At 33.2% G+C, this 110,979-nt stretch overlaps 6 protein-coding genes, 4 long non-coding RNA genes and 2 pseudogenes across 18 annotated transcripts; 5 read left to right on the top strand and 7 right to left on the bottom strand.

Annotated features, from left to right (window-relative positions):
• Positions 1–6,021: 6,021 nt before the first annotated feature.
• LOC148197606 (uncharacterized) lies at positions 6,022–9,652 on the bottom strand. The gene is made up of 6 exons (XR_015779852.1): positions 9,383–9,652; positions 8,666–8,734; positions 7,807–7,842; positions 7,536–7,664; positions 6,326–6,462; positions 6,022–6,249 (listed from the first exon to the last, which is right to left on the bottom strand). It is a non-coding gene; the product is annotated as an uncharacterized LOC148197606 (long non-coding RNA).
• Positions 9,653–11,020: 1,368 nt separating this feature from the next.
• TPR1 (Tetratricopeptide repeat (TPR)-like superfamily protein) lies at positions 11,021–21,091 on the top strand. Its single transcript, XM_047308802.1, has 6 exons — positions 11,021–11,539; positions 12,120–12,299; positions 13,195–13,321; positions 14,148–14,261; positions 19,714–19,890; positions 20,772–21,091. The coding sequence occupies exons 1-5, from the start codon at positions 11,225–11,227 to the stop codon at positions 19,827–19,829; spliced, it is 852 nt and encodes a 283-aa protein (XP_047164758.1). The 5' UTR covers positions 11,021–11,224; the 3' UTR covers positions 19,830–19,890; positions 20,772–21,091.
• Positions 15,141–16,094, bottom strand: LOC148197605 (pentatricopeptide repeat-containing protein At1g15480, mitochondrial pseudogene; annotated as a pseudogene).
• On the bottom strand, positions 15,902–16,782 carry LOC148197604 (pentatricopeptide repeat-containing protein At3g15590, mitochondrial-like; annotated as a pseudogene).
• Positions 21,092–21,623: 532 nt separating the features above from the next.
• On the bottom strand, positions 21,624–23,254 carry LATE (C2H2-like zinc finger protein). Its single transcript, XM_047308804.2, has one exon. It carries the CDS (start codon positions 22,293–22,295, stop codon positions 21,708–21,710), a length of 588 nt encoding a protein of 195 aa, XP_047164760.2. The 5' UTR covers positions 22,296–23,254; the 3' UTR covers positions 21,624–21,707.
• Positions 23,255–45,051: 21,797 nt separating this feature from the next.
• LOC124834172 (RAF-like serine/threonine-protein kinase 20) lies at positions 45,052–66,724 on the top strand. Of its 6 annotated transcripts, XM_088116714.1 has the most exons (10): positions 45,054–45,270; positions 45,875–49,112; positions 49,187–49,264; positions 52,638–52,790; positions 53,236–53,399; positions 53,481–53,628; positions 55,920–56,042; positions 56,134–56,221; positions 66,209–66,338; positions 66,394–66,724. In XM_088116714.1, exons 2-10 carry the CDS (start codon positions 46,329–46,331, stop codon positions 66,539–66,541), a joined length of 3,816 nt encoding a protein of 1,271 aa, XP_087972840.1. In that variant the 5' UTR covers positions 45,054–45,270; positions 45,875–46,328; the 3' UTR covers positions 66,542–66,724. The 6 variants fall into 6 exon arrangements, 5 of the variants coding, with proteins under 5 accessions (XP_087972838.1, XP_087972837.1, XP_087972839.1 ...); XM_088116712.1 differs by lacking the exons at positions 66,209–66,338; positions 66,394–66,724 and adding an exon at positions 61,484–66,202 and having other exon boundaries at positions 45,053–45,270; XM_088116711.1 differs by lacking the exons at positions 66,209–66,338; positions 66,394–66,724 and adding an exon at positions 58,017–58,285 and having other exon boundaries at positions 45,053–45,270.
• LOC148197603 (uncharacterized) lies at positions 56,228–58,010 on the top strand (the record flags this gene model as incomplete). The annotated part of the gene is made up of 1 exon (XM_088116716.1): positions 56,228–58,010. A coding segment is annotated over exon 1 (1,497 nt), but the record flags the coding sequence as incomplete, so codon positions are not given.
• A 21,825-nt stretch (positions 66,725–88,549) lies between the features above and the next one.
• LOC148197602 (uncharacterized) lies at positions 88,550–89,572 on the top strand. The gene has a single exon (XM_088115584.1). The coding sequence runs from the start codon at positions 88,550–88,552 to the stop codon at positions 89,570–89,572; it is 1,023 nt and encodes a 340-aa protein (XP_087971710.1).
• Positions 89,573–93,592: 4,020 nt separating this feature from the next.
• On the bottom strand, positions 93,593–95,948 carry LOC148197601 (uncharacterized). The gene is made up of 2 exons (XR_015779810.1): positions 95,641–95,948; positions 93,593–93,786 (listed from the first exon to the last, which is right to left on the bottom strand). It is a non-coding gene; the product is annotated as an uncharacterized LOC148197601 (long non-coding RNA).
• A 1,835-nt stretch (positions 95,949–97,783) lies between these two features.
• On the bottom strand, positions 97,784–100,134 carry LOC148197600 (uncharacterized). Its single transcript, XR_015779832.1, has 2 exons — positions 99,833–100,134; positions 97,784–97,977 (listed from the first exon to the last, which is right to left on the bottom strand). It is a non-coding gene; the product is annotated as an uncharacterized LOC148197600 (long non-coding RNA).
• A 1,847-nt stretch (positions 100,135–101,981) lies between these two features.
• Positions 101,982–104,451, bottom strand: LOC148197599 (uncharacterized). Its single transcript, XR_015786719.1, has 2 exons — positions 104,031–104,451; positions 101,982–102,175 (listed from the first exon to the last, which is right to left on the bottom strand). It is a non-coding gene; the product is annotated as an uncharacterized LOC148197599 (long non-coding RNA).
• A 1,452-nt stretch (positions 104,452–105,903) lies between these two features.
• Positions 105,904–110,767, top strand: LOC124821089 (cellulose synthase, putative (DUF1644)). Of its 4 annotated transcripts, none has more exons than XM_088116224.1 (4): positions 105,904–106,052; positions 107,523–107,738; positions 109,092–110,285; positions 110,379–110,767. In XM_088116224.1, exon 3 carries the CDS (start codon positions 109,111–109,113, stop codon positions 110,266–110,268), a length of 1,158 nt encoding a protein of 385 aa, XP_087972350.1. In that variant the 5' UTR covers positions 105,904–106,052; positions 107,523–107,738; positions 109,092–109,110; the 3' UTR covers positions 110,269–110,285; positions 110,379–110,767. The 4 variants fall into 4 exon arrangements, with proteins under 4 accessions (XP_087972350.1, XP_087972351.1, XP_047148861.1 ...); XM_088116226.1 differs by having other exon boundaries at positions 105,919–107,738; positions 109,092–109,378; positions 109,484–110,285; XM_088116225.1 differs by having other exon boundaries at positions 105,915–107,738; positions 110,427–110,767.
• Positions 110,768–110,979: the final 212 nt, after the last annotated feature.

The following is a 110,979-nucleotide window of genomic DNA, read 5'->3' as shown; positions in this document are numbered from 1 at the left end:
AAAGCTGATAAACGATTATTGGATTTTGATGTTGGATCCGTTTTCTTATTTATCATATTTCTATATCTGATTATCATATACGAATATTTGCACTTGTTTCACACGAGAATCTTTAAAAAAACTTCTAATGCTAATTATCAACAAGACGACCACTTTTCGAGTTGCCTCTCCACCACCTCCATGTCCCTTTAACACAAACAAGAATTGAACAAAAATATCTCTAAATGTCTAAAGGACCTAAAGAAAAGAAAGGAAGTAGAAGAAATGGAACGGGGTGCAGGTGAAGCCCCACAACAACGAGGAAGGGAATATATATCCTAAGTTAATGAATGCACTGAATCTTCAACCGTTTTGGTCAAAATAATTTAATGCAGAACCACTTTACAAAATTCATTAATTGTGAGGGTATTTATGGAATTTTGAGGTGCAGGGTGAAAGGGTTGGAGGTACAGGGTGAAGCACCCTAATGGGTTTTTTTGTTGTAACTCAACCAAGGTTATTTCTTCTTGCATCGTAATTTTTCTTCTTACACTCCCAAATTTTAGCATACCCTTTTTATCCTCTTTTAACATTAAAAACCCTAATTAGTTTTTCTTTCCCATCATCCTCTTCATTCTTCTCGTTTTCACCACCCTATCTCAACAACAAATTGAGTACCAAATTTAGTAATATGGAATACACTTCCGAAATGAATAATTTAGAATGTAATATCAAATTTAGGAGTGCATTTCAAATTACTTAATGTGGTATGTATTAGTGATTTTTCGAATGACCAATCTGAATTAATGTAGTACTAGCTTCGATACTACATGTGCTTACCAAATTGAACAATCTAAAATGCATTCACAAATTTGGGACTACATTCTGGATTAGTCAGGATTGTGGATTCTAGAGCAACTTCTTCTTCATGCAAAACCAGGGGATTTCTCCTTCTCCTTCATCATGCATCAACATAAACCAACATCTTAATCTTCGTATATACACACAACAATTTCCATAACTATCCTCATATTCTCGAATTCAATTCTCCAACATCGCATCAATTCCTCACACAATCACAACATCCACATGATTATAGTGACCAAATTCACTCACAATAATTAGCCAAAACAGATGCAGTGACAAAATCTTAGCAACACGGGAGATGCTTCATGGTTACTCGTTCTTGACCTAAGTGGGTGCTCTAGTGGTGTTGTTTGGTCTCATAATGTTCACGAAGTGGCTATGGCAGCTTGGAGCTGGTGACGTCAATCATCGATGATTCAAACAGAAGGAGGAGCTTGTCAATTGCTAACACATTCAAATCAGAGGGCCTTCTCATGTCTCTAATAAAGAAAATGAAGAGGAAGAAAACTTATGCCACCATTGACGCTTTCTACTTAAGAAACCCATGGCTTTTAAGAATCCTAGAGCCACAGCAAGTCCCATGCAAATTTTAAGAATGCCATCATCTCTCGTGCAACTGTTAAGGTTTTTTTTGGAGAGGAAGCAATCTCTGGTGTGTGTGCAATAGTTCTAAAGGTTTTGATGTAGAAATCATACTTTTAGATGAAAAAGAAGATTTAGTTTGCTTTCCTTTTTGACAAGCAACACATAATTTGTCTTTTTCAAATTTCAATTTAGGCAAACTCATTACAAGATCTTTTGAAATCAATTTATTCAAATGTTACATATGAATGTGTGCAGCCCTTTTATGCCATAGCCAATGATTTTCCTCTTTTGCAACTAAACATGTTATGATATGACTAGATGCACTCTTAATATCCATCAAATATATATTATTATGTCTAACACCTTGTAATGCTATATCTAAAGAATCCTTAAAATAGACAGTACATTTATCACTTTCAAAGATGACCTTGAGACCTCGCATAATTGACTTATGCTTAGGAGGTTGTGCTTTAGTCCTTCAACATACAACACATCTTTGATTGTCAATGTGTTTCCTCCTCTAACGTCTCCAATTCCAATTATTCTTCCTTTATTGTTGTCTCTATATGTAACAAATCCTTTCTTATTCTTCTCAAAAGATATGAACCTCTTCTTATCACTAGTCATGTGTCTTGAACAACCACTGTCAAGATACCACAATGACTTCTTCGACTTTGAAGATTCCTATAAAACAAGTTTAAATAAGAATTTAGGTCCACAATCTCAATATGGGTCCTTGGGGTTAGTTCAAACAAAGAAACATCACTTCATAGTTTTAACCTATGCATACTTTCCATTTGGCACACAAAAATGCTTAATGTTGCATTTGTTAGAAGTATGATCATCCTTCATACAATAGAAACAACAAACATTATGAAGTTTGTTTTTGATAAAGTACCTTTTTCAAAACTCTATGAGTTGTTTTAATTTGAGGTTTCTTATGTTGATGCATATTCTTGTTTTTAAAATTGTTCTTCCTAATACCATTGTTAACATATGAAACAAATTTGGTTGCTTTAGCAAGTGAATTTTCAAGTATGTCTATGTCAAACATATGACTCTTACAAGACAAGCATTCAACAGGATTTATAACCACATTAAATGCAAATTCTTTCAATTCTAGATTACTAATTTTGTTTCTTAGAATTACTTCTTCATCTAATGCTTTTTCATATTTAAGTTGTAAAGCATGAAATTCACTTTTCAACTTATTATGTGCAACATCTAATTTTTTAGATTCATTCAATAATTCAAAGAATGTTTTTTGTAAATCTATTTCACTAGTTTCATAACTAGGAATACTTATTTGGCTTCCAACATCATCAAAGTCTGCCATTAAGCATATGTTTTCCTCCTCATTTGAGTCGCTTGAACTTGATGAGTTAGATTCATTTTCTTACCAAACAATGTAGGCTTTCTTCTTCTTTGGAAATCTCTTTTCTTTCTTTTCTTCACTTCTTTTTCTTTTGGGACAATCGGACTTGACATGTCCTCTTTCTAAACATTCATAGTTCTTGATGCTTGATGAGGATCCTTGATTGTCCTTCTTTTCACCTCTGAACTTATCCTTACCCTTTGCTCCCATGAACTTAGCAAACCTCTTTATCATGAGGCTCATATGCTCCTCATCATCAGAATAATCATCATTATCCCTCTTTGAGCTCTTCCCTTTGGAGATTTCGGATTTAAAGACCAAGGTCTTCTTCTTGCCTTGATCTTCTTCCACAGTCAATTTGTTTAGCTCAAGCTCGTGCTCACGGAGCTTTTCAAAAAGGATTGCCATCTACATTTGGGAAAGGTTTTGGGATTCTAAGATGGCTATCACCTTTGTTGCCAAGATTTGTCCAAAGACTTCAAAATTTTTACATTAAGTTCTTCAACATCAAAAGTCTTACACAAACCTGTTAGATGGTTCACTATGTGAGTGAATCGCTTTTGAACATCTGCTATTGTTTCTCCAGGCTGCATTCTGAACATTTCGTATTCCTGAATTAATGTGTTCTTTCTTGCACGTTTCACATCATCAGTATCTTCATGAGTGACTCTAAGTACTTCCCACATTTCCTGTGTTGTCTTATATACTAAAATTTTATAAAATTCATCAAGTACAATAGCAGAAGATATAATATTGTGAGCTTTAATATCTAATTGAGCTCTTCTATTTTCCTCAGCAGTCCATGAAAAATATGGTTTTTCTTGTTCAACCCCATCAATAGTTCTCATTGGAATATAAGAACCATTTTGAACTGCTTCCCAGATGCCTATGTCAACAAACTCCATAAAAATTTCCATTATGACTTTCCAGAAGGCATAATTATCACCAGTAAAAAGTGGTGGTCTGTTGATGGAGGCACCCTCAGCATAAACTTGGTTATGATCGACCATTTTTTAAAATTTTGACAATCTATCAAAGCAAGCTCTGATACCAATTGTTGTTAGGTGGTATCGCGCAACAAAATGTTTTATAAAGCGTGTAACGGTCAATAACCAAGAGGGGAGGGGTGAATTGGTTCTTTTAAAAATTGTGATTTTCTTTTAGAACTTTTATCAAATAGTTAATGCAGAAATAGAGAAAATCACACAATGTATTTTATCCTAGTTCGAATCAAAAGATTCTACGTCCAGTCGTTAATCACTATAAACAGTGATTAACCTTTTCCACTAAAATATTGTTTACATATTACAATCAGATAGGAAAAATGTTAAAGACAGAGAACACCTTCCTTTGACAAACGAATAGAAGAACTTCAGCTCAATCAACTTGAAGAGAACCGCTTCGACCTTACACACTAACCTCAAGCTTCTCCTATTCACAAGATTTGATTCGACCACACTAACACTTGAGAACTTCCTTAGACCTTTTTTGTATTCTCAAATGGCTTAGTTAAACGTTTAAGAGGTTTAGGAAGGTGTATATATAGCTTAGGGGTCAGAAATTGAAAAGCCAACTCCCAACTACCAGTGATAATCTATTATGTGATAATCGATTATTTGCGACTGTTATGAGGTTTTCAAAAAGTGATAATCAATTATCCTGAGGTATAATCGATTATTTGGACGACTTGGGCAATATTAATTCAGACAATGATAATCAATTATTCTGTGAAATAATCAATTATTTGTGCGAACAATCTCTTTCTATTTTGGCTCGTGATAATTGATTATCACACTTGATAATCGATTATTTGCGTAATGATTCCCTAAAAAGGAAAACTTCTAAGTATTTTTACATCATAAAAGTTATTCATATACAATTGTTTCTACAAAATGCTTTTAATATAAATACACCAAGAGTTTTCAGTTCTTTAGCTTTTAACATCATTAAAACTTCATAGTAGCTTCAAGATACTAATGTTCCTTATTGGTAACAAACACATTATGTATTTTGATATTGATTCATCTAAGAAACAAACCACATCAAATTTTGATATTAATCTCAATCTAAGTATTCTTTCATCTCTAGCCACTCTTGGTTGACCTGGTTCAACTATTATTTCAACAATACACTTTAATATTAACTAAATATTCTTTCATAAGTCCCTTCTAAATCAAGAAAATATTCTTTGATCAACAACTATTTTTGGTTAATAATCGAGTATTCATTGCAAAATAACTATTTTTGGCTAAGGTAGATAATTGGTATGATTGATGATCATTAATTACACTTTTACTCACTAGAAAGATTTATTCTCTTTATGTATGTAAACTGATGCTCTTCTCTGTTTGGTGAGTAAACACGAACAATATTATATTTTTAAAGCTTTGTGTTGGTTAAAAATATAGAAATGTTTTCGAATTATACAATATGGTCTATATTTTTCTTCTTCTTAAATTGCTTTATATAGTCTTTGAAAAAAATACTTGTAAAATCATTTTTTAGTTGGACAACTTTAATTCTTTTTTAATTTCTTTCTTTCATTTAAAGAATTTTTCTTAATGATGATATTAAATGCACTCCATGCAATATAAATAGTTATTTATTTTTTATGAAACATCCTAATCAGAAGATGTATTTATCTTCATTTTAGACAGTGTACATATCCTTAATCTAACTAAAGAAACAGTTATTTTTTTTTCAAAGTTGATAGTGCTTATTCAAAGATTTTGGAAAGAAAATTTATTTAATAGACACCTTCAAGCATACAAGAATGGTAGGCATTATCACTACAAAAATCTGTATTTTTACCGGGGGTTTTTTTAAATATTACCGGCGGTTTTAACCCCCGCAAATCATATTTCCCGCGGTTGGAAAAACCGGTGGGAAAACGTCCGTCGCCAAGCAAGTACCGGCGGTTCTGGAAAAACCGCCGGTATTAGCGGGGGTTCCCAGGAACCGCCGGAATTTCCAGGGGTTTTGCCTAAACCGCCGGAATTAGTGGGGGTTTGATGAAAACCGCCGGGAATTGCGGGGCTACTCAAAAACCGCCGGAACTAGCTGGGGTTATCTCAAAACCGTCGCTATTTTTGATGGTTTAGTTTACCGGGGTTTTAAAACCGCCGGGAATTTGATTAGTTCAATTTTTTTTTATTGTAATAAAATTAGATTATAATAAAAATGATTTTATTGAAAAAACAAACAATAAATTAATATGAACTAAAATTTAATAATATTGTATAAAATAAACTACATTGTTCAACCTAATATCATTCATACAACTAATTGTTCATACATAAAAATTAAAAAGAAAGAGGTTCATTACATATGTTCAATATAGATGTTCAATACTAAAAGTATGACTCATAAAAGTATTCAATTAACAATATCTAATGTTTTTCTTCATTACATCCATTGTTTGGCCCACTCCCTTGATCAGATACCTACAATATAATATAATAGTTAGTCGATAATATATTTAATAAAAAAAATCATACAAATAAATTTAACAATTATTACCGATGATCTTTGAAATACTACAAATTGTGAAGGCAATGGACCTTGATGATTTTGCAACAAAAGTGTCATGATTGTCTTCATTTCATTGACTTGTGATGTCAATGAAGATACCTATAACTTTTTTCACTGAGTTGCATCTGTCGCATAAATTACATATTAGTGAATATACTTAACTTTCAACTCACTGTGTGAGTGTTAGAAGAAATGTGGGGTTTAACCTAAGCCACTTTTTTCCAATCCAACAACATACTTGCTTCTCTATTTTCAGCTTCGGAACAAGTGAAAAACATTCAGTGTCTTGCAAAAACCAAACCAAACACACTCTATAGATGAGTATCTCAAAGCACACACTGTATATATGAGTAACTCAAAATTGATTTCGCAAGATTAATTGTCTGTTTGGATCGGCCATAGAAAAAAAAATATTCAAGAAAAAATCGACACGAAATCACCACAAAAAAAAAATATTTTTTGCTGGAGAAAGTCACTCGCAACCAAGCACACAATTAGCTAAAATTGATTTTAAACTAAACTGAAGTACTATGTTTTTATTCTAGATCCAGATGATAAAAAATCATAGTAAGGAATTTGTATGAACCAGCAAAAAAGTTATTTCAACCTAAAATCAACTACAGATTCATATTCAATTTCTTAACATAGAACCAAATACATGAATATTTAACTAAAACCATCTTAGTTGTATTTCAACGTAATTATAAATGATAAATCCAAATACCCAATAAATCCTTCTTAAGAATTTTAAGTTTTTATCAATTTTCTTCATCCTTTGGTACTTTCAGTGACGTTTAAACTTTTGTTCAACTGCATCATCGAAATGTGAGACATCGGTTTTACAAATACGCACTAAGTCACTGAGTATGTCTGGAAATCCATTAGAACAGCATTGTTCGTAGATATGGTACTATCCAATGCATAAACAGAGGAGCATTATGAGTGTTGGATTGATTCAAATTCAGCTGAAAAACTGAAATTCAAAATACACACTTACTCACCAATGGATTTTCTCTATCATAAGGCAATTTTTTACCATAAATTTCACCGTAACTTTTCTGTAATGCAATCATTCTCAACAAATCAACAATAGCAAAAGTGGAGGAAAAGGGAAAAAAAAAAAGAACCCTTACTATAACATAACAATAGTTCACAGAATCACAAAGGGCATGTCCGAAATTGATTCCAAAAAACGAACCTGAGATTGGAACGGGTGCAGGAACATCCTTGGAAGGGGCCAAAAGCAAAACCTCCTCCTTCTCACAATCAGAGAACAACCCATCATCACTCCCAACTCTCCGATTACTATCATACAGGTGCACTCAACCTAGGGACATATGAGCAGAATAATACACAACAAAAAGAAATACAAGTAATTTACAAGAACATTTTTTAAATAAACATGTCTCTGGAAGATCGAAAGAGACGTTCCTTCAACACTATCTTTTAAACCATTCATTTCCTTCTACCTTTTAATTTCTTCTTTTGGGTTTTCCTGCTAACCACTGCAACATATAACAATTCAAATCAAGATCTTGGTTTCAAACTAACGGGCTTCTGCATAAAATTTAATGCATCATAAAATATATGCATCATAAAATTTAATCCAAAGGCCAAAATGCATTTTTATGTTGCCTTCAATCACAAATCTGATTTTTTCTTTTGCTTCTATTTGGAAGTTGAAACACAAAACGAACTTGCGTTTTGACTTTTGAGGGGGCCAAAAGTCTTTCTCTTTTCTCTTAATTGCTTTCTCTACAAACAAAACGTTGCACATGTTAAAGGAAGATACACATTCTACTGAATCACATATTGCTACAGATCATATATTCAAGAGCATTTCACCTAAATTATCTTCATATTTATAAGAGACTTCATGGCCATGCAATTCCCAAGTGTATATTTTGAGAAAATGATCTCTCTAGTGGAAGATTTGGTGTACCAGAAAATTATTTTAAACTTTAAGTTTGTCTTCCCACTATCAAACCTCAACCTTTTTACCAAACATTTAAGGTTCCTTCTAAAACTGTAATAAAAGACTGCTGTTAAATGGAACGCGATTAAAAGGAAAAAATAACAGAATATGAATAATGAAAAATACAACATAAATTTCTCATACTTGCTTCAAAGTGCGTTGAATCCAATAAATACTGCTAATTATTTTATATCAAAATTATAACTATTTCAAGTAAAAAAGGTTGAACACATGGTAAGGCATCAGAAGCACATAAAGTTATGTGCAGGTGGCTTAAAGTCTTTGATGAACTTCATACATAGTCATTACCACATCACTCACTGTGACATGAACAATATCAATAGAAGAGATACCTGGTGCTCAGGAATAGAACTATCGTATGGAATGTCAATGCGACTCTGTAACCTCAGCAAGCACTCCTCCTGAGAATTCAAGATACAACATTGAGAATTTGTCATCCATAATTATAAACAATATTTAATAGAAAAAAGAAGCACAAAGTGGCATATTATTTTCATCTCAGAAGGTATAAATCACAAGCAAACATTTGTTATTTGGTAAAATGGAAGATGTTCCAATACAAATTTTTGCTCAATATGTTTCTATAGCTCGTATTAATGCCAAAGCTTAGAACAAGGGAAACGAACAAAGCCAAGCAACCAAATATAACCACAGTGAAGAGTGGGCTTTGCTTTAATCATTATGCTAGCCACTTGAATAGCCACTTGCATAGTTTTAATCATACTGTCACCCACCAGCTTGCTTTATTCACCATTCCCCGCTATTTCTGCACCTAAACAGTTGAACTCAACTTCACACCAGATGAAAAGAGATACAACAATATCTGCACTTTCCAGTATACATAAACAAGCAATAACGCATTTCACGAATGCTAGATCTACGAGAAGATTATCCTAAACAACTTACCAAGCTATTTCCATAACAAAAAAACACAAAAATTAAACCAGAACACATGGATTTGTAATTTTTCGTGAATGGGATCGAAGTGGTTTGTAAGTAGATGACTTCGAAAACCTAAACTAGAGAGCCAAGATCGAACACAGTCTTACCTTGACGGTCAGTGCGGGAGCACGCCAGAGTACCTCGAACTCGCTCAACCCACAGATGCCTCGACGCCTCCACCTTGATGCTCCACCTCGCAGGAGAAGACGAACACGAAACCAAACAAGAAGAGAAGACGAACACAAAGCCAATCCAAAGAAGACGAATACAAAGCCAAGCAGGAGAAGATTGTGGTGCAGGGTAGGGTTTGGGGGAAATTTTTATGAAGACGGGAAGAAGGTTTTAGAGTTCGAAAGTATACCCCAAATTAGAATAGTTCCTAAAATGAATGACCGAAGACAGTGAGAAGGAATATTCGTTCGTAAGTATTATAAAATTAAAAAAAAAAATCATATTTTAGGGACGGTTTTATTAAAACCGCTGGCATTATTCGGGGTTTCTAAAACTGCCAGAAAATAACCCCTCCTAAAATTAATTATTTTTGTAGTGTATCCATAATAAAGAATAACCATGTATTTTTTCATTTTAGTATAAAACTAACTTACTTTTATTTGTATATCGTTTGAACACATATTATTATATTAGACGTAAAAATATGACTACATGGACTACATAATGTTTCATCATATACATAAAATATTTACATTTTACATAATTTGATATTAAAAGTAATCACTGTTTATCATACAAAATATAATCATATTTGTATACTCTGAGTACTTAATCAAAATTATAAACTATTAAAATTTTATCAAACGAACAAATTAGTTTTTACGTGTTGTTGAAAATATTGCTGCTTAGAACTAGTGTCATGAACTAATTATATATGAAACATTCATGACTCCACAGAAAGAGAAAATTTAATATCATATTGACTTTTACTTATTTCCTTTGATATCTATCAACTTGATGAATACATACAAATGAGACTCGTTCATAATTTTTCTTTCTTTTTTCTTATTTGAATGAATACAATCATATATGTTCAACATTGTAACACATGAAAAAAAAATTAAAAATACTTTTACATATTCACGTCTTAAAATAATCTTAGGACAAATTATTTTAATATTTATATAGATAAAATTATAGTTGGAATGAGTTGGTTTAAATAGAATTTGAAATAAAATTAATCCATATCAATAATTTTTCATTGGTCTAAATTAAGATTTGTACAAAAATAAAAAATAAAAAATTCTATAGCTGAAATCAAACCCATCCCATCACAATTAAGTTTGGATCAGAAGATCTAATTTCCATGCATACACACCTTATTCAACTTAAAGAAAAAAACAATTCATTTCAAATTTCCCCCTAATATGTCATTAAAAGATGTAAATAATATTGTTTTCATCACAATTTACTCTAAACATTAAATAATATATACAAATAATATATATATATATATATATATATATATGCACAATATTATGCTATATATAATTAATAATATACAGAATCACGTCATTGTTATTGTAGAATAACAATCAAGCAAAAAACATAACCTTTGTTTTTATAAAATTCCTTGAATATAAATTAGTTTTGTAGTATACTTTTTTTTAAAATCGACCCAATTAAACGAAAAAAAAAAGGTTTTAAACATCAATGACTTTGTTATTCTTTTTATTTTCCAAAGAAAAAGTACGTAAACCTAAGTGCAAACGGTTCATGTTCATGTTCAACCACATGTTTATGAAGAGGACAAAAATCAAACTTTGCAAAAACGGTGTGTTCTGGTTTTCGCTGGTTCTAGAAACACCCAAACCATAAGTCGGCGTCCCAACCCAACCGTATCAAGGAAGCTAACACGTATTTCTTCTGCGGCAAAGAATCCCATTTTCTGCTTCCTGCTGATCCGAACAGGTCCTTCACAGCGAACCTTCCAGAAGATGGTGGTTATAGAACAGGAAGAGAGCGAGCACCGAAATGCGAGCCGCTCCAACGCTGCCGGCGCTGCCAACGACGCTTCCGATGGCTTCGAAACCGCCAGCGAGGCCGATCTCGCCAGTGATGATGACGGCGGAGATGGTGGAGCAGACAGACAACAGGAGCAGAATCACCCCGAGGAACACCACCGGCAGCAGCAGACTGAGCAACAACCTGAACGCGATGTTCCTCAGAGCACCGCCGAATCCTCTGAGAATGCCTTGATCGCTGAAGAGTCCCCCGAGAATGCGTTGATCAACGAAGAAGAATCTAGACAGGTGGTTATGTGTTGAACTTAAGGGTTTAGTCTCTAGGATCCTTCTGATTGCTGAACTATTCTCTTCTTTGACAATTACGTTTTTCTAATTGAAACAATGGGTTTAATTGAAGTGCTTTAAAGGGTTGAAAAGGTTTTTTGGATCATGTATTGGATGGCTACAGTCGATTTTTTATAATGATTACTGCAAAAGTAATATCGACTAGTTTCTAATTAATTCACTGAATTGTATAATGAAAAATGCTATGTTTTGTATATTTGACTGAAATGGTTGAGAATTGTGTTGGCATTGCACCTTGTTTAATGACTCTCATCTCGTGATTTTACAGTTTTGAATAAATTTTAACTTGTAGCAGAGGGTGTGATATAAGTGTTTACATAATGTTTAACTAGTACTTCTATTCTTTTGTACCTAGCTTATGTGGTCAATTAGTGATTAAATTCTCATGTTCTATGATGAAGATATTGGAGAGCCTGCGCAGTGAAAATTTTATTTTGATAACTTTGAAATTGTTGTACAACTGCATATTAAGCCTTGTGCATGTAAAGAGAGTATTGAGCGCTGTTGGTTTGTGTCATAGAAAGCATTGGATCAAGCAAATGAAGCAAAGTTAGAAGGCAACAAACTTTTTGTAGATGGGAAGTATGAAGAGGCGTTATCACAGTATGAAGTTGCTTTACAAGTAGCACCAGACACACCTTCATCTGTGGAAATACGGTCAATATGCCACTCGAACCGTGGTGTGTGCTTTCTGAAACTGGTATGGCCTTTTTTTATCCTGGGTTAATGCATTTATTATCACATTCTTTTGTTATGCTCTTCCTCACGTCTACTAGATGACCTATTGATCTCAATGTTTTTCCTCCATGGCTTATGCATAGTGGTCTAGCTATGGTCCTTGACCTTTCCATGTTTGCATTTTCAGAGTTCAGAGTTATTGGTTGAAACTGAAAGTTGGTTTTTGTTTTTCTATTTCATACTGTTCTTGAAGAAACAAAACTAAAAAAATTAAGTAGTTTATGTTTTGCTTAAAAATATTATTTTCTCAATACAAAGCATCATTATTTTTAAATTACATAAATGATAGAGAAAAGAGGGAAAGTAAAACCTTAGAAAAAGTAAATTATGCTGCAAAGCTACCTGCTAGCAGAAATTGAGCGGCAGAACTTTACAGGGAAGCTTAAGCGTAATATTTAATAGAAATTATAATTTTTAAGGAAACGAGGCTCCCCTACAAATGTGAGCATTATTATGACACAACCATAAGAAATTCCACATGTTTTAGAAACAGTTAAATATATATTGATGAGCATTAAGTATCAACCTAGTTTCTTGTAGAGTTCAGGGATAGATACTAATATGCCAAAATTAGCTTGGCTATGTACTTACACATTAGTACCTCATTTAATAAATCTGAGCGAAACCTGATCCCAAGCTGCTTGAGGGATTCTGTTAAAACAAACTTCATCAAATATACTTTATTCTTGTATTCTTTCCTTCAGTTCAATTTTTTAATGATATGTATGTCATCATTTGATAATTTTTATCCCAGATAAAGCCACAACAAGATTTAGCATTTCGTTTATCCTGACATAATTTTGTGCCCACTTTGTTAGTTGTTTGCGTTTCTTAAACAATTGTCAAATATGCCACAGGGAAAATATGATAACACAATCAAGGAATGCACAAAAGCATTAGAACTGAATCCTGTGTACGTTAAGGCTTTCGTGAGAAGAGGAGAAGCTCATGAAAAGCTCGAGCATTTTGAAGAGGCCATTGCTGGTGAGTTCAGATTTTACAATAGGGTAGTGGGTAATTATACCAACCTCCTCCAGGGTTTGCACTTATCCTTCCCAACGGATTTGATATTTTTGACCCATCCCCATTGGGAAACGGTTATACCTGTACCTGCCCTTTTAGTGTTCCAAATATTAATTAATAATCTTTTTCTACAAAAAGTAAAATTCATAGCAAAGAAAATATCATGTTGTGAAGTATTAAATGTGAAAAGGATACACATTTTTTACTCCAATGTCAAATATCAAGAAAGAAATTATAATTGTATAAATATTAAATAAGAATAAAAGAGTAAGAGCAATCAAATCTGTGTCTTAAAAGGATGTTATGAAATGAAGTACAAAAAAATTGATTACATAATAAATTAAAGATGTTTTAGTAATTTAAAATGGAGATAGGGGACGGAAGGGATGGAGACGGTTATGTACATACCATCTTCATCCCAATAACTAATTGAAAAAATTGGGTTTTACCCATATCCATACGGTCAATGCGGGATTCTCCATCATAATCAGGATGGGTTCGGATAATAATCACGGGAATGGGTTCATTTACCATCCTTACTTCTGTCATGTTCCAACTCTATTGCTCTTTGTAATTAGGAAAGTAAGGAGAGAGGTGTTATTTCTAATATAAAAAATGTGTAGAGACCCAAGGGAGGTTGTCCTAATTATCCCTTAATTTTGGTTATTGATGTATAAGTGCATGCTGTGTATTTAGCACACCAATAGCATTCTGATTCTTACACTTCTTCGTCTTCTTTCATAACCAGCTCTTAACCTGCCACCATTTTTTTTTAAATAATTTACAGATATGAAAAAGATCTTAGAAATTGATCCCTCAAATGATCAAGCTAGGAAAAGTATTCGGCGCCTAGAGCCCCTTGCTGCAGAAAAACGGGAAAAAATGAAGGAGGAAATGATTGGTGAGTCTCTTTTTGTCTTTCTCTTCATACTTTAATATCTATAAATTTTGTTTTTCTTTAAGGGGTTCATAGGCTTGCTTCATTTCATTACCTGTATTTTGTTTTGCCTATTAACATACACTTGCTACAAAACTTCATGGCTTGATTCCCAAGATATATCTCCTGTTCAGCTGCCTTTTATTTTCTTTTATTGTGGACTATGAAGTTCACGTGTTTTTATGCACTTTCCCTGAATGAAAACGTGTATTCCACACTAGCAATCCACCGTGTTATTCCATGAGACTTAGTGATACCATTCTTTTCTTCCTCACATTTAGTTCACACATTATACCCTCAGGTTCTGAGAGGGATGAAATCTTGACGAACAGCTCACATGGGTGGTTTTGAAGAAACAGTGATGCAAGAGCTAAAACCCTAATCAAAACTCTTCTTTAGTAATGTGCATGGTATGGGTGGTTTTAAAGAAACAGTGATGCAAGAGCTAAAACCCTAATCAAAACTCTTCTTTAGTAATGTGCATGGTTTACATCATGAAATTGGTTAGAATCCAAGAAGAGGATTGTTTAACCTTCAACAAGTAAATATAGTTGAGTTGGGACAATTGTGCTACTTAAATGCAAAGGAACCCTATTGCTCCTAAGCAAAAGCATGTTGCTAACCATGATCTATCCAAGTTCCAGAACTTTCCAATAACGCAGTGCATCTGCAATAATCAAGCATCTTGTTTTAGAAGTTTAGTTTCAACCATAACTTGCAAGATACAAGACAGATACCAAATTATGCAATAGCACAAAAACTCTGCAGAAGTAACTGCTAAAGAGTTTTTCAAGCATGTGCACAAACTTTTCAAATCAAAGATATAGTTAACCTACTCTTTGACTAACAATTACATGTGTATGATGAGTAAGAAAAACAGTTATACAGGCATCTGCTGGCTTCCTCAATCAAGCAAATCGAGACTGGATTCTTCCTAAATCTATCAACCTGAATCAACTGGTTTGCCAAAGTATTATGGGTCATTATGCTATCAACTCTGAACCTGTCCCTAATGCCATAGGCTGGAACCTTTGCATTTATATAGGTGTTCACTAGAACTTGGTACATCTTTGGACTAGATGGATAATCAACTTGTTTCATTCTATAGAATTTTGTTTGTGTTATAAAAGCCCACCCGTCTTAGCATACTGCTGCAAAATAGATAGGTAGGTGGAAAACATTGTCTTCATCTGGCTCTACTGGGCTGCCCTCTTAAGAACAGAGTCTGCCTTCTCCACTTCCCTGGCCTCGACATTGAGTTTCACTATTGCATCCCAAGTTAGTTGGCCTATTCGGCACCCACTATTTGCCATACGCTTAATAAAATCTTTACCCTCCATTAGCATCTTATTATTTGCATAAACCTTTAGAAGAAAGCTTCCATTTCCTTATAATTGCCACAAAAAATTCTCTACTCCATGAACCTTATTCAAATTTCCCCAAGCGTCAATTGGAACCAAATGTTTTCCAATTCATCCACTTTTTCTAGGTTTGCATGGTTGGGAAGTAAAATTTGGCATAGCCACCAATCCTGTTTTATGTTTTTAGCTTCCATCTCCTTCAATAAGATTTCAGATTTATCTTGAAGTCCAACTGGGATGTAATGCCTAGCCAAAACATTCTATGTTTTAATGTTTGGTTCAATGCCTTGAGCTTTTAGTCTATCAACAAATTGATCCATTCCATAAATATCTCTGGACTTGCCTTTTGTGTCTACTAAGATTGAATAAGAGAAGAAGGTTTGATATTCTCGTTTTCCATCAACAATAATACAACAATTGTTCTCTTCTTGTTATTCCTCTTATAGTTCTCTTCTTGTTATTCCTCTTATAGTTCTCTTCTTGTTATTCCTCTTATGCAAAAGTAACATTTGATTGCTAGCAAATACTGTAACAGGAATGTCCAAATTGTTCATTTTATTGAAAACTTCCTAGGCTTTTGTTCAATTTGTGCTGAATGACACAATTAGCGAATTAAGTCATGTACATCATCTCTCTTCTACAAGATTCTTGAATAGTCTCAATATAAACCTCTGCCTTGTGTAAACCATGTGCTTAGGCAATTAAATCAATGCGACTTGATAATCTCTTTCAAGAAACTCAAACCGGATTTTTGGCTCAAGCCACTATGAGAGCTGCAAAACTCTTCTAAACATCTTTTGCCTTCGAAGATAAACCATGGCATGTGACACCTCATCTTGGGTTAGATCATGCCCTTCTGCAAACCACTTCTCTAGGACCACATGATCAAACACCTGACACATTCATGATCTCATTGAATAGTTCAGATTCAACCCTTCCATGATGTGGTTTTCCTTTCTCTTTGACTACCCCCATCAACCTTGACTGAGGCTCCTCAACATTCTCCTTGTCACCATTATTATTCGACTGGTCGGCATCTAAAGCCAAAAGATTGTCAATATCATTTCATCTGCAATAGGTGTCTCCAGCATGGAAAATTCATTCTTCAAATCATCATCCTTTTAGGAAGTGAGTTTTGTTAGATATATTATATATTTTATCTTTTAGTTAGTTTGTTATTATTTCTCATTTGTATTTTGGGCTTAGCCCATATTTCTTCTATTATAAATAGAGAACCCTATGTGTGTATTTTACACAAGGGAGATTAATTCAAATATAGTTTTTCACTATATTCAACATGGTATCAGAGCAGGTTCTCTGATCTCTTCTCGTGGCCTCTGCTGTCTGCCGGCGGCCGGTCGCCATGGCCGCCGGCAGCCCCTAAAATTTCAGTGGACAGCCCTTTCTCTTCTGAAATCTGTGCCATAGTTAGTATCAGTGCAACCAGTCGCCTCTGCCATCGACCATCGCCAGCCACTGTCTGCCGCCAACCTCTGTCCGCGGCCGGCCACCGTCGCCGCCGCTTCCGTCGCCGTCGCCACCGCCGGCCACCGTCACAGTTTCGACGGGTAACCTGCGGATCTGGACCGTCTCTTCGAGCGACGGCCAACCACGCCGGTTTCGAGAGCCACTTCTCAGTCACGCACCGCCACGCAGCGCTTCTTTCCGGCCAGTCCGCCGCCGCAGCCGTCGCCGTTTGCTCCGGCGAAGTCAAGGGTTAGGTGCGCCTTGAGAAGCGCAACCCAACCCTAGTGGTCCCGTCCTCCGAAGCCTCCGCACCAGCTGTCACGCGCCGCTTCTTCTCGGCCAGTCTCGGCTGCGTGTTCTGCACGTGCCGCCTTCCTGGTGTCAGAGTTTCACCGCGACACCTCCATAGCTCTTGCCGGACCTCCCTCTCTCTGTTCAGACCTTCCAGAGCAGCCATTGTTGCCATCTTCGTCTGTCTTCGTCTTCGCCGTTGATTGTCTAGGCACCATTTTCCGCTATACAGGCACCGTTTGCCGCTGTCCAGCCATTGTTTTGCCGCTGTCCGCGCCGTCTGCCGCTGTCCGCGTCGTCTGCCGCTGTCCGCGCCGTCTGCTGCTGTCTGCGCCGTCTGCCGCTCTCTGGCGCCGTCTGCCGCTGTCTGCGCCGTCTGCCGCTCTCTGGCGCCGTCTGCCGCTGTCCGGCGCCGTCTGCCGCTGTCCGGCGCCGTCTGCCGCTGTCTGGCGCCGTCTGCCGCTGTCCAGGCACCGTATGCTTCCAACCACTGTAGGCCCCCATCACCTCGTCAGTTAGTGATGGCAGTCCCTGTAGTTTTGTCGCTTCCGGCCACTACAGGCCCCATCAGTCAGTGATGGCAATTTAGTCCCTACAGTTTTATAGTAGTCAACCGCCGCTGCAGTCGCTACCGCCTCAGACAGACGCAACTGCGTCAGTTCTTCTTGGGCTAGAGTTTAGCCCGATCTTCTTGTGATACATGGCTAAGTATCACCACTTGGGAGTTGTCCAGCAAAGAATTTTGGACCTCCAACATGTCTTTGGATCTTTGATGCCTTTGTTTCAGCATTGTAGCTTAATATTTTGTTTTGTTTTAGTGGTTCAGCAACTGTGATCTTTCACATTTCCACCTTCACACTAAGGGGGAGTACGTTTCCAAGACACGACAAGTCACATAAATATGGGTGTAGTCCCTGCAGTTTTGTAGATTTCAGCTACTACTGTTGATCCCGTCACCCATCCATCATTGATGAGGATTTAGTGTAGTCCCTGTAGTTTTGTAGCTCTTAGCTTTCAGCTACTACTGTTGATCCCGTCACTCATCCATCATTGATTGGGAATTAGTCCTTGCAACTTGTCATTGTCCACCACTGCTCTCCTTCATCCACTTTTGAAGTTGAAGTTTCACAAGCTGTTGTTAGTCCATCTATGTTTGCCTCACACTCTTGAAGACAAATCATCTAGTTCAACACTGAGTTCATCTATTCCAAGCTTAGTTCATACAATTTGTATGCTCCAGCTTGAGGGGGAGTGTTAGATATATTATATATTTTATCTTTTAGTTAGTTTGTTATTATTTCTCATTTGTATTTTGGGCTTAGCCCATATTTCTTCTATTATAAATAGAGAACCCTATGTGTGTATTTTACACAAGGGAGATTAATTCAAATATAGTTTTTCACTATATTCAACAAGTTTAAACTTAACTTATCTTTACAAAACCGGTTTGAGAGATGAGGATTGTCTCTACTTATATAATTTAAATTTACTTTATCTCTAGTCATGTGAGATCTTAAAAATGGATTTGGGGCATTGATGTTCATCATGAAAAGAGGCTTTTTCTTCTGAAAATGGATGTCCGAGGTTGTTATTTTCTTTTACTCAACTTTTTGTTATTTTTCCCTCCTATACTATGTTTGGGTGCCACAAATCTACCATTGTGAGACGTGTCTATTGTGTTCATATTACCTCAAAGATCACTTTCTTATATTATGGCTCTTGAAGTCGTCAAGATCTCAAATGTTGCTTTGGTATTATGGCTATTTTTGATGACTTAGTTATTTCTATTTAGACATTATTTGCTTTATCCCTTGGTGGTTAAACATCGATAAGTTACGTGTTGCTTTGGGTGGTTAAATTTTGATGTTACTAATTTGTTTTTCTACCTTACATGGTGGTTAAGCCTTGGTCTCAGCTGACGATGAGGTTGGCTTCTGCAAAATGTTTAAGCAAGAAGTTGGCTTCCTTGTGTGGTTAAGCCTCACTTTGTTTATTTCTGTTAGCTTGTTGAATATTCAGTGTCATTAGATTCTGCTTATGTTCTTAACCCTTGTATGATTTTCTTCTGTTAGGTGGTTAAGCATTGAGTGCAAGTTTTTCTTGGTGGTTTTTTTTTTTCCCTTTTTTATTTGAGTTGGTTAGCAGTGAATATTTACTATTCTGTTTTATGAAGGCAACGTGCTATCATGAATTTTGAATAGCTCATTTGGACTGTGCTGAAGTGCTTTATATTGTGACTAGTGATTGGTATATTGTTCTGTTATCATTTGCTTAGATAGAGTTTTTTCTTAATGCAGGAAAATTGAAAGATATGGGCAATTCTGTCCTGGGCCGCTTTGGGATGAGTGTGGACAACTTTAAAGCCGTCAAAGATCCAAACACTGGTTCCTATTCTATCTCATTCCAACGCTAATTTGTGTATAGCAAAGTCATAGCAACAGTAAGCATGAAGGAGGTGGTCTTTAGTGATACAGGTTTGAGACTTCTTTTGCTTGCAGCTTGTTAGGAAAATTTGGATGTTAGTTTTGTACGAGAACTTGAGAAGTGGCATACAATTTATTTCCTTCAAAAGGGTATTTTGTTAATTGACTCATTTGTGAAGGGGATTGATAATGTCCTAGTCCATAACTACCTCTTTCAACATTTAAGCTGCATTTAGGCTTCACAATAAATGACAACTGTTCTCATCTTTTGGAAAAATACATAGGTTAACTATTTGTGCAATTACATTGGCTTTTGACAAATACTAGCAACACCTTTCACACTCTTAGACACTATTATTGAATGAAATTCTTCTAATAAAGACTGGCCATAGTTATCTAGTGGAACTAGCGTGAGATTTCACTTAAGATTGGAGGAAGTGTTGAAAAAGAGTATCTCATAATGTGCTATTAGCATTCCCCCTGGCCTGTAATGTTCTGTATATGCTCTTTATATTTTCGTTGGTGCTAATAAAAGGTGCACTTATTTGAGGTTTGGATGTTGTGAATTTGAAGAAGTTGCTTCACACTTGTATGGTACAAGTACAACATGAATGTGACATGTGAAAAATAAATTGCTACTAATGTATACACCACCCTCTCACATTTATTTCACTCTTGCAGCATAGAAGTTAGTTGAAACAAAGTTACCCCGTTTGCCAAACAATGGCTGAAATCCACATTTTTTTAGTCCTCATAAAATCTTTTCTTGTCCTTTTATTTTCATTCCCTTCAAGTTTTTATCTCCTCAAACCAGTGTACTAAATATTATTTGCATGAGTAATGATTTCTCTGACCAAACGAGTCAGGTACTTCATATCGCTTAATTTTCAAGATAATGGGTCTAACTCACTTTTATATGGTTTGCTTTCTAGGTAATGTTGGAATTCTCAATGAAGTGTGAACGGTGTTGCGCATTGTTGGTTGGATGTCCGGGTGTATTAATCTTGTGGAAATCCACTCATGAAAGTTGATTGGCATTTGTGAACTTATTTGGGTTGTACAATGCTTTTTTATCATTGGGTCATTCTGCACAAGTTTAGCTACTTAATATGATTCACGTTTTAGCAATTTTAACTTTAATGTAGGCCCCTGATCCATGGCTGGGACTTCGATGTTTATAAGTTTTGGAACTATATATGTGATTGCCAACACTTACAGAGCATTAATAATTATTTTTATTTCTTTCTGTTTCTGAGATGCTCTCATTTGTGGAATTGGTTAGCAAACTAAACTAGTACAGAAACTAGTAGCAGAGTTGTGAGCTCTAAAGATGCAGTGCCTCTGATTCAGAAGAATCTAGTTGTGTGGTTTTATGCTGTGAGCAGTTGACGGTTTCTAATAGTTTCCCTTCGGGGCTTTTTAGGTCATTGAATTGAGTGTACTCTTGCAGATTCAGAGCATCATCCTGCACATTTGTTAGATGCATATGGACTGGTCAACTTACATGCTTTTAGTTTGTAGGAATAAGTTAGCAAACTATAATAAAATTTTTGTTAAAGTACATAAAAAACGTACCTTGTTGATTCACTTCTAGAAAAACAGTGGATACAAATTTTTCTCAAACACATAAACATACATAAACATGTTCATCTTCATCATCGTATGCTCTAATTTTGAAGTTCACTAGTTAATAGTCAATTCATCCAATAATAACCAAAGTAAAAGGAAGATTTTTATTTTGGAATTGAGGTACACACATGTTAATCCGAAAAATGCAGGCAATTATTCCATATCAATACTAACACAATTGGCCGCAATTCATAAACTCTCAGAAAAGGGCATCTTCTCATTCCTAGTCCATACATTGCCTACAAATGGAGAGATAAATCAAGCTTTTGTTCCTTCTCGGTACCGTCATTCCAAATTCCAAGATTTTGATCGTAACTTATAAATAATTTGGATTGAGATGTGTCCCCCCAGCTGACATTGTAGTTCTTCCCTTCACCATGTACCCTGTTAGTTCCCTCATAGAACAGTGAGTTGCCAAATCTAGGTGCACCATTTGATCCAAATTGTTTGGAAATTTGATGGTTTTGGAGATAAGAGAGTTCTGCTGCATGGGCAGTGATGATCATGGAAGTATTTAAAATGTCTAGATGGGTTGGAGCAAAAATCATAGGGCCTGGCAGTGAGGAAGGAAAGCAAACACTTGTGTACACAGATTCCCTCTTGGCCTTCCTTGCAGCTGTTCTTTCTTTCTTGTGAGCATTTTGGTGTCCTCCCAGAGCTTGAGAACTGTAAAACTTTCTTGAACAGAATAGGCAGGGAAAAACCCTGGAGGCATCTTCTCTTTGGCTTTCTCCATCATTAGTTACCTTCCGGACCTTTTCCATCTCTATAACTGAAACCCACAGCAATTGAAAGGGGAATATATACACGTCAGAAATTGTGTACATTTAATATTAAAAACTCTGTATATATTAAATTATGATGATAAAACAGTGTAACATAGGAGAGAACGGCCTGGGAAGAGGGGTATTTAAAAAAGAGGTAACAAATGATCCAAGAGTTGAGAGGAGTTAGGAAGTGGTCTCAGAAATAGTTGGGAAGCGTGAAGAGACAGTAGTTTGGTGCATGGGCTTGGGAACAGAGGAGATAAGATGAGAGTATCAGTTTTCCAAAGTAGTAATTTTACTCTTTCTCCAGTTATCCTTTATCGGAATTTCTCCCATCATATACCATAACTAGTAATTTTAAGATTTCTACAATTTTCAGATGCATGTTTTTACTCCTTTTTAGACATATTTGTAAGGATTAAATGAAGAAAGTATTTCATATTCTTAAATAATTATGTCTAACATACAAATAACTTGACATAGTAGGAAAACTACACCCATCATTCTTGATTGTTTTGTTTTATTAAGTGACTGACATTTGAATAATAGTCAGAGTGTACACAAATTACTGTTACTGTTAGAAAACATACTGATAATAAAGATTTTAAAGGGTTATGTAAAATCATCTCAAAATTTCCCTAAGATACCAATTATTGTACTTGAAACAGCATGACAGAAGATTGAAAGGAGGTGTTATGGAAGGATGAATGAGTCCACTCTAACTTCTGGGATTGTGTGTACTATCTCTGCATTCTGCTGTTCTGTTCTGTTCTGTTCTGCTCTGCACTTCTCTGTTTTGGCTTTCTAATTCCATTCATATGAATACAACAGGTTATGGGGTGAGAGCTGCTTATTCTATCTTCGCCCTCCTTCTCCATGCATGCATCCTCTGACCCTTCTCGTCGTATGCCTATATAAAGTGTTCCACGTCACTCCTTATCTTCATTCTAAATTTTGTAAATTCACTTTACAAAAAGCTGTTATGATCTTCTTCATTATGGGAGGAACCACTCACAAGAAAAAAGAAACAAATTTTAAATTATAAGATTCATATAATATGGAGATGACGACTATGTTACTGTGAAACAGAATATTATGGGAAAGAAACCAATCACAATACAAGAAAAAGATATTCAGTAAAAAAATATACTTCTATCATGTTTATAAGTTTTTAGTATTGGAAATATACACATAAAATATCAAATTAAATAATATGTCTTCATACTTCTTGACTAAAAGTATCAGTGCCAACACTAAGCTTAAATCTAGAATAAAAAATAATATATTAATTGTTTAAAATTATACAAAATCCGAAATAAAAAAGTTATCAGTTGTTAAAACCTTTATTTTAGATAATAAATAATTTATATAGTGAAAAAACATTATCTATCATTATTTTATTATATTAGTATGATGTTAAAAGAGTATAATTTTATAAGAATAATATTAAATAAGAGGCTTAAAAAGTGTATAAATTTTGTAAAAATAATACTGAAATAATATGTGGCTACTTTAAGTAACAAAGCTATGGAATTATTTTTTAATAGATATTATTTAATTCTTTATTTATTAAATAAAAATTATCATTTTTATTAAAAGATAAAATTGTTTAATTAGAATATAATATCAAGTAATTAGAAAAAAGTGTATTTTTATTTTGTAAAATGGTATAAACACATTTTAAATATGTATTTTTCTTTATCTTTAAAATGTTCTAAATTAAAGTTTAAAAGGTAAATTATGTTTCTAAAAGTTCAGTTTAAAGCCGGATTGGTTCTCTCGATTTCCACATAATCTTTTAATATAATTGAATTGGTTACTGGTAACATCTTTAATGGGTTAGATTGAGAGTCAGTTTTATTTTAAAATTATTGACTTTTATATAATTTTATTTTCATAATATTTGAACTGAAACTAAGAAAAAAAATTCACATTCGATAAAATTTGAAGTAAATTTAAATATACATCGGAGGAATGGATAATTAGGGATGAATTTGGATAGTGTATTAAAATTTAAACATATCCGATCCAACTTAAATTTATCTTTTAATTTTTATAAATTAGTACGTTTATTTTAATCTTTAAATATTTATTTTTGATATAATATTTTTTTTAAAAATTTAATAATGAATTATATAAAATCATAGTTTATTATACTCATTATTAAAATTACTCTTGTAATTTTTTAGGTTAAAGATTCATTATATTTACTTTATTTATTAAAAATAAAAAATTTTAAAAATTGACTCAATATAACTTTCTAATCTGTATAGCGCCACCAAATTAATCCGCAATGTAACAGTACTGTTAGAAAAAACAAACTAATAGAGGGTTTGTGCAAATACAACTTAAATATACACAAATTATACATAAATACAAATATTTAAATAGGCAAGTGAAATAAAACACATCCTTGTCAAAAACATTCTTTCTACACATATATCTAAATATGTTTGTGTAAGTGATACAGACTTTCCAGGTCTCATCATAAATGTACAACAGTAAATTATTCAAGATAAATTTCTGACATAAGATAATTATATAAAAGAAATATTTTATACAGGAAGAGGGCTGAAGTTCTATTATTTAGAGTTGAGATTGCTAGTGATTTTTCTAGATTTGTATTATAATTGATATTGAGTTAGAGAGGAGAGTATATTTGAGATGATTGTTCTTTGTATATCTTGTTTGTAAGAACTTTATCTAAATAGTGATCCCTTCATCTAAGGTTGATTGAAGGAAAACTAGACGTAAGTAGTAGGTCGAACTAGTGTAAACAACTGTATGAATCTCTCTATCCCTTTTCCTTTGATATTGTTTATATTCTTATTTGATTACATTTCAATAAAACTTCAAAGATTTTAAAAATCTTTTTAAAGAATAATTTTTTAAAGGGGAAAAATCAATTCATCCCTTCTTGGTTGAGACATTGGCCTAACTTTTTCTATAGAAAATTTAACCCATCCAATGAATTATTATTGATAGCTTTTATAAAAATAGCTTCCCTAAGCGAGAATAGGACTCACCTTGTTGGCTTAACCTTAAGGCAAGGAGCGAAGCATTTCCAACCACGAGTACCCCTTTATACCGCCGTTCATCTTAACAGGACACACCTTTGATACCACTGTTGGGTTTATCGAGAAGGAGGTTCATCGGGGAAACACAATACCAGTGAGATCTGAGCCCAACCACATAAGAGATTGACATCACTCTCTACCCAAAATCTTAAGGCAATGGGTTAATGGATCTTTCACCTTTTTGTAGTGCTCTAATTTCTCATTTCTATCCAATGTGGGACCTGGACTCACTTGAATTCCCAACACGCCTAACTACCCCAAACAATGGGAAAGACTTACCTAGTGAGATTTGACTCGCCTAATGACCCAACCATCCAAAGCACTCTAAATTTTAAATTTTTCACTTTTTCCCGATGAGTAGTTAACTTGTCTAGTAAGTCTACATAACTTAGAAACCTTAGTAAAAATATCAGTTCATGTATTTTACTGTAATTTATTACATGTCTTAATAAGTTTATTATAGTTTTATTATTTTATATATTCTACTTGTTAGGAAATCTTTGATAATTCCTTCTTGTAATCAGAAATTTCTTATAATCTCTCCCTTTCTTGTATAACTCCTGTAATCTCTCATCTCTTTGTAAAACATATATCATGTTGTCTATATAAGAAATAAAGGTTTAAGAAGGAAAATAAGTTTTTCCAAACAAAAGTTCTTGTCATACTATAAAATGTTTTTTGGTGTCTTAATATTTTGACAAGGTATATCATAGCCAAAACTCTAAATTGTGGTAAACTCTTATGTTCTGGTCTATACTAGCTTTATTTAGATGTTTTTATTGATTTCTCATTCTAAAAGAACTAGATTCAGTTCAAAATTAACCTTAGAGAGAACCAACTAACTTAATTGATACATCTAAAAAATAATAATACCCACATAACATACAATTACTGAAAAAAAAAAGTAGCAACGCATCTCAAAACAACACTAATATTCGAAAACAAAAAATTAGTCAAATCATCCTTTTCCTTACTTGTAACTACTTATTCCATATAATGTCTCAATTCAAGCATGCACTTGCTTAAAATCTTGGAATCTACCAAATTTTAGTACGTGATAAAACAAGGTGAGAGGATCACTTTTTGTCAACTAGACCTATCAAGATTAATGAAAAAATCATAAAAAAAAGAGAAGATTCCATAGACTATATATAAACATACTTTGTTTAAAAATTTGATCGGTTAGAATTGATTTCTACATCTTCAACTATAATGAGATGTGATTAAATTATGAAATAAATGAGTATGTGAAACATAAGAAAACACTAGAAAAGAGGGGGGAGGGTTGAATTTCACAAAACAATGTTTGATGACTTTGGTAGGGGTTAGACGATCTGTTATATTTGTTAGACGACGGTGTGTTTATAAGAATGTTTAAGAAAATGTTTTATAAAGCAAAACAATAATACACAATTTTTATACTGGTTCGCTCCAACTTAAGCTACGTCCAGTTCTCCCTTAAGACTTCTTAAGGGGTTTCACTGATCTTTAAAAAAAATTACATGAGTTTCATCACTTCTAGCTTACAACAAGTATTATCAACCAATCTTGGCTTCAATCCTAGTCAACTGACTAGATCGTTTAACTCAACTGAGCTAAAAGCCAAGTGTTTTGATTCACTTCTAAATTTACAACACAACCAAAAAGGTTTTTCAAACAAGTTATATATTTGATAACTCTAAGAAAGAGAACAAGTTTTACAAAGAAAATATGAAAGACTTATAAAGATTTTCTCTTTAAATGAAAGATTTAGATGATGTAAAGAGAGAGACAATGTAACAACAAGCTTCATTATATGCACATATTCGTCTTGTCTTCTCTTCATGCAATCATCTATATATAGCCTTCTTCGAGAAAGATTCGTTAGACATAAAGTTGACTTCCATGTAAACTTTGTAGTCTTTTTAGGTAGTAGTCATACTTAAGTCTATGTTGCAGAGATACAGTGCTTTATCAGAACTTTGACAAAAGTAGCTTGTACGTTTTCTCATCTCTTAACGTTGAGGCTTTAAGGAAACATTTTCGGAATGTATTCCTATCTCTTGATGTCTTTATCCTTCTTGTGTAGGAATTTGAGTAAGGTCTTGTACTTTCATGATATGCACAAATAAAGAGAACAAAATATACAAGCAAAGAGGTGTTTTTTCGTACATGCATTAATGTTTTAAACGTTGGTAAACGTTAAGGCATATTGCGTGTTTAAAACATTTTGGCACAAGTCATCTCATTTGATAGAAACATCATTTAGGAAGTAAAGCTTTTAATATATAATTTGTAGATGATGTAAAATGTTATATGCTTATTTTATAAAGTTGTTTGTAAGTTATATCGTTTAATGAGTTTTTTCTAAACGATTTTTTTCTTTAAATGCTTATCTATTAAACACGGTTTAGATATAAAACTTTTAAGCTTTAATCTTTTGTTAAGTGTACACATAGACCATTTTTTTGTTAGATGATATTTGTAAAACATTTTTCATTGACGATGTATGCTTTACAAAACGTTATTTTTTAATAAACAGTTTATTTGTAAACGTTAATTTCATTCAATGCTATTTGTTAAAATTTAAAACAAAAAATGTTAAATGGTTTATTTTTTTAAATTATCTTGTCTAATCTAAATTGTATGGAAGAGAAAAACTAGAGAGGAGAGAGAAAAGATATTTGAGAAAAAGAGAAGATATTAGAAAAAGGGAAGGAAAAGTGAGAAAGGAGGAAGGCGTATGTCACACAGAAACCTTATACAACTAATCTAATAAATTAATTGGTCCAATGTAAATTTTGAAATATTAAGTTTGGATTATAAGGGATTGATCAAATTAGATCCAAATTCAATCCAACCCCACAAATATTCAAACCTAGCAAAAAAAACGCAAAAAGCATTTTGATTAAATTTATTTTTTTAAACATGTAATAATATTTAAAAAATAGTATAATAAGTTTTAAAGACTATAATCGGGTGAGACTTATCTTCAACAATAACAAGTTCTTCTAAATGTTCTTTAGTCAAAACTTTTAACAAATTCACTCCCTTCAATATCAAAACATTTTCATTGGACCAAAAAATTTCACCTCAGTCTCTAAACCTATACAAGAATAAACACTAGAAGAATATGTTGAAAAACTTTATCATTATTTTAGAAAAATTATGGATACAAAGAAACTACAAAATTTAACAGCATAAAATCTTTTTCCAAAATATTTCCATTATCCCTCACTTGACTAAGCCAAAACCATAACCCATAGTAGACTTAGACTCTATAGAAATATCTCATACAAAAAATGACTATGACCTTATTCTATTTTCCAAATTATTGTAAAATAAGTATGCTATAGTGTGTTTTCATGCATGTATAAATAAGTGCCTCTCGAGAGCAAAAAGCATAGTATGCTTTTCATATGTAAGTGTTTGTATGAAAGTATCGTTCAATTATCATGAATCATTAATTCAAGAATCATTATTCTTAGTCGAGAAACACATATTATTAGAAGAGTTAGCACCAACAGCAAGCATGACGGAATTCCAACAAGTGATAAAGACAAAATTAATAACATAAAAAACTGACTTTGACATGTTTGATTAAAGAAGCTTTAAAAAAAAGAGGTGACAAGATGCCCATAATTTCTAAAGAAGGCAAAAGAAATGGAATTCGACAAGATGCTAAATGACGAGATGCCTATAATTTCTGAAAAAAAACTAAATAAATAAAGTTCTACAAGACAATAACAAACTGATAAAATGAGCCTAACATTATCCGAAGAAAACTTAACAAGTAAAAAAGGATATAATTGTAAATTGTACTTAAGGGTATTACTATAAAATAGGTATGATGTTGGTTCTCATGCATATATCAAGGTTAAATTCCTTCGGAAGTCTCTATTTATGTGGGTTTTTTCCAGTTAGATTCCCGTCTTATTGGTTTCACCAATTTAATCCTTTTTAACAAAAAATTGATTCAATTGGATTTCTGTCGTTAAATTAGCTTAACGAGGTTAAGTTTTTGATGACCTGGATGTTTACGTGGCCCAATTGTTTAAACCGTGGCAGTCACATACCTTTATACGTGGCTTCTTAATGGATTTAATGATGGATTTTAAAACGTGGCTTATGCATTAAATCTAAAGATGAGGAATTAAGAATTTAGGGTTCGTTCTTCTTGGATTAAAATTGGCAAGCAGTGGGTTTGTTCTAGAGTTTGAAGACGCAAGACGGAAGTGGAAAGACAGAGGAAGAACCCTGCTGTCGAAAAACAAAGCCCGATCATGGTTTCTCGGCGAATCCATCATCATTCCTTCAATTTCTGTTGCCGCACCATAAAACGCGTTGTCGCCACACTGCCATTCCACCTCAAGAAACTCGTTGAGAGAAGTCGGCTTGGCGTCGCCATTCCTGCACAACCACCACCACTTCCGCCGGCGCTCCACAACCACGATGACCTTCTTCTTCTTAGACTCTGCAACCCTCTGGAGGCCACCTACAGCGGCTGCGGAGATGGTTGAATTCTTTATAATTCAAAGTAATCTCCCAACAGGGTAATCTTCCACACTTGCCCAAAGCCACTTTCGTCTTGCGCCTTCAAACTCTACAACCAATCTACTGTTTGCCAATTTTAATCCAAGAAGAACGAACCCTAAATTCCTAATTACTCATCTTTAGATTTAACACTCTATGCATATGCCACATTTTAAAATCCATCATCAAATTCATTCAGAAACCCTATTTTTAAAATGTTTCTTTTATCAAATGCCACGTATAAAGGTACATGAATGCCACGTTTAAAGAACTCGCCACGTAAACATCCAAGTCATCAAAAACTTAACCCCGTTAATCCAATTTAACGGCAGAGATCCAATTGAGTCAATTTTTCGTTAAAAAGGACTAAATTGACAAAACCGATAAGGCGGAGATCTAACTGGGAAAAACCCACGTAAATAGGGACTGGGGTTTAACCTAAATTTAACTACGTTTAGAGAGATAAAGACAAAGTGTATTTTTTGTAAGAAAGTTTGTATGAAAGCATTGTTAGGATTATCAAGTTTAAAAGCTTTATTTTTTTAGCATTTGTAGGTTCTTTCTTTCATGTGTTTGTGAATATTTTTTCTTCTTTCTTAGTTATATTATTATTATCTCTAGCTTTCTTTAATAATTCCAAAAAATATATTATTTTATTCTATCTTCGATTTTGTCATTGCTGTATCAAAGCCCGAGTCGAGTACTTTAAATATTTGGTTTTATTGGAAAGAGGGGAGATAAAATAAGAATAATGAATAAATTTAAAAGAATAAATAATCACATATTTTGGATTTGGATTCATAATTCATTAAAGGTTAAATTCCTCTGGTAGATCTATTTATGTTGAATTTTCTCAGTTAAATCCTCATTTTATTGGATTTTCAATTTAGTCCTAAAAATGAAAATTTGAGTCAATTGAGCTTTTACCGTTAAATTGACTTAACGTGGTTAAGATTTTTTATGAGTTGGGACGTTGACGTGACCAGTTTTTTAAACATGACATTCGTGGAATTTCATTACATTATACATTTAAAAATTAAGTTTTTTGATAATTCAAAATCAACCCAATGAAGACCAACTGTTTCCAGCACTACCTGAGACCCAACATTTAGCACATCAATAAGAGCTTCAATCCTCTCCAAGTTATAATTTCTAGGTCAAAGAAATTAAATCTGACTAAACCCTAATTAATCCCCAATTGGGAAATTTCTCTTTTAAGAAAACCAAAACTCAAGTTGGGGAATGAAAGTTGGGAAGAAAATGTTCTACATCCAGAACAGAAGCAACATCCTAGTGGTGGCGAGAAGCGACAACGCTGCGGAGGCACAACTCAGATGGTGTTCTGGACAGCCTCCTAAGGAGGGACAACTTTCTTCTTTTCTTCTCCTTCGCGGTTATGGTAGGGGTTTTGCAAGTAGGAGATAAGTTTTTCAGTGAGGGGCTATAGCGGTGGCGCTAGCGGTGATCTGAGTGTGGGCGTACCTGGGCGGTGGGAGTTGCGAGAGCTTTCTTCCTTCGAAGCGACTCGCGATGGTGGATGCGGGTTCAGTTCCGACCATGCTGGAGTGCAAACGGCGTCGCGATGGTGGAAGGAGACGACGGTGACGCGTCGATGTTGGGAATGAGTCGTGAAGAAGAAAACCTTTGAGATTGTAATGTTTTTGAGTTTTGATCTTGTGTTTGGGGATTTTCATTTGAGCTTCTCTGCAGGTTAGGGATCTGTAATTGGTTTTCTGTGAATTTGGGGTATCTGCTACTTGTGGGTGGTTTTGTAGGTTGGGCCATGAGGGAGAACATGATGGTGATGGAAGGAGTTGAGGTTTCATATTCTGGTTTAGGTGGTCCGATGTTGTGTTGGGATGATGTAAGTACTGATTGCACACTATGGTTGAAAAAGGTTTGACCGTGATGTTGACGATGATGGTCGTCACTGTAGTTGAAAAATCAATCAACAAACCCAATTTTTAAAATGTTAAATATTATCAAATTCCATGTATACAACGTCCCAGCTCATAACAAATTTAACTCCATTAAGCCAATTTAACGGCAGAGATTTAATTGACTCAAATTTTTATTTTTTAAGACTAAATTAAAAAATCTAATAAAACAAAAATCTAACTAAAAAAATCCAACATAAATAGGTCTACTAAATGATTTAACCTTCATTAAAGTATAAGTCCTAGTTCTACTTTCAACCCTGTTATAAAAATTACAAAACAAAACAAATTAAAAAACTTAAAAGAAAATTGTCAAGATATATGTTTTAGAAAGATAAATTGTTCTTACAAATCCCAATATATATAACTTATCCTTGGAACACAATATGATATAAAATAATATAAAACATTTAGAACAAAAGTTGGAAGAACCGAGTGTTTAGAAGTTTCTTAATTTGACATCTAAAAAAATTGCACAAAATTTGTGGCCCATTGCATATAAAATAATCTCATATTTGTTACTTTTATTTAAACTTTATTTTATAGTAATAGGAGAGTAATATTATAATCCTTAAAAGTTTTTAAAAATTTATTAAAATAAAACATAAATAGAAAAATAGAAAAAATTTCAATAAAAAGAAAAATGAAAATATATTTTATTAGTTATAAATATTATTTATATTCAAACACTAATACTAGGTAATATTATATTATACAAAATTAAATTATGATTAATAAAACTTTGTAGTAAATTGCGAAGATACTACTACAAGTAAAGTTATTCACATTTAAATACTAACCATATTTCTAATATGAGTAATATTTCTTTTCTAAGAAAAATCAATTATGTTTATCCAGCCCACTAAAAGACAAAACATTTAATAATTTATAATTTTTATTTTTTGTATGTAATAAATATATTATAATTATTTTCCCAAAAAATTTCCAATTTTAATTAACTTATTTAAATATAATTTTATTATGCAACATATTATATAGAAATCATTTAAAAAATAAACGTGACTGGTAAAAATACTATTTTCTCTATAAAGAAAAATGCTTATAGAAGCAATTGGAAAAAGAAACAATTCCCCCGTACCCCTCAAATTTCAACCTGCACCCCCATTAAATATGTGAAATATCAAAAGTAACCTTATGAGTTTATTTTATGTAAATCTAATGTTTTTATCCTCTTCTTCTTTACCTGGACACTTCTGCAGTTGCGCATGTAAGAGTCCATGAAAAATATCTATAATAGTAAATTTTAGCATTTTATTAGTAATAATAATTTTAATGGATCAAAAATATAATAAAATAGAAAATTATGGTAGAAAAATTAAAATTTTTGATATAAAATTATAGTAATTCTAGAAGGAGAGGTTCAAATTTTTGATAACTTATTTAGGATTTTTTTTAAAGAAAAATGAATAGTAAAAAGTAAATAGTAAAAAGGAAATAGTAAAAAGTGAATAGTAAATAATAAAAAAAAATGAATAGTAACAAAGGGATAAGGCATCCACGTTGGTGTAGAGTAGGATCAGATATGTTTAAGATTAAAATAATATTTTTTAATAAAATAATGAATAATAAAAAAAACTTAAATAATGCTAAAATTTTGGCCTATAAATAGCAAGGAGGGGAGGCTGATTCTTCACCAAGAAGTAGAGAAATTTAGTAGAAAAGAAGAAATTATGAAGTTTTTGGAGTAGGAAGAAATTTTAGAGTAGAGATTTTGGAAGATTTTTGGGAACAACCTCTGGTCAAGAAAATAAGTCTGGAAATGAGGTAGGACAGCTAACCTTTCTAAGCTTTTATATTATGATTTAGTACTGTTTTATTACTATTCATGTCTTGAAATTCTGTGTGAATACTGTTAATGCTTACTGTATATCTATCTATATTGAATTTCTATATTAATATTATATGTTGTTGTTTTGAATTTGTAAATAAGAAATTTGTTAAAACTAGTTGAGGAACACTTTGGCTAAGGAAAGACTTGGTACTTAAGTTGTCCATTGTGACGCACCTCTCTTTCCTGGAAGTCTACTCGACAAGTTTTTAACTTAAATCTTGTTGAATAAATTATGTACTGTTAAACTATTGTGCAATATATCTCGTTAGAATGAATTCATGTTATTGTGATAGATACGAAATTATGAATTATAATTGTGATGGTAGGATAGAGGAATCTTAAAAACTGGAGTTGGTACATCCTTGATCATAGAGCAGCCCTGGTCTAATCCAGTAAGTTGTGACTAGTCATATGTACTGGTGTTTATGGTGAGTTTGATTCGTCAAACATTTGATTCTTCTCCGGTGACCATTTATGGTGATATTTTAGTATTGTTAATTTATTTTGTGATATATTCATTTTGTATGATTTCTGTGATGATTGTATTTTATTATATTGGATTTAAATTTATGCGTCTGAACATGATATGAGTATTATGGGGAGATTTTGTAAGGGTTTAATGTGAGTTGAGGAATATGAGTATGGTAGGAGTCTCGTGTAGAGATTCAGTAATGTTATGGAATTTGTGTATATGTTGATATTGAGGGTCCCGTAGTTGGAGGTTATCTTGATACTCTAATAAGTCATCCAGTCTCAAGTTGAGAAGGATGAATTATGTGGTGAGAGGGGCAGGAGGTCCTGGTCTATGTGTCGGTTTTGGATATAGTGTTGAGGACTAACCTTGTGGATGGTATGGAGGGCAGGAGGTCATGGTCTATGTGCCAGTTTTGGACATAGTGTTGAGGACTAACCGTGGATGAGAAGAAGTAGAAGTCATCACAAGTGCATAACCTCCCGTGACCGCTCATCAACATATCATCGGAATGAGTGTCTATTGGGCATTGGGGAATGAGTGTCTATTGAGTATTGCGGGACGGGTGCCCATTGAGTATTGTGGGACGAGTGTCCATTGAGTATTGTGGGACGAATGTCTATTAGTAATTGTGGTATGATGGGATGAGTATCTATGATGCGATTGTTGTATGATGGTATAAGTATCTATGATGCGATTGTTGTATGATGGTATGAGTATCTATGATGCGATTGTTGTATGATGGTAGGAGGGTGTCTGACATAGTTATTATATGAGGTTTGTAGAGTGCATCAAAGTAATTATGCATGTTTTATAAATGATTGGTTGCATGTTAGCTCACCCTACTTGTTTGTGTTTGTGTTTGGGTATGTGCGATGATCGTATAATTCTTTATACGGGAGCAGATGAAGGAATGTCATCTGATTCAGTGCCAAGGAAGGGAGAGATAGAAGAATAAAGTAGAAGAATTCGAGTTATATTTATGAATTTGTAGTTGAAATTTGAGTTTAAAACATATAGATATATATATCAACTATGAATTTTCAAGTGTAAGATTATGAGATGTTACCTTATATGTAATGCTTCAATATATAAATTATGAATTATCAAGTGTGAGATTTTAGGATGTTACAACGCATGAATTCTCCAATCCAGCCTTATATCGGAGCATCGAAGAGTAAGTTTGCGGTAAGCTGTTCACCGGAAAGTTTGTACTCTGACACAATATATCCAAAATAAATTACCAAAAAAGATTTTCTAAAAGATGTGTTGTGAATTTTAACCTTAATTCAATTTTATAAAGTTGGTTTGTGAGGTATATACAAGTTCATGATTTAAGATTTTAAATCTAATTCAATCTTATAAAATCAGTTTGTGAGATGATGTTTACACTCACTTATTATATACTGTGAAATCATCTTATCTTTAGTCGATATGAGATCTTTAACACATCTCTCTTAGATGGCATAATAAACGCAACAATCAACAAATTTTTCGATAGCTATGAAATCATCTTATCTTTAGTCGATGTGAGATCTTTAACACATCTCTCTTAGATGGCATAATAAACGCAACATAACAAATTTTTCGATAGCGGGTGACACAATAAGTCGAACAAATAATAAATTTTGTTAGGATAAACTTTAACACATGGCTTTGATACCATGTTAAGAAAGTGAAGTTTAAACTTAATTCAACGTCATAAAATAGACTTATAAGGTAATATTTGCATTCACTTATATGCTCTAAATTGACCTTATCTCTAGTCGATGTGAGACTTCTAACAGTATGTTTCCTGAATGAATAATCCATAACATATTTAAGAACGTATCACAAAGATAAAAACTTGAGGAAGCTGTGATTTAGTCTGCCTGGTTTTGAAGTGTTATTCCTAACTCTCAAATGTGCTTCTCAGTGTCACATTAGCCTTTGCATGTACCCATTTCTTAACCACACACGTGGTTCTCACTTTTCTCTTTCTTTTTGCTCTTTTCTCCTAAACTAAAGTTTATCTAAAAAATTCCTTAACTTTGTCAAAATCACGCATTCCTTGTTAGGAAATAACACAAATTTCTTATAATAAGATTTATGGAAACAATATAGATGCAAAATAATCACATACAAAATTGATAAAGGAGTTTAGCAAATTATATTGAAAGAGAAAATTAAAATGAATGTTTACAAAACATTCAACTCACAACCCAAATAAATCCATAAAAATAAAATATTATTTTTCTCTCTCTCCTCTCACTTTCTTTCTTTTTTTCTTTGTTGTTGGAATACATCATACTAAACTTTTGTACATTGGTATTTATACACAATGCAATGTATTAATTATGCAATGTTTTTTAATTGATTGGTTTTTGATTTCTCTCTGCAAAAATACGCTTTTCCACTTAAACTATTTGTTGACCAATTCCAACAATCTCCCACTTGAAGACTGATTTCAATTTGTCTTTACACCTTGATCAATGCAACAATCTTGTATGTTATTCAGGCCAATTCAAGTTAAGCACAACTTTAGTTTTTCAATGGTTGGGTTCATACTATCTAAACTTTTTCTCAATATTAGCCCCTCATCCTTAAGCAAAGGTTTGATAAAATGATAATGAAGACCAATATGTTTTGTTCTTTAATGAAATGTTGAATTCTTTGCTTGATATATTGCACTCTAACTATCATTAAACAAAACACTCTTATGCATCTACACAACGTTGTACTTTTAATTCTCCTTTACTAAAGTACAAACATTTTTCTATGATGCCTTGTAGATACCTCAAAATTCATTTAACTACTTTCCAATGAGCCTTACCTAGATGTGACATAAACTTGTTAACAACTCCTACTACATGACCAATGTTTGGCCTTATACAAACCATCGCATACATTAAATTTCCAATAGTTGAAGCATATGGAACTTTAGCCATGAATTCTCTTTCTTTATGTGTTTAAGGTGATTGGTCCTTGGAAAAATGAAAATGATTGGCCAAAGGTGAACTAATTGGATTAACATCTTCTATGTTAAATCAGGTAAAACATGGTTTATGTACTTTGTTTCAGATAATCACAAAATTTATTTTTGCTTATCCCATGTCATTTGCATTCCGAGGATGTTTACAGGACCTAAGTCCTTCATGTTAAATTCTTTTGACAGTTGCATCTTCAATGTTTTTTGTTACATCCATATTTGCACCTACTACTAACATATCATCAACATAAAGTAATAAATTGATATAATTATAATTATATCTCTTAAAGAAACAACAATGATCAACGTTGCACTTCTAGAAACTTTCATTGTGCATGAAGCTTTTTAACTTATTGTATGATTGTCTTGAAACTTGTTTCAAACCATACAAGCTCTTCTTTAATATGAAAAACATATTCTTTTTCCCTTCTTCTAGGAAACCTTCGAGTTAATACATAAAAATCTCTTCATCTAAGTCTCCATGAAGAAACACAATCTTTACGTCTAATTGCTCAAGGTAGAGCCCTTCATAAACAACAATACTTAAAATTGTTCTAATAGTATTAAGTTTCATAACTAGAGCAAACACTTTTATGTAGTCAATTCCTTCCTTTTGTTGAAATCCTTTGAAAACTAATTGGGTTTTATATCTCTTGGTGGCATTATGATCCTCCTTTACAAGATACACCCATTTGTTGTGAGGTGACTTTTTCCCAATAGGAAACTCTACTAGTTCCCATGTTGTATGATTGGATACTAGAGATTTCATATCATATTTCATAATAAGCTCCCACTTATTAGCATCTAAAGTCTAACATGCTTCCTCATAATTTTTAGACTCTCTTTCATCAATTAATAATATATAATTCATGTATTTTCTATTAGATGTATGAGGTCGAGAGGATTTTCTCACAATAACAGTTGAAGTAGAAGGCTCTAATGTGTTAAGATGTTGGTCATTATTATTTTCAATTGATTCCTCTAGTTGAGGACGATCAATTATAGGAGTTTCTAGAACATCATTCACCTCTACATATACACTAGACCATTATTTTCTAAGTTTTTAGTGTACGTGTTGTCTCTATCCTTGTATATTACTCTTTCATTGAAGATCACATCTCTATTATGAATAATCTTTCTGTTTTTCATTATCATGTAAACGATAGCCAAACTCATCTTCACCATAATCGATGAAAGTGCATTTCTTCGATTTAGGATCAAGTTTATTCCTTCCTTGATCACTAATGCTCACATATGCTACACAATAAAAAACTCTAAGATGTGAGAGTTTTACACATTTTCCATTCCATACCTCTTTTGGTATTTTGTGTTGATGGACCTCAATTGATTAAGTAACTTATTGTGTTAACTATTTCTGCCCATAACTACTTTGATAAGTTTGCTGCAAACGCAAGCTTCTAGCTCTTTCAATCAACGTTCCATTTATACGCTCTACTATACCATTGTGTTGAGGCATACCCAACACAATCCTCTCTATTATGATCCCATGCTCATAACAATACTTCTTAAATATATTGGCTTTATATTCACCAATATTGTCAATTCTAAGCATTTTTATCTTCAATCTTGTCTTATTTTTTATTATTGCTTTCCAAATCTTGAAAGCATCAAATACTTCTGACTTGTGTTTAAGAAACTAAATTCATATCTTCCTTGAATGATCATCTATAAATGTCACAAAATATTATTTCCTACCAATAGACGGGACAATTGTTGGCTCCTAAACATTAAAGTGGACAAACTCAAGCTTCTCTTTCTTCGCAGTTCTTGTACTTGTTGAAAAGCTAACTCATTTTTGTTTTCCAAGTATATAATCTTCACACATGTTAATTTCTACTAACGGAAGACTTGATTGTTTATCCATGATCTCATCGTTTCTCACTCATATGGCCTAACCTTTGGTACCATAGATTGCAATTTTCATTTATTGTAATTGCAATCAAATTACATTCTTTAGTAGTATTATAAAAAGTACCACTCTTTTTACCATGAGCAATAATCATTGAATCTTTTAAAATCTTCCAATAGTCTTTTTAGAATATTATTATATAACCTTCATCAACCATGTGACTTATTGAAATTATGTTATTTGTGTGTACAAAATATGTCTAACATTTTTCAATTTTCATATCGATCCATTTACCTTAATCTTTATTAATCTTTATTACTACTCTCTTACCAACAATGTCATAAGATATTTCCAAAAAAAACTTTATTAACTCTCCAAAAATTCTTTTCATATTACACACCCTCTTATTACAAAAAGGTTAAACCCCTTCGGAAGTCTCTATTTATGTGGGGTTTTCCCAGTTAGATCCCTGTCTTATAGATTTCGCCAATTTGGTCCTTGATATTGAAAAATTGGTTGAAATCGGCCCCTGCCGTTAAATCCAGTTAACGAGGTTTAGTTTTGGATGCCCTGTGCGGTTGACGTGGCCATTTTTTGAGACGTGGCTTGAACTGAGCATTATTCGTGGTTTTTAATTTCCAAGGACCTTTTTACGTGACAATTTTTAAAACAAACATTTTTAAAATTGGGGTTTTTCTCTTTTAAAAGCTAGCATCACTCATTTTCTGAAACATTGTAAAAATTATGGTTCATTGTTGTTGATGATTGGAAAGCAGATCAAGGTTCAAAAGAGGAACGTGAGAAAGAGCAAGATGCAACAATGTCTACGGGGCATTCGTTTTCATCTTGCAGTTGCAGTGACTGTCGAAAGCAATTGCGCTCCGTCAGCTCGCGTGGAGATGGAGGTTGGAACAGGAAGGACGCATCACTGATTTACCATTGTGGAGAGAAGTCTGTGTTGAGGACTGCGAAAACCAGTAAGAATCGAGGCAAACAATTCTGGGGTTGTCCTAGGTATAAGGTTGGAAGTGAAAATGTTGGATGCAACTACTTCAGATGGTGCAGTGATTGGGGAATTGACGAAAGTGTTAGCTGTGAGGTGTTGGAAGCAAATGATGAGAGGTTGGTGAAGAGTTTTGAAACTGAAAGTGATAAGAAGATAGGTGTTGTGCAGAAAGCCGTGATGGGTCTTCAAAGGTGGACAAAATTTTTGGTTGGGGTTGTTAGTATTGTATGTGTTATGAACATCATTGTACTTGCAATGTTGATGGGAAGGGCATCATAATCTATTCCTATGTGAAGGTGTAATGAAGGCCAGTTTAATGTATTTTTGTTGAATGTAATGAAGATCTATTAGTTGCAATGTGGTTCTTTTTATTACTGTAATGAAGATGTTCAATGATTAATGAAATGAAGATTTGCAGTGAACATTATTCTTGATTGTACTTGTAATGATTAATGATTAATGATTAATGATTAATTTTGTTTGTAATGATTAATGAAATCACATGTCACATAAGCCTATAATGAACCAATGTAACATAGTATCACTACTGATGTAGTTTATTCGTGTTTGACATATCTGATGTAGTTTATTGAGGTTTGACATATCACATTTCTAAGAAATAAAATTTTTGAATCAAATCTGCATAAAATGTGCACATCACCTGCCATTGATATCCCATAATAACAACAATAACATATCACATATCCCATAATAACTCTGTCATACAATAATAACATTCATTGTTGATACAAATACCAATATATATAATACTGAAAGATAAAACATTGTTCATAAAAGAGTGTTGTAATGTATTACGTCAAACTTTGATCTATCTATTACATTTGCTTTCATAAAACTTAAAACATTGTTCAACTTTGTTGTGGTTCTTCTCCATGTGCTTTAGCCTCAGCCAATGAAGTGGGTTCTTCTCCGTGTCCCTGCACAACAGGTTCTTGGTTTGTCTTGGGACAACGTGTTCTGTTGTGACCCACTTCCCTACACTTGCTACATCTCTTCACAAATCCACCTTCACAAATCCACCTTTGCTCATTCTGGTGTTGTTTTTCTTCAACTCCAACTGCTCTAACCTCATTTTCTTCTTAGGACGACCAGGCAACTTTCTTTTTGATGGAGGCATGACATTTGGATATTCGGTTACCTCCCACAGGTTGTTTCCATCAATAGGATAAATAATAGAGGAGTACATTTCTTCATACGTTGAAGTGAGAAAGCATACAGGTATGTAATCCTCTCCATTTAGGTTGAGAAACCTCATTGCTGCCAATGCATGAACACAAGGTATTTCACTAATGCTCCATTTTCTGCAGGAGCATGAATATTCATCTATGTTCACCACAAACTTGTCCCCACTTTGGGACACATGTCTGACTTCAAATAAAGAAAGAAATCAAGAATATTCTACCTGGGAATCCAGTACTTTGTTAGTAGTGCCTCCTTTTGTAGTCTACTGAGTATTTTTGGACAAATTGATGACTTAAATGACCTTACCCTTGACCTATTAGTGGCCCATCTTTTCATGATGTAAAGTCTGATTTCCTCCAACATTGTTATTATTGGTTTTGTCCTTGTGTGAACCAAAACACTATTAAACGCTTTTGACATGTTATTTACCAAGGTATCACATTGAGCTGTGGTTGTGAACCTCCCAGTTGAAATCAACCATATTTTTTGGCATAGTGAATGTAATAAAATTCCCATATTCCTCTTCAACATCACTTTCTTCATCACTAGATGTCAGGAGAAGTTAACTCCTCAGATTCCCATTCATCAGTGAATAAACTGGTATCACTAATATCCTCTTCTTCCAAATCTGACTCAGGAAGAGCACTGCCATCAACCTCCATATTACCATAATTGTCACTTTCTCTGAAGTCACACTGGATATTTATGTCTACTAACCCATCCATACTATTTACCTCACCATTATCATTTGATGTACTTCATTCATGGACTTATACTTCTATGTCCTCCAACTCTTCTACTCCTGTCCTCTCATCATGTGCTTCATCAACTTCCATTGTCTCACCCTCAACATCATTTACTTCTGTCCTCTCATCATGTGCTCCCTCAACCACTATTGTCTCCTCAACATCGTTTGCTTTTGTACTCTGATCATGTGCTTCATGAACTTCTATTGTCTCCTGAACATCATTTGCTTATGTCCAATCATCATGTGATTCATCATCTTCTATTCTCTTACCCTCAACATCATGTCCTTCATCAACTTCTACTATGTCACCTTAAACATCACCTTCATCATCTTCTATTCTGTCAATCTCACCAACATCAACTTTTATTCTCTCACCCTCACCAACATCAACTTCTATTCTATCACCTCACGAACATGAACTTCCACTCTGACAACCTCACCAACATCAACTTTTATTCTCTCACCCTCACCAACATCATCTTCTATTATGTCAACCTCACCAGCATCAACTTCTATTCTCTGACCCTCACCAACATCAACTTCTATTTTGTCACCCTCACCAACATCAACTTCTATTCTCTCACCATCACCACCTACCCCATCATCTGTGGCCTCACCAAACTGTGAAGTTACACCACGATCATCTTCTTCTATCCTTTCATCCAACACTGCACACTCACCACCCTCATGCATCTCAGGTTCAACTTCCTCACCTCCTTCATCAACATTATATTCAATCATTTGAACGACTTCAGGTTCAGACATAGTGTGCACAACATATAAATGAACCTGACCATTTAACCTAGCTAAATTGACCATATGCATGGCTCCTACGTCACCACACAAGGCTTCTAGTTTATCATCCAATACAGGACCACATCCAACAGAAAACCACAAATCCTTAAATCCATCCTACCCAAGCCCTTTTACTACACTCACTACAACAAAGTAACTCCACAGGTCAGGGTCAAAATACATAGTATCACTTTCCCCTTCATACTTGAGGCACCCTTCGTTCACCAACTTCCCCCCATGGTGAATAACAACCTCTATATCATCCTCCATCACAGACAACACAATAAAGAATATTCTACACCTATAAATAAATGTAAAACGACAAAAAACACCAAATATTAAAACATTCATCAATTGATAATGACAGTAGACAAGGAACTTTAACTATGGGGACATGCGGGACCACAACCGCAATATGCATACAATCTATTTTCAGACAACCCCAACCCCACATTCAAAAAAGCATGGCCAGATATCAACAAAAAGCATCGAATATTAAATTCATATCTATCTATAGTATAAAGACTAACCTTCCACGAAAATTCACACCAACCGCTGCCGATACACGTTGAAGGACTTCGCGATTCACGTCCAACCTTCAGATAGCAACCTCCAATGCCCTAATTTACCAAATTCCCTCTCTACTAAGGAGTTTGTGTGTGCTTTCGATACACTCCACTTCAGATTTCCTCTTCCAATTTTTATCCCAATTTCAATGAACCCTAATTTTAAAAATGTTTGTTTTAAAAATTGCCACGTAAAAGGGTCATTGGAAATTAAAAACCACATATAATGCTCAGTTCAAGCCACGTCTCAAAAAAAGGCCAAGTCAACCGCACAGGGCATCCAAAACTATACCCCCTTAACTAAATTTAACGGCATGGCCGATTTCAATTAATTTTTCAATATCAAGGACTAAATTGACGAAACCTATAAGACGGAGATCTAACTGAGAAAACCTCACATTAGGGACTTCCGAAGGGGTTTAACCTTAAAAAAATAGAAAACAAAAAAAATAAAAATTAGAAAGGAGAGCAAGCCCGACAAACCCTCATGTTACAAAAATATCACCATAATATTAAATATTTCAATAATTTCATGTTAAAAAGAATTTGTTATTGTTGTTTTCTGGAGTACATTTTTAATTTGAAGTTATTTGCACACAAGTATTCCAATTTTTTCAAAAAGAGAAAACTGTGTAATATCCACCACCTAGTTAAGAAGGATATTAGGATTTATCTATTTGTGTTTCTATTATAAACATATTTTCAGTTGGATATATAGCTTTTTGAGAGAAAAATATTTAACTATAATGTACTTGACTTTAATTTGTATTCGACTTATGTTGATGAATAAATAAATAAAAAAAAATTCTTAAACTGATATTTTTTTCTCTGTAAAAAAGTATAAAATTTCTTAATTATTTAAAAGTAAATTATGAAACTGACCTACGAAAGGAGACAGAGAAGCGTAACATGACATAAAACAAGTGTCTAACAGCATAAGAAGGATTCGATTGGAGGGAAGCACGTAGTTCCTATTTTTTTATTTTTGAGATTGACACATCATCACCGCACCACACGAGAAACCGTCTCTGATTTCACTTTTGTAGCTAACGAGGGGCCAAATAAAAAAAGCCACACATTCTTCTATAATCTATTTTATTTAATGCAATAAAATAAATTATTCTAACCTCGTAATTTCAAAAAATATTATAGTTTTATTCTATATAAAAATATCAGAAAAAAGTCTATTTATAACAAATTAACTACAAAATCTTAGTCCTTCATTTTTAAAATCGTAACATCACCCGTACTTAATAGTATGCAAATAACTTATCCGTATAAGCTATTAAGAAATATGCTTAACAATATTATTAAATAAAATAACCATGACTAAAATTCGTATATTTAAAATTAATGTATAATCAAATTTTTATAATTATTAAAATTAAACATTTACGAAAATACGAGAAAAAAAATCTAAGTGTAGATAATATGACTTGTTTCACTATGTTTACACAATTAAGCTAAATTATGTTAAATTTTTTTAAAAATAATTATGACAAAATTAATAAAATTGTTGTACTTAGTATTTGATTGAAAAATAATATAAACCCCTTTTACATTACTATTGTACGTATTAATTACTCTTAAAATTTAATGCCTAAGTTTTTTCTTTTATAAAAGTCAGAAAAAGAATCACACTAACGACGTATGACATACAGCAAAATAAATAAAACAAAAGGAAAATTCCAGAATAATTTATTACTAGAAAAAGTGGAGGGTGGCACGAAAGAAAGAGTCTTTTTAAAGTTTAATTTTTTCTCCTTTGGTATCTTTTTGTACTATTTTATTATTTTCCGATGATTGTTTGTCATTCCAGAAAATTTCAAACACAAAAAGAATGTGTCCACGTAGGAACATCGGAACAAGAATATGCAACAAAAGTAGGGAGAAGAGAGAGAAAAAGAGACTGTGTGTGGTGTGAGATCCAAACTTGCTTTCATGGTTATGGCCACCGTGTGTTGTCGCTGCTTAATTCTCGCCATTTCGCCAATGTCGCTTTTCCGAAGCAGAAATTGAACCTTCGTGTGTAAGCTACGTTCACCCTTTCCCATACTTTCAATCTTTTCTCAATTCAATTCAATTGTATTCAAATCCGGGAACCAATTTTGTTTTTTTCTTCTTCTCTTTCTTCACTCTGATATGTTTGCTTCGATTGTAGCACTTTTGGAAGATAGAAAATAAAGTTTGTTGATCACAGGATGGTTTCATTTTCCCTTGATTTCTGGCTTTTTTTATTATTAAAAATAGCCCTTTTTGGTTGGGTGCCCATTTGTTTAATCTGGAAAATTATGGTTGATACCCATGTTGAATTCTCGTATGAACATCTTCAAAAGGTTCACTTTTTGTTGCCTTTGGTGTCACCTTTATTAATCAGAACTTTTTTTTTATGTTGAGTCCAGTTTTGGAATGTGGAGACGATTGGATTTTGATTGATAACCCGTGTTGAGCCCTTGCATGGACGGCTTGTACAAGTTTTGTTTGTTTTTGTCTCTTGGATGCCAACTTCTTAAAGTAGGACAATTTTGTGTTTTGATTGATAGTTTGATTCCCGCCTGCAATTCATACAAGCACGGGTTGATATTGTTGTGTTTGTTGCTTCTGATTTGCTAATGTTGCCTTTTGAAGGATAGGTGGTTTTGTGGCTCACAACTTGGTCTGAAATACTCATCAGTTTGTCATGGACTATTGGCCCTTCTAAAGAGTTGAAGATTGATTGGTTTGTATATGCACAGCTAGACAAACTTAGAAAAAGCGGGTATTTTATGTTTTGTTGTCGATGAATGCATTGATTCTGTGTTTAATTGCTAGAAGATGAGATCCTCCTCTCTTCAGTTGTGAGAGACTGTACATGATTTCTTGCTGCCGTTCAGTATCCTTAAATATATGTCCTTTGTTTTGTTTATCTTTGATATGGTATTTGACCGTTGAGAATAGAGAACTAGGGTGTCAGTAGAAAGAAGGAATTAGACACGAATTTGTTGGTTAGTCAGATGTTTACACTTTTGGCTTGTTACTATACCGGCACTATGAAAAGAGTTAGTTACGAGAGACGATGAGAAAAGGGCACTATATAAGACAGGAACCATGTTAGGTACCAATATTGGTAAGGATCCTAGCATGTTTCCTCAACATGCCCAACAAGATCTATCTGCTAGTGTTTCAAGTACAGGGCATCATGTGCAAAATAATATCACTATGGAGGCAGGGGAAGAATTTTACGTGAATGTTGGTCGTGATGGAATTGCTGCTGGAAGGGTTCTTGTTTCACCAGATATACCACGAAATCATGAGAATGTGTTTGGTTTGACTAGAGAGAATGGCAATGTGAGATATGAAGATCTTACTAACATTTTGGGGCTGAGGAGAATGAACTCTGAGAATTCTTCTGATATATCTGACTTTTTATCTTTAAAACAGTCAGTACAGGAGATGGAAAATGGAGCTTCTGTAAACATTTCAAACAAAATTCAAAAGGGTGATGGTATGTTGAGGAAGGCTGTTCAAGAACCAGTGGGTGACCAGTCTGGTCTCGCAGTTGTATCACCACTTTGTAGATATGAAGCTTCTCAGTCCAATGGATTTTCTGGTTCAGGAGTCGTAGATGATTTTCTGTCTGGGAAAATGAAGTTTCTGTGCAGTTTTGGTGGAAAAATATTACCAAGACCCAGTGATGGGAAACTCAGATATGTAGGCGGAGAGACCCACATCATATCTATCCAAAAGGATATGGCGTGGCAAGAGCTTATGCAGAAGACCTTGGGCATTTGCAATCAACCTCACACAATAAAGTACCAGCTTCCAGGAGAGGATCTTGATGCTCTAATATCTGTTTCCTCTGAGGAAGATCTTCAAAATATGAAAGAGGAATACCATGGGCTTGAAAGGCATGAACGTTCTCAAAAACTTAGAATTTTTTTAGTTCCTTTGGGTGAATCCGAAGAGACATCATCAACAGAGGTGAATGCTGTTCAACAGAGTGATCCTGATTACCAATATGTTGTTGCTGTAAATGGTATGGGAGACTCTACTAGAACAAACATCGGTGGGCAAAATTTGACAAATGCATCCAGTCAGTTGGGAGCAGATTTGAACTTTACTCCAGTTCTTCCAAAAACTCCAAATGCTTCTCCAGATGGTCTTTTTAATGATTCCCTGAATGTGCAAAGGCCCTTGTCAATTCCTCCCGCTCCAATTCCGATATCAGGTTCTAACACAGGTTATATACAATTACTGGGTGACCACTCATGTCAGGGAAGCATTGAGAGCAATGCATCATATGCTCAGCTATATCCTGAGTGCTCTAATATAAGCACTGCTGGTTGCATATATCCTCAGCACGTGAGTGACACTTGTCCTTATCAGCATGGTGATGTTAGTCAGCCCACGAAGCTCAATGGAGGTCCTAGCAAGGAATTAGTGACTCCTGTTTATGTTAATCCCAGAGATGAATTTTTTGGTGGAAGGTCCTTGCAAAGGGAAAGGGTCTTCTCTAAAACTCCTCTTTCATTGTTGGATGATGTAATTTGTCGACAGGGTGAATCTTATGGAATTACAGACTCCCCTCATGGGATGCCCCATGCCTTTTCTGATCCACAGTTGCTACGAAGTGGAGCAAAGTCTGGTTACTGCTCCCAAAATGGAAATGGTCAATCTTTCTCCCTGAACCTTGAAAAGGGTCAAATATCTTCATTGTTAATCCCTAGTGTCTCACGGGTGAAAGTCACGGAGCATCCACATGATTCTTTTGTCCATCATCCTCAAATACAAAGTACGACACCAGAAGGAGAGTCAGCCCAGGCACCCAAAAGGCAAGATTTGACATCTTCTCCATACTATGAATCCATGGGAATGAATAATCTTGTTCACATGGATAACACATTAGCTGAAAAAAAGAACTCAATTGCTCAAACTGACTTGGGTATACCCAGCTACGATGCAAAGGATGTTCAGGAAAATTCTGTGAATTTAGAAAGGATGAAGATAGTTGAACAAAAGAATTTTATTCCCAAGGATAGCAAGGTTCAGCAGGGGAAATCAACTGCCATTGACAAGGGATTTGTGACTGAGTTGCATCTCTTGAACTCCTTCCCTGCTAATAACTTAAATGCTAATATTAACATGCAAAAGAATTGGGATCTACCTTTTGAGGGTATTGTCCCTATTCCATCAGACACGATGGATCTCTCCTTAAATAATTTTTTGGAAAAGACCATATGTGATTCTAACATGAGCCAAAGGACTAGTGAGCACAAAATCAACGCTTTGGCTAAAGGTCTGAATGGTGTACAAGGGTTTGATTTTTCATTGACCAGAAATTTTGAATTAAATGCTCCAATATTAAATTCTGAAGTAGGTTCCAGTGATAAAAGTTCCCGAGGAGGTTATACTAATAAGCTGTCCATTCATCCAGCTTCTCATAAAGCTGCACAAATCCATCCTTCGAAGAATCAGATGGATGTAGCTTTTGAAGAAAATCCTACAGCAAGCTATGGAAGTTTGTATCCTGCTGCATTTTGTGATGATCTTGGTCCAAGTGTAAACATGCCTATGAATGGCCCTGATATATCAGGCACTATTATGTCACTTAAAAAGGCACCACCTTTCCTTGATGACTTCATTACCAGCACTGGTCAAGTGGTGGATCAGTTTATCCCCAAACAGTATGCCTCTGGAATGTCAAATGTTGAAGATAAAGTTTCAGAACAACAAAATTTTTTAGAAGGCTACACTGATGTGAATCAAGTGGAGACGTTCAATGTAACAGACATGACTCGTGTTGTTAATCCTTATATTTCTAGTGATATTGGAAGTGTTGTATCCCTATCTCATACAGAAGTTGGGAGCATCATCCCTGGGTTTGAGCCTGAGGTATGAAAAATTGAAATAAAATGTTAATGATATTTTCTTTATGTCTTCCTAATTCTCTTTTCTTTTATTTACAGGATTTTAATGAAGACAAAAATGAATTCTTTTCTGATGCAATGATAGCAGAAATGGAGGCTAGCATTTATGGTTTACAGGTTGACCATCACTGAAATGTTTCAGTTCTGGTTTCTTACTTTAACTTCTAAAGATAACAAACGTGGCTATTAAGCCTTAGCTATTAGATATTTGCCATAAATGACAGTTTTACCTAGGTTTAATTAGTACTTTGGTCCCTGTATAGAAGACAAATATTCAATTGTTTTTCAATATTTATTTTTGACTCAATCGAATACCAATTTTGTTTAAAATCAGGCAATATTGACCCTTCCAATTAAATTGATGTTAACGTTTGTTTAGTGGTGCCACGTGTCCATATATTGAATTTTTAATTTTTTTTAGTTTTATTTTGAATTTTTTTGTTTTCTTTTTTCTTGAGCTTTTTTTCATCCTTCATCTCCTTCCTCTTTCTCTCCACACTATCCCTCCATCTCCATCTCCTTCCTCCTAATCCTCTCCTAAACCAGCCCTCCACCCCTCCACCCCTGCATCTTTTTCCTCCTCCTCCTCCTCCACACACCACCAACCCCAACTTTGCAACCTCCACACCACCACCATTCCATTGTTCATCTACGTCATCATTACCAGCTCTATCATCTCCACTGCAGCCATACTGATACAGAATAAGAGAGACCCACACATGTTTTTCAGCTCATCTACAACCCACCATCACAGTTTCACCTTCCTCTAAAACACATTCACAACCATTATCATCTTCATCTTCCACATTACTTCATCACTCTCCCCATCCATCATCACCTTCATCTTCAAGTGCATCATAGATCACACACTTTCTTCCATTAAATTGGTGTTGGACAGGTGTGTGAGGGAGGAGGTTGCAGAGTTGGGGTTGGTGGTGTGTGGGGGAGGAGGAGGAGAAAGAAGATGGAAGGGTGGTATGAGGGGGAGGAGGAAGAAGGAGATGAAAGGGTAGTTTGAGGAGAAAGAGGAAGGAGATGAAAGATGAAAAAAAACTCAGAAAAACGAAAAACTAAAAAAAAATTAAAAAAAACTAAAAAAAATAAAAAATCAAGATACTGACAGGTGGCACCACCAATGGACGATAGCTCCAATTTAATGAAAGGGCCAACATTGCATGATTTTAAACAAAATCGAGACTCAATTGGGTAGAAAAGAAAGAAGGGAATCAATTGAATATTTGCCTTCAATTTAGGGATCAAAGCACTAACTAAACCTTTTACTTATTTATCGATTGGTGAACAATTTCTCAATATTAGGATAGAATACAATAATTTATTGCTTAAAGTACATCAAATATATATACAAGAATGAAAACTAATTTTGGAAATATAATAACAACACTTAATGTAATAATATCCCTATGATTTTGTGATATAATAAGATCTCTATTATTTAGGAATATAATCGATCTCTATTATTTAGGAATTTAATCAGATCTCTATTATTCTGGATATAATTAGATCCTTATGATTTAGGGATATTTACATTATAGACTTTAATTATAATATGCTAAATATAGAATAATATAATATGATTGCTCACATTCCCTTTCAAGCTAGTAAATGTACATTTTCCATTTCCATCTTGAAAACAATCCTTTCAAAGTTCTTGCTATTCAGCCCCTTTGTTAGAAGGTCTGCAAGGTTGTTTTGAGATGAGACATGGAATGCAGATCTGACCCCTGTCTTTCTTTGATAAAATGTCGATCAATTTCAATGTTTTTAGTTATATTTTGTTGCACTGGATTATGGACTATGTTAATAGCATATTTATCATCACAGTCTAGTTTCATTGGTTCATCCCACTTTATTTTAAGTCTTACAAGATGATTCTCAGCCATAGTAGTTCTCACATATCCGTCCCTAGTGCCATTGCCCTGAACCTATGCTTCAGTACTTGATCTTGCTACCACATTTTGTTTTTTACTCTTTCAAGTTTCAAGATTCCCACCAAGTAAAGTACAATATCTAGTAGTTCATTTTCCATCCATAATTGATCCAACTTAGTCCACATCTCTATATACTTCGATATTTACTTTCCTTTCCATTTCATTTGAACAAAATTCCCTTGCTGGGAGTCCCTTTCAATTATTGCACAATTCTTAGTGCAACCAGTAAGTAAATCTCTTTTGGCTAGTGTATGAACTAGCTTACTAGACTTACTGCAAATGCAACATCAGGTCTAGTGTGAGACCAATATATGAGTCTTCCAATTAATCTTTGATATATTTAAGTGTAGGCTTACATGCTAGCTTACCAGTTTCCTTTAACAAATCAGTAATTTTTTCTGTTAAGGTGTCTTCATTTCAAACTCCTTAGCTAGATGTTGGCTTAATAGTTGTTGCTCCACCTCATCATCACCTGTCACTATAATATCATCCACATACACCATTAACACTGTTACTGCCCCTCAGTGTGTTTAATAAACAATATGTGGTCTCTTTGACTTTATTTTAAGCCCAAATCTATCATGGTTTTAGTAAACCTTTCAAACCATACTTTTGGCTTAGTCCATACAATTCCCTTTTCAGTTTGCAACCAGTATTGGCAACAATTTTCTTACTGTATCTACAGGCAATTGCACGTAATCTCCACTTCAAGTTCTCTACGAAGGAAGACATTTTTTACATCAAATTGTTGTAAGTTCCAATCGTATTTAGCTGCCAGAGATACTGAACCATCAAATTGCACTTAATCTTCTACCACATTTTTACGATCTTGAACCAGTTCTTGCATCATCTTTTCAACAGTGTCCATGCTTGATTCCATTCTGGTATGCACCATACCCTAACACGTGGCTCCCACAGAACCAAGATTGCTCTCTAGATACCAATTGATATATTCAACCAGTATTAAAGAACCAACAATACAAGTTCTTGGAAGATTTTTATTAGAACAACACTGTTTCTGCCAATGTGGTAGAAGACAGTAAAAGATCAAACACAGAAGGACTTTCGAGTTGTTCTCAACTCCCTCAACTCCTTACTTCCTAGGAAAACAACAACCTTTTTCCCTCCCTCTACACTGACTATTTAAAAATAGGCAGTTTTCATGAAAAAACAGTTTACAAGAATAAAAACAGAACATTTACAGGAGGTTATAACTGTCATAATCAGTTATACTTCTTATCCCTCCTCCTACAATGGTTAGAAGAAAAAATTAATGAACAACAAATACAACTATTTCTATTATTGATAAACAGGGAGACCAAACTCTCTTGTTTGTAATTTGATAAAATTGAGTTCTAGCTCCAAATAATCCTGAAAGAAGGGTTTTATTTATTTGTTTATGATATGTTTCTCACATTAGAGTCACATTAGAGTTTCATTGACTTGTTTGTGTTTGTTAATAAATAGTTTCCAGTTTTCTAGTGCTCGTCTACATTTACATTTGTTATTCTATAACTGATTTCTTATACTACGTAATTCAGATAATAAGGAATGCTGATCTTGAAGAACTTACAGAGTTGGGTTCTGGTACTTATGGCACTGTTTATCATGGAAAATGGCGGGGAACAGATATTGCTATAAAGAGAATTAAAAAGAGTTGCTTTGTTGGAAGGTCTTCTGAGCAAGAACGGTTGGTAAGTATTTAATGCATTTCTTTTCTTAACAACTTTCTTATGTTGAATGACATAATATTTACATCTCAATCTACTTGTATGTTTAATGTTACTTCTCATAATAAAGTGAACGGATTAAGTCCAAATGCATTTGCATTCTCTCTTCCACCCCCTTGCCTTTGTCCCTCACCCTGTCCTTTTTCTCTCTTTTTGTATCTCTCTCCCATATATATCATGTTGGAAGTTAAATTTTATTAATGTCTTGAACTCAAATGAATCAAAACGTAAGGATTTAAATTTGAACAATAAGGGGAAAACATGCCTTACGTACTATTTTGCCATTTTTCTACAAAGTTTACATTCATTTAAGAATTGTATACTAGTTTCAAAAGTAGCTTTGTTCATTTGTGTTGGAAGGAAAAGTCACTTGAGCACTGAATTTTACAATATTTCATGGCTTTGGTAGGCAAAAGATTTTTGGAGAGAAGCACAAATCCTTTCAAATCTTCATCATCCCAATGTGGTTGCATTTTATGGAATAGTACCGGATGGGGCGGAAGGAACCTTAGCAACTGTAACAGAATACATGGTTAATGGTTCCCTTAGGCATGTCCTTGTAAAGAACAATAGGTACTCTAACTTAGTAGTTTTCTTTCAATATAATTTTGAATGTTATTTATGCACGTTCCAAATTTCAACTCATTTGTGCAGATTACTTGATCGCCGTAAAAAGCTAATAATTGCCATGGATGCCGCTTTCGGTATGGAATATTTGCACTCAAAAAATATTGTCCATTTTGATTTGAAATGTGACAATTTGCTTGTGAATCTAAGGGATCCACAACGACCAATATGCAAGGTAAGAATTCTAGATGTCAAGTTTCAATATGTTTAATGATAAGGAACAAGAGTAAGAGATTTAATGAAATCCATATGTCATACTACATTGCATATATGGGATTATACGGACAAAATGATGTTAAATACAAAGTAACAAATATCCAAACTATCATAAAGACATGATTGGGTCATTCTACACAATAAAATTTATATGGTTGGTCACTTTAGGGGAGGTTAGAGCGAATTCGAAAACTTAGCATCACTTTTAAACATACAGGGCAGAATATAAAAGTACAAAGAGATCCAAGCCCATCCAGTCCATGATATCCCCCAAAGCTCTAAAGAAATTGGCCAAAGAGGAAGTTGGCTAAATGGCCATGCTATGGTTTGAAGAGATGAACAATTTAGAAGAACAAGCGTGTTGATAATTGCCCAAATCAGAATGTTGCAATGGGTATTAGATGAATTTGCAGCAATATTTCAAGAACCTAAAGGATCGTGCCCACCAAGGGATGTGGATAACCAAATTCTTATCAAATCAGAGATAGATTCAGTCAAAGTAAGACTGTGAGGATACCCCCATTTGCTGAAAAAGGAAATAGAGAGCCTGGTCATAAGGCCCAACAGTAGCCCCATATTTAGGCATGAGTCCCTTTGGCAAAGGAAAAGGGTGGCAGGTGAAGGTTTTGTGTGGATTACCATGCTCTAAACTAAGCCACTGTACCAGTGTCCCTAGCAACTAAGGAGTTGATGGATTAATTAAATGGGGCTATGTACTTTTGCAAGATAGATTTTAGGGTAGAGTATCATCAAATTAGGATGCATGAATCAAGTGTACTAAAAACCATTTCTATAACACCTTAACATTAGTATGAATCTTTGTAATGCCTTTTGGGTTAATCATGCACCATGAATTCTATCTTAAGGCCCTTCGTTGGAAGGTTTGTCCTTGTTTTCTTTTATGATATAGTGATACAGAACAGGGCATGGGGAGATCATATGGATCATTTGAGGCATGTGCTGGCTAAGTTAACAAAACAGTCTTTGTTAATTAGAAAAAGTGCGCTTTTAGAAAAATAAGGATAGCTTTTTTAGTATATATTACATCAAAAGAGGGAATAGGGGTTGTGTGGACACAAAATGAAAGACCTATTGCATATTTTAGCAAGGCCTTTTCATATTACACTTGCTAAATCAGTCTACAAGAAAAAAATGGATGCTTTTGGTACTAGCTATCCAACATTGGAGGCCTTATCTGTTATATCAGAAATTTACTATATTTACAGACCAGAAAAGTTATAGAAATCTATTGGATCAGAGAATAACTATTCCAAACAAGAAAAATTGGCTGGCAAAGCTAATAAGGTATGAATTTGAGATAGTGTACAACTTGGGTGCTTCCAAGTTGTGAATGCCTAGTATTACAAGGTAGATTTAAAAAATTATCCAAATTGACATTTGTGCTCAAGTCTAGAGCAGAGCAGGTAGTATTACAAGGGTAGATTGGTTTTATGAGCATGCTCCCCATGGGTTGCTAAATTTTTGCATGCATTTTATACAACTTCCACAGGGGAACATTCAGGTATCTACGGAACCTATAGAAGAATGGCATGGTCAATTTTTTGGATTGGGATGAGTGGAACATTAACAGAGTATTTAGTCACCTGTGATGTGTGCCAAAGAAGAAAATACCAAGCTCCATCAACAAGGTTAGTGCAGACATTGCCCATTTCTAGTCCTATGGGAGGAAGTCATTATGTATTTTATTGTGGGTCTTTCTAAATCTAAAGGTTTTGATGCAGTGGTGGTAGTTATGGACAAATTGAGTAAATCTGGACATTTCATTTTTGCTTCGGCATCCCTATATTGCAAGCCTATAGTTAAGATTTTTGTTAAGGAAATCATTAGACTTAATGGGGTGAAAATTTCCATTGTAAGTGAGAAAGATCCTACTTTGTCAGGCTAAAAACTGAGAAATGAAGAAATCCCTGTCAATTCGTATTTGAGCACTGTAAAGTTATAGCGATGAATTGAATAAGATTTGTAGCATATGCTTGAAGAAAACATGTGTGAACTAGATGCAGCATGGAATGAACTTCTCTGTTTTGGCAGCTCCATCTACATGGTTCATTTCCTATGTTTTTACAAGTACATTGGGTTAGGCAAAATCACAGTGTAGAAGGCGACTACAACATGTGCTTCAAAGACAAATATTAGTCTGATCTAACTTAATGAAATTTTATGAAGTTGCTTATTGCTAAATATGGCATACATTTTATTTTTCAAAGTTGTTGATTATTTTTTGCCTAGGTTGGAGATTTTGGATTATCAAGAATTAAACGCAATACCCTTGTATCTGGAGGTGTGCGAGGAACCCTTCCATGGATGGCACCGGAGCTGTTGAATGGGAATAGCAGTCGTGTTTCTGAAAAGGTAACTTGAGACCATTAATATAAAATTTAGTAATATAGAAGAATCAATGACTTTTTGACAGTCATTCAGCTTGTGGAATGACTTTTGACAGGTTGACGTTTTCTCATTTGGCATCTCAATGTGGGAGTTATTAACAGGAGAGGAACCTTATGCAGATATGCATTGTGGCGCCATTATTGGTAAGAATATCTCAACAATAGTTTATACTAACAAACTTGTACTATATTCCTTTATAACAAACTTGCAATCTCCGCACCACTCCGCACCACTCCTTTTCTTTTTGTCCATTTTGCTTTTGTTATTTTGTCTTTTATGCTATTAGTATTCTAGAATAGAAGGAAATATTGTATATAAATATTGGATGACCTATTACTGAGATAATTTGATCATTCCCAAATACTTTCACCTTTTTATCATCTTTCGTTTTATGGTATCAGAGCTCCCTCCTGGAGCTCTGCTTATTCCTTCGAAATGTCTTCTACTCCTCCTCCTAGTCCAAAGAACTCCGATAATGAAGGTCCTAAAACAGAAAATCGTGGTCATGAAGCCACTGATCCCACCATGAACCCATCAAGTCCCTTCTTCATCCACCCTAGTGAAGGACCTTCCTCTGTCTCCATAACCCCTGTCCTTGATGGCACAAACTATCAGTCCTGGTCTCGTGCCATTAGAATGGCTTTAATCTCAAAAAACAAGATGGCTTTCTTGTTAGGCACCATCCCCGTCCCTAAGGTTGAAGAACCCCTTTATTCTGCTTGGGAAAGGTGCAATACCCTTGTCATGTCTTGGTTACTCAACTCGATTACTCCCTCCATTGCCCAAAGCGTTGTTTTCCTCGAATGTGCCATAGACATTTGGAATGACCTTCGCGAACGTTTTTCGCAAGGTGATCTTCTCAGAATCGTAGCGCTCCAGGAAGAAATTTATAGTCTTTCTCAAGGAACTCGTTATGTCTCTGAGTTCTTCACTGCACTGAAGACCCTCTGGGAAGAACTCGATAACTACAGGCCCTTTTCTTCTTGCTCGTGTTTTGCCAAAACTTACCACCAACAGGATTTCATAATCCGATTCCTCAAAGGTTTGGACGAACGCTTCTCTGTTGTGCGTTCACAAATCCTTTTGATGGATCCTCTCCCCTCTATCAACCGTGTCTTCTCCATGGTTGTCCAGCAGGAACGACAACTCGTTTCGCCTACGCTTACTGAACCTAACACCTTTGTGAATGCAGCAAATCACTCTTTCTCCGGCAAAGGGCGTGGCTCTGGTCCTTCTCCCACTGTCAAAGGAGCCTCCAACAAGAAATGCTCCTATTGTCACCGTCCTGGACACACTATTGGCGTATGTTGGGGAAAACATGGTTATCCCCCTGGTCATCCTCGATACCCAGGGAGGCCGAAGTTCAATCGCGATGCTTCTGGCTCTTCCTCCATTAACAGTGCTGTTGTGATCGAACCCACCGAAGGAGGCAACGGTTCAGAGAAGGAGGGAGGCCCCATCACTTTGACCCATGCCCAATATCAAACCCTAATGTCTTTGCTCCAACCACAGCAACAAAAGAATGCTTCTGATGTAACAGGGCCTAATTCTCTCGTTCAGCCCAATAGAGTGAATCTCATCCACGCTCCAAATCCTGAGTCCAGTGGTATATCCTTTGTTTTTTGCACTAACCCACACCACACCTCCTCCGCCACTCACAATGTCCCCTGGATCATAGATTCGGGAGCCACAGATCATGTTGCATCTTCTCTAAATTGCTTTTCAAATTATTCTAACATTAAACCAATACAAATAAGTTTACCTGATAAGTCAATTGTTATAGCCCATATATCTGGAACAGTAATTTTTTCTCCAGAATTTATTATTCACAATGTTTTGTTTGTTCCGGACTTTCATTTTATTCTTTTATCCATATCCAAACTCATACTGACTCATAAATATATCCTTATCTTCCATGATTTTTTTTGCACTATCCAGGACAAGCGTACGTTGGGGATGATTGGTTTGGCTAATCTTCAACAAGGTCTCTATCATTTGCAAGTCCACAAAGAAGCCAAGGTTCTATCACCAAACCAACCTTCCATTAATGAAAGTGCTACCAATACCATCTCCAACTCCAACCTTTGGCATTATAGATTAGGACATCTCTCAGGAAACAGATTAAATATGTTATGTGAACAATTTCCTTTTATTCCAAAACATATTAATGAAAATTGTGACATTTGTCATTTTTCAAAACAAAGAAAATTGCCTTATTGCCTTAGTGATAGTAGAGCTTCAAAAAAATTTGATTTGGTGCACATGGACATTTGGGGACCTTTTTCTAAGGCCTCAATTCATGGTGAAAAATATTTTTTAACTATCTTGGATGATTTTAGTAGATATACTTGGATTGTCTTATTGAAATCTAAATCCGAAGTAAAAATATATGTTCAAAATTTCATTTCTCTAGTTGAAAATCAATTTGATTCCAGAATAAAATGTATTCGGACGGATAATGGTCCAGAATTTTTTCTTAAAGATTTTTTTGCTTCAAAAGGGATTATACATCACACCAGTTGTGTTTATACCCCTCAACAAAACGGGCGGGTTGAGAGAAAACACCAACATATTCTTAATGTGGCACGTGCTCTCATGTTTCAATCTCAACTGCCCAAACATCTTTGGTCTTATGCAATAAAACATGCAGTGTATCTTATTAACCGTATCCCTTCTCTAGTTACAAAGAAACATACTCCTTACGAACTTTTACATAACCAAAAACCTGATTTTTCCATGCTTAGAGTTTTTGGTTCTTTATGTTATGCTTCAACCACTGGACCCAAACAGAAATTTGATCCTAGGTCTAGAGAAGGAGTTTTTCTCGGCTATCAATTTGGCACAAAAGGCTATATTATTTTAGACTTACAAAACAAAGACATATTTGTCTCTAGAGATGTTGTTTTCTGAGTCCCACTTTCCTTTTACTGACAAACACGAAGCCCAAGAAAAAGGAAAAGAAAAATTATTTCCTCCACATATCAAAACCTTCCATGACTTTGATCCCCTCCATTTTACACCTCAGGACCCACTTCCATCACACACTTCCATTTCACCTCAAACCTTACCTTCTCCAACAACTTCACCCTCTCCACAAATTTCATCGTCAACTTCTCCATCCCAGTCAATCTCACCACATATCTCTTCATCACCTCATCCAAACCCTAGTCCTTTCATACCAAGACGAACCACTCGTGGCTCTAAACCTAATGTTCGACTTGCGGATTTTGTTTGCTACAACATAGAGACCAAATCAAATCAATCATCATCAACGTGCAGGTATCCTATTCAATCTGTTCTTTCTTCCATTACTGAGTCTGAGCGTCATTATGTCATGAACCTTATTTCTGAGATTGAGCCCCGAAGCTATCAAGAAGCAATTTTGAAGCCGTGTTGGAAAGAAGCCATGAAGGATGAAATTGAGGCTTTAAAGCTAAACAAAACTTGGGAGATTGTGGAAACTCCTAAGAATGTCAAGCCCATAGGATGTAGATGGGTTTACAAAATCAAAAGAAAACCAGATGGGAGTGTGGAACGATATAAGGCGAGGCTTGTTGCAAAAAGGATTCTCCCAAGTTGAAGGGATAGACTTCTTTGAAACCTTTTCTCCAGTGGTTAAAATGACTACCATACGAGTTATCCTTGCCCTAGCTTCCATAAATAATTGGTGTTTGCAGCAATTGGATGTTAGTAATGCATTTCTACACGGAGACTTGTCCGAGGAAGTTTACATGACGCTTCCTCAAGGTCTATATGGGTATGAATCCTCACAGTGTTGCAAGCTCAAAAAATCTCTCTATGGGCTAAAACAAGCAAGTCGAAAATGGTATGAGAAACTTTCTAACCTTCTTCTCTCATCTGGTTATTCTCAATCACATGCTGATCACAGCTTGTTTATCAAGCATGAAAAAGGGAAATTTACTGGTTTATTGATATACGTTGATGATATTGTTTTAACTGGCAACTCTCCCATTGAAATAACAAAGCTCAAGCATATACTTCAATCTACTTTTCGAATTAAAGATTTGGGAGAACTCAAATTTTTTCTTGGGTTAGAAGTAAGTAGGTCTGATGATGGCATCTTTGTATCTCAACGGAAATACTGCCTTGAGTTGCTTTCAGATTCAGGATTATTGGGTTGTAAACCGAGTTCCACTCCTATGGATAGCTCTCTTCGCTTAAAACAAGCTAATTCAAGTGAAATACTTGATGATCCCCTATCCTATAGGCGACTCATTGGTCGTTTGATTTACCTCACAACGACTCGTCCAGACATCGTCTTTGCGACTCAGCAATTAAGTCAGTTCATGGCAAATCTTGCAACGTCTCATTTAGGTGCTGCAAACAGAGTTCTTAAATACTTGAAAGGTTGTCCAAACAAGGGGCTCTACTTCAAACGGAATTCCCCTATCCACCTAATTGGGTTTAGTGATGCCGATTGGGCAACTTGCGTCTCCACACGCCGATCAGTCACAGGTTATTGTTTCTTCATATGGAACTCTTTAATTTCTTGGAAAACCAAAAAACAGAATACTGTGTCTCGTTCTTCCTCCGAAGCAGAATATAGAGCACTTGCTACTAGTACCTGTGAGTTGCAATGGTTAACTTACCTTCTCAATGATCTCAAAATTCAGTGTTCTAAGTCCGCAGCACTTTATTGTGATAATCAAAGTGCTTTACACATTGCTGCAAATCCAGTCTTTCATGAAAGAACAAAACACTTGGAGATAGATTGCCATTTGGTTCGAGAAAAAGCACAAGCAGGATTAATGAAGCTCCTTCCTGTTCCATCATCTCGACAACTTGCTGATATCTTCACCAAAGCTCTTCCTCCTCAGCCATTCCATGCAAACTTGTCCAAGCTAGAGATGGTTGACACCCCTCTCCAGCTTGCGGGAGGCTAACAAACTTGTACTATATTCCTTTATAACAAACTTGCAATCTCCGCACCACTCTGCCGCACCACTCCGCACCACTCTGCCGCACCACTCCGCACCACTCCTTTTCTTTTTGTCCATTCTGCTTTTGTTATTTTGTCTTTTATGCTATTAGTATTCTAGAATAGAAGGAAATATTGTATATAAATATTGGATGACCTATTACTGAGATAATTTGATCATTCCCAAATACTTTCACCTTTTTATCATCTTTCGTTTTATATACCTTAAATGAAGTGCCTCCACCTTTTGTAGTCTGTTTCGCATTTCATTAGCTTTTCTTAAATTGGTTTGGTAGACTTGTACTGTTAGAATGCAGAGATTAGTTCATCCAGTTATCAAAACCTTACAACATTAGTCATGTGTATTGGAGGATATATAAGGCATAAAATATTTTTCTTTTGATATTCAACTAATATTGGTATTTTCAGAACTTTAAACTCAAATGATTTCTGAAACTGTGTGCAGGAAATCCCTGTGAGAAACTCTTCTGAATTCAATGTTGTTCATTGTTATTTGAAACTCACCAAACGAGGCGGCCATTGAGTATTTATTCTAAACAAACTATTGTTACTACTATTAGGATTATTTGGTGGATAGGATATAACAGAATATAGGAACAAGAAAACAGTATGATGGAATAAGAATAGAATAAACTTTTAGGAACAAGAAATCTTATTCAATATTTAATAGACATTAGACAATAATATAACATGTCATATTTGACTCAGGGCAGACAGTGATAGTTATTGGTGGTGGTGGTTGTGAACAATGGTCATGACACTGGGTGGTGGTAGTAATAGTGATGGTGGTAGTGGTGATGAGGTGATGGTGGCATTGACAATGCTTATGGTCGTTCCGGCAATGGTAATGGCTGTGGAGTCACCATAGCAATGGTGGTGCTGTTGGTGACAAGAGTGGGAGGGAGAGAGCGAATATTCTATCTAAGAAAAACACTTTTTATAGGATCTGATACAGAATAATACCATAAACAAATAATTTCCTATTGATATATCACAACAATCGATTATATTAGGACAAGGTTTTATCGTATTCTATCTAAACCGTTGAAGGATTTTTTATAACTCATTTGACGGACTTAATATGATATGATAAGAGAATATAATATGATAGGGAAAAGACATAATATACCCAAAGTAGGTTAAGTTATAATCTTACTTTGTGTCTGGTGCATAACTAAATAATGATGGACATAAATGAATGAGATGAAAAAAAAATAAGTTTATATTTTCCTTATATTGTTACACTTTATGATAGAATATAAGGTAATAGATAATGTTAGGTGTTGGAAGGTATACGAAAGAAGAAGAAAGTATATGAGAGAAGAAGAAGGGCACCGAACGGTGGAAGGCGGTGAGAGAGAAGAAGAAGGGAACCAAACTATGGAAGGCGGGGAGAGGTCGAGCCGAACGACTGAAGGCGGTGAGGGCTCTAGCCGTGGAAAGAGGTGAAGAACTGGAGCCGATCGATGGAAAGAGATGAAGAACTAGAGCTGATCGATTGAAGAGTTACTATCCTAACTGTTGTAGCAGTTAGGATGGGTGGAAAATAATTATATAAATAGAGCTATAAGATAGGGGAATATTCGGTATAAGATAATTATAGTAAATAGAGCTATATTCTAGGGAAATATTCAGTATAAGATAAATATAGTAAATAAAGCTATATTCTAGGGAAATATTCAGTATAAGATATTTATAGTAAATAGAGCCATATTCTAGGGAAATATTTAATATAAATAGAGCTAGATTATATTGTGAGGGCTATGCTTTTTTATTATTGAGTTTGTTAACAAGCGCTACAGTCGTGTGAGAGAGGTTATACTCCCAACTATCCTTGTTTAGAGAATTCTATTACCATTAATAAGAGAAATTCATTCTAACACTTTAACCGATGTATTTATAGGATATAAAGAGGAGGCAAGAACTTGCTAAAAAACCCTAACCCTTACATGAAAAAAAAAATTATAAAATCATTACATTTCAACACTCTCCATAAAAAAACTAGAGCATATATATTATGCAACCTAGGAAGATATAAATTGAATCCCATATGAAGATTGAGAATGACAACTTCAGCCACCACATCCTCTTTGGTTGCTACGACCTCTTCCTCTACCTCTACCTACATCCTCTTTGGTTACTACGATCTCTTCTTCTACCTCTACCTCTACCTCGTGGTGCTACCATTATTGGTGTTTCAATTGCATCAGCTGAAATTGAAAAAGTCTAGTGATGAAGCTATTCATTGAAGGGATATTACCACCAACTAAAACTTGATCACATATATGATCAAAATTGGAGTGTAGGCTTCTTATAATTGAAACCATGTATAGCTTATTAAGTTTTTGTTATGAGAGACCATATCATTATTGGTCTATGTGTGAAAGGCTACTCTTTGAGTTGCATCAAAGAGACATTGAATGCTATCAGCAAAATGTCTTGCCTCGTTTTCCAAAAGTATGAGCATGTCTTATATGGTCAAAATATCTTAAGGAATCTTGTTCAACTGATTGCCATAAAACATCACATAATTGGAAATTCAATTCCTCCCACAGAGGTTTCTCTTCATCCGAAACAATAGAGAGATCCTTCTCTAAATGATCATGGTGTCCTTGACCTAGGAACCATAATTCCACAAGAGCGGATCGTGAATCATACTTTTTCTAGTTGAGTTTTGTCCTGGTAATAGTAGGTGTAGTAGAATGAGGGGAAGTGATTCCAAAGACTTGAAGGGGGAAGGAAAAACCTTAGCTTTGAGAGGAAAAACCCTAGGTGAGAGATATTGCCACCAGAATAGAAGGGAGCAGACAAAAGCCTAAAAGGCTCCTACGAGATGAATAACATTGGTCTGTTCTGATTCTGGCAACACTAAGGTGGCGCGTGGAGAAGTGTCAAGACAATTTATAGGCAACGATCACCGATGATGGGTTGTGCTCCTTGATCCTGACTTCACTCGAAGATATACCGTGATGATGGTAAACAACAACAACAGTCAATGGTGGCGACAACAATAAGCAAACCGTGGACATGACCCGGGCCTCATACCAACTTAAATAAATGAGATAAGAAAAACAATGTATATTTTGGATCCTGATACTTTAACAACTAAAGTTTGACAACTTTTTCACAACGCCACATGTTAGCCAGACATTGGTTCATTTGAAATATATTTTTTAAATCCAAAAAAGTGACGTGGAAGGAGAGATTAGGTTGAAATTGCATTTCGCGGCTTCTCCCATTTTGCTTTTTCGAAACCCTGCGTGCTCTCCGCTATCTCCCTTCTCTCTGCGGTTTGTGTATCTTCTCTTTGTTTTCCGGCGATTTGTCCACCACCGAGGAAAGCTTTCCCCTTTCTTCCACCACTTTCGGCGTGGCGACGTTCTGCTTTATCCTTTGGATGGTTTGTGTTTCAATACCCACTTTCCTCTACCCTTTTTGTGTTGTGTGTTGTGAAATGGAGAAATCTGATGAATGTGGTCATGGCACCAAGGTATGTGTCTGTTGTTGGAAAACCCCTTTCCCCTTTCCTTTTATCCTTTGTTTATAAGGGTAATTTTTAATGCATGTGTGAATGTGACATTCGTTCAAAACAAAATTGGTTGATGGTTTGAATCTAAGGTTGACTCCAGAACAGAGCACCCCATTTGGTTGGTTTTATAGTTGCATGAAAATGTTAAGATTGGTAGGATTTTGTTAAATTAGTTATGTGGTAGATTGGAATTTTTATTTATTTTTCACGTAGTTGATGATGTTGTGTCGAAAGAAGAACTTTGTTATGCAGTGTTGAAAGAAGTAGTTCAAACAATGGTGATGATTTTAACGAGCAAAATAGAACAGATAATACCACATATAAAGAAGTGCTTATGTGTGTTTTAGAGGAACAAGATCTCGTAATTGAAGAACTTGAAGCTTCAGTTTCTGTTTTAGAAGAGTCGGTTGAAGACAGGAATAAAAATGAGGGTGGTCAAAAGGTTGAAGAAGGTGTTGGTGGAAGTGGTGTTCGTCGTGAATTTTGATCATCGGTCATGGAATTTGGTAATGACTACATAACGATCACCTGAAAATAAATAAAAATTCCAATCTACCACATAACTCATTTAACATACTCCTACCAATCTTAATCTTTTCATGTAACTCTAAAAACCAAACAAATATAATGCTTTGAATAAAACACCTCTGTTCCGAAGTCAACCTTAGATTCAAACCACCAACTAATTTTGTTTTGAACGAATGTCGCACAAACACCTACAATAAAAATTACCATTATAAACAACAGATAAAAGGAAAGGGGCAATGACTTTCCAACAATGAACACATACCTTGCTGTCATGACCACATTCACTAGATTTCTCTATTTCACAACACAACACAAAAAGGGGAAATGGAAAGGGGTATCAAAACACAAACCATCCAAAGGATGTAGGGGAACATCGCCACATTGAAAGTGGTGGAGGAAAGGAGAAAGCTTTCGCCAATGGTGGATGAATAGTCAGAAAACAGAGAGAAGATACACAAACCAGAGAGTATGCAAGGTTTTGAAAAAGCAAAATGGGTGAAATGCAATTTCAACCTAATTTCTCCTTTCATGTTAGTTTTTTGGATTTAAAAAATATATTTCAAATGAACCAATGTCTGCCTAAAACGTGACGTTGTGAAAAAATTGTCAAACTTTAGTCGTTAAAGTATCATGAGGATCCGTATATTTTCCTTACACTGTTTCTTTTACTGATGTATTTATAGGATAAAAGAAGAGGCAATCAACTTGCCAAAAAAAAAACCCTACCCCTAAAGATGATGGGTTCACATACATGAAAAGAATAATAAAAGGAAAACATTAAATATAATGTAAATTATGTTGAAATGACTTTTTATTAAAATTACATATAATCTTCTATAAGCTGAATTTTAATATATATTTTTGTCAAATTGAAAACTATAAAAAATATAATTTTAAGTATACAAAATTATATTTTATTTATATAACTACTATTTATATTACAAAAATTTTATATAAGATTTTAAAGTTGAGGGAGAAGATAATACTAGTATATCATATTTTGCAATAAACAATGCATTACATTAGGATATGGTGTACGAAATGAGTCCTTAAGGATGCAGAAGAGTATGAACAAGTTTGTAAGTTTGATTTTTCGGTTACATGTTGATTTAGGGGGTATTGTAAAGAACACTCTGAGGCCTCCTGTGCCTGAACGGTGTGATTCTGAATGGAGGAAGCTTATGGAAGAGTGTTGGTCACCTGACCCTGAAAGCCGGCCATCATTCACAGAGATAACCAGCAGGTTAAGATCCATGTCTCTACTCCTTCAAACAAAAGGGTTAAGACCCTTCTGAAAGATCCCACATTTTCTGCGGATATGTATCACGGTGTGCAGCATTTTCATTGTACAGTAATGTGTTTATAGCAGTCAAGATTGGGTTATCACAACATTTACCTATTGTTTTATTAGCTACAATTTCTTCATTTCTTTATTCTTTTTTGTAAAAATCTGAGCTTAAGATCATGGTATAGTAGTCATTTAGATCTATGGAATTTTGTACTTAGTGCATCACTGAATATTTTGCAGAAGATATATCAAAATAGGAAAGAAAAGGTGTCCTGGTGTGTATACAACCAACAGTGCTTGTAATATTTGTTTTGATTGCTGATGTGAGAATGTATTTTGCATATATGTTGTCATGGAAATAGAAATGTTAAAAAATAAATGAAATATTGGAAATAAAAGGAATAAACAATGAATTCCATCTCTAAAATCGCACTCTCCTTTACATATTCCCTGATGTAATATTTCGTTACATATTAGTGAAGAATCTATCTGCACAGTAAAATATACAAACTATTGCATAATGGATGTTCAACAATGGAGGAATTACTTGTACAATTTTCTCATTTAGGCTTTGTTCGTTTAGAGTGATTTGGAAAAGATGATTTGAGGGAGATGATTTGAATGGATTTGAGTGGATTTGAGAGTAAAATTTTTGTTGTTTTTTTGAGTGAATTTGTGGGTAATTGAGAGTGGATTTGGAAGTAAAGTTTGTGAGAATTAGTGTAGGATTTGATTGATGGGATAGATTTTAAAAATTAGTTTAATTGGTAGAAATTAAAGATTACCAAAATGTCCCTAGTTATAAAAGTAATATAAAATGTTATTTATAAATGTTATATTTAATTGTAAAAATGTTTATAAAGGAAAAAAATTATGAATAATTTATAAAATTAATGTTTAAAAATTATAAAAATTGAATAATCAACTTATTTTTAATAAATTAGAAAATATAATATACCTAATTTTATTAAGATGTAGATCTTTTTAAATTATAATATTAAAATAATTATAAAAAAACTGAAAAATATATAGTCTGTAACCGGTTACGCGTTTGTATAACCGGTTACGCGTGTGCCACCAAAACTTCATTCTTCTGTAACCGATTACACTCTGCTGTAACCGGTTACGCCACCCTCGTCGTTGCTTAAATTGGAGGGCACATACGACTTTTTCGCGACAATCCACTCAAATCTCATCACAAACGCGGGTGACTGAACAGTGCAACCATCCCGCATTTCACCGCAAATCCGTCCGCACATTTCACTTCAACCGAACACATAACGAACTTAATTCCTTGCTCGCAAAACTGTGTGAACAGTTAAATCGCTTCAAACGAACACAGCGTTAGAGACCAAACTTGTTCAAAAATTATATTGATTTATTCAATAGAAGAGTTATATCTAGTTTTCTAATTACCTTAGTTAAGTTAATCTATTATACTTTCTAGTGTTACAAGATTCATATAAGGAAATAATAAAACACAAATACCACGATATTTTGCAATCACTTATAAAACCTATCACACTTAACACCCCCAATACCACTAATCACGAATAAGCATATCCAACAGTTAAGAAAAAGGAATAAGCTCTTTTGAACAACTTGTAGCAAAAAGATGAGAAGAAGAAAACAAATTCAAAAGGTTATTTTCAATGTGATTTACTCAATCTATAATCATAAAGTCACTTATTCAATAGAGAAACTCTAAAACATGTTTTTTCTAGTTTCTAGTCTGTATGTGAAAGTTTTTAAATAATTTAGAACATTTTTCAAATTGATTGCACAAAGATAGCTTGAGATGACTCTTATATAAAGTTACAACAACATCGAATGTGATTTTCTACATTGGTTGCAACCATAACCAATGTCAACCAATGTAGAAAGGTCTTTCCAAACGAAATCTTAACTTTTTTTCTTCATTTTTTTTTCATACCACTTTCATTCTTATTTTAATCTCTATGACATATAAACTTTTTATATCAATAACATCTATATTGGACCTACAACCAATATAGAACTTAGAAAATAATCAATGAAAAAAGTATCTTTATTAAGTAAAATTTCGGGGTTTTTTATTCCACAATTATTATTCTTAAAAATAAAAAGAAGGGGTAATGAATATTTAAAAAAAAAAATCAAAAGAAGTATTGATTTATTCTATAACAGGATCTCGAAAAATAAGCAATATCTTTTCGGCCTTTATCATTTTGTTAGGTTCTTTAGGGTTATTGTTGGTTGCAATATGAAACCACCGTATCATTCCTAATATTTATATTGAAAAATGTAAGATAATCTGAAATAAAATTTAATTATTCTAAAATCTAAGAATACCATAATACAAACTTAGACAAAGATAAAATACTATTACGATACTCAAAGATAAACTAGATTCAGAATCAAATATTTACATCATTAGTATATAACTTATAGTATTTTTGTTTGTATACATAGTATATAAGAGTATATTATATCATGTAAATTATTAAAATATAAAATAATATTAAAAATTTTAAATCATTATTTTATTGAATAAGACACAAAATAAAATTCATTACAAATTTTGTTTTTCTAATTTTTTTGAAATATCCACTTTTTTTTCATTGTTGTCCAGTTAAGCTCAAAACTCTGACTAATCTCTCTAGCAATTCTGTGAACTTCACTTTTGGGAGGATATCCTAATGGATAAGAGAACACCTTCCTCATGTCCTCTGCAAAGTCATTAACTTTTGAATACTCCAATCTTTTCAACTTTAACTCAATATCCGACAAATTTATTATCTTTTTGTTTTGATCGTTCTTCTTTAAAACCCATGCATATCTTCCCACCATCAAACGCTTCATCATCGTCCAACACTGCATCCTTTTGCATCTGTCCATTCTCATTGCATCTTCTATCTTTTGTTGCTTCTCTCTTTTCTTCCACTCTTTCTGCAACATTTCCTTATCTTTTCTTCTATCACTCTGAGAAGATTTTGATGCATTTTTCACATCAACCCATATAGCTTCTGCATAATATCCCTTTTTATTCTTCAATTCGCATACTCCTTCACGATTCTTAGGACATGAAGAATAAATCTTTATGATCATTTTTTTCTGACATTGCTGTGTTTCTTCCATAAAGAAAGTATGAAGAAAATTCAAAATAACAAAAAGTATTGGTGAAATAAATATCACCTTGCTTTGTGTTATTATATAGAGTATTATAAATATGAATATACTTATAAAATTATATTTTATATATTTAAATATACTTCAATTAATGACGATAGTAAATTAAATTGGATAAATAAAGTTATCTTTTCTAATCTAATATAATTTTATCGTGAAAGTTAGTTCAACTTATATTCAAGCAATTATCTTATATAAACATATTTAAACAATTTAAATTTAATTAAATAGTATTTAATTAATGATTAAGTGTAACAAAATCTAATTTAATTGAATATAGTAATTATTACCTGTATCTTATTTAATTGATCATCTTATTAAATATACTCTGAATGCATTAACATAATGATATTATCTAATCGAATCTAATTTAAGAAATATATCCAGGAATTATGTTTTCGATCAAAACTAATTTTAGTGATAATTAAGTCATGTTTAAAATATTTTTTAATTTAATGAAATCTAATTTAATTATATATAGTATAATTGTTATCTTTTGAATTTAATTAAATTTTATTTAATTTATTCACATGCTCTGCAACATAAAGTGTGTAATATTTTTTAAGTTGGCACAAAACTAATATTTTATTTATTTTTAATAATATTGCAACTGTTTTGTAATTTTTCTTAAAATTGTTTTAATCTTTTAAATAAATATATATAGAGAGAAAGGAAGACGGGTAATTTAGTGTCTAATTAATTCTTTTTATCATTTTCTCTTGACCAAAATTTGTTCTCATTTATTTTGTGTGTTGACATTTTCCCCAAATAAACAGTTATTTAGCTACTTTACATTGCAGATTTAACAATAAAAAAATATACCAATTTTAGAGAATTTATTTGATGGAAGTGGTTTGATTTTTATCTTTTTTTAAATCTTCAGTTTTTGTTCTCTTCAAGATTTGATTATGATGTATCTTTAAATATCCTAATCAAGTTTGAGAAAAATAAAATTACATATTTTTAAATAATTATTTTTAAACAAAACAAAATAATGTAAAATATTTTTTATTTTTATACTCATTTTATATTTTAGTGTTCTTGGATTTCAGCATTATAGAATTTTATTTGAGATTAAAATTTGTAACTAAGTTTAGAGTTTATTTTTATATGTGTAAGATCCAACTTGAGATTTATTTGTGTTTGATATTTTATCTTATTTATTACTAAAAAAAATACAGAAAATGATATCATATTATAACTATTTAACTAACTCTAGTTACAAATTATAACTAAAATATTAATTGGGTAAATATGTTTGACTATACTCAAAACATTCATAATCGTAAAAATTGCAAAAATATATACGTAGGATAAAAAAAAACTGTTTATTTTTTATAAAGTTAATTATTGTTTATTTTTGTATTATTGTTTGAATTATTAGAAAAATAAATAAATCTTAATCTTCGTATTTATGTTACAACCACCATTAAATCCTTCATCACGTAATATTAAATACATTTTTAACAACAGTTCATTTTCATTACATATTTTACTTTTAAGTTCTTTTACCTAATGAGAATATGAAAATTAATTATATATAATAAATAATTTTCAATATTATTTTTTTATTGTTACGTTGAGATGAATAAAAAAGAAGTATAAATAAAAATAAAAATATAACTCAAACTATTAAAGATTATTACTTGAAAAAAATAGTGTTTTAATATATAAAAGTTAATGCTATTATTGATTATTTTAATTTTAAATAATTAGTCTCGATGAAAAATTAGTTTAGTACAGAGTAAAAATTCATATATGTTGCATGCATTCCAAAATATAAAGAACATTAACAACAATTGATATTATAATATTTTTTATACGAATTTTTCATGATATGTAGCTGACTTATAATTGATATATGTTTTATTTTTAAATAACATAAAGATCCTATTTTCATACTATATGTTTTCATATTTTATTTCTTCATATTGTCTTATGTCATATTTTGAAAAACGCATCTTATAATAAAATTAGTATTATATTATGGCCACGTCCTTTATCAATGAATCAAAAATATATTTGTTTATTTATAATTATATAGAAAAATATTTTTTTTGTGTGTTTATATTTGTTTTTCAAATTTATTACTTAAATAAAAAATTTCCAAATTAAAATAATTATTTTACTCATTTTACTTTTTAAATTTAATTACTGTTTTTTCAATCTGATCGTTTTTATAAATGTAACTATTTTTAATTAAAAAATTACCTAATCAAATTTATTTATAATAAAATTATGAAATTATTTATATTTAATTTTATAATTATAATAATAACAATAATAAAAAATTTATTATTTTTCATTATTTTAAAAAAATTAACACAAGTTTTCACTAGTAAAAAATAAAGAGAGTTAAATAAATTATTTTATTTTCAAAATAATGATAATGATAACAACAATTAACTACAAAATAAAAAAAAGTAACAAAATATTATTTGACAATCTAAATCAGCGTATTATGTAAAGCTCTCAAAATGGACATAATCTGTGGGCCAAACCCAGCAATGGTGTGTGAAGTACAATGGATCTTTTATCTTCTACAGGATTTACAAGTTGGTGAACCTTCTCCTATGTCACTTTTCTGTGACAACCGCTCAACAATTCATACTGCTCATAATCTCAGCTTCCATGAATGTACAAAGCATATTGAGTTGGATTGTCACATTATTCGAGAAAAACTCAACCAAGGCCTTATTCATCTTCTGCATGTCCCTTCATCGTAACAATTTGCTGACATTTATACAAAACCTTTGACGCATACACCTTTTAGATCTATTTTTTCCAAATTGGGAATGCTTAATATAGATTCTCCAATTTGAGGGGGGCTAATACACATCATCAAATTAATTTCTTTGCATATATTATGATTTGCTTTTATTGCTTTGCATCTATTATGATGTTTGCTTTAATTTTGTTTCATTTTGTTTCCTTCTGTTTAGGTTTGGTACTTTCTTTCATCTATATATGTAACCCTATGCATATTTCACAATGAATAAGATTAATCTTTTCCAATCTTTAATTATTATTTTGTTAGGTGTTGTTTATGATATTGACTTGGATTTTAGAAGACTTGCACTTGTCACCAAAAGTGAAATTTTAAAATATTTCAAACCAATAGTGATACATGGTTCTGGCTTTCCTCGTGAAAGGGTAAGTCCTCTATAGCTTAATAGAAAAGGAGTCCTTAACCTCCTTAACCAACTATAAGAACTTTTTTCTCTTTTCACTACTTAGACATCAATCTCTATATAAGTCTGAGTCTTATAGAGTTAAGGATGATTTGAAAATGAGTGTCGCTAATCAATGCATGTCATTAAACAAACTTTTAACACTCTTCTTCTTTAGAAAGAATATCTCCATACAAGCAAACCTAACATGCAAGCCAAATATCTACATATTATATCTCTGATTCACCATTCTCGTATTCAATATTTCCTCGTTATTAGTTCTAGTTAAATATTATATATATATATATATATATATATATATATATTATTCTTTTTTGTATATGTATGTATTTTATGTTATTTTTCTTACATCATGTGACTTGAAAGTCACTTTCCTAAAATCATGTTTCTTCTTAATCACTCATCCATATAATAAGAATAGATAAACATTAACTACTAATTATATAAAATAATATTTCTAAAATAGTATTAAAGATAAAGTAAAGATAAAATTTAAATATAATATCAAAATTATGTATTCGTATTATGTAAAACCTCATAAAATGATATTTTAGAAGTTGTAGTAGTTTAAAATAGTGAGATTCGGTTATTTTAATATTAGATGGTTTATTTATAAATATATAAACGAGTTTCATTTTTTTAAAATGTACCATCTCTCTAAAAGCCACTTTTTCTAGAATTCTCTACGTTCTCTCTAAGAGTTCTAACTCTTGAGTCATCTCTCTGACGATCTGGAGGTACCTAATCGACCACGACAACAAGGTCTACATTTCTACCCTGTTAGTTTCTTCAATAGAGCTAGTAAGTTTCAACTCATTTTTCTCTTTTCGTTCTTAATTGAAATCATGCTTAATGATCTCTTGTTACATGTGAGTTGTAATGTCCTTTCCTAGTTTCCTGTTGATCAGAGGTCCTAAGGACTCTCTCTGATTTTTGTTTGATGTTTTGTAGGCGTTTCTAGAGTTCATTGAGCTTTAAGGAAGGGTTAGGTGTTTATAGAGCTTCGTTGCTTCGGTGTAAGGTAAGGGGATCTAGATGTTTTATCCTTAACTATAATTGTATAACAACTTTAGTGGTTGTTTGCTTATTAACTTGATTGAGTATTAGTTTGTGTAATTATGCTAAGTTGGTTCAATTAGATATGTATGTTATTGTATTGTATGATCTATGTTTGATATGATGAAATTAAATATCTTTGTTATCTTGAATGATGTAAGATGAAGTTGTTTTGATGTTGGAACTTTAATTCAAAGTGTTTGAAGGGAAGAAGGATCAAATACTTGGGTGGTGAAGTTAAAAAGGGAGGTTTTGATAAGTGAGTTTGAGAAATAGGTGTTAGGGTGAAGAAGCAACTGTTTCAAGGCTATTATTTTTGTCATTTGTAATTTGTTTGGGATGAAAATTAGCTGATATGTGTGTTAGAATGGAGTGGTAGTCGTTTTGGAGTATTTACAAAGTTGTTTAAGTCTATTTTAGGGGTTTGAACCGGTGAGATTTTGAATTTTAAGTCTTGTGTCAAAATGGTCATTTTTGAGTGTATTGGTAAGTCATTTATGACTTGTTAGAGTCCTCAAGTTAATAAAAAAATTAGCTAAAACTTGTATAATTAAAGTTTGGTTTTTAAAGTGAGGTTTATGTTAATTTTAGATTGAAATATTGTGGTAAAATAGTTTAAAACGAGTTTAGGTTGATTTAGATACATTTGTTTAGCTTCATTTGAGTTTAGAATACAATCTAGGAGTGTTATAAGTTGGAAAAGATGCATAATATACGTCATGAGTGGTTGAAGGGTGCAAATTCTGCAGTTTTGGTGCTGTAGAGTTATGCAGTCTCGCTGAGGGAGTGGATCACTTCTACCTGAGCGAGTATAGTCGTTGAGCGAACAAAACCCACTATTTTTGTATTCGCTGAGCGAGTCATAGTGGCTGAGCGAGTGGACTGACAAACACTTTTAGTTGAGCGAGCGAGACTTAGTGACTGAGCGAAAATATCAGATTTTCAACTAAGTTTTTATATATTTTCTTAAAGTGTGTTCAATGTATGTGACTGTTTGAATGATTGGTTGATAATACTTATTGTGAAGTATGAATTGATTTATAATATGAACTGGAAACAAGAATATGTATATATTATTTCCAATGGATTCAATGTAAAGGTGAAGTGATAGCAATCGTTCAAAGTTATGAAAGTTAGTTCCAAGGTGGAACTTCATGGTGTGGTTTCAAGTATCATTAGTCTGAATGCAAAGAGCTCAGGCTTGGGGGTTATCCTGACACTTTAATGGTATTCATTCTCAAATAGAAAGGATTGACACATGTGGTGAAATTAGCAAGAGGTCTTAGTCTTGTGTGCTTCTAGTATGATCCAAAGCATAGAACAAACTAACCTTGTGAGTGTGGTAGGGTGAAACTCATTAGCAATGACTTTGTAAAGCAGTAGAAGCCACCATAAGAACACAACCTGTCATAGCTCAGCATTCATTCTAAGTTTGGACAATACATTCAAAGTATTGTCATGCATAAAGTGCTTGGTTGTTTTGATGTGATATGTTTGTCTTGTGTATAATGTTTTAATGTTTATATATATATATATATATATATATATATATATATATATATATATATATATATATATATATATATCAATCATTAATTGTTTTTATTCTTGCTTACTCTTGCTTTTTTTCTTGTTTGTCTATTGTTTTCGCTTTTCCGATTATAACTCTAATGGTGTGAGTTTAGAAATGATATCTTTCCAGTTGTCTCAACTTAGGGGTTGAGAGTGAAGTAGTGGTATAGTTAGAGTTTTTTGTTCTTCAGGTGTTGAAATCTCATATTTGTTTCAAGTTATCCTCTTTGTAGCTTTTATTTTAGTGATTTTGTACTACTAAAATTAAATAAATTGTTAGATATTGAAAGAATTATTTGTTAGATTATTTTAATTTAATATTGATTCATAGATTTATATAATTTATAATTTATAATTTATAGAATGATTTTAATATAAGTTTCAATGTAATGAGTATAAATTATATAAATATATCAAAATTATGAAAATTACTTTAAAATATTAAAATTAGTTTCTTCTGTTGGTCATTATAATTTTTAATAAAGCTTTAAAAGAAATGGTTTTCTCTTATTTAGAAGTTATTCAAAAAATAGTTTTGTAATGTTTAGAAGAATATATTGTATGAACATTTTTTATGTCTATTTACTATTAAAGGATGTAATTGAAGACAAAATATCAAGCACGGTTAATATATATATATATATATATATATATATATATATATATATATATATATATATATATATATATATATATATATTATTTATAATAGATCAAAGTAAATTTTTGAACTTTTCCTACAATTGCAATTATATATTTTATTATGAATAAATTAGTTAAATAATTGTAACATGTTATAGTATATATAACAAACCAAGATTACCTTAAGGTAAATAACATATGAAACTATTCATATTACATTATATAAGAAAGGAAAAAGGTTTTTTAACAACTTTAACCATCGTATCATTTCTAGTATTGATATTGAAAATTTTCAAAGATAACCTCAAATAAAATTCAACTATCCTACGTAATAAAAACTTAGAGAAAGATCAAATACAATTATGATACTCAAAGATAAACTACATTCGAAATAAAATATTTAAGAGAACAACAAAAATTGAGGGTCTAGAAAAAGAATGAAAGTCAAATAACCTTCATCAAATAAAATTTATAAAATTGTTATATTTTTCTTAAATATAATTTTATAAGTATATTCATATCTATAATACTTTATAACCATATATGTCATTTTATTTTTAGTGTGTAATTATATTAAAACCATTAAGATATTATAAATTTTATATAAATATTTTTTTAAATAAAATTAACGTAATAATTTTTATTATCTGTTTGTTTGTTTCTATGATTCTTCTTTAAAACTCATGCATATCTTCCTATCACCAAACACTTCATCATTGTCCAACGTTGCATCCTTTTTCAACTGTCTATATTTTCATTGCATCTTCTACCTTTTGTTTCTTCTTTCTTTTCTTCCACTCTTTCTGCAACATTTCCTTATCTTTTCTCTTATCACACTCTTTGTACCTAATTTTTTTTATTATTCTCAGAAGACTTTGATGCATTTTTCACATCAACCTATATTGTTTTTGCATAATATTCCTTTTTATGAGATTGTTGTGTTTCTTCCATGAAAACAATAAGTATAGAGAATAAATAAAGAAAGTATAAAGAGAACTAAACATAACAAAAAGTATTAGTAGAACAAATATTATACAGAGTAATATAAATATGAATATAATTATAAAATCATATTTTATATATTTAAATATACTTCATTAATGATAGTAAATTAAATTGGGTAAATCATTTAATTTATATTATTTAATCTAATTTAATATAATTTTACTGTAAAAGTTAGTTAAATTATATTCAAGCTATTATCTTAATTAATCGTATTCGAGCAATTAAAACCTAATTAAATCGTATATAATTAATGATTAAGTATAAAAAAATCTAATTTAATTGAATATAGTAATTATTGCCTATATCTTATTTAATTAATCATCTTATTAATTATATTATGAATGCATTAACATAATTATATATCTAATCAAATGTAATTTTTGAGAAATATATTAAGGAATTATGTTTTCGATCAAAATTAATTTTAGTGATAATTAAGTCATGTTTAAAATATTTTTTTCATTCAATGAAATCTAATTTGATTATATATAGTATAATTGTTATCTTTTGAATTTAATTAAATTATATTTAATTTTTTCACATGCTCTGAAACATAAAGTCTGTAATATTTTTTAAGTCCGCACAAAACTAATATTTTTTTTTTGTTTTAATTAATATTGCAACTGTTTTGTAATTTTATTTAAAATTGTTTTAATATTTTAACTAAATATAGAGAGAGGAAGAGGGGGAATTTAGTCTCTAATTAATTCTTTTTATCATTTTCTTTTGACTAAAATATGTTCTCCTTTATTTTGTGTGATGAAAATTTCCACAATAAATAGTTATTTAGCCACTTTACATTTCAGATTTAATAATGAAAATATACCAATTTTAGAGAATTTATTTGATGGAGGTGATTTGACTTTTTTTTTTTAAATCTTCAGTCTTTGTTCTCTTCAAGATTTGATTAGAATGTATCTTTAAATATCCTAATCAAGTTTGAACAAAATAAAATAACATATTTTTAAATAATTATTTTTATACAAAACAAAATAATGTAAAATAGTTTTTACTTGATCCTCGTTTTGTATTTTGGTGTTCTTGAATTTCAGCATTATAAAATTTTATTTGAGATTTAGATTTGTAATTAAGTTTAGAGTTTATTTTTTTATGTATAATGGTCCAACTTGAGATTTATTTCTCTATAATATTTTATCTTATTTATTACTAAAAACAGTATGGTATATGGTATCATATTATAATTATTTAACTAACTCTAGTTACAAATGCAACATCTTAAAATTTTAATAATATTAACATTATTATAAAAACTATTACCTATTTAATAAACTAAAATAGTGAAACAAAGTACATACATGAAACTGTTACACTTATCTAAGTATATCTATAATAGTAGAACATATACAAGAAAAATAGTGCAACAAATTCTTTTACACTTAACAACTAAAGTGCAATTAAAAGTTTGTCAAAAGAGTATATACATATATTTTCTTATAGATTATATATAAAGAACCAGAAAGTAAAATCCTAATCTATGCCTATGTTTCATCTCCACCTCCTTAAATTTGATCAAAAGAGAGTTTCTCATCTACTCATACCATAAAAATGATCATTGTAACAAGAGAACAATCAAACACAAAAAACACAGAGAAAATGGTAAGTTAATGTTATCAATGAATACACATATATATAATCACTTATAGACATCAAATTATAATTAAATCATTAATAACGACTGACCATCCGGATACATGTATTAATATCGATTTATGGGGACCCTACACCCGAAGGTGGTGTAACAACAACTCATCAACACCAACTACCACACTCCAAAGATAATTCGTCCAACATCTATGACAAAAAATGATCATTAGACTAAGGACCTCTTACTACTCTCCACGACATAACTATTCTTCTTTTCTTGAGATTGGAAGTGACTGAGAGCATCAGAATAACACTTAATCACTAGCATCCTTATCAATACATACATTATACACAACCATCATAAGGATATAAATCCTTATAGTATCATATATAATTTCATACTCACAAACGAGTTCATATCCACTTAATATCATACTTATATATATATATACATATATATATATATATATATATATATATATATATATATATATGTGTATATATATATATATGTGTATATATATATACATATATATATATATATATATTATAGCATTCATTTAACCTTCACTAAATTTCCAATATCAAAAGGTAAAATCCACATAGTACATCTTCAACAAATACATACTAAAGAGGGTAGAAAAAATATCATCAAGGTGCTAGAACAGGGCTTCCTCAGCGAGCAAGATTACTCGCCCAACGAACTAAAGGAGAAAAGGATCCAGACTTAAGATAATCAATTATCTTACCTGATAATCGATTATTTTAGAGAGTCTTAGACTTGAGATAATCAATTATCTGATTTGATAATCAATTATTTTAGAGAGTTTTCAGGCAAGAATGAATTTCTTACTGAGATAATCAATTATTTCTATGAGTTTATCAGATTTCATTACAAAAACTTTGATTTATGATTTGGTTGCAACCCAAACTTATCTAATTGGCCAAATTCATATCATTGACACTAGAATTTATTCAAAATCATGTTTATAACTAAAATCGAGTATCAATTTCCTTATTCGAATGAGACTCACTAGATCAAACCAACAACTCAAAAGCGCATAACTTAACTTATACATGCTATAGACCAAATTTTAGTGCTCTAAGTGGCTAAACAAGTCTTAAATGACTCAAAAATAAACTATAAACCCCAAGTTCCTTCCCAAATCAATTCTTCTAAAATTTCACCTGTAAAACCCCAATTTAGTCAAAAAAACCAATCCAATCTTCTCCTTTTTCACTACTACAACATCAACATTAGTTTCTAACCAATTATTACCTTAATTATAACAACTCAAGTGATCAAAACAGGTATTATTTAACAGGCATTCACAATAACACTTTTCCTATTTCAGATAACATACATTTATATCAATTTCAAGTAAATCACACTACCACATCGTGGGATTTATCAACAAGTTACATATCCTAATTTCATAACTCAATCAATTGTCCTAATTAAAGCACATCAGTTTAGATTTAACAGATCCTCTTAAGCCTTATAAATAAACATATAACTTCCCTTACTCATTGGAACTTAAATAGCTCTAAGAGATGAAAAACTACTCCCTCAGCTAAGAGAACTTTATTTGCACCTACATACCACAAAATCGTGATCAAGGTACGCGGTTAGAATCATTGATTAACAGAGAACATACTTGAAGCCTAGGAAGGCACATGCGATAGAAAAAGCCCACATCATGGAAGAAACTTACAACTCTAGAAAAGAGTAAAAACTAACTTATGCTTTTGAGAAAAATGGTCAGATGGAAAGGAAGTCCTTGCTACTATGATCACATAAAAACTTCCCGATCTTCAAAAAGATCACTCAACGATTAGAACTTGAAGAAAGAAGGAGGAGGATACTCAAAGAGTGAGTTCTAGAAAGATGGTAGGTGTTTTAAGTAATGAGACTTCTTAACAAAATTTCTATTTATATCTTTTGCTTTTAATATTAAAATAACATGGTCTCATTATTTGAAACACTTTATCAACTCTTAAGACTCTATTTCCTAGATCCTTACATTTTCTCCAACAACAAAAAATTTAGACCTCAAAAATTAAACTTATTGGAGAACAAATGTGGATATGACTTCCCCATATCCCCTTCTAACTCCCAAATAGAGTCATGTCTTGTGTTATCCCAAACAACTTTAACTAGACTGATCGTTTTTTCTCCATATTGCTTCGTCTGACATTCAATTATTTCCACAGGCTGCACCTCCATGGAAAGATCTCCTTTAACTTGCACAACATCCACTTCAAGCACATGAGAGGGGTCAGGTACATACTTCTTAAGTTGTGAAACATGAAACACCGAATGAAGATTAGACAGTTGATGAGGCATAACTATCTCATACAGCCACTGATCCAATACGCCTTAAAATCTTATATGGACCAATAAACTTAGGAAATAATTTTCTTGAACGGATAGCTCTTCTCACACTAGTGGTAGGAGTCACCTTCAAGAATACATTATCCTTAACCCCAAACTCCAAGGGTGTTCGTCTCTAGTCACAATATGACTTATGTCTACTCTGTTAAGCCTTCATTCTCTCTTGTATTTGGTTCACTTTCTCTATGGTCAGCCTTAACAACTCAAGGCCTATCAACACAACTTTTCTATCTTGGTACCAACACAAGGGGGTTCTTCATCACCTGGCATACAATGCTTATATGGTGTCATACCAATACTCGCTTGAAAATTATTGTTATAGGTAAACTCCACCAAAGGTAACATTTCATCCCAACTCCCAAGGTTGTTGTTCAAAACGTAGGTCTTCAACCTGAATTGTTCTTTCTGATTGACCATCTATTTGTGAATGATCAGCATAACTCATATGCAAACTGCTACCCAAAGTCTCTTGTAGAGTCTGCCAAAACCTAGAAGTAAAACGAAGGTATCTGTCTGACACAATACTCGACGACACCCCATGCAATCTCACAATTCCCTTGATGTATAATTGTGTCAGGTTTTGCCATAGATATCCTCATATTCACTACTAAGAAATAAGCATTATTAGTAAAATTGTCTACTATAACCCAAATCACATCATGACCTCTAAACAACCGTGGAAAATGAGTAACAAAGTCCATAGCAATGTTATCCCATTTCCACTCAGGTATCTCTTTCTCATACAACAAACCACCAAGTCTCTAATACTTCATTTTAGCTCTTTGATAGGTTAAACAAGCTGCTAAGTGAACCGCATCTCGTCTTCATCCCAGACCACCAAAAAGACTCCTTAAGGTCCCTATACATTTTAGTCATGCCTGGATGCATGCTAAAATGACTTTGGTGCCCTTCCTTAAGAATCAACCTCTTCAACTCAACATTATCATGTACACAAACTCTTCCTCTGAACCTCAACACTTCATCTAACCCTAAAACAAACTCCATGGTCTGTTTTGTACCAAGCAATCCCACTGTTCTTTACAACCCATTATCTAGCAAGTACTTTTCCTTAATTAAACTTAGAAAATTACTAGATATAGTGAAGTTACTACATGTAATAAAATCATTCCCAAAAACTACCTATAAATTCATACCACAAAACTTATCAACAATCTCAAGCTCACTGATCATCATTTGTGAAACATATATTGCCTTCCTACTCAACGCATTAACTACCACGTTCACCTTCCCTGGGTGATATAGCAGTTCGAAGTCACAAAAACCCTATCCACTGCCTCTGCCTCCTGTTCAACTCCTTATGAGCAAACAAATACTTTAAACTTTTATGGTCATTGAATACCTAAAATTGTGCATCATAGAGATAATGTCATGCAATCAATTAATAAAGCAATAACTCTTATATTAACATTCAGAGAGTAAGACAAGATCGCTCCTAACCCCATACCCTCAATAGTTCTACACAAGTTTGTTAGTTAAAGGTAACATGTGCCAATACACATTATCTTTACAAATGTATGTTATCTTCTATACTTCACAGCATTACTCTTATTCACCAAAATAGGCTCATTCGTGTCGTCCTTCATCGCAGCTTTAGACCTATCTCCCTTGTTCCTCAAGGACTTAAAAGTAAATGCTCTTATGCTACTCACAGCAGCACCATACTCAGCACGAGCCAGAATCCTACGGGTAAAACATTCATTCCTTTCTAGCCCCTCGAAAGAGGAAAGGACAACACTTGAATCTCAGTCCCTTCTACCGTCCACCATGAAAGAAGAGACCTATTTCTGAAGTACCTGAAAAACACTAGATAGGAGGGTTGAATAATGTTATTGGAAAACCTTTACGTAATCGATATAATATCACTCTTGTCGAGGATCAAAATATTTTATGTAAATTGTTAAACGCTTGACTTTCAAAATCAAGTAAACAATGAGTTCTTTCTAAGTGTATTTTAGTCATTAAAAGGGTTTGATGCAGTGTTTTAATAAAGCTTTCTTTAACACGAAGAATCTTTTAATGTAAGGAGCTTTTTATATAATAAAATAAAGTGCGCAACTGCAGGTTTTGTAGAGAAGCGTTTAAAAGGAATAAAGAAATAAGCACACGGTCGTTTTTATACTGGTTCGCTCCACCGAGCTATGTCTAGTCTCCTCTAACACCTTAAAGGGTTCCACTATAGTCTTTAAAAAGATTACAACTGAGTATTCTCACCACTCCTAATATCCCTAGTCACTCCAAGTAACCATTATTACTCTGACTAGTTGAGTTTCACCCACTCCTAGTTGTGTAGTATTCTTCACCATGCCTGGTATCCCTAGACAATCCATATATCTTCTTGATATTTTGTCTAATTGAGTTTCACCCACTCTTGGTTTCCACTAGACACATTCGTCTAGCTACCGTTTAACTCCACTAAGTTAAACGTCAAAGTTTCACTCACTCTTGGTTTTCACTAGACAACTAGTCTAGCTATCGTTTAACTCCTCAAAGTTAAACGTAAAGTGTTTTAATTCTCTTTAGCATTTAAAATCAAAAGATTGATTACAAGTCCTTAGATGATAACTCTCGTAGAGAGGATATGTGTTCAATACAATTCAATCTAAATGTTTTCTCTCTTTTCTCTTCTTACAATTGTAAGGTTATATATCAATGAAGCTTGAGAGTGTTTCTAATCTTAAGCTTTTTTCTCTTCTCACATATTCTCTTTTGAGTTCGTGAGCTTTTCTAAGCTTTTCTTTTGACGATGTCCGCTTATGCTCTTTTTTTCTGTATGTTATTTTGTTGATTGTTTCTTGAAATCATCTTCTATTTAAAGGCTTCTCAATAGATATTTGTTAGACAAAGCTTTGGCCTTGATTCTTGAGTCTTCTTAGTCTTGTCATGTAAAGCAATCGTTGATTAAAGTCAACTTGTCAGAGCAAGCTTTCTTTTTCAGTACTTTGAAAAAAGTAGGTAGTACTATTTATCTAGCATGACTTTTGATGGAGAGAACATTCCGTGAATGTCTTCTTTGTGTTTAACGTCCACTTCTAATTTATATAGGATGGAGTAGGAGGATGCGTGTAATAGGAAATTTGCACAAAGTAGAGTAGATATGTATACATTAGATATGTCTTTTCTCCTATCATTTTTGTTGTTTTTAAAAGTTGAGCATTTAATGGCTTTTAATGCATGTTCAGAACAACAAAGTGGCTTTTTGTGTTTTCTATCGTTCATGTAGGATTTTATCATTTAAGCTTCATCCTAAGATACCAAGTATTTGATTGAGGACTTCATCGTTAGATGAAGTGAATCGTTTAGCTCATGGTATCGTCTAACCTATGTAAACGCTTTAGAATTTTTCTCTACTCTATTTAGCACATGTGTTTAGCAAGGTTTTTTCTAACATAAGTCTTTGGAACATCAGTTGAGACTTTCAGCGTGCTTTTCAAAAACATTTTCTTGACACTTTTACCTACTTAACCATATTGAGAGTTTGATGATTACCTTCCGGTATAGCATAACATTTGTGTTTAGCAAGACTCTCATTGAAACTTTAACATGGGAATTGTGTAGTCCATATCTTTGTTTGCGCATAAATAACTATTATCACTCAAGCATTTGTAGCCAATAAGCTCTCATTCAAACAACAACATTGTACTATCCAAAACACCATAACCCAATGCGAAATAAACCCAATAAAAAGTGAAACAGATGCCAACATTTAGTATCATACAAAGTTACCCAAAAACAACCACTACTCATAATTAAAACGAAGATAATATGCACCACAATTATTAACCTTATTCAAAGTAACATGCACGGAGTACCAATTGTTCATTACACATTGCCTAAAGTCACAAAACATAGCTATAACCAAGTATAAATAACATCATGCACCTGAATGCATAATAGAGGTTAACAACCACTCTATACTAGACATATTAAATGTTCTATTAGCATCATTCAAGCATCACATCAACCATATTTTGTTATTAAATAAAAAATTGATGGACTTAATAAAATCAATTCAATCCTTTCCTAGCTCATTTATGTATCCAATTGAACCCTATAACATGTTCTAAAAGACTTAGCCCTTTCCAAAACTAGTTCAAACTGTCATGCAAAGTTAGTCAAGGCAACACGTGAATGTAAACTACAACAATACTAAGTTAAGAATCCGCTAGCAGCAACCCAACATATTACATTGATACTTATCTACTTACAACCCACCCACACGTAGACTCCTATTTCAGACCCAAACCATTACTACACAACTAAAGTACTTCTTCAGTAACAAAGATACATTGAACAACCAATTATAGTTTACTCCCATCATTAACCATTAAACAAGCGAAACAATGATCCATGCATCAACCAGTTCTAGTTCTAAGCATGCTTATTTCATTTTATTAATTTTAACCTTGTTTATATTTCAATGGACCTGTATATAATCTCATTTGGTAGTGACATAACAAACAACATTCTACTAAAGGTTAGCCAATGTATACACCAATGAATGAATGAGCCATGATAATTAGCTCCATAATCGATTCCACCACTTATCACGCATAATTGATTCCACCACTCATCATAACACGCGACACTTTCATCTTTCATTACATTACTCACCTCAAACGGCTTGAGGAAGAAGAACACCACACTCTCATCGACATAATACAATCGAGGTAGAGGCAAGAAACATGACTTCCATACTCTTACAACTTCATATTATATTGAATGTTATTTAATGATTCATTGAATACACTCACTTGTTCATGGTTAATGAAATTCAAAATTCACGGCTATAAATGGTCACTTTGTGGTTAGGAATGTTTCCTATATGGTCCAAGAATCTCACACAGCAAAAGCAAAGCTAAAAGTTGCTGAAAAAGTAGTGGAGGCATGTGAAATTAACAAGTGCATGTGACCATACACAAGGGACAGTCTTGTAAAAAGCAAATTTCACCCATAAATATTATCCCCTCAAGCGAGATGGCATTAAGAGGTTATCTAGCAAAATGACACTCTCCCTTACTCCTAAATTCTTGGATATGAACACGACATTCACCTGCATATTTGTAACAATCAATCCATTCTAAGAGTAAATAAGTGGACATTAACACAACATAAAAATGATTTGAATTAATATCATGTCACCTTGACATGACTTCTTTACAATGAAGTCATGACACTTTGACATAACTTACTCATATCCGTAGTTATTTTAAAAGTTTTTCATTTTGATAATATTTTTTAAAAAGTTACATTACTTTGATATGAAAAAAAGAAGCCAATTTATATGTATTTAATTTTATTGTAAAATAAAGGTTAAATACCTATTTTGGTCTCTCAGTTTGTGAGGTGTGTTTAAAGTTATCCTTCCTTTTTTTCAGATACTCATAATTATCCCACATTTTGTAAAAAATGGTTCAAGTTGATCCTTTTTTCTTAGGGCGTTAAAAAATCAACGGAACTTAGCCAACCTGTCCAATTTTTCATTATGTAACAATTGTGACCCAATTGACGTGTCACCTAGTATTTCAAAATAATTAGGGTTTGCTTCTTCACCCAAAAACCAAGAAGCAACGCCAACACCCGCCACCATGCCGTTGCGGTGCAACCGAAGACGTCATCGACACTATGTTTGGTGTTGTCGTCACCATCGGTGACACTCCCATCTCGTTCTTCTTCTTTGTGCGAGATTTTCTCCAAAACCTTAAACCTCTTTTTTAAAGTTTTCTCCACATTCACTAGGTCTTCCCAATTCCTCCTTCTTTTTTATAATGATGCAGGTATCCTAAAAATTTAAATCAGTCAAGCAAAAAGATACAAAATGATGCCTCCATGTTGTCACCTTTAGTGTGGAGCCTTTTTAATGTAATTGGATTATAATCAATTTGTAGCTTTCCACAGTCTCGCAGTTGTAATTCACAAATTTCTACGATCCTGGGAGCAAGAGCCACAAGTTGTTAATTAGTTTCCTTAAATTAAAAAGTTGTTTTGGTAAGTGCCCTTTCAACTTGGGACAATTAGTCATAGAAAGACTTTGAAGACTTGGAAAATCACTTGTCCTACATTGCCATTCTTCACATTCCTTCATATCAGCAAAGCTTAACGTTTGCAAGGATGCAAATGCAGAACAACTATTCCTGTAAAAATATGCATCTATCGTCTGTATCCAGTCATGCCCACTAATTGTCAAGAGCTTAAGAAATGTCAAGAATTTGAGGGAAGGCAATAACAGGCAATGTTTGCAATTGATAAGCTTAAGGACACCAGATTCGATAATGAATTATCAGATAACCAATGTGGAAATTGTATCCCACCATAGTCACTGATTGACAACTCCTCTTAATGTTTGGAAGGCTGTAAATTCTCAAGTATTTCTCTTTCATTCATGAAATTCACAAGGTTCTGCTCCAAATCCCAATGCAAATCTAACAGTACCAGACATGTTTTACTCTTCAAATTTGCTACCAATGCATTCATGAGATTCACAATATTCTGTAGATCCTTAATTAATAGATCACCGTGCAGACTGAGTTCTCCTAACTATTGGATACATAGCTCACTATTTTTGCCAACATTGAAAGGACTCGTGAATATTTCAAGATTCTTCAGTTTTCCTGTATGCATTGACATCTTTGTCAAACTGTTCAGCTTCAATGTTTGTAAGTTACATAGTAAACACATTGTGTCAGACAGTTTTGGAATTCCAATATTTGAAAGGTCTAAAAACCGAAGATGTATAAGATTGCCTATAATTTCAGGTGCCTCTTTAAGGTTAACACAACACAAAAAGATACAACTTTTTTTCATTACTCAATTTTTTCCAGAAACATACAACTTTTTTCTATGACTGTTTTAGTAGTGTTACCTCATTCCCGGGGGCAATTCATAACATTACAACCTTTTTCAATTGGCCAATATTACTTTTGATTCATTACATACAATATTGCAACATGATTATAGTCAAAATTTAACATCAAATTGTGAAAGAACATGAAGCAAGGAGAAAGAAGCGTCTGCCAGTTCTATACTGATCTCAAGACTCTATAGGAAGAGCTTGAGTCTCTAAGAGCAGTACCAGATTGCATTTGTGATATTCTGTGCAGCTGTAAAGAAAAAGTGAGTAAACTTATAATCTAAGAGCAAGAGATATTTCTAATAATAAAGATTTAAAGAAAGGTAATAGTCAAGGTTAATAGAAAAACCATATAATTCTGGTTTGAATACCACGTAATCAATAACAGAATGGTAGCATAGCAGAGGAATCTTTTCTGTTATTAGTGGACATTCTAGAACAACAATGAGCTGTCAATAGGTAGTACAAAAATATGCTTTTACCCTTCAAGATTTTAGGTCACACCTTTTTCCTTTTGCATTGAATATATATGATGTAATCATTTTGAGAATGAATAGACTGAGTTTTATGCAGATTTCCTTTCTTCCAATTTTTACTGTCATGGTTTCTGTTATGGTATCAAGAGCCATCTAAAGGTTCAAGCTTTTTCTAGCTTACCTCTTTCATGGCCGATTCAGGCTCCTCTGGAAATGAGGACGAAAATATTCTACCTCCTCCTCTCTTTATTGATCCCAACCAAAATCCTTCTAGCCCCTTCTACATACATCCAAGTGAGAGCCCTTCATCTGTTGTGGTCTCCCCACCTCTTTCGGCCAACAACTTCCAGTCATGGTCTCGTTCCTTCCGCATGGCCCTCATCTCTAAAAACAAGATGGGTTTCCTCAATGGCAACATCCCCATCCCAGCACCCACTGATCCCTTACACCCCTCTTGGGAAAGATGTAACACTCTGTTAATGTCATGGATCCTCAATTCCCTTTCTCCTTCAATAGCTCAAAGTGTTGTGTTTTTTAAACGAGCTATTGATGTCTGGACTGATCTTCGCGAGCGTTTTTCTCAAGGAGATTTGCTTCGAGTCGCTGAGTTACAGGAAGAAATCTATTTTCTCAAACAAGGTGCACTCTCCGTCACCGACTTCTACACCCATCTAAAATCACTCTGGGAAGAGTTGGACAACTACCGAACTCTGACCCCTTGTTCTTGCTCTGCTCGCACCTACCATTCACAGGACTTCATTATCCGCTTTCTGAAAGGGCTCGACGATCGATTTGCCATGGTTCGCTCACAAATCTTATTACTTGACCCTCTTCCCTCTGCTAATCGTGTTTTCTCCATGATCATCCAACATGAGCGCCAACAGCATCACCCATCTTCTCCCATGGAAACCAATCCCTTCATCAATGTCATCTCTGGTAAAGGTCGAGGCCATCCACAGCAAGGGGGGACAAAACCAACTCGCAAATGTGAATTTTGTGGCCGCCTCGGACACACCATTGATTCGTGCTTCCAGAAAAACAACATCAACCCGACAAAGTGCACCCATTGTGATCGTGTTGGACATAGCAGTGATGTGTGTTATACCAAATTTGGCTATCCCCTGGACATCCCAAATATCCAGGAAAACCACGCCCTTTCAATAACAGAAACACCTTTGGTAGCAGCGGCGCAACCGTCGGAGGCAACGTGAATAATGTTACTGCATCTTCCTCTTCAGATGCTGCACCGGCCCTAATTCATGAAGGAGAAAGAAAAGATGTTTCAACTCTGGGCCAAGGTCTTCACATTACTACAGCCCAATTCCAACAACTAATGAGCCTTCTTAACAAAGCTTCTGGATCTGGTGGGGGAAACTCAGAAATCCCTTCAAGGGCCAATCTCACTCACTCAAACCTAAACCAATCTCACAACTATGGTCTTGACAGTAGGTTTATTTCCATTAACACCGCACATACACTCAATAATTTTTCACACACCACACCATGGGTAATTGATTCCGGAGCCACCGATCACATCACAAATTCATTAGATCACTTTTTTTAGTATTCTGAAATCCAGCCATTAAACATCAATCTACCAAATGGGTCTACTGTTCAGGCCCATATATCTGGAAGCATACAATTTTCTCCGGATTTCATTATTCATGATGTTCTTCTTGTTCCAAATTTTATTTTTAATTTATTATCTCTTCCTAAATTATTAACTACTGTTCCTTGCCGTATAATTTTTTCAAATGAGTTCTCTAATATTCTTTGTCAAATACAGGACATGAACACATTGAAGATGATTGGTTCAGCTAACTTAAAGGAAGGACTTTTTCATTTGACAATCGGAAAGGAAAGAAGCCCATCTACCAACAATACTACCACCACCATCAATAACTCCAACCTTTGGCATTTTAGATTAGGACACTTATCTAGTAGCCGTCTTAATGTCTTGAATCAACAATTTCCTTTTATTTCAAAGGATTCTCATGAAATCTGTGACATTTGTCATTTAGCTAAACAAAAGAAATTGCCTTATTCTCCTAGCTCTAGTAGATGTTCTAAAATTTTTGAATTGATTCATATGGATATTTGGGGCCCCTTTTCCAAAACATCTATTCATGGGCACAAGTATTTTCTCACTATACTTGATGATTTTAGTAGATATACATGGGTTGTTCTATTAAAATCAAAAAGTGAAGTGAGAATGCATATACAAAATTATATCAACTTAGTTGAAAATCAATTTGAAACCACAATTAAATGTATCCGATCCGATAATGGACCGGAATTTTTTCTAAAAGACCTTTTCAATTCTAAAGGAATTATACATCAAACTAGTTGTGTTTACACACCTCAACAAAATGGGAGAGTGGAACGCAAACACCAGCATATTATCAATGTTGCTAGGGCCCTCATGTTTCAATCCAAAATCCCATCAAATTTTTGGTCCTATGCTATCAAACATGTTGTTTTTATCACTAACCGTGTTCTCTCACCCATCATTTCATATAAAACACCTTTTGAACTTCTAAATAAAGTTCGGCCTGATTTTTCAATGATCAAAATCTTTGGTTGTTTATGTTATGCATCCACTCACAATCAAATTCATAAATTTGAACCTCGATCTAGAAAAGGTGTTTCTTTGGGTTTACAAAATGGCACAAAAGGATATGTTATTCTAGACATTAATACAAGAGAAATTTTCATTTCTAGAAACGTTATTTTCCATGAAACAGTTTTTCCTTTCCACACTTCTCCCTCACTCCCTACACTTATAACCCAACATACCTTAACCATAGAACCAAACCCAGATTCTCAATCCACACCACAAGAAAAAGCCCCAGAAACTCATCGCCCCAACCCAAACACGTCTTCATCTTTACCAGAACAAAGTTTCTCCCTTTTTCCTGAAACCACAACCTCCAACCCTAATTCCATTTCACCAGAAATCCAAACCCGCCACACACCAACCCCAATTGATGTCCCACCACCGCGCCGTTCAAAACGTGACACCCATCCTCCTCCATACCTTTCCGAATATCAATACAAGCTTCCTTCCCTTGAGTCTGCACAATCATCCACAAGATGTTCACATCCGATTCAAAGTTTTATCTCATACACCAATGTCTCCCCTTCACATCATCGTTTTCTCATGGCCATATCTTCTGAGTGTGAACCCGCCAGTTTCTATGAAGCAGTGAAGCTACAGTGTTGGCGTGACGCCATGCAATGTGAGATCAAAGCCCTCGAGTTGAATCATACTTGGGATGTGGTTGAAACTCCTCCCTCTGTTCGACCCATAGGTTGCAAGTGGGTATACAAAATCAAGAGGTTACCCGATGGAAGCATAGAGCGCTACAAAGCGCGATTGGTAGCAAAGGGATATTCACAAATTGAAGGCATCGATTATTTCGAAACATTCTCCCCAGTCGTCAAAATGACCACTGTTCGTATAATCCTTGCCCTAGCTTCTATCAACGATTGACACATCCAACAATTAGATGTCAGTAATGCTTTCCTACATGGAGACCTTGTGGAGGATGTCTACATGGAGATGCCACCGGGATTATCAGGATACCGTTCTGGTCAAAGCTGCAAATTGCGCAAATCCCTCTATGGGCTGAAGCAATCAAGTAGGAAATGGTATGAAAAGTTATCTAATTTGTTGCTAATATATGGTTATAAACAAGCTCATGCTGACCATAGTCTCTTCACCAAAAAGCATGGTTCAGTTTTTACTGCCTTGATAATATATGTGGATGATATTGTGCTAACTGGTAACTCTGTCCAAGAAATCAACCACATTAAACAGATCCTTCACAGCAATTTTCATATCAAGGATTTAGGAAAGCTCAAGTACTTTCTAGGAATTGAAGTGGCTCACTCTTCAAAGGGGATTTCACTTTGTCAACGCAAGTACTACTTAGACTTGCTTATGGATTCAGGAATGCTTGGCTGCAAACCCTCTTCCACTCCAATGGACAGTACTCTTAGGCTTCGCAATGATGCTTCTGGCTATCTTGATGATCCCTTGCCATATAGGTGCCTTGTCGGCCGATTGATTTATTTGACAAATACTCGCCCTGACATTGTTTTTGTAACACAACAACTGAGTCAATTCATGTCCAAGCCCACCAAAGCTCATCATGCTGCAGCCATGCATGTTCTTCGTTACCTTAAAGGTTGCCCAGGTACAGGTCTATTCTTCCCTAGAATTTGTCCTACTCATGTCTCTGGTTTTAGTGATGCTGATTGGGCCACCTGTGTGGATTCAAGACGTTCCATCACGGGTTATTGTTTTTTTATTGGAAGCTCTCTTATCTCATGGAAAACCAAGAAACAAACCACTGTGTCGCGATCATCCTCCGAGGCTGAATATAGAGCCCTCGCTTCCGCTACTTGCGAGTTATAATGGATCATTTATTTGCTCAAAGATCTCCATATTTTCCCCTCTCAGATTTCTCTGCTTTACTGTGACAATAACAGTGCCCTTCACATTGCTGCCAATCCCGTATTCCATGAAAGAACGAAACACCTGGATATAGACTGTCACATTGTGCGTGAAAAATCCCAAGAAGGCTTGATGAAACTACTCCCTGTTCCTTCTGCCAACCAGCTCGCGGATATTTTCACAAAAGCCTTACCTCCACATTCCTTCAAGCTAAACTTATCCAAGCTACAATTGCACAACATTTTTGCACCTCCAGCTTGTGGGGGGCTAATAGAAAAACCATATAATTCTGGTTTGAATACCACGTAATCAATAACAGAATGGTAGCATAGTAGAGGAATCTTTTCTGTTATTAGCGGACATTCTAGAACAACAATGAGCTGTCAATAGGTAGTACAAAAATATGCTTTTACCCTTCAAGATTTTAGGTCACACCTTTTTCCTTTTGCACTGAATATATATGATGTAATCATTTTGAGAATGAATAGACTGAGTTTTATGCAGATTTCCTTTCTTCCAATTTTTACTGTCATGGTTTCTGTTAAAGGTAACAATCCTTTCACTCTTGCACAAGTCCAGAAGCTGTTGAATCTTTTACATGATTCTTCCAATCATAACATCAACCAAATACATAGTTATAAGTGAGAATCATCTCCAAAGGAATCACAATCAGGTAATACTTCTTGGATTCTTGACATGGGCGCGCTATTGACCATGTCACCCATTCTAAAATTCATTTCGTTGCTTCTTGTAACATCCCAAATTTCTCACATTGGATAATTCATAATTTATATATTGTAACATTACATTTACGGTAACATCCCGTAATCTCACACTTAAAAATTCACCGTTGATATATTTTAAACTCAGATTTCAACTATAAACTCCTAAATATAACTTGAATTCTTCTAACTTATTCTTCGATCTCTTTCTTCCTTGGTATTGTTTCAGACGACATTCCTTCATCTGCTCCCGTATAACGAATTATACGATCATCGCACATACCCAAACAAAACAAACACAAACAAGTAGGGTGAGCTAACATGCAACAAATCATTTATAAAACATATATAATTACCTTGATATAAACATCATATAATAATTATGTTCGACACTCTCATACCACAATTCCTATTAGACACTCGTCTCACAATACCCAATAGACACCACAATACCCAATAGACACTCATCCGGATGATAAGTTGATGAGCGGTCACGGGAGGTTATGCACTTGTAATGACTTCTACTTCTTCTTTTTTTTTCTTTCTCTCTTTTTTTTTTATATACAAATACACTTTCAAAATACTTCATACCATTCACAAGGTTAATCCCCTCACTATGTCCAAAACCGGCACATAGACCAGGACCTCCTGCTCCTCTCACCACATAATTCATCCCTCTCTACTTGAGAATAGATGATTATTAGAGTATCAGGATAACCTCCAACTACGGGACCCTCAACATCAACATATACACAAATACCATAACATTTACTTAATCTCTCCACAAGACTCATACCATACTAATATTCCTCAACTCACATTATACCCCTACAAAATCTCCCCATACTACTCATAACATGTTCAGATGCATAAATTCAAATGCAGTATAATAAAATACAATTATCGCATAAATCACAATTATAATTCATAATTTCATATCTACCACAATAACATGAATTAATCAAACATTTTCATTCCAACAACATATATTGCATAATAATTTAACAGTACAAAATCTGTTCAATAGGATTTAAGTTAAAAACTTGTCGAGTAGACTTCCAGGAAAGAGAGGTGCGTCACAATGGACAACTTAAGTACCAAATCTTTCCTTAGCCAAAGCGTTCCTCAACTAGTTTTTAACAAATTTCTTATTTACAGATTTAAAACAACAACATATAATATTAACACCGAAATTTAATATAGATATCAAAAAATAGAAATTAAGCAATATTAAGATCCCTGAGAAGATACGAAATTAATATCTCTAAATCTGTAACTCCGATTTCAAATCTGATTGGTCACAATAATTCACTATTTGTTATAAACTACATATTAAAATTTCAGGTTGATCCAACGGTTAACTAGATAGATATTGAGGTTTTACCGAGGTAACTCAAGTGCAGAATTTTAAGTGGTTTTCGGTTATACTCAAAATGCGAAACTAATTTCCCTAATCACAGACATTTAATTACAAATCTGAACGGTCAAAATGACTTAATATGTCTTATGAATTACATACTAAATTTTGGGCTCAATCTAACGGTAGATGAAATATATATGAAATTTGTACCATGATAGCTTAAGAACAACAATACAGTGTTCATCCGATTGTTTCACACTTTCGAAATTTCTTTCTCTAAACATAGACCTTCAATTACAAATCCGATCGGTCAAATTGTATTAATATGTCCTAAGAATCATATATCAAATTTTGAGGTTGATCTAACGGTTAAATAGGTCAAAATCTATATTTTTACCGAGACAACTTAGTAACAGAACTATAGGGTGACTAATTTACTCAAACTTGCAGTATTTATTTCTCCAAGTACAGACTTCTATTTTCAAATCCGAACGGTCAAAGTTTAGTAATAGGTCTTAGGATTCACATACTAAAATTTTAGCTAAATCCAACGGTGAAAACAATTAATAGAAAATTTTCACAACAGTAACTCGAAAATAAGAAATTATAATAATGAAAACTAAATTTATATAAGTGAATAGATAACTACCATTACCAAAATTTTAACATACTCATAACTCATATTCATTATCATAACATGGATAAAAAATCATAAACAAGAAGGATTAGCTCCCCTACCTCTATTCTAGACTTAATCTCCTGCTCCGAATTTGTTTCCTCGAAACCCTTCAGAACCTCTACTCTTCTTGCAACTAAAAATTTCTCCCTAACTCTTTCTTCTCTATTTCTCAAGCTCTCACTTGATTCCTCTTTTCTTGGTGCAAAATACCCTTCCCTCCCATGGCTATTTATAGTAAAAAAAAATTTACTATTCATTAATATTTTAATATTATTTATTATTTTAATATTATTTAAAAATAATATTTCAATCATTTTCTCACCAAATCTGATCCTAATTTCTACCTACTACTTTCTTCCATGCTAAGGAATCTTAAATGCTGAAAATTTATTTTTACTATTTACTTTTTACTATTTACTATTTACTTTTTACTATTCCGTTTAAAAAATTTTACTAAATAAGTTACCAAAAATTTGAACCTCTCCTTCTAAAATTACTATAATTTTATATCCAAAATTTACAATTTTCTATCCATTAAAATTATTATTACTAATAAAATACTAAAATTTACTACTATAATATATATATATATATATATATATATATATATATATAATTTTTTTTTATGGGTCTTACATTCTCCCCAACACAAAAAAATTTTCGTCCTCGAAAATTCAAAAATTGGACATAAAAATAAAGTTATGATTATTCCACCTTATCTCCTAGTTTCCTTGTAAATTCATTTACTCTACTTATTTTGTGCATCAAATTTCTAGCACGTCAAATTTGAAATATATTCATGAAAAATTAAAATCATAAACCTTCAAAACACCTTTACTTGACACTTTTAGCCCTATGAAAACCACCATTAAACATACCTCAATTATAATGTGTTTCCCGAGATCAAAACCATATCCCAAGGATATTTAGTGTTAACCAAATCTCAAATTTTTATCTTATGCGAACTAAAAGTAAGTATAAACAAGTTCACTCACACACATCACTGGATAGAGATCAAGGTGCGACATATAAATCTTTACCCATCCTTTACATCGCCATTGAGGTTTGAATACTACCATATAACTATACCTGATGAAATTGCTCCAATCACAATCTACAACTTCTTAATTATTCCGAATTCCCTAATCACATTAGTATTGCAACCCTCCTTTTTATCCATTTCCAAACTCTTCTTCTTCCTTATCTTGCCATGTTCATAATAATGTCAATTCAACCTACACTACCTCCACTAACTATAATAAATTTTACAACCATAAATCATGACATTTTAATCCTATTAAAATACCAAATATTTGTATAAGTCGAAAGCCAAAATTTTCGTACCTGGATTTTCTCCACTACTCCTCATACCAAAATCATATATTCTCAAATCTTATCTCTAATACATTTACTAAAAAAAAAAATCTAACCATCTCCTTTTAATAATCTATTTAGCTTAGAATCCTTCCAATACTTCATTCTTCTCTAAAGACCTCGTGTTCTCTTAACTTATAGATTTCTCCTCCTATTAAACTTTCTCATCTACTCTTCTTTGTCTAATATTTGATTTATTCTTAATCTACTTCAGTATTCCTATCCCTTTTTATTTTAAACTTTATCTTTAATTCTTCCACCATTTTCTTTCTTTAGATTCCAATCATCACTAATACATCAATCCATGTTACCAATCTCACACAATGCCACTCTGTTTCTCATCAATACTTCCTTCTCTTCTGACTTCTAACGTTACTGATATACTAAACCAAACTGATTTCTCAAATCTTGCCACATTCATGCTTATCCAAAGCTTTTCTTAATCTAGCCTTTGAACTCAACTCCTTTTTGTGAAACGTAAGATATCTCATCTATTAATTTTGTTCTAGAAACTTCTAAAAATTTACTTCTAAACACCAACATCTTCACTCATCCTTTGAAACTTAAACTCTAGTATTATATCTCCCTATCAAGGCTTTAACTAATTCTAATATATTTCCTCAAACCCTCAGAATTAAGAAAGGAAAATCATCTATGGTAAAAGTCATGGTAGTTAGACACAATACTCTACTATCTAGATTTAGAGGAAATGGTAAATTATACCATTTAGACTCAATTCTTCACAGAGTTGACATGGGCGCGCTATTGACCATGTCACCATTCTAAAATTCATTTCGTTGCTTCTTGTAACATCCCAAATTTCTCACATTGGATAATTCATAATTTATATATTGTAACATTACATTTACGGTAACATCCCGTAATCTCACACTTAAAAATTCACCGTTGATATATTTTAAACTCAGATTTCAACTATAAACTCCTAAATATAACTTGAATTCTTCTAACTTATTCTTCGATCTCTTTCTTCCTTGGTATTGTTTCAGACGACATTCCTTCATCTGCTCCCGTATAACGAATTATACGATCATCGCACATACCCAAACAAAACAAACACAAACAAGTAGGGTGAGCTAACATGCAACAAATCATTTATAAAACATATATAATTACCTTGATATAAACATCATATAATAATTATGTTCGACACTCTCATACCACAATTCCTATTAGACACTCGTCTCACAATACCCAATAGACACCACAATACCCAATAGACACTCATCCGGATGATAAGTTGATGAGGCGTCACGGGAGGTTATGCACTTGTAATGACTTCTACTTCTTCTTTTTTTTTTCTTTCTCTCTTTTTTTTTTATATACAAATACACTTTCAAAATACTTCATACCATTCACAAGGTTAATCCCCTCACTATGTCCAAAACCGGCACATAGACCAGGACCTCCTGCTCCTCTCACCACATAATTCATCCCTCTCTACTTGAGAATAGATGATTATTAGAGTATCAGGATAACCTCCAACTACGGGACCCTCAACATCAACATATACACAAATACCATAACATTTACTTAATCTCTCCACAAGACTCATACCATACTAATATTCCTCAACTCACATTATACCCCTACAAAATCTCCCCATACTACTCATAACATGTTCAGATGCATAAATTCAAATGCAGTATAATAAAATACAATTATCGCATAAATCACAATTATAATTCATAATTTCATATCTACCACAATAACATGAATTAATCAAACATTTTCATTCCAACAACATATATTGCATAATAATTTAACAGTACAAAATCTGTTCAATAGGATTTAAGTTAAAAACTTGTCGAGTAGACTTCCAGGAAAGAGAGGTGCGTCACAATGGACAACTTAAGTACCAAATCTTTCCTTAGCCAAAGCGTTCCTCAACTAGTTTTTAACAAATTTCTTATTTACAGATTTAAAACAACAGCATATAATATTAACACCGAAATTTAATATAGATATCAAAAAATAGAAATTAAGCAATATTAAGATCCCTGAGAAGATACGAAATTAATATCTCTAAATCTGTAACTCCGATTTCAAATCTGATTGGTCACAATAATTCACTATTTGTTATAAACTACATATTAAAATTTCAGGTTGATCCAACGGTTAACTAGATAGATATTGAGGTTTTACCGAGGTAACTCAAGTGCAGAATTTTAAGTGGTTTTCGGTTATACTCAAAATGCGAAACTAATTTCCCTAATCACAGACATTTAATTACAAATCTGAACGGTCAAAATGACTTAATATGTCTTATGAATTACATACTAAATTTTGGGCTCAATCTAACGGTAGATGAAATATATATGAAATTTGTACCATGATAGCTTAAGAACAACAATACAGTGTTCATCCGATTGTTTCACACTTTCGAAATTTCTTTCTCTAAACATAGACCTTCAATTACAAATCCGATCGGTCAAATTGTATTAATATGTCCTAAGAATCATATATCAAATTTTGAGGTTGATCTAACGGTTAAATAGGTCAAAATCTATATTTTTACCGAGACAACTTAGTAACAGAACTATAGGGTGACTAATTTACTCAAACTTGCAGTATTTATTTCTCCAAGTACAGACTTCTATTTTCAAATCCGAACGGTCAAAGTTTAGTAATAGGTCTTAGGATTCACATACTAAAATTTTAGCTAAATCCAACGGTGAAAACAATTAATAGAAAATTTTCACAACAGTAACTCGAAAATAAGAAATTATAATAATGAAAACTAAATTTATATAAGTGAATAGATAACTACCATTACCAAAATTTTAACATACTCATAACTCATATTCATTATCATAACATGGATAAAAAATCATAAACAAGAAGGATTAGCTCCCCTACCTCTATTCTAGACTTAATCTCCTGCTCCGAATTTGTTTCCTCGAAACCCTTCAGAACCTCTACTCTTCTTGCAACTAAAAATTTCTCCCTAACTCTTTCTTCTCTATTTCTCAAGCTCTCACTTGATTCCTCTTTTCTTGGTGCAAAATACCCTTCCCTCCCATGGCTATTTATAGTAAAAAAAATTTACTATTCATTAATATTTTAATATTATTTATTATTTTAATATTATTTAAAAATAATATTTCAATCATTTTCTCACCAAATCTGATCCTAATTTCTACCTACTACTTTCTTCCATGCTAAGGAATCTTAAATGCTGAAAATTTATTTTTACTATTTACTTTTTACTATTTACTATTTACTTTTTACTATTCCGTTTAAAAAATTTTACTAAATAAGTTACCAAAAATTTGAACCTCTCCTTCTAAAATTACTATAATTTTATATCCAAAATTTACAATTTTCTATCCATTAAAATTATTATTACTAATAAAATACTAAAATTTACTACTATAAATATATATATATATATATATATATATATATATATATATAATTTTTTTTATGGGTCTTACATTCTCCCCAACACAAAAAAATTTTCGTCCTCGAAAATTCAAAAATTGGACATAAAAATAAAGTTATGATTATTCCACCTTATCTCCTAGTTTCCTTGTAAATTCATTTACTCTACTTATTTTGTGCATCAAATTTCTAGCACGTCAAATTTGAAATATATTCATGAAAAATTAAAATCATAAACCTTCAAAACACCTTTACTTGACACTTTTAGCCCTATGAAAACCACCATTAAACATACCTCAATTATAATGTGTTTCCCGAGATCAAAACCATATCCCAAGGATATTTAGTGTTAACCAAATCTCAAATTTTTATCTTATGCGAACTAAAAGTAAGTATAAACAAGTTCACTCACACACATCACTGGATAGAGATCAAGGTGCGACATATAAATCTTTACCCATCCTTTACATCGCCATTGAGGTTTGAATACTACCATATAACTATACCTGATGAAATTGCTCCAATCACAATCTACAACTTCTTAATTATTCCGAATTCCCTAATCACATTAGTATTGCAACCCTCCTTTTTATCCATTTCCAAACTCTTCTTCTTCCTTATCTTGCCATGTTCATAATAATGTCAATTCAACCTACACTACCTCCACTAACTATAATAAATTTTACAACCATAAATCATGACATTTTAATCCTATTAAAATACCAAATATTTGTATAAGTCGAAAGCCAAAATTTTCGTACCTGGATTTTCTCCACTACTCCTCATACCAAAATCATATATTCTCAAATCTTATCTCTAATACATTTACTAAAAAAAAAAATCTAACCATCTCCTTTTAATAATCTATTTAGCTTAGAATCCTTCCAATACTTCATTCTTCTCTAAAGACCTCGTGTTCTCTTAACTTATAGATTTCTCCTCCTATTAAACTTTCTCATCTACTCTTCTTTGTCTAATATTTGATTTATTCTTAATCTACTTCAGTATTCCTATCCCTTTTTATTTTAAACTTTATCTTTAATTCTTCCACCATTTTCTTTCTTTAGATTCCAATCATCACTAATACATCAATCCATGTTACCAATCTCACACAATGCCACTCTGTTTCTCATCAATACTTCCTTCTCTTCTGACTTCTAACGTTACTGATATACTAAACCAAACTGATTTCTCAAATCTTGCCACATTCATGCTTATCCAAAGCTTTTCTTAATCTAGCCTTTGAACTCAACTCCTTTTTGTGAAACGTAAGATATCTCATCTATTAATTTTGTTCTAGAAACTTCTAAAAATTTACTTCTAAACACCAACATCTTCACTCATCCTTTGAAACTTAAACTCTAGTATTATATCTCCCTATCAAGGCTTTAACTAATTCTAATATATTTCCTCAAACCCTCAGAATTAAGAAAGGAAAATCATCTATGGTAAAAGTCATGGTAGTTAGACACAATACTCTACTATCTAGATTTAGAGGAAATGGTAAATTATACCATTTAGACTCAATTCTTCACAGAGAAGACACGGAAGACCCACAACACAGAGGTCATCCTAAGGACGAACTGCTCTGATACCATTAATGTAACATCCCAAATTTCTCACATTGGATAATTCATAATTTATATATTGTAACATTACATTTACGGTAACATCCCGTAATCTCACACTTAAAAATTCACCGTTGATATATTTTAAACTCAGATTTCAACTATAAACTCCTAAATATAACTTGAATTCTTCTAACTTATTCTTCGATCTCTTTCTTCCTTGGTATTGTTTCAGACGACATTCCTTCATCTGCTCCCGTATAACGAATTATACGATCATCGCACATACCCAAACAAAACAAACACAAACAAGTAGGGTGAGCTAACATGCAACAAATCATTTATAAAACATATATAATTACCTTGATATAAACATCATATAATAATTATGTTCGACACTCTCATACCACAATTCCTATTAGACACTCGTCTCACAATACCCAATAGACACCACAATACCCAATAGACACTCATCCGGATGATAAGTTGATGAGCGGTCACGGGAGGTTATGCACTTGTAATGACTTCTACTTCTTCTTTTTTTTTTCTTTCTCTCTTTTTTTTTTATATACAAATACACTTTCAAAATACTTCATACCATTCACAAGGTTAATCCCCTCACTATGTCCAAAACCGGCACATAGACCAGGACCTCCTGCTCCTCTCACCACATAATTCATCCCTCTCTACTTGAGAATAGATGATTATTAGAGTATCAGGATAACCTCCAACTACGGGACCCTCAACATCAACATATACACAAATACCATAACATTTACTTAATCTCTCCACAAGACTCATACCATACTAATATTCCTCAACTCACATTATACCCCTACAAAATCTCCCCATACTACTCATAACATGTTCAGATGCATAAATTCAAATGCAGTATAATAAAATACAATTATCGCATAAATCACAATTATAATTCATAATTTCATATCTACCACAATAACATGAATTAATCAAACATTTTCATTCCAACAACATATATTGCATAATAATTTAACAGTACAAAATCTGTTCAATAGGATTTAAGTTAAAAACTTGTCGAGTAGACTTCCAGGAAAGAGAGGTGCGTCACAATGGACAACTTAAGTACCAAATCTTTCCTTAGCCAAAGCGTTCCTCAACTAGTTTTTAACAAATTTCTTATTTACAGATTTAAAACAACAGCATATAATATTAACACCGAAATTTAATATAGATATCAAAAAATAGAAATTAAGCAATATTAAGATCCCTGAGAAGATACGAAATTAATATCTCTAAATCTGTAACTCCGATTTCAAATCTGATTGGTCACAATAATTCACTATTTGTTATAAACTACATATTAAAATTTCAGGTTGATCCAACGGTTAACTAGATAGATATTGAGGTTTTACCGAGGTAACTCAAGTGCAGAATTTTAAGTGGTTTTCGGTTATACTCAAAATGCGAAACTAATTTCCCTAATCACAGACATTTAATTACAAATCTGAACGGTCAAAATGACTTAATATGTCTTATGAATTACATACTAAATTTTGGGCTCAATCTAACGGTAGATGAAATATATATGAAATTTGTACCATGATAGCTTAAGAACAACAATACAGTGTTCATCCGATTGTTTCACACTTTCGAAATTTCTTTCTCTAAACATAGACCTTCAATTACAAATCCGATCGGTCAAATTGTATTAATATGTCCTAAGAATCATATATCAAATTTTGAGGTTGATCTAACGGTTAAATAGGTCGAAATCTATATTTTTACCGAGACAACTTAGTAACAGAACTATAGGGTGACTAATTTACTCAAACTTGCAGTATTTATTTCTCCAAGTACAGACTTCTATTTTCAAATCCGAACGGTCAAAGTTTAGTAATAGGTCTTAGGATTCACATACTAAAATTTTAGCTAAATCCAACGGTGAAAACAATTAATAGAAAATTTTCACAACAGTAACTCGAAAATAAGAAATTATAATAATGAAAACTAAATTTATATAAGTGAATAGATAACTACCATTACCAAAATTTTAACATACTCATAACTCATATTCATTATCATAACATGGATAAAAAATCATAAACAAGAAGGATTAGCTCCCCTACCTCTATTCTAGACTTAATCTCCTGCTCCGAATTTGTTTCCCCGAAACCCTTCAGAACCTCTACTCTTCTTGCAACTAAAAATTTCTCCCTAACTCTTTCTTCTCTATTTCTCAAGCTCTCACTTGATTCCTCTTTTCTTGGTGCAAAATACCCTTCCCTCCCATGGCTATTTATAGTAAAAAAAAAATTTACTATTCATTAATATTTTAATATTATTTATTATTTTAATATTATTTAAAAATAATATTTCAATCATTTTCTCACCAAATCTGATCCTAATTTCTACCTACTACTTTCTTCCATGCTAAGGAATCTTAAATGCTGAAAATTTATTTTTACTATTTACTTTTTACTATTTACTATTTACTTTTTACTATTCCATTTAAAAAATTTTACTAAATAAGTTACCAAAAATTTGAACCTCTCCTTCTAAAATTACTATAATTTTATATCCAAAATTTACAATTTTCTATCCATTAAAATTATTATTACTAATAAAATACTAAAATTTACTACTATAAATATATATATATATATATATATATATATATATATAATTTTTTTTTATGGGTCTTACACTTCTTATAAAATTATATTATGCAGAGAGACCTCAACAAAGTAGTAATGAAAATGAAGTTTGAGCAAGACAACAGCCATGTTGGTATCAGAGAGAGCGAGAGTAGCTTCTTTAACAATGTCACAGATAATGAAATCTACCTGAGGACAAGCGTTGAAGTAGAACCCTACCTTAAGCTGACCATCAAAACAACCCATTAAGAATAAGAAGAATAAGAGAGCAGATAGCAAAGCATCCAATGTGCGTTACTCCGAGAATGAGTAACCTTTTAACGTTGCCACATCAATTAGACCACATTTGCCATGTAATAAAAAATTGGACAGGTTGGTTAAGTTTTGTTAGTTTTTTAACTCAAGAAGAAAAAAAAATCAATTTGAACATTTATTTACAATATATGGAATAATTATGAACATCTGAAAAAATGTAGGATAATTTTGAACACACCTCACAAACTACCGAGAGATCAAAATAGGTATAAAAGCTAAAATAAAAATTCAATAGTTAAGATAATTTTATAATGTTTATAACTAATTCAAATAAAAATAATGTCAAACATAAGAGAGGTTTTCTAATATTATCTTTTTTAAATATAATTATTATAACTATTGTCATTTTCAATTGTTTTTTATCGTAAATCAAATTATCTTATAAAATTTTAAAAATATATGCGTGATAGAACTATTATTTGTTTGCTAGTATAAGATTAAGAAGTTCCATTATCACTAGGGAAAGTAATCAATCTCTTGAAGCTTTTTTTCGTCAACCAAAAAAAAAATTATCTCAATAACTCCACAATAACCAATATAAAGAATATTTTATTAATTTTTATTATACACAACATTTTTATTCATATTATCATTTGAAATGTTACTGTCATACTCATTTCATCTTTACTATTATATAAAGGAGTTTTTCTTTTAATGTGTATATATATTTTTTAATTTCTTTTAAAATAATTATTTGTTAAAATTAGATTAATAATCATAATTATCTTTTAAATAATTATTTTAAAATTTAATCATTTGTTATTTTTAAAATTAGTTATTTTTTAAATTAAAATAAATCGTATTTATAATAAAAATATTTACAAAATAAACCTAATAAATCGTATTCCTTTACAGGTATGTACAGGCGTAATCGTATCGTATACGTATCTTACAAGTTTCTTTTACGCTGAGTATTTAAACCCACGATTTAGCCCAATGTGTTTGAACCCGTGAATCAATATCCTTGTTGATAGGTGCACACGGCATTTTCATCATTGTTCGTCACAATTCTATTATATAAAATAATATATTTATATATATATAATTAAATAATAAAGCCCTCGTTTTTGGAATTCCATTTTCTTCCTTGTCTTGTTTCTTCTCTGCATCTATGGGATCTCGTGCATAGACCAACCCCAGAAGAAGGAAATAAATAAAAAAATAAAAATCAACTTTTTTGTAAATCCCCACCTTTTTTCTGCTAACGATTTTATGTTTCTTTCTTAGTTTCTGTAGTTTATCTTTGTCGATCGTAATTGGGTTTGATCTTTCTCTCTCAATTTGATAATTGTGTTGTGTTTCTTTTGGATTTTATTTTTCCCAAGAAAAATCTTGAAATTTAATGTTGATTGAATTTTGTTCAGGGTTTGGGGGTTAGGTTTAGGGTTTGTTTTTCATTGGTGCGGTGGTTAAATGTTGATCTGTGGTTAGTGCCGGCCATGTATGACCTTCCTTGGGATTTAATTGGGTTTTGGAGATTGGTGCTTAGTTATCCCCAATCTACTGTGGGATTCCTTTCTGCTTCTTCATTCCTCTTAGTTTTAATTTTTTGTGATTGATTTGGTGTTTGGATGCATGCAATTGGAATGTTCTGCAATTGCCCTGTTCTTTTCTGTGAAACAGAGGTTTGTGCGTGGAAATCATTACTAGTTTGTTTGATTATCTATATAAATTTGTGATAGATGTCTTATTTGGCAAATAAGGGGTTCTTGTTGTTCATGAATCTTGTGAACTAGCAACACTTTGTTGCTTGATATTTCTGCATGGGATTTTGTTATTTTTCTTGATGTTATTTTTATTCTATTGGTTTCTGCTTAATATTTGATATACGGGCGATGAATCGAATTTCATACTCTATGTTATGATCCATGTCCATTTTATTGATTATATGACTTAATAGTGCTAATTGCTCCCATGCTTTAGGACTTTTGAAGAGTATGTGGGATAGACATCCTGAATGTGTAAAATTTGATTTGATTTTCCGGAGTAACTGAAACGTTGGGTTGTTGGATAAGAAGAATTCCTACCTACACTGCTAACCTTACCTTTTTTTGGCTATTATCAATGCAGTAATCCTTCACTTGCATATTTACAACTAACCCTGATAATGTCTTTGTAATTTCCTGAACTTTTCTGTCCCTCACCATCATGATATATACGGAGTGTTGCTTCTGTAACAATAATGCACTGAAGTGGTTTTTGTTTCTGATTTATTTTCCTGCATGCTCATTTGAGTTTTACTCAAATAACTAGAAAAAACTCATTCCCCCCCATATATGACATTTTAGTATGTCAGTTCCATTCATATGTTCTCCTGGGTTGAATCCATGTTGACTTGTTTGATCTTAGATGCAAAACAAAAATAAACGGGATTTACTGATGAGTCTGGATCACATAATCCATGTTGACTTCTGATAATGTGATCTAGCATACTAGGTATAAACTTGTTAGAATAGTAAACTCCCTTCCAGTGTTGCGTTAATGAATCAGTTTGATTGAAGTGTCCTTATTTCTCTGTTCATATATAGTTCTGTTTCTAATTGACGATTCCTAGATTTTAAACTTAATTGATATTGAAATTTATTGGATTGAGATCTTGTGTTGCTGAACATAGTCTTTTTCTTCTTTTTTTTGATGGTGTACCCGCAGATTTTGGGGCTTGTTGGTGATTCTGTTGTACAGAAGTGTTCGTTAGTTATACATGTGTCCAAGATTATTGTATACATTGATTCATTTTTTGTATCGTACTTTGGAGCATTGCCTGAGGGATTGCCCTCTGATTCTTTTGTGAAGTCACCTAAAGTTCTTATAATTACAAACTGAGCCAGAAGCTGGTAGGGAATATAGCTAGAGCTTATCGCCTTGGTAAGTTTATAAGCTAACAATACATCATATTGTTAATCTCATGTCCTTTATTAATGTCTGAAAAATTCCTTTTGCATTGTGCTCAATACATATTTGTTGAACTGTTTCATTTCATTTCTTGTATGGATCTCCTTTTTCATTATTTTCATTGGCAAATATTTTTCTATTCATTTTTATCTGTTAAAGTCTCTTTTTCTTATACATAGTTTTCTTCTATGAGAAAAGCTGAACTTTACAATGAGTAGACCTAATTTTCTTCTATGAGGAATCTAGATTTTGCAATTGACAAGAAAGTCTTCGTTAATAGTCACTAGAGCAAGGTCCCTTATGTTGGAAGTTGTAACATATGGGAAAGGATACAAAGTGTTGTTACAACAGATAAGAGTAATTGTCAGTCTTTGTCAAATTAGTTTTTAGTTTAGTCTGAAGCAAGGACACCATTCTAGTATAGGTCTTTTAGTTCAAAGAATCCAATGACGAAGGTGCCATTAACCTTGAATGATGATTAATAATACTAGCCAAATGCTTGGTTTTGAATCCAAGATTGTTATATTGTTGTCTATGGATATGTATGAAGAAGTAATTACACGATGGGGCTACCTCATCCTTTAGTTATGCTTCATTTTGTGTTGTCAACAGTTGTGCTTCTTATCAGTTTTTTTTTTCTTTTTTTACTTTTATAATTATAGAGTCAAACAAATGACAGCTTTTGTGTCAGTAAAGTTTGAACTTTTGAGCAGTGGAAAAGGTGTGATATACATCATTTTGAATTATAAATCAATGCCCTTCAGAGTTCACATGTTGCAATGTCAGATGTAGATTATACCTTGTTTATGTAAATCTCAAAATCACACATAGAATCAAAACATTATCCTCTTATCATGTTTTGTAGGAAGGATGTAATAGTACATAAGCTTCACTGTTGTGTGTAATAAAAGGAAAACGTTATACGTTTGTATTTTTTTGTTCCTTTTTCGTGTTTTAATGGGTAAGGGCAAATAGAACTAAAACTATAGGAATACATAGAAATTAGAGGGAAGCCAGTGACTAGAAATCCGAGCAATATTATACATAAAGCTTGTCAGTTATTGCTTTTCTTGTGCATTTCACAATAGACAGAGCTTAAGTGATTTGTGTGGAGTTTTATTATATCCAGTTTTAGTTTGTTACATTTTTATTGTAACTCTTTGCTTGTTCCTAGACTAATAGAATTTCTCTTCTACTGCTGATCATGTATTTTATTTTTAATTTAATGTTAAAGAATAGTGTGTATGATATCCAAGTTTGTAAAATTGAAAAAAATGTGGTCCGGTTACTTGCATCCTTTTCTAATTGGTTCAATATGTTGAGTAGTTAACACCTTGCGAAGAAGATGGCTGGTGTTAAGAGAAGATTATGTAGTGATTCAGATATCCATGCTCTTCACAAAGAACTGGATGAAGTTTCATGTCCTATCTGCATGGACCATCCACATAATGCTGTTCTCCTACTTTGCAGCTCTCATGAGAAGGGCTGCAGATCTTACATTTGTGATACAAGTTATAGACATTCAAATTGCTTGGACAGATTTAAAAAAATGAGGGACAATTCTAAGGAGAACCAAAATTTACCCAGTTCTTTAGTTAACACAAACAATTCTGGTAATAGTTTTGATATTAACATTACTATGCAATCTGACATGCATGATGTTAATGAACTCCATGCAAATGAAATTAATACTCTATTGTCTGTTGGACTTGCACAAGGATCAAGACAGGGTGATGCCCAAGATCCAAGTAGGCATTTAGACCAACATGATGAAGGAATTTTAGAAACTGCTGATTCTGAGACCTTGCAGGACAGGGCTGTGCTTGAGGATTTAGATGCAGATAATTCATCTGACTCAAAATTGAAATTGAAATGCCCTTTGTGCCGAGGTGCAGTATTGAGCTGGGAGGTGGATGAAGAGGCTAGAAATTATCTGAACGTGAAGAAGAGAAGTTGCTCAAGGGACTCATGCTCATTTGTTGGTGATTATCTGGAACTGCGTAGGCATGCAAGGAGAGTTCATCCTACTTCTCGACCCTCTGACATTGATCCTACAAGAGAAAGAGCCTGGCGAAATTTTGAGCGCCAGAGGGAATACGGAGATATCATGAGTGCTATTCAGTCTGCAATGCCAGGAGCTGTGCTGGTTGGAGACTATGTTCTTGAGAATGGAGATGGTATTGGTAGGTTATCAGATGAACGTGAAGGCAACATCAGCAATGCAAATGGACCTTGGTTAACGACCACCATATTGTTTCAAGTGATGGATAATACCATTGAAATAGTTAGGGAACCAAGAGCTCATTCAAGTACATGGACAAGGCACCGGCGTTCATCTGAACGCCGGCGATATCTTTGGGGTGAGAATTTACTGGGTCTTCATGAAAACGACATTGAAGATGATCTTAGGATATTTAGTGACGCAGCTGAAGATCCATCCCCTGTCCCAAGGAGGCGAAGACGTTTGACCCGGACAAGATCCAATGAAGATCAACCACGATGATTGCCATCATTTACCTGGTAATGTTTATAGTTCAGTTTTATGGCAGAAAGTTGTATTACTTGAATTGTTTTGAATATGTCATCACTTACAAAACTTGGTTTCTTCATTAGAATTGTTTGAATTTATTCAAAGTTGTGGTGGGAAATGCATGCATACAGACCTATGTTCCAGCTTGGGGACCCAGAAGAATATGGTGAAGCAGGAAGTTCAGAATAAATCATAGTCGTTTCCTTGAACACCAGTTTCATTGAAACAAGGAAAATCTCGGAAGGATGTTTTCACAAACACGTTTGATGTAAAATGCATTTAGCCTTGATTGTAGCACTGTTAATATAGTTATGATGCATAATAACTCGTACTGTGAACCTATGCTGCTGTTCAATCCTTATCTGAACTAAATCGTTTGGTTTGAGATGGGGAATATTGTGTGATTCTTTTAAGGGTCGATGTTTCTTTGTTTTTTGGGACATAATGAAAAAAATGAAGACAAGTGACCTCACCTGAAACATTGTCACACGTTTGAAGCAATGCTTCAAACTAGTTATTATTTTTGGAAGTAAAAGCATGAAAGGGACAAAAGAAAGTGTGTAATTTGGAAGACATTGGAGGGTGTGTTCAAAGGGTTTCAGAATGGTGATGGAATCAAATGATTTATGTGTTGACTGTTCAACATGGCTCAACCTCCTTTGTACGGCCAACCCCTCTTCTCTC

This window comes from Vigna umbellata, chromosome 5 (genome assembly GCF_029865625.1).
Source record: "Vigna umbellata cultivar VRB3 chromosome 5, Vumbellata_1.0, whole genome shotgun sequence".
NCBI classification, from domain to species: domain Eukaryota; kingdom Viridiplantae; phylum Streptophyta; class Magnoliopsida; order Fabales; family Fabaceae; genus Vigna; species Vigna umbellata.
This window is presented reverse-complemented; position numbering and strand designations above follow the sequence as displayed.

Coding starts and splice junctions, on each gene's coding strand:
- TPR1 (XM_047308802.1), top strand. CDS start 11,225: ATGGTGGTTATAGAACAGGAAGAGAGCGAGCACCGAAATGCGAGCCGC. Junction 12,300..13,194: donor GTGTGTGCTTTCTGAAACTG/GTATGGCCTTTT, acceptor AATATGCCACAG/GGAAAATATGATAACACAAT. Junction 13,322..14,147: donor TTTTGAAGAGGCCATTGCTG/GTGAGTTCAGAT, acceptor AATAATTTACAG/ATATGAAAAAGATCTTAGAA.
- LATE (XM_047308804.2), bottom strand. CDS start 22,295: ATGTACACAATTTCTGACGTGTATATATTCCCCTTTCAATTGCTGTGG.
- LOC124834172 (XM_088116714.1), top strand. CDS start 46,329: ATGTTAGGTACCAATATTGGTAAGGATCCTAGCATGTTTCCTCAACAT. Junction 53,400..53,480: donor GTCCTTGTAAAGAACAATAG/GTACTCTAACTT, acceptor TCATTTGTGCAG/ATTACTTGATCGCCGTAAAA. Junction 53,629..55,919: donor CACAACGACCAATATGCAAG/GTAAGAATTCTA, acceptor TTTTTTGCCTAG/GTTGGAGATTTTGGATTATC.
- LOC148197602 (XM_088115584.1), top strand. CDS start 88,550: ATGGCCGATTCAGGCTCCTCTGGAAATGAGGACGAAAATATTCTACCT.
- LOC124821089 (XM_088116224.1), top strand. CDS start 109,111: ATGGCTGGTGTTAAGAGAAGATTATGTAGTGATTCAGATATCCATGCT.